General features: G+C 42.1%; 1 protein-coding gene across 2 annotated transcripts; it reads left to right on the top strand.

Moving 5' to 3' along the window:
• The first annotated feature begins 43,070 nt into the window (after nt 1–43,070).
• Nucleotides 43,071–97,781, top strand: GALM (galactose mutarotase). Of its 2 annotated transcripts, none has more exons than XM_014781039.2 (7): nt 43,071–43,427; nt 50,334–50,488; nt 55,415–55,621; nt 61,093–61,174; nt 93,730–93,871; nt 95,561–95,735; nt 97,086–97,781. In XM_014781039.2, the coding sequence occupies exons 1-7, from the start codon at nt 43,238–43,240 to the stop codon at nt 97,209–97,211; spliced, it is 1,077 nt and encodes a 358-aa protein (XP_014636525.2). In that variant the 5' UTR covers nt 43,071–43,237; the 3' UTR covers nt 97,212–97,781. The 2 variants fall into 2 exon arrangements, with proteins under 2 accessions (XP_014636525.2, XP_087292993.1); XM_087436867.1 differs by having other exon boundaries at nt 43,072–43,427; nt 96,364–97,781.
• Nucleotides 97,782–101,065: the final 3,284 nt, after the last annotated feature.

Raw genomic sequence — 101,065 nt, 5'->3', positions numbered from 1 at the left:
TGCTGGCCAGCACACAAGGCTAAGATTATAATCCATCAGTGGTAAATGAACCTGTTATGGACACCTCTCATTTTTAACAGTCTGGTTCCTCCCCCTTATAATGGAACTCTGCTTTCCTGTGAGGAACTCAATCCAGGTGTCTTAGGGTCTTCGGTGGGGTTGAACTCTTACTCAGGGCCACACAGCCATCATCACAAGAGTGCGCAAATGACCAGGCCAGGCCAACCAGAGTTTCCCGTTTCCTTAGTGTCATTGCTTGTTTCAGAAATGTATATGTGACCTAGGAGAACATGCCAGAATCACCTCCAATTTTTTGTCAGAGCTTTTGGGAAAGACTGCTCTTTTTGCTGGATTTGCTAAATTGGGAGCATTGGTGTCTAGGACTGGAGAAGCCCAGAATGAAACTACAAGAGATAAACAGAGCTGGGAGATAGGGAGACAGCCCTGATGACATCATTTGAGCCCCTGGATCCAATTATGTTTGAAGCCGGCTCCATGTTAACTCCCCTTTCTTCTCCTACCATCCACTCTGGAGCAGTAGGCTCAATTGCCCCAATCCCAGAACAATTTACCTAGCTCACCAGCAGTAAAAACTCCCCCCATTTCCCAGTCCCAAGTTCCTGGGGTTTCCTTCTAGATAGTGGTGCCAATGAAACAACTGATGAGACAATAAGAATATGTAAGCACGTGATTCATTATCTTCACTAACTTTAACCAAAGTCAGGGAGAAAGACAATAGGATGGAGGTACCTAGAAGCTCTCTTAAGCCCACAGGATCTAGATAATCCTTTTTACAAACAAATTATTTTCCTCATGATATTCCTTTTTTATCGGTGGTCAAATCAATTCCAAAACTTCTCTCTAAATCACTCCCAAACCCCTCTCCAGATAGTCTCCCAAAGTTCAGTTAGTTAGACTACCTGTAGCTTTGCCTGTAATTGTTATTTACTTCATCTGCATGTGGTCTTTGTCATTATCATAAAGAGTGTTCCATTGCCAGGACAACTGTGGGGAAAGGGCACATCACAACTTGAGTGCAGCTTGAACCAATACCAGGTTCAACTCCCACTGTGTTCTTCGCTCCACTTGCTTTTGTGTTCACAAAAACATAGACGTTCTGCAGTTCCTGCCCATTTCTCTCCTTGTTTTGTTTCTCCTTCCACAACTTCCAGCTGACATGTTCACTTTGCCCTGAGCTTACTAACTTAACTTATTTTACTTCTACTAACTAATGTAGATAGCTTTTCTTCCTCCTACATAATAGATTATCTCTCTGAATTTTTCTTTTAAACCAAAATTATTCATTCAACTCCCTGAACCTCCCAACTTTCATGAGCCAATAAATTCTTCTTTCACATAAGCCTGTTTGGGCAGGGTTTCTTTCACTAGAAGGTGATTCAAGCTCCTGCCACAATCTGCTGAAGTAACAAACCCTTCTTAGGGGTTTTCATTCCCACAGCCAATTATTGAGATGCTCACTGCTATAATTCCTGGTATTCAAAATCAGGTTAACTAGAAGAAGGAAGGAAGACATGGAAGAGTGCCCACAAGCCTGTTCCTCCTCCCAAACACCAGTAAAATAAGAGTAAAGGAATATGTAGTAAAAAGCTATGAGCCCCCATTAACAAGTTGGAAAGGAAACAGAAACAAAGAATATTCAACAAACTTATGGAAGAAGGAATATGAATGGAGAAGTAATAACTATCTTAAAAGAACAGAGGAAATTGAAATCTAAGCATTTCAGAGGGGAATTCCAATGAATAATAAGCTAAAAACCGAGAGTCTCAGTGCTTGGAGGCAGCAAGGACCACAAAATGTAGACGAGGAGGTGTGACTCTAAAATTAGTGGAATTGGTGGACTATCGGTGTGGAAAACGGTTGGATCTCTAGTCCCAGGTCCCCTTCCCAACTCTAAGAAGCCAGACAAATATTCCCTTTTCCACTCACCACTCCACAGGAGAATGGAGGTTCATACTTTGGAAGAATTAACCCAAGAGGGTTTGACTTGGAGACTAAGCCACATGCAGGCCAAGGACAAGTCAGAGAGTTGAAGAGTGATGTATTATGCAAGAAGCTATATACTGAACTATGGAAGCCTCAGGCATGTCCCTTTCCTGCTCCCAGAGTGCCAACAACCAAGCATATACCTACCTCCCACCCTGCCCAATCAATTGGAGAATCTTCTCTGGAGAAACTGGACAGTCTCAGAGAAAAGACCTCCAGACACTGACATTAGAGGGCCTCTCAATAATAAGGCTGGTTCACTACCCAGTCATCCTACAGCAAAGCCCTTCTGGCAACAAACCTTGTCAATGTACCCAGAGCTTCCAAAGAACTTTTTTATGAGTCAGTCTTAAAAATTAATGGCCAGCCAAGGAATCCAGACATTTGAGGAGAACCTGCAACATGAAAGACGTATCCCAAAACAAACAGAGCAAAATGAAATTTAGGTGTTGGAAACTAGAGAGTTCTTCACCCTGGAAAGAGTAAAGTCTAGTTACAGTCACTGCTTGTGAGGATGTTTGAGCAGCAGAATTAGCAGTACTATGCCCACAAAGTCTCATATCAGCTAGGATTACATTCAGTTGCGAGTAACATAAAACCAGACTAATGGCTTAAACAAATAGCCAAATAGTTTATTTCTCTCACGTAACAAAGAGTTGGAAGTAGCAGCTGCAGGCATTGGTTCAATATCTCAATTATGTCAAAGATGGTACCTCTGTGATTTTCTCACTCTTTCCCTCATGGCCCAAGATGGCTGTTGCGCTTTCAGGCATCATATCCTGTTCAAGGCAGGAGAGGGAATGAAAGGGCCAAAGATGGTGCCAGCTACGTCTGTCTCCATTATATCATCTTATTGGCCAGAACCATATCACATGCACCACTACCACCACCACGGTTTTGCCTGGAAAGCTCATATCTACACTAGGATGAGCCATTGACGCCTTAACAAAATCAGGATTATTTCAACAAGAAAGAAAAGGGAAATGTTCGTTGAATAGGTAACTAACAGTGTCTACCACAGTCTTCAAATCAAAATGTACTTCTCTAGAATGTACACTTTCATGGAGCTTGTTATCTAACATGTCACAAGGTCATAAATAATTTTTAGGTGGCAATATATCAGAAGAAAGACCTAGAAAATGTTCTTGAACCTAAAGGTGAAGATTCTGGTGTCTTTCTCCTAGACTGCAAGAGTTTAGCCTTTCCATAGCTGACATCACTTAATTGTCTTTCCTGTAATAAAACACAGGAAGAATCCGTAGTGCAACTAAAATGTGTGGCTAAGACTATAAACTTATATGACATTTTTCAGCCTTATTTCTCCCCTCTAACTTAAGTTTTTGGGTTTCTACACACCTTCTTGTATATGGTGAATGTTGGCTCACAACAGCATCAAGAACAGCACCACCACGGTTGCTCTAGGAATTCTCATAGGTGAATGTATGTAATTAATAGCTACAACAAGTTCCAATTGTGGTTACAAGAAGCCTAGTGAACTTGTCCTTGTGCATACTCATGTCCAACACACCCTGTGATGAAACCTTATTCAGCTCTGTCTTACTAGAACTCAAGATCCAAACAGGATCTTTGTAGGGATCTCTGTTCTATCAACAGTATCTGGAATATAGTAGCATCAATAAATATTTGTTAATTGAATGAATCAATCTCCTGACTTCTTCTTTTCTCCCTGCTTCCCTACTCTACCTCCTACCTCTTTTGCAGAAGAAAACCACAACATGTCAGGCATATAAGGGATTTTACTGCAAAAAGTAGAATTGTCCTTTAGTTCCTATTCTATGCTATAGTATTTTCACATTGTCCAGCCAGCGAAAGGGTATTATCAGTCGTATACAAGTGCTGAATGCCTAGAATTTTTAAAATTATACCCGTAAAAATGTAATGAAGAAAAAGAATTTGCATAGGCTTCACCTCTGTTCCTACTGCTTCTTAAAAGCATGTTGTCATGGTTGTTTATGAATGGATCCTTAGTGATTAGTGCCATTGGCAAACGCTCCCGTCTTCCTTAGGCTGAAATTTTAAGGAGCAGGGAGTAGGGTGGTGAAGATAGACTGTGGTTAGAAGACCAAATAGGACACAATTCGGAAGCAGGACATTTTTAAACAGTCATTTTGATGTAGCCAGGTCAAAATGGCCCTGTATAAATGTAAAATCACTATTTTTATTTTTTTTATTTTTTTTTAAAGATTTTATTTATTTATTTTTTCCCCCAAAGCCCCAGCAGATAGTTGTATGTCATAGCTGCACATCCTTCTAGTTGCTGTATGTGGGACGCGGCCTCAGCATGGCCGGAGAAGCGGTGCGTCGGTGCGAGCCCGGGATCCGAACCCGGGCCGCCAGCAGCGGAGCGCGTGCACTTAACCGCTAAGCCACCGGGCCGGCCCCTAAAATCACTATTTTTAAACAGCACCAAGTAATGGATACAACAGACCTTCTTGACCTTAGCCCACCCTCTATCAGCACTATTACTAAGACACTATTTACAAATTTAATGATAATTTTTTTGGTACGGAGAATAACGTATCCTTTGGTATGTGTGTATTTAGTTCTTCCCCAGTCAGAGTCTAATTTATACCAGATCAAGAATAACATAATCATGAGGTCTACAGAAAGTAGAAGTATCTATCCTCTAGTCTAAAACAGTTTCTCACCATTTTTTAAACAAACTTTTCTCCTCTTTCAGTAAATAGAAGAATCTCAGCTCCTGTAAAAATTCATTTTTCTACTGCCCAAGGAGATTTTGTCAAGCTTCACTTTCTTTAGTTAAACATGAAAATTGCTGAACTAGCCAGTCAAAAATCTCTCAGTCTCGGGTTTTAAACAGTCTCTTGGAGGACTCAGTCATGGGGATAGATGCTCAGTGACATCCTGAGGATGGTGGCTCAGTGATAAGGGATTGCAGGATTCTGGGGCCGTAGGGGAGAGGGGCCTCCGATCCAGGTGTGTCTAGGATCCTTGCTTGTCTCGGCTGTGAAAGGACTAGTTTGGTCTTATCCCTGGATAATGAACTCTGAGTGCAAATGTTCCTTCCTTTCTGGCCATTTGGGGTATTGTGCTGCCACCACTGATGGAGTTGGTGGTTTTGTCCTTTTGCTTCTAGTCATGAAGTCTCTATGTACACAGCTCTTTGTCCCAGCACAGGCCTCTATTCAGCGTGTGCTTCTAAATGTTTAACAGCTGGCTATCTCCAACTTACCTCATGCCCTTGGGCCCCTTGCTGCAGAGTGCTCCCTAGGGCGCCTCTTTTGGGCCTGCCTGTTATGCCCCCTGGCTCTGCCCCCACGAACCCTCTTGAATCTCTGGCTGCCACAGAAGAGGAGGGTTTCTCAAAGATCTCACAATGTTTTTTCTCTGGTCCCTAGATAAGGAGAGATGAGAGCCTGGGGTGGCCAGAAGTGGACAAGGACTCCAGGCTGTTACACTGAGCAGATTCATGGCGGTGTCCCACACCCACCCCCTCAGCCCTCTTCTCATGCAAGACTGTACTGTCCAAGTCAGAGAGAAGCTGGGAGGACGGGAAACTTTGCTTTCCCCTCCCGGTTTCAGTCTCCAGTAGCCACACACCCATCTTGATTAGCCACATTTGCTTTTTTTTTTTTTTTGTGAGGAAGATCAGCCCTGAGCTAACATCCACACCAATCCTCCTCTTTTTGCTGAGGAAGACTGGCCCTGAGCTAACATCTGTGCCAATCTTCCTCCACTTTATGTGGGACACCACCACAGCATGGCCTGACAAGCGGTGTGTCAGTGTGCGCCCGGGATCCGAACCCGGGCTGCCAGCAGCAGAGGGCGCACACTTAACCGCTAAGCCACGGGGCCGGCCCCTGAAATACAGTTTTAAAAGGATGTGTTAAACCTTTGAAAAATGATATGCTCAGGATACAAAATCATACAAAAATCAATTGCATTTATATACACCAACAACCAAACATCTGAAAAAGAAATAAAGAAAAAATACCTTTCCAAGAGCATCAAAAACAATAAAATACATAGAATAAATTTAACCAAGGAGGTGAAAGATCTGTACACTGAAAACCATAGACTTTGATGAAAGAAATTGAGAAGACACAAATAAATGGAAGGATAGCCCATGTTAATGGATTGGAAGAATTAATATTGTTAAAATGTCCATACTACCAAAAACCGTCTATAGATTCAGTGCAATCCCCATCAAAATTCCAATGACATTTTTCACAGAAATAGAACAAACAATCCTAAAATTTATATGGAACCACAAAAGACCCCAAATAGCCCACAATCCTGAGAAAGAAGAACAAAGCTGGAGGCATCACACTTCCTGGTTTCAAACTATGTTACAAACCTATAGTAATCAAAAGAGTATGGTACCAGCATAAAAATAGACACATAAACCAATGGAACAGAATCGAGAGCCCAGAAAAAAAAACTATGCATATATGATCAACTAATATTTGACAAGGGAGCCAAGAATGCTTAATAGGGAAAGATAGTCTCTTCAATAAATGGTGTTGGGAAAACTGGATAATCAAACGCAAAAGAATGAAATTGAGTCCCTATCTTACACCACCCATGAAAATTAACTCAAAATGGATTACAGACTTCAAGGTAAGACCTGAAACCATAGAACTTCTAGATGAAAACATAAGGATAAAACTCCTTGATATTGGTCTTGGCAACAATTTTTTGAATATGACACCAAAAGCACAAGGAACAAAAGCAAAAATAAACAAGTGGGACTACATCAAACTAAAAAGCTTCTGCACAGCAAAAGAAACCATCAACAAAGTGAAAAGACAACCTATGGAATGGGAAAAAATATTTGCAAACCATCTATCTGATTAATATCCAAAATATATAAAGAACTCATGCAACTCAATAGCAAAAAAACCAAATAATTCGATTAAAAAATGGGCAGAGGGTCTGAATAGACATTTTTCAAAAAAAGACAAACAAATGACCAACAGGTACATGAAAAGATACTCAACATCACTAATCATCAGGGAAATGCAAATCAAAACCACAGTGAGATATCACACCTGTTATAATGGTTATTATCAAAGAGACAAGAGATAACAAGTGCCGGGTGAGGATATGGAGAAAAGAGAACCCTTGCGCACTGTTGGTAGGAATGTAAATAGGTACAGCCACTATAGAAAACAGTATAGAAGCTCCTCAAAAAATTAAAAATAGAACTACTACATATATGATCCAGCAATTCCACTTCTGGGTATATATTTAAAGGAAATCAAATCTTTATCTGAAAGAAATATCTGGACTTCCACATTCATTGCAGCATTATTCACAATAGCTAAGACATGGAAAAACCTGTGTCTGTCAACAGATGAATGGGTAAAGAAGATGTGGTATATACATGCAATGAAATGCTCAGAGATAAAAAAGAAAGAAATCCTGCTATGTGCGACAACATGGATGGACCTTGAAGGCATTATGCTAAGTGAAATAAATCAGACAGAGGAAGACAAATAGCAGATGATCTCACTTATATGTGGAATCTAAAAAATCTAATTCATAGAAACAGAGAGTGGATTGGTGGGTACCAGGGGCTGGGGGGTGGGGGAGGTGGGGAGATGTTGGTCAAAAGGTACAAACTTCCAGTTTTAAAATGAATAAGTTCTGGGAATCTAATGTAAAGCACAGTGACTATAGGTAACAATACTGTATTGTGTACTTGCAAGTTGCTAACAGAGTAGGTCTTAAATGTTCTCACCACACACACACAAAAAAACTATGTGAAGTGATGGAGGTGTTAACTAACGTTATTGTGGTAATCATTTAGCAGTATATACATGTATCAAATCATCTTGCTGCACACCTTAAACTTACACAATGTTATATGTCAATTATATCTCAATAAAGCTGGAAGAAAAAAAGTGACGTGCTTGTAGAACTCTCTTCTCTAGACCCATTTTACATCCTTTGACGTTAGTGATAACAGTCTTGCATGAGCACACTAACTGCCAGTACACTAGATAGAAAGCTTCCTTAGGGAAACAGGTGTCAACAGCAGCACAGTCTGCTAATTCACCAATGATCACTACCTGATTACTTGTGTTTAACAGTCACCAGTCTAAGCCAAGAGTCCTCAAATGGGAATTGGGCTCTACTAATACCAGGAAACATGCCTCTGAGCCTTTGGCAGCCATCAAGCCACTCCTGTTAACAGCTTCCAACCTTCACAGATTCCCAGCCCCTAAAGGACAAGGGGCCAGCCCTGTCTCAGCTGCAGTCTGAGGGTCCCCCTGGAGAAACATTTGACCACTTCCTCCCATTGAAATCCCCCTCCACTGTTCCGGGCACCCACTGCAGCCTCCCAGGAAAGTGCTTAGAGTGGTATAGATCCCTGTTTTAGAGGATGGTAAGACCAGGAGTGGATCTGGATCTAGGTGGCAAGTCGTGATATAGAAGTGTTTTATAATTTTTGGTGGTGTCACAGAGTGTCCTGTACTCAGCATAGTGGCAGCCTGCCTGGAAAAAATTCAATAATAAAAATAACGTCTAATGTATTGAGAACACACCACATGCCAAGCACTTTGTTAAACACTTTTCATATATTAACCTATGTGATCCTTACCACAACCCTGGCAAGTAGATATTCTTTTTTTTGATTTTCTCCCCAAAGTCCCAGTACATAGTTGTATATCATAGTTGTAGAGTTGGAGCTCTTCTATATGGGACTCTGCCTTAGCATGGCTTGATGAGCGTTGAGTAGGTCCACTGCCAGGATCCAAACTGGCGAACCCCGGGCCGGCGCAGCAGAGCACACGAACTTACCCTCCAGGCCACCTGGCCGGCTCCACAAGTAGATATTCTTACTATCCCATTTTACCAATGAAGAAAGTGAGGCTAGGAGGTTAAATAACTTGCCTAAAGGTACACAGCTAGTAAACAATTGTTAAAATCAGGTATTGCAAGCAATAGAAACCCACTTGAGCTAAATTAAGCTCCCCCTCCTACACAAAAAGAAAATTTAAGAACAAAGGAGTGTTATCAGGAACCCAAGGGTCAGGAAGTAACATCAGGCATCAAGATGGACTTGAGTCAGGCAACAGAAACCTGTTAGGAGCAGTGTGAACGCCCAGAATTCATGTGAGGGTACTTTTGTGGTTAGGAGTTCATCTCTCTTCCTTTCTATCTTCCTTCCTCAAGGTCTCTTGCCTCGTTCTCTGCATGTCTTCTTCCTTCTGTTTCATTCTTTTCTCTGCGCCAGGCGTATGCTCTGCGTCTCCATATGCATGTGGCCAAATGTAGATGCCCCCCCAGCTTGCAAGTTCACTTATTCTACATCCAAGTGGTCACAATTCTAAACGTTACAAGAGAGAATTCGATTAACCTTGTTTCCTCCTCTGATCCAATTACATATGTCCAGTCAGGCAGTCACATAATATAAACATGACTGTAGGGCACACTCCTGGGGGCAGTTCTCAGAGAAGGAGGCCAGTAGTCTGGGCAGACTTCTGGAAAGGTGCGTTCTCCAGTGCTTGAGATCAGATCAGAACCCAGGGCTTTCTGACTCCAGAGCCAGAGTTCTTAACTACCGTGGTATTCTGAGAGAAGGAAACTGCATGCTTACTGGATTTCCATATTGTTAAAGTCATAGCAAACAATGTATTTGTGATATTTATTTATTAAGCTGGATGGAAATTCATTATAATATTCTATACACCTTTGTATATCTAAAATATTTCATAATTTAAAAAGCCCAACATCATAAAACATTGAGATTTTAGGAAAAAAATCAAAAAGTGATCAAGGACTTTAATTTTTAGCATGTGGTAGCGTGCAAGTCCAGAGTAACTCTCCCAGTAAAGAACACCTAAAAATGCTGGATAAAGTATTTTTTTAAAAAAACACACAACAGTTTTTTAAATGCCTGGTGGAGCTGGCTGCCATATAAAGGAAATCCAAGGAGATGGCAAACCACCAGAGAAGTAAGTGGTGAGTGTTTGCCCTGGGGCATCTGTGGATCCCTAGTGACCTAATACTTGAGCTTTAAAAAACCTCCTTATGAGGGCAGCAGGAGAAAAGCCTGAGTCTTTCACAAGATAAGAGATCAGAACAGAGACCCTCAAATAAAACTAGAATGCTCTAAAGATGACCCACTAAATGGATGATCTAAGGAAAAAAACTCCCCCAGCAAAATGTCAAGGGGAGATCCTTATCTGTCTTAGCGCAGAGATATCCTAACCACAAACCATGGGCTCTCACATAAATCGTGGGCATTTACACTGCCTGTATGGCCTGAAACCCCCCAATCTGAAAACTTACCTTAAGTGGTCCCAGATTGTCAATGCTCCCAAGCACTTAGCAGGTACAAAAAAATTTCTCTTTGTTGGGACACACTTTAAACTCAGGCTTCAGAGAATTCCCACTAAATTCCAGAGAACTTGACCTCACAACCAAAAATCATAAAACACCTGAGGAAACAAACCACCATAAGTGAGAGCCATCAGAAACAAACAGCAAAATCTGTCTACCACAAATATCCATGGGAAGACATATCTTTTTCATAAACAGGACATCCTAAAGGTGTCAGTTCTCTGGAGGTGATTTATAGATTCAGTGCAATTCTGAATTGTGACCCCATCGGGTTTTTTTCATTGAACTTGACAAGTTTCTTCTAGCATTTAGATGGAAGGGCAAAGTGCCGAGACACTCCTGAAGAACAGACATAGAGATTTGTCCTACTGAATATTAAGACTTATTATAAAGCTGTAACATTAAAGACTTTGTGGCATTAACCCAGAGACAAATAGACCAACAGAACAGACTAGATAACCCAGACATAAACTTACCTGTGGAGACCTTATATATAGAGAACTGGCCTTACCACAAGTTATAGAAGCTTGATTATGATTGCACTGACACACAAGCTGAAAATAGGCAAAATCAAGCAATATTATATTTAGGGATTCATATGTACCTGGTAAAACTATAAAGAAAAGCAAGACATGAAATTCAAACTTTGGTAACACCAAGACTCGGGAAGGATGGGATTGGAGAGTTGCACACAGATGCCGTCAAAAATATTCTACTTTTTAATCTGAGTAGGGGGTACACAGGTGTTCAATTTATTACCAATCTTTAAACTGTACAAATATGCTATATATATTCTTTTGTTTTAATATCTTCATATTTTTAATTTAAAGGGTAATCTGAGTTCATTTTAAAAATCAATAAATTAAAAACAAGTTGAAAATGCAAAAATAATAAAGTATCAATATTATATACAGCTCATATAAATTGATCAGATAAATACTAAGACCATGTTAGAAAACGGAACAGAAGTCAAAAGTAGACAAATTCAAACAAGAGGAACTATAAATAGCAGTTAAACATATGGGGTAAAAAAAATAAATTAAAAAAAACTTTCCATCAACCTATTAGTAAAAAAAACCCCTAAAATTTAATGTTTAAATACTATCATCTCTCAAATTAAAAAAAAAGTTAAAAATATATTAATTTTTGGTACTGTACTGCTGATAGGCAGGTAAATTGATACAAATTTGTGAAAAGCAATTTATCAATATCTATCAAGAGTCCTAAAGTGTTTGTACCCTTTGGTTAAATAATACCATTTCCAGGAATCTGTTCTGTAGAAATAATTCTTATACATCGACAAATATTTTTGTTACAAAAAGAATAGTATTTACTGAATGCTTATGCCATGTGCCAAGTATGGCGCTAAACCAGGTGAAATAAGTGATGTTATAATCCTTGTCTCACAAATAAGGTGAGTTGGGCTAAATTTTTGCTTAGATTACTCAGCCTGGAGGTACTAAGGCCAGGATCCAAACCCAGGTCATGTGATTCTAGGGCCCACATTTTTAAGTGCCAGCACTATACTGCAGCATTGCAGCATTGTTTCTTTTTCTTTCTTTTTTTTTTTTTTTTGTGAGGAAGATCAGTCCTGAGCTAACATCCAGGCTAATCCTCCTCTTTTTGCTGAGGAAGACTGGCTCTGAGCTAACATCTATTGCCAATCCTCCTCCTTTTTTTCCCCAAAGCCCCAGTGGATAGTTGTATGTCATAGTTGCACATCCTTCTAGTTGCTGTATGTGGGACGCGGCCTCAGCATGGCCAGAGAAGTGGTGCGTTGGTGCACGCCTGGGATCCGAACCCGGGCCACCAGTAGCGGAGCACGTGCACTTAACCGCTAAGCCACGGGGCCGGCCCTGCAGCATTGTTTCTAATTGTCAAAACAAAATGAAACACTTTTTAATGATTCAATAAACAGTGTGAGACAATTATTCATGGGAAAAAAATGAAAGAAAAAGCTGGCAACAACCTAACTGTCCAATAAGAGCCAAATAGCAAAATGAAGTATGGTATATTTATATGCAATAGGAGGGGGGAGATTACTCATTTCAGAAATTTTAATATATGGGAAAAAATGCATCTTAGAATTGAAGAAATGTGGTATCATGGTTCAATGCAGATGTGTCACTGTTAAATTAAACTGAAAATGATAGTCCTACTCATGGTGAATCAAGAGTATCATCTTAGTAAGAAAAAGGCAGCACATTTTTATTTCTATTTTCATTTAATGTTAATAGATAATACATTTACATTGTCCAAACATCAAAAAAGTATAAAAATAAAAAGAAATTCTCACTCCCACTCTGTCTCAGATGCACTTGGTTCCCATTCCTAACACCACCACAGGTCATCAGTATTAGTCGTTTGTTGTTTAGCCTTCTAGAGGATTGTTCCTGGTGAAAGACAATGTATATTCTTTGTCTTACATTTTTTATACAAATAATAAAATACTATATACATTTTTCCAGCAACTAGATTTTTTCATTTAGTATATCTTGAAGGTCTTTCTAAATCAATACGAAAAGAACTTATTCTTTTTAATAGCTGTATAGTATTCCAAAGTGTAGCTATGCCATAAATTATTTAACAAGGCCTGTATTCACTGACATTGTGTTGCTTCCAATTTTTTGCTATTACAAAAGAATGCTGCAATGAATAATATTTCTTAGATAGTATCTCTAGAAATCATTATTAAAAGTAGAATGCTGGGGGGCCAGCCCGGTGGCGCAGCGGTTAAGTGCACGTGCTCCACTTCGGCGGCCCAGGGTTCACAAGTTCGGATCCTGGGCATGCACTGATGCACTGCTTGTCAAGCCATGCTGTGGCAGCATCTCATATAAAGTAGAGGAAGATGGGTACGGATGTTAGCTCAGGGCCAATCCTCCTCAGCAAAAAAAAAAGGCGGGGGGGATTGGCATCGGATGTTAGCTCAGCGCTGATCTTCCTCACACACACACACAAAAAAGTAGAATGCTGGGTCCAAATATATACCCATTTGTAATTTTGATGGATATTGCTGATCCCTAATCAGCAATTAGGGCTAACATCTTTATGCCCTTAGGTCTTCCTAGCCAAGAACATGGTCTGCTTTTCCATTTGTCTCAGCCTTCTTTTGTGACAGACAACACACTTTGGACCCACTACTTTTCAAAAAGCACCATATATACACATAACTGTATATATCAATGATTTCAGTTATGCAAAAAAAAAAAAGGAATAAAAGTAAATAGTTTATTATGTTAACATTAACTAATCTATCAAGGCAGGTGGGATTATAGGTTATGTGGGTTACCTCTGTATTCTTCATTACCCTTTTCTGCAATTTTCAATTTCTTGCTTTACTCTGTTTTGTTACAATAAGCATGATTATTTTTTCAGTAAGGGCTTTTAATAAAGGTCATCTGGCCCAGCCTTTTGCCTTCAGTCTGCCAAGATGAGACAACTAAAGCAAAGAGTTTAAATGACAGGCCTGGGGTCACATTAGACAATTCATCTTGGCTAGAGGGCAGCGCAAGTCTCCTGCCTCCCAGTGTGGGCTTTTTTTTCCACTTCTTACACCTTGCTGCTTTACTTGGCAACAATGGAGGTTTTACTTGCTGGAGTTTGGGAAAGTGGGCTCCATAAATTTCATTCTGTTATTATGGAGTGTTTTTAAGCTTGATTGAGTGCTGAGTTTTGATACAACTTTAGGCTGTGTTTTTAAAATGAGGTCACCATATTCCTAGGATAAATGTCTCCCGAGACGTCCCATACATTGCCACCACTTTCCTGAAGACTCAGGTGAAGGTGGTTTAATCTGGCCAACTCCCACTCTTTCATCCTACATCTTCACTGCCCGGACGTCTGCGTGGATCTTTGAAAGTGATGTCTAACTTGTACTATAAAAAAATTGTTTTTAAGGCTTTTGCTTGGCAAGATCTGGCCCATTTTTGTGACCAATAACGCTGAGGCAATAAATACATCAGAAATTCTACTCTTCCAGGAAAGATACTGTTTGATAGAAAAGGTGAGGCATGGTAGAGGACAGGAAGCAGGTGGAACCAGAAATACATAGGTTTTCTAGAAGCCTGGGAAGGAAGCACAGGTCTGCAACTATGCAAAGAAAATTTTTTTTAATTTTTTTAATGTTTTTAATTTTTTAATTTAATTTTTTAAATTAAATCTCAGAGTAGTCAAAAATTTTTCAAAATAATAAGATTTACCATCTTTCAGCTGGAAAAAAAGCAATAAATTCATAAAAGATTGGCCCAGAGAATTAGGTACTTTGAGATGAAATTGTAAAGTGTCTAAATAAAGCAAATTCCCCTTTTGTCCTTGCTGTATCTTATATCAAGTAACAAGTTCATAAAAGACCAATGAAGAAAAAGGTATACACTTGCTCTGAGTTTGACCTTTGTCAAAGTAGAATGTGGTTTTGCTAAAATAAGAAAAGAATCTATCGATATGACACCTAAAGCACAAGCAACAAAGTCAAACATAAACAGGTGGGACTACATCAAACGCAAAAGATTTTGCACAGCAAAAGAAACCATCAACAAAGTGAAAAGACAACCTGTGGAATGAGAAAAAATATTTGCAAACCATGTATCTGATAAGAGGTTAATATGCAAAATATATGAACTCATACAACTCAATAGAAAAAAAAACCCAAATAACCCAATTAAAAAATGGGCAAAGGACCTGCATAGACGCATAGACATTTCTCCAAAGAAGATATACAAAAGGCCAACAGGTACATGAAAAGATGCTCAACACCACTAGTCATTAGGGAAATGCAAATTAAAACCGCAATGAGATATCACCTCATGCTGGTTAGAATGGCCACCATCAAAACAGACAAGAGATAACAAATGCTGGCATGGATATGGATAAAAGAGAACCATCGTGCACTGTTGATGGGATTCTAAATTGGTACAGCCACTATGGAAAACAGTATAAAGGATCCTCAAACAATTAAAAATAGAACTACCATATGATCCAGCAATTCCACTTCTGGGAATATATCCAAAGGAAATGAAAACACTAACTCAAAAATATATCTGCACCCCTGTGTTCATAGCAGTATTATTTACAATAGCCGAGACATGGAAACAACCTAAGTGCCCATCAACGGATGAATGGATAAAGAAGTTGCAGTATATATATGCAATGGAATATTACTCAGCCATAAAAAAATGAGGAAATCTTACCATTTATGACAACATGGATAGAACTTGAAGGCATTATGCTAAATGAAATAAGTCAGAGAAAGACAAATATATATATATATTTTTTTATGAGGAACATCAGCCCTGAGTTAACATCCGATGCCATTCCTCCTCTTTTTTTTTAATTTTTTTTTGCTGAGGAAGATTGGCCCTGAGCTAACATCCGTGCCCATCTTCCTCTACTTTATATGGGACGCCACCACAGCATAGCTTGACAAGCGGTGCATCAGTGCGCACCCGGGATCCGAACCTGCGAACCCCAGGCCGCCACAGCAGAGCGTGCACACTTAACTGCTTGCACCACCGGGCAGGCCAGAGAAAGACAAATATTATATGATGTCATTTATATGTAGAATCTAAAAAAAAATAAACTCATAGAAAAAGAGATCAGATTTGTGGTTACCAGTGATGGAGGGTTGGGGGAGGAGAAATTGGAGGAAGGTGGTCAAAAGGTACAACTTCCAGTTGTAAGATAAACAAGTACTAGAGATGTAATATACAACATGATGACTATAGCTAGCTAACACCACTGCATGATAAAAAGGAATGTTGTCTAAGAGAGTAAATACTATGAGTTCTCATCACAAGGAGAAAATTTTTTTCCTTTTTTCTTTTTTTTTCTTTCTTTTTTTTTTATTGTATCTATATGATAAGATGGATATTAGTTGAACCTATTGTGGTAATCTCTTCACAATATATGTAAATCAAACCATCGTGCTGCACACCTTAAACTTATGCGGTGGGATATGTCAATTATTTCTCAATAAAACTGGGGAAAAAAAGAACATATTTGTTGCAAGGGAAAAAAAAAGAAAAGAATCTATCAAGGTCATGCTGTACTTGGTTGTTGTCTTACAAAATTTGGCAGAAATTTTCCCCTGAACCTATCAGCAATGCTGACAATTCTATAGAAGAATTTGTTTAAGCTGGTGCCGCTGCTACTGATGCTTAGTCTCATTTTAGGAAACTTCATGGTCTTGGGAAACCACAGTTTGAGATGTATAATTTGATTTTCCATGGGACAATTTAAATAAAGAATTTCTGAAAGGAAAAATTCTAGTATAGAGACTCATTGAAGGAAAAATTCACTGAAAATTTCCTGTAGAGGAAATTTCCTGTGTGGTATAAGTGAGTTTCCCCTCTTTGGTCAATTCTTATAATAATTCTTTTTTATAGAATGAAATCTTCTGAACTTCATATTTTGAGAAGAAAGAAAGAAAGAAAGAAGGAAGAAAAAGAAGAAAGACAGTTCTTAAAATTCTGGAGGAAATAAAAAAGGACTACTCTTAACTATGCTAGGGGCTCATCCCAGACAAAATTACAAGCAAGTTTCCTCTCCTGCTATCAAACCTTCCAGTATCCTTTCCAACTTACCTGTCTCTTATTGTGTCAAACTCTTGTTCCCAGCCATATGTCAAACATGGAAAGTTATCTTATAAACAAATCCTCATTAAGATGGTTTACCTTTCCAAAGGATATTCACGTTTTAAAAAGATTTCTAAAGAAAAAAAAAATCTAAAGACCAAAAGGAACACAACTCTGACATTGGTGCTTTAGAGAATATTAAAGGGTGGTGGGGAAATATAGGAGAGGCAGGTGTATGCTGTGCATACAACTTGCATACAAGTTGGTCGCCTATGCCACCTACTTAAGGTTGGCCCCAGATCCCCAAAGTGCCTGAGGAAAAGAATCTTGATTATTTCTACCTTCAAATAAAGTAAGAAAGAAAAGATTTAAACTGACAGCATATAGATTTTATTTTTGTTTTTTGAAGAAAAGATACCCTCAAGCCATCACTCCAAATCATATTTCATTAGAGTTTCATTTAATGCATTCAAAATATATTTAACTATTAGACAAAGGAGATTCACAAAGTATTCATCGAAAAATAACAAATGAAGATATCTACCACACCTAATGTGTACCTCGGTAAAAGAAATAATTAATGCTCATAATTATAAATTTTCTTTTTCTGTTACTTGTCAGCTCGCTGAGTTTTCCTGGATTAGAAACAATGAAAACTCCCACCCACTAGAGCAGATTGTTTGTTAGATTTTTATTCTCCTGACTTAAAAAAATGTGGAACATCTTAGAGACATTCATAAACTATACAGGATAAAAATGTATAAATGAAGAACATTGTGAGACTAATGGTAAATGAAGGTTAGAAAATAAAGGCATGACGTGGTTAATACACAAATGCCATGCCATGAGGATCTTTCCTGTTAATAGAGGTGGACTGTATATTTGGTTTTCAGCTTCTAGCAGCCAAACAAGAGGAAAACTAGATCAGTTAGAAAATCAGAAGCCAAGTTGGAATTCTATCCACAGAGCCCAAGAAAACAGGGCCCAGATGTCATTAGGTGCAGCATCATGCATTTATTTGCGCTTTTCTATGAATCTGTTACCAAGGACCAAGATGCAGAATTGTGGTGGGGAGAAGACAAGCATACTTAGGAAAGGGCAAACTCCTCACCAAATCTGGTGGCTAGAGGGGATTCAGAGGCCAGCTGCAGCAAGGGCTGGCCTTCTGGAGGACACAGCTGCCACCTGGCTCATCCCCATGTAGCAGGGAAAACTGAATGTCCTAGAGCAACCACCAAGAGCTCCATACGAAAAGATTAAGAAAAGCATTCATGATACAGAATGAAGAAATAGCAGATAGCAGAAAGTGAAAAATGACCTCAAAGGATTCACAGTAAGTTCATGGTTGATAATTGCAGGGGATGAGGCAGAGATGGGAATGTGATGACAGTGGGGATCAAAGGGACTTCAAATGTATTGGGAAGTACATTTCTACATACATAGAAATACACATAAAGACAAAAAGCAAATACGCCAACATACTAACAACTCTCAATTCTGGGAGGTGAGAGAACTTTGTACTTTATACTTATCTGTATTTTTAATTTATTTAAAATTTGAAAAATAAAAATAGAAGAGATTGCAGTGGGAGGGGGTACATTGCAGTAGGATTCCTGGAGAAGATGAGTTTTGAGGCAAATTGTAAAAAATGGACTTTGGATGGCCTCAGGGGAGAGTTGCCAGGGTCCAAGACAGAGGAGCTTTTTGTTTGGAAATAATCCCTGTTTCTCAGAAGCTAGTTAGGGATATAAAAAATTACCCATGTGAAACACCCAGAAACAAATACATGGTCACACAGAATTGAAAGTTATATCATTTATTACCAACAAAAGAGAAAGCAAAAAGAAATTACTTTAGAATGAGTAATTCAGAGATTTTCATATGACTTGACCTCAAATACACCTTCTCCTTTCTTTAATCTTCCCACTAATCATCACCCATACCTATACCATCACCATGTCACTAATTTCTTTGGAATAGTCTAGAAACAAGAAAGAAAGGGAAGGAAGGAAAGGGAGGGAGAGAGAGAGAAAGAGAGACTGAAGAAAAGAGAAAGGAGAGAGAAGAGAGAGCAATACATGTGCAAGTAACTCACTAATAGGCAGGATTATCATGCATGCTAGGAAAGAAAGCAAAACCAAACAAGTCCACAATAGATGTTCCACAATATCGTCTTAGAAAATAAGAAGTTTTAGATTTTGAGGGACAAAAGCCAAGGTTGCCCTAGACGAATACATGGCAAGTCTCTCACCCTGTGATTAAAATATACCTGAACATTTTTGGCTCTGTCGGGTTGACTATTTTTATGAGTACACGGTTACAACAAAAATCCTCTCCCTCTTGTTCCTCAATCCTCAAGTTCTTGATGTCATTTTTGTGTTAGAGTCCTTTTCTGTTTAGGGATACTTCATTATCTTGGTATCTTCGGTTACTGTTTATCAATTAAAAACGTATGCCACAGGACACCTGGCAACAGATGCTGTTACCACAGCTGCAGAACTCATCTATGCTATAAAACTGCATTCAAATTTGGTCTTTTAGAGTTTGAATAAGGTATGAGTCCATCACTATGCTACTGAACACACTTATAATGTGAACATTCACAAACACTCCCTCCATGATAAAATGGCTCTATTGCCCTTTTTTCCTGAACTATTGAAGACTGAGATCTGTTGCCTGGTTTAAAACAACCTATAACGTGAGGTCAGAGTCAAATACTTTAAGTCCTGTGGATCAAAAAGCATAAAACCATGTTGACCATTTTCTTTGGGAAAAACTGCATATATTTTCACTATGATTACTGTATCTTAGTCCTTAATGAGGTATGTCTCTTCCAAAGTAAATTAAAAAAGAAATTCTGATGCAGATAAATGTTTAAATGAAGGAAGAAAGTGAGAACATTCAAATCACACTGAAACTAAATAATGGTAAATTATAAAAGCTTCCAACAATTACTTAGTTCTTATGAAAAGTATTTACCATGGCAACCACTGCATCATTGTTCTTAAATAGGTCCTGAGCCACACACAAAAAAAAGGAAGCAAGAGAACATATGTTTCCTAGACCCGTTATTTGTTCAGTTTAGAGGGAAGGACGTAGCCTACATGATGATGATAACATGATAATACATAGTTCGTGTGCACCATACTTTTCTCTTTATACAGCAAGTCATATATGCCATTTCATAGATATATTCATGATGGTAGGATCAGCTTAATTATCTTTATCTCCTTCCTGACATTTCAGAAAGGACTCCCAGACTATTTAACTGTGAAATAAGAGGCACTTAGCAAATGGTGTGGAGGAGTCCCTCCTCTCGTAGGATTACTGAAATAGGGTTAAATTCTTGAAGTCCTTTCCATACCACAAGGCTCCTTCCATACTTTGATTTCATATAATAAATGAAAATATACAGAGGTCTTAAGGAAATAATCTGGTATGTGGGCAAAGATAAAGAATAAAGATATACAATGCAGCATAACAATAGCCAAGAAATTAGAGCCTGCTCCTACTCTTTTATTCTTATTAAGGCAACATAAGAATAATAAAAATAAAGGAGTAAGAACATGGACTCTGGAGCCAGGCTGCCTGGTTTTAAGTCCAGACTATGCCACTTCCTAGATGTGTGACCTCTTTTTCTCTCAGTATCTCACCTGTAAAATTGGGATAATCATAATACCTATGTATAGGATTGTTGTAAGCTTTGTTGAAGTCATAGGGCACATGAACAATGCAGCACATAGGAAGTGCAACATGAATGTTTGCTGTTATAGTCATCATCATTATTAGTAAGCACATACCATGTGCCTGGCCACGAGATCCTTTATATACATTGGCTCATTTCATCCTAGCAGAAACCTTATACAGTAAATATTATTAGTCTCATTTTACAAATGGAAACTCAGACTCAGAAAAATTACATAATCTGCCAAAATCACACAACTAGTAAGTGGTAAAACTCACCATCGCATAGCTAATTAAATAAATAAATTTAAGATTCTGGACCAGTTTTTGCTAAGTATAGGTGGAATATTTGCAAAGAAAGATCTGACTTAAAATATAGGCTACATGGTTTAACAAAAAATCACTTTGGGGGAGGAATAGAAAGTAGTCACTGTCCAGACGGTCTGATACTGAAGTAGAATGTGAGACCATTGGGAGTGCTCTGTGGGAGAGACATACAATATATACAAAGTTATTACAGGCAGAGAAAACAAAGAGTGGTCTGAAATACAATACCCAAATCAAAAATCAAGGAGCAGGCTCACCAAATTAGACTGTTAATGTGCACAACTGCAACCTACCTGCTTCTCATATACACAACTCTATGCAGAATGGTCCAGGAAGCAAGTAAACATTTTTTAGTGACAATTACTGATTTTCTAGAAGAGGGTCAGCAAACTATGACCCATGAGCCAAATCTGGCCCACTGCTTGTTTTTGCAAATAAAGTGTTATTAGAACACAGCCAGTGGCGTAGTGGTTAACTTTGCACACTCTGCTTGGGCAGCCCAGGGTTTACAGGTTCTGATCCCGGCTGCAGACCTACACACCGCTCATCAAGCCATGCTGTGGTGGCATCCCACATACAAAATAGAGGAAGATCCTCACAGATGTTAGCTCAGGGCCAATCTTCCTCAAGCAAAAAGAGGAAGATTGGTAACAGATGTTAGCTCAGGGCCAATCTTCCTCACCAAAAAAAAGAAGAAGAAGAATACAGCCATACCTGTTTGTTTATGTATTGTCTATGGCTGCTTTCAAACTACAATGGCAGAGATGAGTAGTTGTGAAGAATACCACACGGCCCAGTAATGCCTGAAATATTTATTATCTGGCTCTCTACAGAAAAAGTTTGCTGACCCTTGCTCTAGAGCAATGCCAGAAAGGCCAGCCTATCTATTTATTTCATATTGATGAGGTTTTAAAATCTACATATTTGTGTATATGTGTGTATATGCGTATATAGATTTTTAAAAGAGGAAAACAGATCTGAATTAGAAATATATTTTAAAATAGATGATGCTGGGGCCAGCCCAGTGGCGCAAGTGGTTAAGTGCACGAGCTCTGCTGCGGTGGCCCGGGGTTTGCCGGTTCGGATCCCGGGCGCGCGCCGATGTGCTGCTTGTCGAGCCATGTTTTGGCAGCGTCCCATGTAAAGTAGAGGAAGATGGGCACGATGTTAGCTCAGGGCCAGTCTTCCACGGAAAAAGGAGGAGAATTGGCATCAGATGTTAGCTCAGGGCTGATCTTCCTCACAAAAAAAAAAAAAAAGAAAAAAAGACACATGCGTGTAAAATAGATGATGCTCATTTTTTGTAAAGAATAGTTTTGTATGCCCAAGGTTTTTATAACTGTGACACTCACATGTGTTTTGTAAGCAGAAAGTTTGGGAGGAAACAATGAGCTCTATCTTGAGTAGGATAAGGGTACGATGGTGGTGGCACATCCAAGTTTCTACTTAGAATATTTAGTAGGCAGGTGGAGACAGAAGTCTGATGCGTGGGAGACAGGACAAGATTGGAGTTGTAGATTTAGGAGTCATCACTCAAAAGGTGATCTTTTGAGTTCATAAAAATGGATAAAGCACTTGTAGGGAAAATTTATGAACAAAAAAAGCACCCTTTGACCCAGTATGTCACTACCACTTCCAGGCACAAATATTAGAGAAGCATTCACAAGATGGTATGTACACAAATGCACATAGAAAGATTGTTTGTAGTTGTGAAAATCTGAACACAAACTAAATTTCCATCAACAGGAAAAGGGATAAATAAATTATACATACAATTCTCGCTAAACTATGAAGCCCTAGTGAAACTGAATAACTTGAACTACATGTAACAACATGAGCTAATCTCACAGATATAAAGTTGAGCAAAAAATCAGGTTGAAGAAGACTATTTAAAATATCCAGCACTGGGCCGGCCCCGTGGCTTAGCGGTTAAGGACGTGCTCTCCGCTACTGGCGGCCCTGGCCCGGCCATGCTGAGGCCGCGTCCCACATACAGCAACTAGAAGGATGTGCAACTATGACATACAACTATCTACTGGGGCTTTGGGGAAAAGAAAGAAAAGGAGGAGGATTGGCAATAGATGTTAGCTCAGAGTTGGTTTTCCTCAGCAAAAAAGAGGAGGATTAGCATGGATGTTAGCTCAGGGCTGATCTTCCTCACAAAGTAAATAAATAAAATAAAATAATTAAAAAGATAAAATAAAATATCCAGCACTAATAGAGATGTACCAAAGATACATTTTGGCATAAAGCCAATAAGTTAAAATCAATATTTAGTTGAGGACAAAGATAAATATCAACATCAATGAATGGCTTCTGGGATGCAAGAATAAATCTGAAATTATATTTAAAATATTGATCACTATTTTATTATTAATTTTAGTAGCAATTACATCATAGTACATAAACAATTCCTTTAGCACTAGCAGAGACTAATTTGCTCCTACAGTCACTGATCTACTTAGGGCACACCTAAGTAGAAAAGCAGTAGAAGAGCAAGATATTTTGGTATTACCTAATTTTTCTCTAATACGTTTTTCTTTTCTTCATATACTTTGTGTTTTTTATTATGTCTGAATCAAAAATGATTTATTATAGATGTCATACATGATTTTGGAGTTTTCTCTCGGTGAAATTTTGAGATGGCAAAATTGACATTCTATTTTAAATTTATACTCATAAAAATAAAAAGATTCCCAAAGGACACTTTTTCTTGAACAATTCATTATCTAAATGGAATTTTAAAACTAAAAATTAGAGTTCTTAAAGATTATTTTACTTATGTCTTGGATACTAGTACAAAATTGTACAATGATTAAAATGACGATATAATCTAATCTCTGTTATTCTGACTTGTATTATTATTTTTATAAGGATTTCTATTTATTGACTCAATAAAATTCTATTGTTCTTCCTAAAATTGTCTAGCAAATGCGCTCTTAATATTTGTATCAACTATCCATCTATTTCCCTATTTTTTAAACTATTGAAAAGTTCCTAATTTTTTGAACATAAGACTAAGAGCTTTCACAATCATTAATTATTGCAGGATATTCCTCTTTCAATAATATGTATTTGTACTTGAACGACTGATAGAATTTCAACATACAAAAGCATACAAGGAGATTTCTTACTCCAAGTTATATCGAGAATGCTAAACTATATTTGAAAAGGAATTTCTAGATATTTACAATCAATCCAAATAACATGCCTTGCTAGAGTAACTGAAATGGATGCACTGATTAGCTATAATGTTGCCTGTGAGATCACATGATCATTGATCTCGCCTTGAACTCTGAACCGGCTGCCAGAAATGATCCTGAAGTAGGCATTCAGATTTTTGGCCCTCCAAAAGCCAAAGCTGATGCTGGAATTGTAGTGCTTCCTACATTCTGAAAAGTTTAAAATATGCAGACAAGCCTGATTTTGCTTAGGGATGTTAAAAAACAAAATTCAATTGAGTAAATTTTTAAAATCTTATTGGCTTTATTCAACAATTCATGAATTGGGCAGTATCCAACCTAGCAGATAGAAAGAAGCCCCAAGGAGCTGTACAAGATGAAAGACTTTTATAGGCAGAAGGATGCAGAAACAAGGAAGTTGTGCTAGGCAAGAAAGCAGATTGGTTATTTCAAGGTTACTTTCCTTTAGGGGCTGGCCAGGGGCCTATCAGGCAGGTTACCTAACTAGTGCTGATCAGGGGATTCCTAATTGGCTGGTTTAAGATTCCATTTCTGAGAGAGCCAAAACTGTATTTAAGTCTCAGTTTGGTGACATGGGGCTTAGCATAAGTGACTCCATTTTGGGCCTATTTCTTGTTTTTAACAGGGATTACGTGGCTATGTATCAGAATTATAAAGGCACACCTGAGAGTAAAAGCCAAATTCAGACATGAATTTGGTTCTTTTGTGGGGAAAGTTGGGAAATACACTAGGGGAATGATACACCGAAGGATGAATTGTGTTTGCAATGTCTTATTTCTTAAGCAACAGTTGAAACTTGCATATTCATTATTCTCTATCCTTTTTTCACATGCCTCAAAAACTTAATAACAAAAGAATAAGGAAAATAGCAGAGAATAAAAAACTGTGCTTATTAAGAAGCCCATACAGTTCTAGAAACCAGAAATATTATTTTCTCGAAACCAGAAATATTATTTTCTCATTTACAAACTTTTTAAATTGGAAAAAAGATTTTCAAATAGGGACTTATCTTTTCTTCAGAGATGAAATTGTTGGTTATTAAAGCATCCACGTAGCAGTTGATTTATTTAAATCTCTAAAAATAAGATAAAAATAAGCATAAAGCTAAGTTAACCGTATACCATTTTTAATGGCAAACCAGTACAAAACGTCTTTCTGCTACAATGATGGTAATTAAAAGCAATAGAAAAAAATAGCTAAGAGGAAAAGAAACTTGGTAGTTTGTGACTGAAACCAAATGAACAACATTCAAATCCGCAGTCTTCAGAGGTGATGTCTCTACTTTAAGTGGTATATACCCCAGTATCAAAGGCTGGCTCGCTGAAATGTTCCCTCACTTCTGCTTGGGCACAATTTTTCTTTTTTCAGTATTATTTGGCACAAATTTTCTGTTTCTTTCCATAGTTCCTCAAACCTCTGATCAGAAAGCCCTGGCCCTGGCACTCCGTAGTGATAGTTGTTTGCCTGTGCTAAAACTCTGCCCTGTTTCCTGTTTTCTCTCTCATCTAGATACAGCAGGTCTGAAGTACAGCAGGATATGACAGTTAGAGGGAATGTTGCAAGCAATAATGAAAGCAATTGCTCTGAGTCTTAGGCCCATTTACTCATTTTCATTTCAGTAGATAAATGATATTATCTCTTGCAAATAACACTGAAAGTGGGACGGGGCTGCACCCGTACCAGTGCAGAAGAAAAGGCACCTGGTGCCAGTCATCACTGTCAATCAGCAGCTGGTTTGGCCTCCTCAGGCCCTAGGTAAATTTTTTTTTTTTTTTAATTAAAACCTTCCCACTAATGAGACTTTGAGCTTGAATTTTGAGTTTTGTAACCTTATGTCTTTATAAATCTCACTTGCCTTTAAGAAAGGCTGAAATATAAGACAGAAAAGAATTAGAAAACAGCATCATTCTTTAGGACAAAATGAAGAAAGAGTTGAGGTGCTTAAAAATTCTGCTTTCTCCGAGTGCGATTCTGAACCAGTTCCTATGCAAAAAACTACCACAGCAGAGGCATCGCCTTTCGTGATATATTTAAAGCTAATTACCTACCCTGAAGCTCATTTTTATAGTGCTTTCTACTGACTTTCCAGCAGAAAATTACCCTTGCAAACATTTGTTCTCAAACAGAAAGTAAATTAATGGTTGCCTAGGCCTGGGGGGCTGAGGTGGGGAGCAGAGTGACTGCTATTGGGTAGGGGGTTACTTTTTGGGATAATGAATATGTTCTGAACTTAGATTTGGGTGGTGGTTGCACCACTCTGTGAATATTCCCAAACCGTGGAATTGTATACTTTAAATGGATGAATTTTATGGTTTGCAAATTATCTCAATAAAGATTTTTTTTTTTTTTAATTCTCGAGAAGGAACCTGAAAGAGAGAAGAGTGGCGTAAAGAGAAGTTAGAGGTTTCTGGGATGTGAGTAATCTCTTTGCTAAAGTGTTAAAACCAGGAAATAATACCTGCATGCTTTGATCCAATCCATATATCCTAGCATTCCACCATTCTCTCTCCCCACCTCCCATCAAAGTCCTTCTTTATAACATATCTCGTGAATAATCTAACCCAATAGAACCCTGTGATACTCACTGGGGATTGGCAACCCAAAAGCCATTCACAATGTCCTGTTCTCTCACCCTTTTCCACTATAGAGGCTGGAAAGCAAAATACTCAATTTTCCTTTTTTGCTGTTGGGGCGGCCATATAATTCAGTTCTGGCCAATATAATGTAAGCAGAGCTCTCTCAGATACAGTCTCCAGGGAAGTTTTACTTTCCTGATGAAAGAGTTGAAACAACTGGCAGAGTCCTGTTGCCCCTTTTGTCCCTGTTGTCTCTGCCTCCTTCTTCCTGCCTAGAAAGCAGACATGAGGGCTGGAGATGCAACAGCCAGTTGGTGATATGAGGTGGCAAGCATAGGATAAAAGCCTATAAGCTGAGAAAGGTGGAGCAGAAAGCCTGAAAGAGGCTTGGTCCTTGTCAGCATTTCTTAGCAGCTGTACCAGTGCTGGACTGCTCAGTTCTGGACTTCTCATTACGTAAGAAAAAGAAAATTCTCTTTTGTTAACCTACCTTTACTTGCTGTTGCAAACAGGTATCCTGTTACTTGCAACCAAAAGCACTCCTAACAAGCCAATTATGAGACTTTCATATTTAAAAATTATTTAAATATGTCAGTGTCAAAGTGGGTTTATTTTAATGTTCAGGAGCTGCTTGTTGTGCACAGAAAACACCATTTATAGTTAACTGGAGTTTAAATTATTATATGTTCTATTGAAGACATAAATTTTCCTTAAGCCTTTAAGTTTAATTTAAAATATTTTATCTTCCTTATAGATTTAATAAGATAAGTGCCATACTAGAGATCTGTGCAAAGATGAAGGAAAAGAAAAAATTGTTTCACAGAGAAGCATTTGAGCTAGGCCTTAAAGAATGAAGAGAGAAGAATCCAGGCAGAATGAATACATAAACTCAGAGGCATGAAAGGACATGATGTGTTAGATGGGCACGTGAGGCCGGAGAAGGGGAGATGATGCTGGAAAGCAACTTGAGGCCAAATTGTTTAGAGTCTTGTGTACCAGACTAAGTAGTTTAAACTTTATCCTATAGAAAACAGGAAGCTCTTAGAGGTTCTGAAGGAAGGGAATGACATATCATATGAGTGTTTTAGAAAGAAAAAGAGATTGGAGGAGGCCACAGGTAGACAGACTATTTGGAGACTATTGCAATAGAACCAATGAGAGAGGATAAGGGTTTGAACAAAGAGATGACCCCACTGCAAGAGCTGCAGTGGGCCCCCAGGGCAGGGGCCAATGGAGGACAAAACAGAGGCTCATAGTCCACAGTCAGAGGGAGCTGAGGGCAGGCCAACTCTACAAGGGAGAGGGAGTCAGTGTTCCCAGGAAGTACTGCCAAGGCTGTTAAGGGCCACGTGTTAATTGCTGCAGGCTGCAGCTTCAGAAGCCAGCAGAGCACGCAGCAAACAGGTGGACAAGGGAGCAGAGGAGGCAGAGGACCTCCAGCCCGAGAACCCTGGCTCTTCCTGCTGTGACAAAGACTTGTAAACCACACCCCTCCCTCTTCTCCATATCCTGCTCACCATGTTAGGAAAAGAAGCAGGGAGCGGGGGAGGTTATCTGCGAGTTATAGTATTTTTATCCAAGTGAAACTGAACACACCTGTTAAATTAATTAAACAAGGAGGCCCTTAGACTGAGGTGGCTCTAATGCCGTGGCGGCCTATGTAAGCAAACCAAAATCTAAGCCTGTAAATGCCTCAAGGTAATGAAAGTGAAACCCAAGGACAACCAATCACAAACAGCCAATTAGGCTTTAAGATAGAGCTAATCAATAATTTCCTTACTTTGCTTCTGCCTTTTCTTTATAAAAGTCTCTCCCTTGCTTCCAGTTTGGTGCTGCCCATTCAAATCATTTTTTGCTCATATAAACTCTTAAAATGTTTAATATGCCTCAATTTATCTTTTACTGTACCTAAAGGGATCATTTCACTTAGCATTACCATGCTTTAAACCAGATCAGACGTTTAGCTAATCACCACCACCAACAGCAACAACCAAGCAAGTAGGTGGGAACTCAAGAGAAGACCAGACCAGTTATGGGCAAAACAAAAGGAAAATCCTTTTTCTCTGCACAAGAAAGTTGTAGCACAAGTTAAATTATGCGATAGAAAAAGCAAAGATACAGAAGCGTAGAAAAAGCAAAGTCAAAAATGCAAACGTTGTCTGATTTTATCCAGCACCGTCCATGGGAGGTGCTGAATCCAGGGGACATCAGCAGTCTGGTCATCAGAGATAACTCCCACTTGTGAAGCAGGTACATTTCTTTGAGCCTGGCCCTGGCCCAAGACTCTCCAGCTCTTTGCTCCAATCCACGCTCATCAAATGGCCCTTGATTATTAATTCATCATCGCCAGTTTTTCAGTACTAGTGACTGGCACTGGAAAAGGATAACCCCTCTTTAAAGAAATAAAATGAGGGGCCGGCCCCCTGGCATAGTGGTTAAGTGCACGCCCTCCGCTGCTGGCGGCCTAGGGTTCAGATCCCAGGCGCGCACAGACGCACTGCTTGTCAGGCCATGCTGTGGCGGCGTCCCATATAAAGTGGAGGAAGATGGGCATGGATGTTAGCCCAGGGCCAGTCTTCCTCAGCAAAAAGAGGAGGATTGACATGGATGTTAGCTCAGGGGTGATCCTCCTCACAAAAAAAAAAAAGATGGACAAGAACCTACATGGAAGTAAAATACAGCCTGGCCAGGCGCACATATTTCTCTAAGCTACTGTGCCTGCCCCACGACACACTCCAAGTGTGTTGGCCAAGCTGTCCATTCAATGACTCATCCCCAATCCACTTTCTATCACCTAGTCCACTTCCCTCTGACCTACTCTTAAAGTTCTGGCTGCTGATTTTTATATTCCCTCTCCTGTTTATTTCTTCACTGTTCCCATGGAATTTGAACTTGGCTGACTTCGAAAAGCCTTGGGTGACACCTTTTCTATTTCAGCCTGTCTCCGTCCACCCTAACCCTGAAGGGAAAGGCTGCTGTCCCATCAGGCCCGCCCTGGGCTTACAGACAGGACTTAGACCCATAGAACCATCCAGGGCACACTCATCATGTCAGAAGAGGCACAAGCTAGCTAGATTCAGCATGAGATGTATAGATCCCAGCAATTTCCAGAACTGTCAGCTGGGCTCTGCTTCAGGAATTTGAGTTCAGCAAAAAGACAGGAAAACATTCAGCAGGACTAGTGAGTTCCCAGGGAGGCTCTGAGGAAGTAGCTGCTTCAGTAAGGAGCATCTGTGGGCTGATGCTTTTCACGCTCGGCAGCGCAGAGCTGCCCTGTCAGCACTGCCATTTCCATAGCAATGATTATGGAGCATTGACACTCTGTACTGTGGCTGCAGTGACTCCAGCTCACAACCAAGTCACACCGGCTCGACATGTTCCCTTTTAATTACTTACCATTTTGAGGTAGATATTGGAGCCGGGCAAGCCCGAGTTTAAATACCAGCCATGCCACCTCAGCCTCAGTCTTCTCTAAGTCTCAGTTTTCTCAACCATGAAATAACAAGTTATACCTCCCTCACAGATAAACCACATGAAAAGGCCTAAAATGCACATCTCCTGACACACAGCAGACACTGATCAATGTTAATTCTCATTCCTTTTTCTGAGTTTCTGATTCCAACTCGAGGCAGAATTTCTGGGATCCTAAATATCTGCTTCACCTAGGAATCCTCTGTACTCGATTGTAATTCTTCCTTGTCCTTAAGGCAGAGGAAGATCCTAACCAGCAGTCAGACTTAGGGCTCTTCCCTCAGGGCATGATTGGACATGCTTCTGGAAAGGAATGGTGTTGGGGGTGGCAGAGACTCAAGGAAACGCTTACTCCGTGGTTCTCAAACTTCAGTGAGCACGGAAATCATTTAGGGAGTTTGTTAAAAATATAGATACCCAGGTCCCTTCCTCAGTGATTGAGAGTCACTGAGTCACTGAGAATCAGACCCAGGAATTTATATTTTTATTAAGCTCCCCAGAATATTCTAATGTATGCCAAAGTTTGAGAATCACTGCCCTATCCGGAAGTTCTTTCCTCCTCCTCCTCCTTGACCTGGTTATTGTCTGAAGACAGAGTGGGCAGTGGGGCCTAGGTGGTGGCTGTGGAATAATACAAAAAAATTGGTCTTTGTCTCTAGTTCCTGGCACAGATCTCCCCAAACCCTTGGAATCTCTTGAGTGATGAGTGTCTTGAGTGATAAGAGTGTCTTGTGCTGATAAGATAACCCTTGGGAGGGCTTCAGGACAGAATCTGGTCATCAGAAAAATCAACCAAAGAATTAGAGGATTAGAACTTTTAGCACCGGGCAGCCCGGTGGCGCAGCAGTTAAGTGCGAGCGCTTTGCTTGGGCGGCCCGGGGTTTGCAGGTTCGCATCCCAGGCGAGCACCAACACACCGCTTGTCAAGGCATGCTGTGGCGGCGTCCCATATAAAGTAGAGGAAGATGGGCACAGATGTTAGCCCAGGGCCAATCTTCATCAGGAAGAAGAGGAGGATTGGCATCGGATGTTAGCTCAGGGCTGATCTTCCTCACAAAAAAACAAACCAAAAAAAAGAACTTTCAGCACCATCCCCTGACCTCTGGGAGGAGAGAGGGATAGAGATTGAGTTCAATCACCAATGCCCAGTGATTTAATTAATCATCCCTACCTAACGAAACCTTGATAAAAACTCCTAAAAGATGGGTTCAGTGAGCTTCCAGGTTGATGGGCACAATCTTATTTTTTTTTTTTTTTGTGAGGAAGATCAGCCCTGAGCTAACATCTGTTGCCAATCCTCCTCTTTTTGCTGAGGAAGACTGGCCCTGGGCTAACATCCATGCCCATCTTCCTGCACTTTATATGGGACGCTGCCACAGCATGGCTTGACAAGTGGTGCATTGGTGCACACCCAGGATCTGAACCCCGGGCCACCTCAGCGGAGCACGCGCTCTTAACCGCTACACCACCGGGCCGGCGGTGGGCACATTCTTGTGCTGGGAAGATGGCACAACAGGAAAGAACATGGAAGTTCTGTGCCAATCGCCACCCCCCACCTCCATCCCCATAACTTGCCCTGTGCATCTCTTCCATTTGGTTGTTCCTGAGTTATATTCTTTACAATGAACCGGTAAATGTAAGTAAAGTGTTTTCCTGAGTTCTGTGACTCACTCGAGCAAATTAGCAAATCTGAAGGGAGCTCATGGGAACTCCCAAATTTATAGTCAGCTGGGCAGAAGTGTGGGTAGCCCAAGCCCCGCGTTTGTGGCTGGTGTCTGAAGCAGGGGCAGTCTTGTGGGACTGAGCCCTTCAACTCATTAGATCTGACCCTAACGCTAGGTGGATAGTGTCCGAGTTCAATTGAATTGTTGGGCACCCAATTGGTATCATAGAATTGGTTGGTGTGTGTAAAAACAACACATATTTAGTGTCAGAAATGGTGTCAGAAAAAACTGCACAGGGGCCCTGTCACATTTTGTCTCTTCCTGACTTCACCTGGCCCTTGTACAACCACACTTCTTTAAAGAATGTGGTTAAACCCAGAAGAAACGGGCAGTTCTGCTGCAATTCTCTGACCTAAATTCAGCGTTAACCTTTTGATGAGGAGTAGAAGTGGGGCTTAAATTTTCCCCATTCAAGCCTACCCAAGGGAGGGCAGAATTTGCCTACAGGCCTCTGATCTGCTGACTGTAATCCACACCACAGCCAGGGGACAGTCTCCAACAAGCCAGGGAGCAAAGGGCCTGCTCTATAATAGGGTGTAAGCCCATTTGTTGGAATCATCTTATGGACTCGCTAACCACTTTGATTCTGAGTGGATCCCACCTGAGCTGCCTCTCAACCTTTTGAGCCTGGTCATATGGTATCTGCCAGACCCCTTCCATCCAGCTAGATTCTTTGCCCTAGTTCCTCTTGGCTATTTGTCAGTAGTCAAGCCTTTCTTCATGCCCCAATGTTGCTGCAATAAACTCACTCAGCCATTTTCACTAGAATGTGCCCCAGGAGTCCAGGTGAAGACTTTGTTGATAAGCCTTTGTATCCTGGCCTCATGCCTCAGGTCCCAGCTGTGCTGCCATCCCAGCATTTGTTGTTAAAATTCAACCCCTCCCTTCCTTGCCTTCTTTTCCCTCTCCTCCTAGAGAAGCCACCAAGTTTTATCAATCAATACCACCCATCTTGGTATACCTGCTGGCATACCTGAAACCATTCAAAGAAGCCTCATTCTTAGTCTTTTTTTAAATATGTGGTGATTTTTGACAAGGACTTCCTCTGCTAGGACCCTGTTCAGGACAAAATTAACCTTGTCAGTGATTGTCTCCCCCACCTGCAGGGAGGGAGACATGGTCAATTTGGTAAGAGATGGCACAAAATCAAGGGAAATGGCTGAGGCCCAATGTGCTGTAAAAGTCCAAGTGGAATGAACTGGCCAAGTGCTTCCACTTTGAGCAGAGGCTCAAGTCATCCATAAGGGAATGCTTCCCTGGGACTAGAGGGCTATACTGCAGAGCCACCATTAACTAGTGGAAAGCACTTACCAGCTGCAAGGTGAACCTCAGGGACCCCAGCTGGGCACTACTTGGGATAGTACCCCAGGCAGCTCCCAGTCACTTGGTCCCAGAAAATTCCTTACTGTAATTATACTGGTCAACACTGGCCCCTAAAAACCCCTCCCTCCAACTCTGGCTCATTCTCCTCTTCCAAGGCTCAAATAGCCCATGTCTTGGGCTGACTGACTTGGGGTTCTCCATGTCCTTCATCCGAGCCAGTTCTGTGAGGGTTGGGGGGAAATCCTGTGTGGCTTGGGCTCTTCCTCCATCGACAAACCCATCACTTATCAAAATAGTTCCCACTCTGCACCACCCATCCTCTGGGCGTAATGAACCTCTCCAACTACAGCTCTTTCACCTTGCCACTATAGGGAAGGAAGACTATCCTCTACCCACTCTGGGTCCTTTCTGGCTAGGCTACAAATTAAACTGATATGAGACTGAATAGCAGGCGAAAATCAAACAAAGCTTTATAACATATATACTTGGGCGAGACCCGCAAAAACTAGGTAACTCGACAAATGGCAGAGGTTCTCATCTTTAAATAGCATATTCAGGTAAAGACAAAGGAGGATGTTGGGGGTCGGGGCAGTTAGCTATGGGAGATGACCAGAAAAGCACAGTAAACAAGAGTATGCAGATTTAAGTCCTCACCTGCCTTCTGCATTGATAAGAGTTTCTAGAGATAAGGTCATCTCCCCTTCTTCCTGGTACAGAAAGGGAGATACCTTTACAAATAGAGATTTCCCTTATGAATGTAAATGTTTGGTAAACAGGAGTTTGATAAGAATGGGCTTAGCAAGGACCCTCCTGGTCTAGGTCTATCATACCCAGAGTTATCCATGGTGATGGCCTGTTCAGGGGACAGGCCTTCTAGGGGGGAGGTCAAAGTTTCTTTCAGAGTCTTCTGAGTCTTTATTGTCTTTGGCTCAAAATAATCTGCATCCCAGAGTGGCGCATCTTGGGGAGGCCTGCCCTGAACTTCATCACCACTTTGATCCTTGGAATCTCTTGCTCCACAATCACAAATGCACCATCATCTTGAGTAAAATACCTGTTTTCTTCCAGATCCCTGGAAATCATCTGACTCCTTTGTGTTCTCACCTTGGGCAGTGCATGAAGTGTATCTGATACCTGTAGTCCCATCCCAGGTGTGTGCTCATAGGTATCTGGCTGCAACCAGTACACACCCAAGCCACAGACTCAGATTCTCATTATGTACAAAGGATGGGAGGAAAAAGGTGGCTATTAGCAACCCTCCAAGGTCCCTGGAAAGTATTTATTGAAATACTACCAACTTTTAGTAAAGAATGTAACAGAGTGCTACTTATGCTCCAATGTCTTCTTCTTGATATTACATTAATAGAACCCCTAGAATAAAGATTATGCATTTCCCAACCTACCCTGGAGTTTGATATGATTATGTGAATAAGTTCTGGCCAATGGGATATGAGAAGAAGTAATGTGTGAAACTCTCAGCATGTGTCCTCAAAAGGAGGGGGCCTACCCCTTCTCCAACATTCCCTCTTCCTGCCTCCTCTCCTCCACCTTGCTGCTCTAAATGTGGACATGTGGCATACCTCCTTGGCCAAGTGGACTTTAGGCCATACCCTACAGATGGTGAAGCAACAAGTTAGAGGGAGCCTAGGTCCCAGATGACCAAATTGAGCAGAACTGCCATACTAACCTTGGACCACTTGTTGAGAGAACAAATCCACCAGGGCTCTGAGCATCCCTGAAAATCCTTTTTGGGTGTGCCAAGAATGCAAGTCCCTGACTGCTCTTTAGCAGGCCATTTCTCAAGGTTGAGTTTTCAGTGAGCAGGCTTAAGGGATGAGGTAACATCTTCTCCCAGACAGAGAGCAGGCATCATTATCACTCATTATAAAAGTGGTAGATTCCAGTTGTAATACAAACCCAATGTGCGTAGAGAGTCTATCTTGGTCCCTCCATGTTGCCTCCATGGGTCTTGGGGCATGGGGAACCAGCACCAATATGATGTGCATGCTACTTGCTATGCAGTGAGTAATAAGTCCTTTGTCTCAGATCCAGGAATCTTGTATCTTCAGCCAGCATCTGTGAAACAGTAATTTATTAGCTTGCAAGTAAGGTAAAATCCCAGAACCTGACATACCTACCTCTGAACTGTTTTTAGGAAAGAAATCAACTTGTATCTCTCTTAAGCCACTGTTATTTTAGATCTCTGTTACAGGCAGCCAAACCCAATCCTAACTAATCAAAAAGTAACTTTTCAAAGTCCTGATTTGGCAAAAAAACATGCATATTACATCTTGTCAAAAATTTTACATTCAAGCTGAGCCAAATATAATCCACTCAAAAGCAAGAAATTATAAAAGTGAGAAGTGTGTGCTACTTGGGACTTGAACAAGTCTCATGTAAGTATTAAAAAGATCACACTATGGGTCCCATGGTTAGCAGATATCGAAGGGACTGAGTCAAAGGTTACTGAATCAGGCTGGCAAAATCATGAGAGCAAATTCTCCCCAATTATTTGAGTAAGACAATTTAAAAATGTTGCCTAAAATGTTGCTTTCTGCCAAGAATTATATTCACCCATGCTTTTTGCATAAGATTCCGTATTATGAGGAATGAAGTCCAGATACACTTGGAGAGCAGTTCCCTTATCTGCCTTGTCCTCAGGCAAAACAAGGATGAATCTGCTTCAGGCTAGGCTGGATCTGAGCTAACATTCTTTCTAGAATGTTGGCAGCTCTAGTCCTTTGAAAAACAGCAGGGTAATTGAAAATGTTGAGAAAGGTTCAAGCAAGTTTGCATCACTACCACATTAATCAGGAGACCAAAGCAGACAAACAAGAATAGAAGTGAGGATGTGGCAACACCTGCTACTGAACCACTGACAAAATGTTGAAAGCTCTTTGTGACACATAGGTATTTTGATGTGTCAAAATATTCTAAATGCTTGATCTTTCTACAAGAATTCCCTGTTTAGTTATTTCTTATTTCCAACTTCCAACACTGTGATAAAATTAGCTCCTCTACTCTTTTCGGTGGGTACATTATTTTTGCTTGATCAGCATCCATTCTCTCTTTGGGAACAGCATCCAGATATTCCCTTGGGGAGTTACCCCTCCCCACTCTTCCAATCCTTATTATTGGGTGAGGCTGACTCTTCCCTACCAAGCACCAGGTAATTGGTTCAGAAGGGCACATGAGGGGCCGGCCCCATGGCTTAGCGGTTAAGTGTGCACGCTCCACTGCTGGCGGCCCAGGTTCGGATCCTGGGCGCGCACCGACGCGCCGCTTCTCCGGCCATGCTGAGGCCGCGTCCCACATACAGCAGCTAGAAGGATGTGCAGCTATGACATACAACTATCTACTGGGGCTTTGGGGGGAAAAAATAAATAAATAAAATCTTGAAAAAAAAAAAAAAAGAAGGGCACATGACCAAGTGAGATTCAATACTGGGACTTTTGTTGATACCACTGGGAATATGAAGCTTGCTTTATACTGAGATTGCTATTATAGGATAACATAAGCCTGGGGATGCTAGAAATCATACGTAGAAAGAGCAGTCCTGAAAACAGGGCCAACGCAGTGGAAAACAGAACCAAGGGGAAGAGAAACACCAAGTCCTGCTAACATAGTTTTAACCCAGATCCAGCCATGCCTGAAGGTAGATCCATCCCTGACTTTTCACTATGTGCACCAATAAATTTCCTTTTTTGCCTAAGCCAAGTTTGAGTTGGTTTACACCTTCCAGAAATAAAAGAGTTCTGACTCTTGAAAGTATTACTGTCACAAAGGACGCCTAGAAGTACTATCTAGTCTATATAAAAGCAAAGAATGTGCTCAGGACAGTTGTGGCTCCAGAATTTCTATAAATAGGTGCCACAATCAAGTCAGAGAGAATGGAAGAGGGACTTTTTTGAAGCTGCTTTACATGAAATTTATTATAGATCTATTATTCACATCAAAGAATGAGGGAAAGAAAAGACACTCCCCCGCCTCACCCCAAGCCACTCCCTTGGCACCACTGCTGACTCAGACTAAGGAAAGATCAATCTACAGGGTTTCCAGAGCACTATGGGGGTCTAATACATGGCTGACTATCAATGCTTACCAGAGGCAGAATGATAATAGTGGAAAGTGCCCTGGGTTCAAATCCTAGCTCTAAAACTTCCCAAGCAAAATGACCCTGGACTAATGGCTTAAATTTAGGGAGATCTAGCTTGTTTTGCAATTTTTTGTATTTGATATAAATGATATATCTGCCTCCTTTTGCCACTGCTTTTTTCTCCCTTAACATCATAATTATGAAATTCACACCTGAGGACCTGTGGAGCCCTAGTGCATTCATTTTCCTGTTACATCATATTCCACTACATAGATATACCACAATTTTTTTATCCATTTTTCAATTGATGGACCTTAGGTTGTTTCCAAATTTTTAGTCATACACATAATACTGCTATAAATATTCTTATGCCCATATGCAAAAGAACATCTAGGGTATATTCCAAGGAATGGAATTGCTGGGTCCTGGGCCATTACTGAGTTATGTGCAATTTGACTTTATAAGTTATTGACAAGTTGTCTTCCAAAGTGGTTTTATCAATTGTGACTTTCACCAGCTTTGTAGGAGAGGTGTTTCACATCCTTTCTAGCATGCAAACATTTATTCAACAAATATTTTTTGGTGACCTACTAATATGTTCTAGGTACCGGGAAATAGCAGTGAAAGTTCCCGCTCTCTTGGAGCTTCCATTTTCTTGGCAGGAGACATAAGAACAAATAAATAAAGAAACATATAACAGGCCCAGATGTGATGAGTGCCTCGTTTCCAAGGTCTGTGAGTGCCAAGGACTGGGTCTTCTTGCACCCTTCTTTACCTACTGTAAGTGAATGCAATGCCTTCTTTTTTTTTTTTTTTTTTGCTGAGAAAGATTCACCCTGAGCTAACATCTGTACCAATATTCCTCTACTTTGTATGTGGGACACCGCCACAACACAGCTGGTGAGTGGAGTAAGTCTGCGCCCAGGATCTGAACCCGCAAACCTGGGCCACCAAAGTGGAGCATGGAACTCTGGGCCTTGCAATGCCTTTTTTCTTCTTTTTTTTTTTTGTGAGGAAGATCAGCCCTGAGCTAACATCCACGCCAATGCTCCTCTTTTTGTTGAGGAAGACTGGCCCTGAGCTAACATCCATGCCCATCTTCCTCCACTTTATGTAGGACACCACCACAGCATGGCCTGACATGTGGTGCATCAGTGTGCGCCTGGGATCTGAACCTGGGCCGCCAGCAGCGGAGCACACGCACTTAACCAGTATGCCACCGGGTCGGCGCCTGCAATGCCTTCTTGAGCCCAGTGTGACCTAATTCCAGAAACAGGGCTGATCATCCTCACAAAAGAAAAACAAAAAATCTTGCTTTCTCGATTTACTAACCGTGTGACCTTGAACAAGTCACTTAACCTCTCTAAGTCTCAATTTCTATATCAGATAATAGTGTCTAACTCATAAGGGTGTTTATCATGGTACCCAGTAAACTTTTAACAATCAAGATAATAGTGCCTAACTCATAAGAGTGTTTATCATGGTACCCAGTAAACTTTATTTATTTTTTTTTTTTGTGAGGAAGATTGGCCCTGAGCTAACATTTGCCAATCCTCCTCTTTTTGCTGAGGAAGACTGGCCCTGGGCTAACATCCATGCCCATCTTCCTCCACTTTATATGAGACACCGCCACAGCATGGCTTGACAAGTGGTCCGTCGGTGCGCACCCGGGATCCGAACCTGCGAACCCCGGGCCGCCACAGCAGAGTGCGTGCACTTAACAGCCTGCGCCACCGGGCCGGCCCAAGTACCCAGTAAACTTTTAACAATCAATTAATAAACAATTGGATGGGCCAATCATGTGATATTATTCCCATTTTATAATGGGAAACTGAGGTGTGATTGAACAAATTGCCCAGCCAGTAAATTCTGGTAGTTCTTGAACCCAGTTCATCTGACACCAGAGCCAATTCTCCACCACAACATTGTGCATATGAATGTGTCATGTATTCATTCAATAATTATTTATTGAGCATCTAAAATTGCCAGTTACTGTGCTTGGTGCTAGGGAATTCTAAAATAATCCCGATATGGCTGATCATCTTTGGGCAGCCCTGAAATTACAACTACCTGGAGGCCAGTCACAGCACTTTGTTTCATTCAGCATTGACTGGTAATGAATTTTGAAGATTTTACTGAAGTTTTTATGGAGAATAGAGATGAACATTGTATCACATTAGACTGTAAACTCTTCGAAGGCAGGGATCATGTTTTGCCTATCAATGTACAACCAGCACTTAGTACAGTGCCTGGCACATACTCATTGAATATTTGATGAATGAACAATATGTCATACAGTAAAATTTCATCCTTCTTCCTCAACAACTTCTCACCTGCCCCCCTAATGCCTTCCTCAGCAGCTGCTCAAAATTGTCGATGAAACAGTGTTGAATTGAACTGTGAAGAATTCTGCCTCTCATGAACTTGATGGTATTCTCCCAGGTGTTTCTGGCTTTCAGATACAAGTAGTTTTCATTTGAAACCGCATCTAGGGCCGGCCCCGTGGCTTAGCGGTTAAGTGCGCGCACTCCACTGCTGGCGGCCCTGGGTTCTGATCCCAGGCACGCACTGATGCACTGCTTCTCTGGCCATGCTGAGGCGGCGCCCCACATACAGCAACTAGAAGGATGTGTAACTATGACATACAACTATCTACTGGGGCTTGGGGTGGGGGGGAGGTCTAATATTCTTTGGGTTACAAAAAGTATGTAAGTCAAAATATTGAGTCAGGGAGCCAATAGTGAGTAAACAATAACAACAACAAAATGTATTCATGGAAAGATAAAGAATGATCTAAGACAATACATACTGAGTGCCCAATGAAGAGAACTGACAACAAACACGTTTGGAGTTGAGAGCAATGAGAAAGAAAACAGGAGGGTGGTAATGTATCAACTTGACTGAAGAGAATCTATTCTAGGTCTCTTTATTGACAAACTATGAGGTATTATGAGTTGGTTTTATTATTATATCTCAGAGAGACTTCTCTCTCTGAGATATAATAGCTTAAGTCAACAGCTTAATGGTATGGAGCTGTCTTCATGGGCCCAGGGTCTGACATGTCCCAGGACCAGCACACCTGCAGTTTCTGTGTGGAATGAGGCGGTGGGGTGCAGGTCCAAGGGCTCAGATTTCCTCATTCCTAACTCCTCAGGCACTCAGCTTTGGGGACTAACTCCAGCTGAGAAGAGGACAGACCTTCACCTGTCCACCCTAATACCTCACTCTCAGGCTGAAAGAAAAGGTATCCACTTTAAGTAACTCCTTTTTGACCAAAATGTCACAATTCCTACTTCCTTTACCTTATAACCTCACCCTCAGCCCCTATCTCCAAAATAAAAATAAATACCTCCTAGAATTTCACAATGTTTCATTTTCAAGATAACTACCTCTTTTCTGATCTAAGCCAACCTTGGGGATGGAGAATATTCCCTTAGATTTAGGCTTCTTTTTTTTTTTTAAGTGCACAAGTGTTCCTTTAGAGTATCACTGTAGGACTAGGAAAATGGGATATTTTTGTAAGAAAAATCAACTTTGTGGCTGACAGCTTGACTTAACACAAGGTAGTCCTATTTGAGACAATATGTTAAACGCTTCAAGAGAAAGGAAAATGAAATCAAGAAGTGTACATCTTAGAGAAACATCACGGCGTGTTTCATTTTCTACCAAGCCGAGCTACAAGACCTCCCCTAGCGACACTTGGCTTTGGCGGTTCAAATGCATTTATTTCTTTCTGTGACAACATGAGCTTGGCAGAACATTGAGACCTGGCAGCTGAGAAAAGAAAATGCAGTCTTCCTGCTCACAGAAGAGATTCTAAGATATCCTTGCTAACACAGCACTGCCAAAAGGGCTTGTGTATGAATCAGCCATAAATGTTTAGTGGGCTGATGAGAGTTGCAGAGCTTATGAGAATTTCTGATGAAGCAGCACACAAGAGTGCCTATCCATTATTGTAGGAGTGTGGTGCAGTCTGTAATTTGACTTGTTGGGGTCTTTTTGTTATTATAGGCTGTGCTTCACTGAAGCCTGTTGCAAGCTCCCTTTTTCCTTTGCTATCAGAATTCGTGAATGAGAATTGAGGCTTTGTGACAAGAATGCTAAATATTCCTTCAAACTACACAGACAGAAAGGGTTGCGAGACAGCTATTATGTTTCATTAGCATCTGATTCCAGGAACATGATCCCAATTCTACTAATTTCCTAATCACAGATGCATTTCAGCGCTCACCACAGTCTAGTTGGATCCCCTCTGAAGTACTTAGAAACCAAACCAAAATCAGCAGCAAGCAAAGACAAGATGAGTATGCAGATGGTCGAGTAAAACATGTCTTCAGGCTTCCAGCATCCTCCCCCTTCCTAGGCCCAGCACTGTCTAGAGTTGCCAGATTTAGCAAAGAAATACACAGGCTCCCGTATTTTATCTGACAATCCTATTAAGTCCCTTAGTAGCTCTAGCTTAGTCTCTACCATCAGAGCCTATTTCAAGGGAAAATATCTGAGATTAGTTATCAAAACTTAGAGCAATATTTCTCAAAGTCTGCTCCTAGATAATCTACATTAGAATAACACAGGGAACCTGTGAAAAATGCAGATTCCTAAGTCTCACCCTAGACTCACATAATCAGAAATTCCAGGCATGGGCCTGGGAATATGCATTTAAAATCTCTTCAGATAATTCTGAGGCACACTGAAGTCTCAACGACCTCAGTGTCTTTCTTCTCCTAACAGTACATACTTAAAGCCTTTTTCTGTTTGTGAAAGGAGATAATAAAAGCACAGTATCTGGCACTTATGAGGACCGTAATAAATATTTGTTCCTTTAATCCCTTCTTTTTTTCGTGAGATCATCCCTGTGCTAACATCCGCAGGGGTAGATACCCAAGGCCATTTCCCAGTCCCCTGAAGAAATGAAAAGTCAGAGGCTGTCTCTGATCACCTCCATATAACTAGGCCCTAATCCGTCTACACCTGACCTCGTCTAGGCTGCTACTCCAGCCTGCAGTCGAGACCCTCTGGGCAGTGGTTCCAGCAGAAACATGTGCAGAGCTTCACTGTATGGGACGAACAGGATGGATCTTCAGTCAGTGTGCAGAGAAGCCTACAATTATTTACTCCTTCTCGAAACTACCTCTGTACTTCTTTCTCCTCTGGATCAAAAAGTTAACTTAAAACCAGAATCTCTCCCCAAGATCTGTTTCACCATCTCTAATTCTGCTCTCTGCATTTTCTGACATTTTATTCGAAAGTCAGCCACCTTGGGGCTGGCCCGTGGCGCCAGCTGTTAAGTGCCCACGCTCTGCTGCAGAGGCCAGGGGTTCGCAGATTCGGATCCCCGCGAACACACCGACGCACCGCTTGTTAAGCCAGGCTGTGGCCGCTCCCCATATAAAGTAGGGGAAGATGGGCATGGATGTTAGCCCAGGGCCAGTCTTTCTCAGCAAAAAAAGGGGAGGATTGGCAGATGTTAGCTCAGGGCCGATCTTCCTCACACACACACAAAAAAGTCAGCCACCAATATTAATGAACAGCTCACCAATATTAATGAACAGCTCATTGCATGTTGAGAACCACGTGCCAGAGAAGGCAGTTGAACCCTTCAGATTCAGGATTTAGGTTTAGAAAGACTACAGGCCCCAAAATGCAATTTCACTTTCCAAAGACTACCGTACCCAACATGCAATGCAGCCAAGGTTAACAAAGGAAAAGAACTGCAAGCCTGGCTGGAAATTTTGCCTTCACGTCACCCTCATGCCAAGGAATGATTTAGAAAGGCCACAAGGGATATTTTTTGCAGGAGTGGTCACTCTCTGAATCCAGGCAAGGAAGGGGAGGAGTCTGAGCCGTGTCCCGCCCCTTCTCCGGTGAACTTCTGTCGTTCCAGCTTTGGCGGCAGTAGCGGCTGCACACCCGAGCTTTCCCCATGGTTTCGGTGACCAGATCCGTGTTTGGAGACCTGCCCTTGGGGGCAGGGACAGTGGAGAAGTTCCAGCTGGAGTCAGACCTACTGAGAGTGGATATCATCTCCTGGGGCTGCACCATCACGGCCCTGGAGGTCAAAGACAGGCAGGGCAGAGCCTCAGATGTGGTGCTCGGCTTTGCCGAGTTGGAAGGTGGGTTGAACTCGGCCCCGGGCTGTGGGCGAGCCCCGGGTCCGCCCCGCACACGCCCCCCATCCGGCGGCTCCCGGTGCTGGGACCGAGGGGGAGTACGAGGTAGTGACCAGCAGTGCTTGGATCCGGCTAATTCTGTGTTGCGATCCAGTGCTTGGAAAAAGACAAAATGCATGGAAACAGCTATAGGACTTGGCCTCTGGTTACCCATTCAGGCTTTGCCTCAATTAATTTAAAAAGTCACTTGAGGGTAAGATAGAACTCCAGCAACCCTGGAGCGATATTTGAACTGCCTGAACTTTGCCAGGCTGGAGAGAGAAAAACAGGCTAGAGGGGGTGTGGCTCCCAGCTCTTCCCTCGTGCACTTTCTGAAGAAGGAAAATCAAAGACGTGCATCTTCTTCCTTTTTCCTTGATCAGCTTCTTTTTGAGGTCTAGTCGTCTCAGAAATGCTCCATAACATAAGCTCAGCGGGTGTAGACTGCTTATCCCCTTTGGTCTGTGGGGTAGAGTGCCCTGCACCCCTTGGCTGCTCAGTAACCATGTGCTGCATAGAAAGCAGAAGACCAACCTATTGTCACAAGTGAGGACTCCTTCTACCTAGGGTGGGCTTCTATTCTGTTGGAGTCTATGGGCAATTACGATCATAAATTCATGCATTCAAAACCTGTTAATTCAATTATCTCCCTCAGTGAGCTAGACAAGGTCCCCACCCTCATGGAGCTTGCAGTTTAGCAGGGGAGATAGATGTTAGCCAAATAATTGCATAAATAAGTAATTACAATTGCAGTTTGATTGCAGCAAATGAAAATGTACATAGCTATCTCTTGGCACTACGGTGTAGCTAAACAGAAAATGATGTCTGAAATAAAGTTGGCAAAGGGAACCTGCTTGAGAATCTATACCCTCTGCTCAGTGGTAGGGGCATAGACAAAATCTGCTAGAGGGGAGGTTTGAGGTTTTCCTTTAGGTGTATCTTTCTGTTTGGTTCTTTAGATATGTATCATGGCTCATGGTTGGAAGTCAACAGAAAACTCTGAGAGTATCAGTTTTCCCTTAGGAGACTGAACTTTGCTCCCCATTTCCTTATCAAAATGTATTAGTATAAGAATATCCCTGAGGAGCCTATTCCTTGCCCTCTGGTTGTCTTTATCTGCCTTGGAGCCTCCACAGCTTGGCTTGGAGAAGTGGGTAATCTTCAGCAGAATTTCTTTGGTAACTTAAGCGAGTCTATTATAGAAGATTCACTGGTAGGAAGGTTCAGGGATGTGGGGAAAATCAGCTCCATTTCCCCTTCCTCTCCATGTCCCTCCAAACTTCTGGGGGTGGGGTTCATATCTTCTGTCTTCAAAGTCAGAAGGCAAGGCAGTTGACAAGTGACAGAAGAGAATCCTTTAGAATAATTTTGCTGAGTCACCTCTCTCTGTTAGTAGCATAACCATTTTCTAGGCTGAAACAGAATCACAAAGAAATTACTTCACTGGTGCAAAATTGCCCAATTATGGCCTAGAATTCCAGAGCCAGTAAGAAACATTGGAGATGATACGCTGTGAGCACCTGCTTTAATCACCTTATTTCCATCTCTGCCTTATCACCATTCAGGAGATAACTGCCATCCCCCTACACACACACACACACACACACACACTCATTCACTTCTTATTATTTTTGGTTCTGATATAAGAGTCACATGGATCTAAAGCACAAGTCGTCTTTGTGTAATTCATATGAAATGTGTGACGTGGCACCTGGGAAGCACCAGTTTCTTAATAGGCATAGAAGTGCCAATTTTGTGAGGGCATTAATACAGTCGTCTTTATGAGTCTATGACTTGTGGAAATCTGAGTGAAAGAAAGTATTATCCCCAAATGTTCTTAAAAGGGAGAAAATAAAATAGATCCCCTCAGATTACAATGATCGAGCTTGTATTGTATTGCCTCTGTGTTGTTAACATCTCTTGAGAAGGTTAAATAGCATTTTTTTTACCAGGGTGCATCACAGGTTTCACAAAATGCCAGGTCGAATCAAAGCATCTAAAATATTCCAGGTGCTGGATCAAGATAGACATTTTCATTACTATGCTAATTTAGATAATGTAATTATTTATTTTAAAAGAAAAGCAAGCTATTTTCAAAAGAGAAGTTGGAAAAAGCCCTCAGAATATCAAGTAATGCTTTCTAATGTGTTCAGCAATCTTTGAGGTTATTGCAAGTAGCCCCTTGTTCCCTTTTTAAGACCCTGTCTTTCAGTTTTTTGTAGATTTCTTTATTGCCAAAAATACAGAAGATGTCATATATGTCATAACAGGAAGCATAATTGTCTCAATCAGGATAGTGTGAAATGGCGCTCTGCTGCTATTTTGTTTCATTCTGGTGTATTAAAACCCATGTTAGGGCCAGCCCTGTGGCTTAGCGGTTAAGTGTGCATGCTCCGCTACTGGCAGCCAGAGTTTGGATCCCGGGTGCGCACCGACACACGGCTTCTCCGGCCATGCTGAGGCCGCGTCCCACATACAGCAACTAGAAGGATGTGCAACTATGACATACAACTATCTACTGGGGCTTTGGGGAAAAAAAAAAAGGAGGAGGATTGGCAATAGATGTTAGCTCAGAGGCAGTCTTCCTCAGCAAAAAAAAAAAAAAAAGAGGAGGATTAGCATGGATGTTAGTTCAGGGCTGATCTTCCTCACACACACACAAAAAACCCATGTTAAGTAATTGACAACTGGGGTTGTCTTCAAGAAAGGACTTTAAGCAGCTGGGGTACAGGGATACAAAGGAGACAATTTTCACAGTATAGTCTTTTGGAATGTCTGAGTATGTGAGTATTATATAAACAAACAGGCAAATAATTTAAAGCAATAAGATGTGACAGAGTAAGGGGTTAACTTGATATTACCATGTCCCAAAAATGTTTTGAGCCACAGGGAAGAGCTAAGCGTGGATAATTCCATGAGACGTGGTCCTTGTTGTAACTGCCAGGTTAGATGTGAACTATCTCCAGTTTCCCAGAGAGATTATATAAACTGCTTGGATCATGGCCATGGCCAGAGGTCAGAATGGTTCAATTTCTCCCTGGGAAAATGAGATCTTTCTTCTGTAGAATTCTAAGAGGTAAATCACACCATCTTTTAGTTATAGGCTAGAAAAATCAGTAATGCCTCCTGTGAGTTTTTCTGCCATTTTTTGTATTTAAAGTATTTTTAAATGTTTTTCGTCTGCATGTCCCATCTGTAGTTATTGTGACTTCTTTCAAAACCGTGATAAGAATATTTGCTTATAAGCCACAGGTATGAACAGTCTACCCATACAATCAATGTGACTCCTTCCCCTTCATCTTCCCCCCAGTTACCACCAACACCCAGCTATTACTGCCATGAGAGCCATTATGGAAAAAATAGAAAAAATAAACTTAGTGCTTTTAGAAAAGCTGAGTCCATAAGAAGAGTGGAGGCTCTACAGTTCAGAACTGTAGTTTAATATTACAGATACCCTAGTGCCCTTGTAGGAGCATTGAGGATTCCAGGTTTAAATCTCTGCTTCGTCCCTTAAAGCTGTGTGTCCTTGGGCAAGTTATTTAACCTCTGCAGACCTATTTCCTCACTTGAAACAAAGGATAATGATGATTAAATGTGCTATCAGCTGTGATAGCGTCTGACTGTAGTGAACAATTAATAATTTTTATCTCCTTTTCTTCCTTTGCCTCCAAATATCTTCGCTCACACTGCTTGAAACTTTTTATTTCACTTTGTTAACACTGCAAAAAATGGCATGGAGAGTCATCTGGGACAACCAGCAGCCATTTAAAAATATATAAAATATTTGGGATGCTTAAAGTGCTTATCAATTAAAGTAATGTTTGTATTCCTCAGAAAGGCAAAGGAAAGCCATTCAGGGTATGGAGGTTTTGACTGAGAATAGTGAGCAATTTTATTTGAGACTTTATGGCACTCTGGCTAAGGTTTGGGCTGTGCAAGGTGGATGTCATAGCTGGGATCCTTGGGATGTTAGAGGAGTGGAAAGGACCATACCCCATGGTTAAACATTTATTAATATATTCTGGCTAGTGCCTTCCCCAGAAAAAGGGACAAACTTTTCCTCTACACTTGATCTCAAATCAGCAATTGATTAGATTGATTAAATCAGCCTTCATGGCTTGACCCGGAAACTTTGCCCTTTTTCCTGGAAAACAATATTTTCTGCATTTCAAAGCAAGCTTTTCGGTCATGTCCTATTCAGAATTTGGGGACTGTCACTTTTTGTAATTCTGATTTGGTATAAAAGCTTATTAGTAACATATGAGGACAGTATAAGATCCATTTGTTCTGAAGAGTTTTTCAGAGACAGTTAGGGGCAGTGGTTTCTGCTGTCCTTATGGTTTAATCTTAAAAACTCTTCTTCTAAACTAAGGACCAACAAGTGCTTCTTATCTCTGTGGGCTTATTAGCCATTGCCAGAAAGTGGTCCCTTCTGAGGGAATTCTTGCAAACCCGTGAGGCGGCAGCCTTGCTGTTGGATTTGTCGTTGTCTCTAACGCCAAGCATGTGGCTGGAAGAGAGTAGGGACTTGGTGTACACTTGAATGAATCAAGGTAGGAGTCAAAAATAGATACAGCCAAACAATTTTTGAACAAAAATTCTACTTTTCTTCACATTTTTGAGATCCTGAAAAGCAGATGAATACTCCACATTATATCATCAGGGAAATGCAAATTAAAACAACAAGACCTATTAGAATCTTCAAAATCCAGAACACTGACAACACCAAATGCTGGTGAGGATGTGGAGCAACAGGAACTCTCATTCACTGCTGGTGGGAATGCAAAATGGTACTGCCACGTTGGGAGACAGTTTGGTAGTTTCTTACAAAACTAAACACTCTAACCATATGATCCAGTAGTCACACTCCTTGCTACTTACTCAAAGGAGTTAAAAATTTATGTCCACATAAAAAGCTGCACATGGATGTTTATAGCAGCTTTATTCATAATTGCCACAACTTGGAAGCAACCAAGGTGTCCTTCAGTAGGGGAATGGATAATCAACTGTGATATATCCAGACAATGGAATATTATGCAGTGCTAAAAAGAAACGAGCTATCAGGCTACGAAAAGATAAGGAGGAAACAAAGAGATATTACTCAGGGAAAGAAGCTCATCTGAAAAGGCTACATACTGTATGATTTCAACTATATGACATTCTGAAAAAAAGGCAAATCTATGGAGACAGTAAAAAGATCAGTGATTACCAGGGGCTAGGAGGATGGGAGGGATGAATAGGCAGAGCACAGAAGATTTTTAGGGCAGTGAAAATACTCTGTGTGATATTATAATGGTGAATACATGTCATTATACATTTGTCCAAACCCATAGAATGTACAACACCAAGAGTGAACCCTAATGTAAACTATGAACTGTGGGTGATCATGATGTATCAATGTAGGCTCATCAATTATAATAAAAGTTCCTCTCTGGTGGGGAGTGTTGATAATGGGAGAGGCTGTGCATGTGTGGGAGCAAGGGGTATATGGGAAATCTCTGTACCTTCTGCTCAATTTTGCTGTGAACCTAAACTGCTCTAAAAAATAAAGTCAAAACAAAAACAAAAGCAGGGCAGCCCCAGTAGCCTAGTGGTTAAGTTCAGCACGCTCCATTTTTCCTTCAAAAGCAATACAGTAGATGGGTATGTAGTCACGTGGAAAGATTTTAAGACATTTGATAAATGGAAAGTTGCAAACAAATGTGTATAGTACAATTCTCTTTATATAGAATACGTATGTGTTTGTGTATTTGTATATGTGCTTGTATGAAGTTAGTTTTCTAAAAAGACAACTGAAAGGGTAGATGCCAAGCTGTTAGCAGTGGTTATCCCTGGGAAGGAGAGGAGTTGAGAGGTGAAGGAGGGCTTTTATGTTTTACTTTTTATTAAGGGTGTCAGATTTAGCAAAATCAAAATACAGGACACCCAGTTAAATTTGAATTTCAGATAAACAAATGCTTTTTAAGTATAAGTTATATCCGATACTTATATACTAAAAAATTATTCATTGCTTATCTGAAATTCAGATTTAACTGGGCATCCTGTATTCCATCGGGCAAGCCTACTCTATATACTTGTGTATTATTTAATGCTCTCTAAAGGCTATTTTCATGTACTAATTGTGTGATTCAAAAAAATAATAAAAAGAGAAGAATAAGATAGTTTCCTCTCAAGACTATACAAAATATAATTTTTAGATAAGAAAATTGATTGGCCTTAAAAAAGCAGATTACAAAGCAGCATGTATACTAAGATCCCAGTCCTCTAAAAAGAGGAAGAGGGCCGGCCCGGTGGCGCAAGCGGTTAAGTGCACGCGCTCCGCTGCAGTGGCCCGGGGTTCACCGGTTTGGATCCCGGACGTGCACTGATGCACTGCTTGGCAAGGACTGCTGTGGCGGCCTCCCATATAAAGTGGAGGAAGATGGGCACGGATGTTAGCCTAGGGTCAGTCTTCCTCACCAAAAAAAAAGAGGAGGATTGGCAGATGTTAGCACAAGGCTGATCTCCTCACAAAAAAAATAAATAAAAAGAAGAAGAAAAGCACACATATGCATATACTGCAAGACAGAAGGATATACAAAAGAATATTAACAGTGGTTCTTTCTAGTGATGAGATTAGGATGAGTTAAATTTCTTAGTTGTGCTTTATAAAGTTCTTTAAAAATGTTTATAAAGAACATGAATTACTTTTGGAAAAGGAAAAGGTCATGTGTAAATAACACCATTTGTCTGTGCTTCCATGAGGACTTGGATATGTGCACATTGTTACCACTTACAGCTTCCCTAAGAAGAAAGTGGTGGGCAGCAGTGTGAGCCTCGACACCTTTGGTTTGAAGTTTTAAAAAATGCTGTCATCCCATGTCCTTATAGGGTACTTCCAAAAGCAGCCCTACTTTGGAGCAGTGGTTGGCAGGGTGGCCAACCGAATTGCCAAAGGAACATTCACGTTGGACGGGAAGGAGTATAAGCTGCCCATTAACAACGGGCCCAACAGTCTACATGGAGGAATCAGAGGCTTTGATAAGGTGAGTCGGGGGCACTGGACAGAGTCCTCACCTGGCACACTTCACAAAGTACCTTCAAGTATACTTTTCTGTTTGCCATGCACAATCCTGGGCCTGAGAGCAAATGCATGGTAAGGTGATACAAGAAACAGGCTGTCCCATGGTTCAGGGGAGCAGATGCACTGGACCTGTTCCAGGACCCCAGCCTTCCTTAGCTCATCTGACTGTAATAGGCAGGGGAGCCCCGAGTGAAAGGATGACAGCTCTTGACTTAGGAAAGACAGATAACTTTCTCACAGTGTTGGGATCAGGGATTAGGGTTGACCTTAGGCACAACAGAAAAGTGGGTTAAAAATAATACCTACCACTTACCACACAAGGTGTTTGCATATATCGTCTCTCACCCTTACTAGAACCTGTATTGTCACCAAATGAGAAATCTGAGGCTCTGAAAGGTCACACAACTCCCAAGTCGGGCTGCCTGACCCAAAGTCCTCATTCCTACACTACAGCTGCTGGTGTCCTCCACGGCCTCTGTGGGTGCCCTCAATCCAACACACCTTCCTGTATCTGTTAAGGCCCCTCCCCATGCAGTGTGGTCCCACGTCCAAACCTCCCCTTCCACTGAAGTGTCTCATGCCTCAAAATTACCTCAGATTCCCTTTCCACATTAAAACTCCCATTCCCCAAGTGAATCTCTAGAAAAACAAGGTTAGGAAAGAAAATTGGTCAAACAGCTTCTCTGTGAGGTAGGAATGACTGACCTCCTGCTTCCTCGCTGTGTGGGAGTCTGTAGGTTAACCCCTGGTGACTCTCTTACTAGTCTAATTTCAGGGAGATAATTTTGGTTGTTAACCTTCTTTTAAATTATACCCCTCAGGTTATTTCCTAGAGAAGAGCCAGAGAAAACAGGAACATGTATGGCAGTTAAGCATCACAATTTCTTCTTTTCTGTCTCTTACTACCACCTGTGCTGTTGAAGGAAGTTGGTCACTCTCGGTTTCTTCTTGTCCCACCAGCTTCCTGTCTATGGCCTAGAATCAGACTGCCCCATCAGTTCCCCTTTCCTCCATGATGGACCTCTCACGCCAGGGAGGCGTGAAGGCAGAGGGTAGCCTCTGTCTTGGCAATATTAGGGCAGAGGGTCTTGAATATCCCAGGTCATGACAAATCATGCCCAGCTCTGTTTGAACAGAGATCTTCAGAGGAGCCTCAGAACAGCACTTTGTTCTAGCTTGCTCCTCTATTCCACTATGGTATTTTCTGTGGTGTTGCTTAACACGTATGCCCTGTATGAACATAGCAAGATAGTATACATATCCTTCAATGCAATGTGCCTACTGAGCCCTTTCTGTGAACAGGGAGCATAATAAGGTGGAGATTCCTGAGACTCCAGTATAGTAAGGGAGCTGGACCCTTACATAAATAACAGTTATAGGCAACAAGTCCCATAATATAGATGCCAGTGGTGTGCTATAGGAGCTGGGGAGGTGGGATTTGAACTGCCCTTGAAGATAGGATAGGATTTCATTCAATAAATGGATATTGTGGGCCGGTCCCGTGGCTTAGCAGTTAAGTGCGCGCGCTCTGCCACTGGCGGCCGGGGGTTCGGATCCTGGGTGCGCACCGACGCACCACTTCTCCGGCCATGCTGAGGCCGCATCCCACATACAGCAACTAGAAGGATGTGCAACTATGACATACAACTATCTACTGGGGCGTTGGGGGAAAAAAAAAAAGGAGGAGGATTGGTAATAGATGTTAGCTCAGAGCCAGTCTTCCTCAGCAAAAAGAGGAGGATTAGCATGGATGTTAGCTCAGGGCTGATCTTCCTCACAAAAAAAAAAAAAAAAAAAGAAAGGAGAAGGCCTAGTAGCTACAGAGCCTGAAAGGGGTGTTGATTGAACGACAACATTCTCAACATTCTCACATAACAAGAGGAGAAATGGCCCAGGAAAATATTAAGAGAGCTGACAGGAGCAGGGACCTGAACTCTGAGGAACTCAGTACCAATGGGATCAGCCATTTCCTGGAATGCAAGGATCAGGACAGAGAAAAAAATAAATAAATAAATAAATAAATGGATATTGAAGAGAATGGCTGTGCAACTGCCCAGAAAGGGGTGGGGAAAGACTTGGAATGTTCTCATAGAGGCATTGAAAATTTTTGAACAGTAGGTGTTTATATAGTAACGTGAGCAGTATCAGATGAACTTTAAGTTATTATTTTTTTATTTATTTTTTTGTGAGGAGATCAGCCCTGTGCTAACATCTGCCAATCCTCCTCTTTTTGCTGAGGAAGACTGGCCCTGGGCTAACATCCATGCCCATCTTCCTCCTCTTTATATGGGACGCCGCCACAGCATTCCTTGCCAAGCAGTGCGTCGGTGCACGCCTGGGATCCGAACCGGGGAACCCCCGGGCCACCGCAGCAGAGCGTGCGCACTTAACCGCTTGTGCCACCGGGCGAGCCCCTGTTTTAAGTTATTTTTGATCTCAACAATTATTGAATAATCGTTGGTTTGGATATATATGTTTTTCTATTATATCGACACATTTTCTTAAAAGATGAAATTTGAATAACTTGACAGGATTAGAAATGGTATAAGTAGGCCTAGAGATGCAAATTTGGACATTTTCAGGAAATTTGAAAACTACAGGGTCAAGGAAATCCTCCCATGAATAGGAATTATACTTTCCACAGAATTATACTTATCTGATAATATTGGTTTACACAAAAATCTTTCCATTGTGTTCTTTCTCTAAAGGGGAAAAACTAGGTAGCAAGTGAAGAACATCTTATTTCAAATATTTTGTTCCTAAAATTTTTCATTTGGGGGATTCTTTTTTCTTTTTTCAATCACACATATCATACATAGGCTTTGTATTTTAAGTGTCTTGAAAGTTCAACATTTCTCGTAGATAATTAGGGTGTAAAATTAATTTTTTACTAATGTCAGTGAATTTGTTTTAAATACCAACTGCTTTCACCGTAGGTGAAGGCAGAGACATCCTTTCTTGCTGGGCTCCCCTTCCTGGCAAACGCAACATCAGTGAGAGAGATCCAGGTCATGTGAGGAGTGGGTGGGCAGAGCCTAGGCTCATAGGCCATTCCTGTGGCCCACAGAAGTTATTATCTTTCATTTCTATTTGGAATGACAGTGTTTGGCCTCAACTCTTCCGATGAAAATGGAGATGTGAATAAAACATTCACTGAAACTAAAATGTGGAATAGGGTAGACTGCCGGGCCTGAGTTTGAATCCTAGCTCTGTCACTAATTACATGTATGACTTTAAACAAGATTTTTTTCCCCTTTAAGTAATGGACATGAAGTATGAAAGGATTCTACTCCACTCCCCTGGAATGTGGGAGGTGGAAGTGGGCAAGTTAACTCCGCTGAACTCAATTTGCTCATTAAAATAGGGGTTATAATATTAGTTGGAGCCATATGAAATTGCCAGTGTTCAACTGTTTTGGCCTTTTACAAAGATGATAATTTTATTTGGTTCAACCAAATCCTTACCATACAGAATGATTTATGTAAAGCACCAGGTCAATGGCTGGTGAGCACTCAACAAATGGAAGTTTCATGTCTGCAAAAGGCCCCTTCACTAGTGACCCCAGGGCTCCCTAAGGGGACTGGAGATCTCTGGTCACCTCGTCCTCTGATAGTGTAGAATAGGGAACAGGCTCAGGATCAGACCGCTTGATTCACATCTACTGTCTTACTAGCTATATGGCCTGGGACAAGTGGTTTATTGTTTCTGAGCCTCAGCTCTCTCATCTTTATTCATTTTTGTTTTTTTAAGTTTTTTTTTTGTGTGTGAGGAAGATCAGCCCTGAGCTAACATCTGCCAATCCTCCTCTTTTTGCTGAGGAAGACTGGCCCTGGGCTAACATCCGTGCCCGTCTTCCTCCACTTTTTATGGGACGCCGCCACAACGTGACTTGACAAGTGGTGTGCACCCGGGATTGGAACCGGCGAACCCCTGGCCACGGCAGCAGAGCGCGCGCACTTAACCCCTTGCGCCACCAGGCCGGCCCCTCTCTCATCTTTAAACAAGGATAATGGTACCTACTTTAAGTCAGCTCTGAGACAGATAAGATAGTGTCTGTGAAGTTTCTAGCAAAGTGTTTTGGCTCATAATGAGCACTCAATAAATGTTGGTTTTCCCTTCCCCAAAAGTGTAATCTTGAGGCCTCTAGGGCAAAGTTGAGAGGAACCACTGTGTTAATCCAAGATTCTTATTTCTGCTTCGAAAAGCAAAAAACTCTTGTAGGAAACTTTTATTCATATTTTTCTTGCCACTCTTAGAATCATATTTTCTAGAACAAGAAGAAACCTTTGAGATCATTTTTCAACCCCTTTATCTTATGGAAGGGATCGATGCTCAAAGTCACACAGTGAGCTAAGAACAAACCTGGCCCCCAAATCAGACCCCTGACTGTGTGCTAGAACTCTTCCTAGTGGGACAAGTGCCTTCTTGTTTGTTTGGAACTCTGCCCAGGGAACATAGAGAATTTCGGAGTGTTTTTTATAAATATTTGTAAATAGTACCTCCTGGAGGGAGGGGCTGATTTATTAAGGTTGTTTTTTAATACTATTAGCAGATATGCTACGTGACCTTTATCAGAATGGGACACTGACATTAAAAAAAAACACCAAAGAAGGGGAAGAAGAAAATATTGTAGACACATACATATAAATTTAGGGAGACAGAGTATGGGGAATGTGAGGAGGTAAAGAGTAAAAATTTTTTTTCTCTCAAAGCCACTTTTCTGTATAAAACAACATTTTAGAATAATTAAAATCCAAGCTATTATTCGAACAATTTAATGATTGTATAATCATCTCTCTTTCTGGAATAAGTTGTCTTTAAATATTGAAATGTGGCATTTAGCTTGGGATTGGAGTGACTAAACAGCTTTGAAAATGCTTTCTTCTAGGTCCTCTGGACCCCCCAGGTGCTGTCAAATGGCGTCCAGTTCTCTCGGGTCAGTGCAGATGGTGAGGAAGGTTACCCTGGAGAGTTAAAAGTCTGGGTGACATACACGCTGGATGGCGGGGAGCTTGTGGTCAACTATCGAGCCCAGGCCAGTCAGACCACACCAGTCAATCTGACCAACCATTCTTATTTCAATCTGGCAGGCCAGGTAAGCGAATTTGCCTCTGCTCTCCTGCAGTGTGCTTTGTGGAATGACCTGGGGGCATACTGGAGAGACCAACCCAGTAGGGAGTAACCCTGGCAGTGGGGGCACTCCCGTGATGAGGAAAAGTGCCCAGCAAAGCATCCGGCTCATAGTAGGTACTCGATAAATGGAAGTTATAGAGAAAGATAGAATGACTACTTTGTACTGCCAAGAGAATTATCTGTTTCCCATATGTTCAGACAAGAAACTAGCTATTTCAAGAACTCCCTCTCATCTGTTACATGTGCTTACATTTGCTTCCCCTATTCCACTCTTACGCCCAAAAAATTACTTCCAGTTAAGGCAGTTTCCACCCTTGGATCTTTGGAAATGTGCTTGGCGAGCCCCTTTAGATATGCTCCCACTGTGCAGCCCACCCTAAGAGTGGTGTAGAGACACTGACAACCCCCTTTAGGAAATCCCCCCCTAAACTACCTCATTCCCTCCTAATGGTAATGTTTTGGCTTGTTGAGGAGGCTATTATATGAGACAGAATAAAAAGCTTAGCTAAATTCTGCAGATTATATCTATTACTTCCTCCTCTTCTGAAGAACTCATCATCGATGTTGAATCACTTTGGCATGATTTCCTACCACAAGATGATGTTCACAGCCAGCTAGTAATATCTTGCATTTTTACACTCTTTTAGGAGTTTGCTGATGATCTGCTGATTTTTTCCAGGATCTTTTTAAATAGCATGAGTTAATTGGTTCTTATATAATTTCCAAAGTTCTCCCTTTAAAAATAAGAAAGATGGCTCTTCACTTGCTTGTTCCTTATCTTCAGGAACTTCCACCATCCTTCTTGAGATCTTCAAGACAAACCAAAAACCAAAAACAAAACAAACATGCCCAGCTATAAGAGGCTTTGCGATAATGTACATAAAGACCTTACTTTTTTTTTTTTTTTTGGCAAGGAAGACCAGCCCTGAGCTAACATCTGTGGCCAATCCTCCTCTTTTTGCTGAGGAAGATTGGCCCTGGGCTAACATCTGTGCCCATCTTCCTCTATTTTTATGTGGGATGCCTGCCACAGCATGGTTCAATGAGCGGTACGCAGGTCCGTGCCAGGGATCCGAACCTGCGACCTCCAGGCCGCCAAAGCGGAGCGTGAGAACTTAACCACTACGCCACCAAAGACCTTACTTTTTAAAATAAGTTCAGAAAGAAACTTGACAGAAATAGGACAAAATATTAATGGTTTTATGTAAGCAGTAGATCATGGTGATTTTTTCACTATTTTCCACATTTTTGTATACCTAAGACATCCTATTTTATAACCAGGGCGATGGTCTAAAGGAATAGACTCAAAAATAGAGAAATTATATGTGAAGTATTCTATCTGCCATTGTGTTCCAATACAACAGACAAAATGGGAATGTAAGCTTCACTAAGACTCTTTCCATTGACCTGGGAGGGGACCCTCCCAACTAGAATTTTCTACCCTTCCAATTCTTCAAGGACTTGGAGTGACAGATATTTCTGAATCTCTTTTCAGAGGCTGAGTAGTTTCCCACATCACAGACCCCACCCAGAAGGGTGGCCAATGTCAACTCCCTTCTGTATGGTGTCTTAGTAAGTGCAGCTTGAATCCACAGCCACTAGCTTCAGGGTTGAGGGTGGACGGGGGCCACCAGCCTTTTGGGGCACTCAAGTAAGAGTGGATGGTCAGTCACCAGGCCTGAGTCAAGGGGTCTCTGCGTTTTCAGAACATCTCTTTCCCTACCTAGAAAAGCATTGCCATGTATCTTAAACCCTCCTGAGGGAAATAGCTCAAGACTTGATATTTAAAATAGTCAGCTTGTCTTATATCTTTTATTTTTTTGTTTGTTTGTTTTTTAAATTTAATAAGCAGTATTTCTGTTCCACTTGGGGCCAGACTTTGACTCATCCCTTCTAAGTTTGAGTGTTGGAGGCCTGGGGGGAGGAGAGAACTGTGTTTTTCAAAGAGTGGAAAAGGTATGTAGGTTGCAGGTTGGTTGGGGGTTTTTATGGCTGTTCCTTCCTTATCTAACACAAAACTGGAAGAGTATGTTTTTTCATTGAAACTTTACCTAAAAAGCAAAGAAAGCAGGCCAGGGGGAATTTAAGATGTGGTTTTGGTATGTCTGGTACGTGGGTAGGTATGTCGTCAATGACCCAGGTTCTTCCTTCTTTCCATTCTGCTTCTTCAATGTTTTGTTTTCAGGCTTGTCCCCTCATGGTCGCAAGATGGTTGCCACAGCTCCAGGAATCACCTCTTCATATAGTCACAGCCAGAAACAAAATAGGACCTATCCCTTTTTTCACATCTCTAATGTTCCATTTTTAAGAACAAGCAAAACTTTTCCCAGAAGCTCCCCCAGCAGACTTTCCCTCACATTTCATTGGCCGAAAGTGTCTTATGCCCTGCTTAACTCAATCACCAGCAAGGGAATTAGACCAGCATGATTAGCTTGGACCAATCAAAATTTGCCCTCTGGGGCGAGGGAGGGGGTCCTTTCCCTGAATATACAGCCTTGGGATAAATCAACAAGTCAGTGTTCTGCCAGAGGAAAGGGAGGGCACTGATAAAGGAGTTGATATGGCTTTTGAGTAGTAACCAATAGTATCTGTTATATCCTGCTAGAGGTGATAAGAGCTGAATTAAGGCAGTGCTAGTGGCAATGTACAAAAAGGTCTTTAAGGCCCCATGCAAGCCACAACAACAGCAGCCAAACAAAGTTAACCAAAACAAACACTGAACTCAGAGATGGGCCTCCAATCCTGTTTGTGAATCAGCATTTCTTGCCAAGTTTTCATCAGCCTAGAAAGGAAATGAATCCAACAGTAATAGTCCACCAGAGTAGATCATTGCATTATTCCAGGTCAGAAGAGTCCTAAAATGGAGCCTGCTTCCCTTTAATGAAGGAATATTCGTGCTGCTTAGTGACCCTCTGGCCATTGAGAGAGTGGGTGCCTAAGAAATGTTCCTCTCCTTCTCCTCCCAGGCTTCTTCCAACGTCTCAGACTTAGCTTATTTGGAGTGTGATTTTCACATGGAATCATTTTCTTCCCGCCCTAGTGCTGAAAAAACAAACAGAAAAAGGAAATTCCTAAGCAGCTTTATTCATAATAGTAAAAAACTGGGAACACCCCAAAAGCCCATCAACGGAGAACGGATAAACAGTCTATGATATAGTCATATGATGGAATACTACTTAACCTTAGACTGAGCATTGAACAGATAGAGCCAAGGAAACAGTCACAAATTCTCTTCCCTCCTCTCTGCACCCCTTAGTCCCAGAGGCCTCTACCGTGAGGTGTGAGAGGATAGCAGTAGGGAGAGCCCACAGGAGAGAGACCCCTCTAGTCTAAACTGCTCTAGGCAGGGCTGCAGGCCCCTCCGACTTTGGACCTGCCTTCCCAGGTCAGAACAGGGAGCAAATAAGTGGCTAAGATAGAGACTGTGGGCCAAGGAGATGCCTCTGCCCCAACCTTGTCTCTCACCCATTCCTACCCCTGCCCAGCAGGTACCTGCTGGGAGAATACAAGAGAATCATAGTTCTTCAGAAACAGAGCCTCCTAGAAGTGTATTAAACTAATTTCTGTCATGTTTAGACATAGATTTCATGGTGTCTAAAATCTTGGCCTTTCTCCTCAGGATGACTCCATTTGATTGTGTGGGCCTGAGTCTTTCTGACTGTAGAATCTGTTTCCACTTACCCTGTAGTGCTCACCTCTCTCTGCTTACTTCTCAGGAACCCTGCAGTGCCTTCAATTTAGCTTAGCTCAGGGTTTCTCAACCTCTGCACTATTGACATGTGGGGCCAGACAAGTCCTTGTTGCGGGGGTGGGGAGACCGTCCTGTGCATTGGAGGGTGTTTAACAGAATCCCTGGCCTCCTCCCACTGCTGCTTCCCCCGTAGCATTACTACCCCTGTTCATGACAATCAAAAATGTCTCCAGACATTGTCAAATTCTGCCCCGTGAAGCAAAATCATCCTTAGTTGAGAGCCCCTGGTTTAGCTAATTGTTGAGCATTCACTAAACAAAAGCCCTCAACTGGTTCTCCTTCCACATCTTCTGCTGTGAAGCTTTAAAATATACTCCTATTAAAATATAATCCTTTCTATTGGAAACATTCAAGTGTATTTTCCACTTTGCAAGCAGCATAACACATCTTCACTAAACAGTTCTTCACAAGAACCCTGCAAAAGGGTTCTTGCAGGCATCATCAGCCCAATTTTATACCAAAGGAATGAGATTCTAGGAGGTTAAGTGACTTCCCCCAGGCCCTCACTGAGAGCCAGAACTAGACCCCAGGCCTCCTGGCCACTGACCAGTGCTTGTGTACCAGCCTTTGACTTCCCCAGGAGGGCAGGCTGCACCTTTATGGAGGAGGTGGGAAAACTCTCAAGAGCATGGACCCCAGTTCTGACTCCCAGGCTTCTGCCACATGGCAAGGAGTGGGTCCTCTGTGGGAGAGCTGGGCCGGAGAAGGGGTGACGTGCCCCACTTCTAATAAGCCTGGAGGCGATGCCTCGGCCATTCAGCACCTGGGTGATACAGGTCACTGACTGTTCTGTTTGCCTGGCAAATGAAGGGAGTGGAAGAAACACCTCGACCAACGTACTGAAGTCCAAAAGGCTTTCAGGGCCGGCCCAGTGGCGCAAGCGGTTAAGCGCACGCGCTCCACTGCAGTGACCCGGGGTTCGCTTGTTCAGATCCCGGGCGCGCACCAACGCACGGCATGGCAAGCCATGCTGTGGCGGCGTCCCATATAAAGTGGAGGAAGATGGGCACGGATGTTAGCCCAGGGCCAGTCTTCCTCAGCAAAAAAAGAGGAGGATTGGCAGATGTTAGCACAGGGCTGATCTCCTCACACACACAAAAAAAAATTATATTAAAAAAAAAAAAAGATTCCAAAAGGCTTTCAGAGCCAGCCCTGATGGCCTAGTGGTTCAAGTCTGGCGTGCTGTGCTTTGGTGGCCTGGGTTCGGTTCCCGGGTGTGGAACCACACCACTTGTCTGTCAGTAGCCATGCTGTGGCGGCGGCTCATATAGAAGAACTAGAAGGACTTTCAACTAGAATATAAAACTATGTACTGGGGTTTTGGGGAGAAAAAAAAAAGAGGAAGATTGGCAACAGATGTTAGCTCAGGGCAAATCTTTCCCAGCAAAAGGCTTTCAAACCACTGTTATCTCTCTGACTTTTCACCTTCATAATTCTGTTTAGAAAAGAAAATGCATGCTGGGGTCATACTTGAAAGCTTCTTCCAAATGTATCAGCTGCTCTTTTGAGGCCCTGTCTACCTACACTTAAATGAACATAGTAATCATCACTATAGATCAAATGAGATTTCTAAAGTATTGTCAATGCCTGAAAACATTTCTGCAAGAGAAGTTATAAAGAAAATATATAAAATAAGACTGGGCATTAAATCCTCTTTTCTTTCTCTACCTTTTCCCTCCCAGGGTTCCCCGAATATATATGACCATGAAGTCACGATAGAAGCTGATGCTTTTTTGCCTGTGGATGAAACTCTGATTCCTACAGGTTGGTGAATTTAAACTTTTTATGAGAATGCAGAGCTGGGGTGTGATTTGAGGAACACTGAAACTTCATTTACCTAAATTTATTTTGCTTATTGACTTGCCAAAATGCCTAGAATTACCAGGATTAGTCATTTATTTTGGTTAAGGTTTGTGACCATATAATTAAACACCCAATCCAGCACACTTTTGAGAGGGAAAAGGGATGCTATTAATAATTAAGCCAGGACAACAGGCATAAACTGGGACAGTCCCAAACAAACTGGGTCATATGGTCATCCTAGCTGAGCCTTAGACTCCAAAAGTTCTCCACGAAAATGTAAATCTGTTACTTCTTAGCACCTTAGTGGAGATAAATTTACCTAAACATTACCTCACAAATGCAGGACACTGATAGAACACAACATGCCTTTTTTTTTTTTTTTCTATTTATCTCAGTTGTGTTATTGGTTAAAGAACTAAGATTTTAATGACTGTACTTTAGGCACACCTTTTGATTCTTTTTTTTTTAAATTATTTTATTGAGGTCACTTTGGTTTATAACATTGTGTAATTTCAGGTATACATTGTTATATTTCAGATTCTGTATAGTCTGCATCATGTTCACCACCAATAGTCTAGTTTTTAGCCATCACCATACATATGTGCCCCTTTACCCCTTTCACCCTGCCCGCCAACTTCTTCCCCTCTGGTAACCACCAATTTGTTCTCCTTATCTATGTGTTTGTTTGTTTGTTTATCTTCCACATATGAGTGAAATAATACAGTATTTGTCTTTGTCTGACTTATTTCACTTAGTATAATACCCTCAAGGTCCATCCATGTTGTCACAAATGGCCTGATTTTGTCTTTTTTTATGGCTGAGTAATATTCCATTGTGTGTATATATACATATATGTATACCACATCTTCTTTATCCATTCATCCATTAATGGGCACTTGGGTTGCTTCCATGTCTTGGCTATTGTGAATAATGCTGCAATGAACATAGGGGTTCATATATCTTTTTGAATTAGTGTTTTCATGTTCTTTGGGTAAATATCCAGCAGTTGATCCAGCTATTCCAGTTCTGGGTATTTATCCAAAGGACGTGGTTTTTGATAGAAGAGGAAAGGGTAGGATGAGTTGTACTCTGTGGAGGACAAATGCAGATACATCACCTCTGAGACACAGTTAGAGGGTGGGGTGGAATGGGGAGTCCAGAGTATCAAAAGGGAAGGTAAGGTGTTGCCAAAGTCAAACTTCGTGTATGTGTGTGTGTGTGTGTGTGTGTGTGTGTGTCCTAGACTAACTGGATTGAGATCATCTTATTATTATTATTTCAGATCCAAAGTACCTTGGTACAAATAGGTAAATCCATAGAGATAGACAGTAGATTAGTGGGTTGTCGGGGGCTGAGAGCAAAAGAGAATGGGGAGTGACAATGGGTATGAGATTTCTTTTTGGGGTAATGAAAAGATTCTGGAATTAGATAGTGGTGATGGTTGCACAACCTTGTAAATATACTAAATACCACGAATTAAAAGAGTGAATTTTATGGGGTGTGAATTATATCTCAATTTAAAAAAAGAAAGAATGAACAACCCTTGGTTCATGTGTTATCTCCAGGATTGAGTGGTGTAGTTTTGTACTAGATTGTAGGTGCACCCCATCTACCTCCAGGGGACAGATGGATGACAGCAAGATGACTGGCAGGGGTGCTGCTATTTGTGAGAGTTTATGGAAATTAACTTGAAGTAATTACCCCAAAGCAATAGATGAATATTCTTATTGGGATTTCATTAAAGTCAGAGATCAGGTGAGTGTAGAAGGCAGTCAAAGAAAACTAAAAGAAACAAAAATAGAGGATGAAGGGGAGGAAGAGCAGAAATCTAGAAAGACACAAACACTTTCGCATCAGCCCCTCTTACCCTGGGAGGAAAGGCCTCCCTTGTGCTGCCACTTGACCAGTCAAGGTTTCCTGCCTGTGTCTGACAGCGACTTCTTGGAGGTGTTACCTCATAGCTCCTTGTCAGACTGCATATGTCCCGTGTTCCATTCTCTCAGGCCTCTGTTCAGGGCTCCAGCCCTCAATAAGCCCATCTGCTATGGCAGTGACATGTGGAAGGTGAGGAAGGCCCTTCCCTTCCGTTCCCACCCCCTGTAAGGGTGCTACTACTTTAGTTGTCACCTCTGTGCCACTAAAGAGCTTAGAATGATGGAATATGAGCAGTTAGAAGCCAAAGGCACCATCTTAACCAAGTAATCAAGATTTGCCTCACCAGTAATAAGACGTATTGACATTACGTCCCCCCCATATGATGCACTGAGAAAGCCCATCACATGTGTGGTATTCTGTCAAAAATGCATAACCTCAATCCATTCAGGAGAAAACATCATGTGAACCCAATTGAGGGATAGTCTACGAATAATTGACCAGTACTCTTCAATAATGTCAAGATCATGTAAGGCAAAGAAAGACTGAAGAACAGTCACAGAGGAGACTAAGGAGATACGACAAAGAAATACAACATGGGATCCTAGATTGGATCATGAACCAGGAAAAGGGCATTAGTGGGAACACTGGTGAAATTCTAATGAAGTGTGTAGTTTAGTTAACAGTATTCTTCCAACGTTAATTTCTTAGTTGTGATCATTGTACCATGATCATGTAAGATGTTAACATTAAAGAAAGGTGGGTGAAGAGTACACAGAGATACACTATTTTTGCAACCTTTCTCTAAGTCTAAAATTATTTCAAAATTGCTAAATTAAAAAAAAAAAGCCCAGGGCTCCAAGTAAGATATTACTTTAAGTTTACTGGGCAGCTGCCTTACTTTAGGTAAGGGCTTTTGTTTTATTTTGGACTCTTTAAAAGAGTGGGGTTGTGTTTATGGCTGCTAGTTCAAAATTTTTACAAGGAAAAGAGTAAGAATGTGAGCCTGCATGCTAAACAGGAGCTTCGGTTAACAGCAGAAATTAGACACTCCCGTAAATATAGTGACTACAAAACTAATTAGAATAATAATGAGAAATCAAGATACATGGATTAAAATTTTTGGCATCACAGTGTTGAATGTTTTCCTGGCTCCCTGGTGGGTTTAAAAGCTTTTATGTTTGTCGTCTTGGTAACATGTGTCATCTTCTGATACTGGCATGGCTCAGTGGATGGGCATGAGTAAGCTGGCCTATCTTGTCCTAGATGCAGAATTATTGCATTAGAACTATATGCTGTGAACTGCAAGGAAAAAATAGTGGCGGCAGCTGTTTTGTGATTGATAAGGAAGAAAATGAACTAAGTAGCTTATAAATGGAAGTGATAAAATAAGTGCTTATGTATTTGTGTATATTTATAAAATCTTATGCTATCCTATTGAGATTTGATCAGATAAAAATCACAAAGATACATAATTCATGCCATGTAGAGATTATTTGTCATGATTGTAAGAGATAGTTGTGGCAAAGCACAGTAGAGCTTAACATGCAATCTAATGGACCACATAAAACTCAGGTTCATCTCAGTTCTGCACCCACCATAGTGGTTTTATGATCCAATTCTGTCCTCTATACTGATATTGAACACCTGTGAAGTTGAGTAGGCTGTTAATAGCTCTGGACTCTGAAAGACGAGAGCCCTGGTTCTAGTCTCGGCTTTGCTGTTGACTAGCTAGGAGACCTTCAGTCTACCTATAATACTTTAACATTTAACGTCGATAGATTCTCATTTCCTTTTCTGCAAACAGGAGGGATGCTGAACTCAATCAGATTTGGACCAGTAAATTTTCTTTAAAAAACAATTGGAGGGCCGGCCCCATGGCTTAGTGGTTAAGTGCGCGTGCTCCGCTACTGGTGGCCCGGGTTCAGATCCTGGGCGCGCACCGACGTCCGGCTTCTCTGGCCATGCTGAGGCCGCGTCCCACATACGGCAACTAGAAGGATGTGCAACTATGACATACAACTATCCACTGGGGCTTTGGGGGAAGAAAAAAAGGAGGAGGATTGGCAATAGATGTTAGCTCAGAGCCGGTCTTCCTCAGCAAAAAAAAAAGAGGAGGATTAGTGTGGATGTTAGCTCAGGGCTGATCTTCCTCACAAAAAAAAGAGAAAGAAGGGCCGGCCCTGTGGCTTGGTGGTTAAGTGCGCGCGCTGCGATGCTGGTGGCCCGGGTTCGGATCCCGGGTGTGCATCGAGGCACCACTTCTCCGTCCATCCTGAGGCCGAGTCCCACATACAGCAACTAGAAGGATGTGCAGCTATGACATACAACTATCTACTGGGGCTTTGGGGGGAAAAAAATAAAAAAATAAATAAAATCTTTAAAAAAAAAAAAAAAAAAAAAAAAAAAAAAAGAGAAAGAAAAAAATAAATGAAAGATAATATTTAAAAAAAAAAAAAAACAATTGGAGACTTAAATGGGGTTTCCCAACTTTTCATTTTGCCAAGTTAGAAAGCTAACATGAATACAGGACTATTAAAACTAATTGGAAATGTATGTATATTATATTTCAATAAAAAATTTTTTAATAACCTAATTGGGATTATAATGAGGAACAGAGATAAATAGACAATATTTATTTTTTAAAACCCAAACTGCCGTTTATAATCACCATCTTTTCATAAAAGAAAGAACATTTGATACCACAAAAGTGGGGAAAATTTAATCTCAGAATAAAAAACAAGCCTTTAAATGGAATTCATCTTGCTTTTTAAAGAAATGTGATAGTAGATTGTCCAAATATATCTCAGTTTTATGGGGATTAATGATGGAGAACCAATAATTGGTCTGTAAGGTAGGTTACTTGCAGCTCTCACATTCTGTGATTCTTCGAGGCTCCTAGTATAACAGTTTACTGCTAGTCATACCACCCTTCAAATCCATTAGAACTCTATCATGAAAGTAAATAAGTTGCAACAACTTTAGTGCTCATGAAAAATTTGTAGTTCTGTTTTACCTATCCATGCGTTAGCCAGTCCTACATAGGCTATATCTGTTTGCCCAATGACATTTAAACTAAAATTATAGGGTCTTTTTTTCTATTTCCTCCTTTCTCAAAAATGCTTAAGAAACAAGCTAATTGTATGATTCCTTTGGAACTTCCCCCAGAAATGAGTAGTAACTGCTACTCTGCACTTCAATGATATAAAATTCATGTGTCTGGCCCACTTTCAGCCAAGAACAAATATCTAGGAGCCCAGATTTCATCTCTTAACATTGAACAAAAGCCCATGAGCAAGTGGCTTAATTCTGAGGCCAGTCCAAAGGGCCTGCACATCATTTGATCATTTGGAAATGCCTCCCCTGTGCTTCCGGGCTCTCCAGGAGTTGACAGTCCAGTGGTGGAGTCAGCCAGAACATTATTCATTAACCTGGAAAATTTCAGGATAGATACAACTAGAAGACTTGGCACAGAGGGAAAGCACTTTCTGGGGGCTCCCAGATAGAGGAGATGAGAGTTAAGTAAAACCTGTAAGGGCATGTAGAATTTTGCCAGGCGGCGAGGAGGAGAAAGGTATTCCGGATAGAGATGAACAAGAGTGCAGGAAACAGCAGGACTCTGCCCAGGGAAGTCCTAAGCTTCTGCAGCTTGCCTTTGGTGACAGAAAATGGATGGGCCTGGGGAGCTTGGCTGGGGCCATGTCTGATATGCACCAGGCTCTGGTATGGCTGCAATCTCTGAGGTGGCCCTGGATGACCCCAGGCTGGCCTGGAGTTCAAGGCCGATCCACATGGGGCAGACTCACAAGTGTACCTGAGTCCAATCTCAAACTTCTGGACGTTCAGCCAGAACTGGACTGAACCACAAGGCCACTTCCCTGAGACGTGCTGCAAAAACCTGTTAGACCAGCCACACTTCGTTAAGAGTTCTGGGAATTGATAGGCGGTATCCAGAGATTGTGGTTGTGTTGATTGCTTATCTGTGAGATGAGGTGAAGCTTTATGATAATAATAGCTAGTATTTCAGAGAGGACTGTATAAATAAATAATCCACACCACAACCCTATTTTTTTTTTTTTAAAGATTTTATTTATTTATTTTTTCCCCCCAAAGCCCCAGTAGATAGTTGTGTGTCATAGCTGCACATCCTTCTAGTTGCTGTATGTGGGACGCGGCCTCAGCATGGCCAGAGAAGCAGCGCGTCGGTGCGAGCCCGGGATCCGAACTCGGGTCGCCAGCAGTGGAGCGCGCGCACTTAACCACCAAGCCACGGGGCCGGCCCATCACACCACAACCCTATTAACAGCAGCTTCTGTTAATGTTTCTTATTTAATGGATGTGGAAACTGTAGCACAAGGAGTTTAAGTAACTAACTGAGGATCACCCAGTTAACAAGTGGTGGAAAGCTGGCATTCAAACCTAGGTAGTCTGGTATTTAAAACTCAGGCTCTTAACTAGACCCGTACTCTACAGAACTTACAGTGTGGTTAAATGACAAGAAAGGTTCTGGGTGGAGTGGGAGAGGAAGAAAGAAGAGAGGGAAGAAAGAAAAGTAAATTAATTTCTTGACTACATAGTAAGCCAGAACCACCATATAGTCAAGAAACGAGAAGTAAGCCAGGGTTAAAAAAAAAAAAAAAGCTTTTGACAGTTGTCAGTTCTCATTTCTTTTGCCACCTTTTGTCCAAGTAGCCTCACAGCTTCTCTCACTGTTTTCCTCCCTGTTTCTCCTTCTCTTCAATTTATTTCTACTTTTCTGCGAAGAAAACAGAAAACCAAATTTTTTCAAATTATGTTAAAAAAGAGAAAAAAAATGAGAGATCTAAGAGGCTTTCCTAAAATTAAAGAACATGAATTTAAGTGTCTGGCCTTGTTAGACTGACAAGGAAGGGAATGTAGAAAAGGAACAACTCCAAAACAGTCCAGTTAAAGCTCAAGACTATTCTCTGTGCCCCTCAGTAACAGGAAGGGAGGGTCATTGGTCTGTTGCAACATAGTACAGTGTTTGGTGACACATCCCTTGTCTTGTCTGGCTGGTTCTTGGTTTTCTCATCTGCAAAATCTTGTTTTGATCAAGTTATTGTTGAAGGCTCGCTTTCTTTAAGTATGTACATTGGTCATCTCTGTTGAGGATGATAGGAAATGCACCTTCCATAGGAAATTCACAACCTTAGTAAAAGAAAAGCTTTACCATTTACCAGGGTAGCTTTCAGTTGTCTGGAATATCACTTACAGTGAGATGCCTCATTTAACCAGCAGGATGCTGAGTATTGGATTCATTCTAGACCCTTTTGCGCTCCCTGGCTTTCCCCGGGGCTGCTGTTTGGTTGTGGAGAAGCCCTGCCGAGGTTGGCAGTAAACTTTGGTCTCCTTGCATATGAATGGCTTTTGTTCCATAAATCAGTTTTGCTTTCTACCTCAAATCTTTGTTTTGTGTTTGTTTGTTTTTAAAATCTCTCTTCTTAGGGTCATAAAAATCCTCATTACTTTTACTTTGAGCTCCTAGAGAGAAAAGTCTCTCTTATCATCATTGTACCAAAAAAGAAACCAGGAACTCCTTAACTGCACCCAGTGTCACGAAAACAGAGAGCAACTAAACCATGTCTGAAACAGCAGTTCATGCAGGAGAATTTGTGGTGGATTTGGAAGAAGCTCTTGCCTTTTATCAAATCATCTACATTCCTTGAATTTTGTATGGGTTTGTCCCAGACACTTAATCTGACAAATTGCAATTTCTATAGCATCATTTGGTCAGTCTCCTACTGACTTTCAGCCAAGTCCCCTAGGCTGTCTTCTAAGCTGTATCTTTCTGTGATACAAAGATGTTTAATAATCCCATCCCCCCACATTTTGTGGCTATTAATTTATACTTGTATTTGTTTTTCAACTCCTTCTTTTTGTTTGCCCTTCAGAAAAGCTGTAACCTGAGCTATTCTTGAGGGAAATGCTGATGCAGATCTAAACTTTGGGGGTATTTTTCACCTTGGTTACAGACACTCAATAAATAATTTTTCAGGTGATGGGAAAACCCATTGTCATGAGAAAGTAGCACTTATTTTACAGTAGCTATAAGACTGTGGCCATGGTGCTCGGTAAAAAGGGACCTTCCTCCTGTGTGTGTTTAGCAGAGGGGTGAAGTCCTGTCCTCCATTTTGTTTATGGCAGGCTTACTGATTGGGCGTTATCACAGGGAAAGGAAAGAGATGCCTTGGCATAGAGTTTCAGGAGCCAACGGAAGCACAATATAATGAAATCCCCTTGTCATTTTTTTTTTCCTTTGGTGGGGGAGATTGGCCCTGAGCTAACATCTGTGCCAATCTTCCTCTATTTTGTATGTGGGATGCTGCCACATCTTGGCTTGATGAGCGGTGTGTAGGTGTGCACCTGGGATCCGAACCTATGAACCCTCACTGAAGTGGAGCATGCGAACCTAACCACTACGCCCCAGAGCGGCCTCTCTCATCTTAAACTTATAGCCCTATTTAGACCTCTACTCCAGGCAGGGCCCACAGACCTCCGGCAGCCTTGGGTACCTGTTTCGCTCCTGCCTTTCTTCCCGTTTGCAATTTTTGGGGGCATATAAAATGTCTTTAGCCCTTTCAGCCAGTAAAGCATGGAAGACAACAGCCTGTATTATGTGGCTTCTTCATTCTTCCCCTTTCTCTGCTCTGCTAACTATTAAAAGGTTGTCCCTTTCCCAAGACCCAGTGGAAATGCCTCAGCAAGTGTGAGGGTATCAGAAGCCTTCAAAGGGGCCCATTCAAGAAATTTATAGTCACCCTCATTTTCCCCATTGGAAATTTCTGCCATCTTGTCAGCCCTGGAAGCTTCCTAATGTAGGCAAGTAATATCCCTTGTGTCTTGTTAGGCTGGAAGACCCCAGCATCTTTGCTTTTCTTCTGGGGAAAAAAAAAAAGAAAATATTTTGAGTAAAAGAATAGAATCCATCACCTAGCTTCTGAAGCTACTGCTCTGGATGAATTTCCGGGCACTTCAGAGTCAGCAAGTAGTGTTTTGAGCACGTGGTCCTTGCTCACAGGTGCTTCTCTCCTGTGCCATGGCTGCACCAACAGAGGGACTCTGCAAGGCTGAGAGCTGGTTTCACCCATAGACCAGGAGCAAAGTTTGCAGCCAAGCTGTCAAGGCTGGGTTTGCATGTCAGCAGTTAGTATAGCTTTTCTTCTTCGGAGCAATTGTTTTTCCCTACTTAAAAAAAAAAAATTGCAGCCCATAGAGATTTGCTACTACTTAGGATGGGTGCACACTCTGTTAGAGGGGCATCTTCAGGTCCTCTTGAGTGTGTCTTTGTGTTTGTTGTTGTCAGGGCTGTCCCTGTTATTTTCCCAGAAGTAGAACTCCTGGAAGCCATTTACCAGGAAGGAACAGGTATATAACGGATGACCACTGAGAGAACACTCCAGTGCCGGATGTTTGTGCTAACACATCAAGCAGTTAGCTTCGGGACCTGAGTCTAGCGCTCTGGCCTATGGCAACAAGAGGAAACGAGTCCCTGGTGCACTGCTTAGGTACTAAGCCAGCTAACTGTGAGCAGGTGAGAAAATTCAATCCTGTTTCTCCAGGGATTAATTCATTCCCAGGGTTGTAAATATCACGTTTCACCCTTTCACCTTGCAGAACCGTGAGACTTGGAGGCGATCTGGGCAACCCACCCAGCAAGATATTATGATGTATACAACACGGTGTGGAACTATGCCTGTGTCTTTTTTTTTTTTATGAGGAAGATCAGCCCTGAGCTAACATCCATGCTAATCCTCCTCTTTTTGCTGAGGAAGACTGGCCCTGAGCTAACATCTATTGCCAGTCCTCCTCCTTTTTCTCCCCAAAGCCCCAGTAGATAGTTGTATGTCATAGCTGCACATCCTTCTAGTTGCTGTATGTGGGATGCTGCCTCAGCATGGCTGGACAAGTGGTGCATCGGTGCTCGCCAGGGATCCGAACCCGGGCCGCTAGTAGCGGAGTGCGCGCACTTAACCGCTAAGCCACCGGGCAGGCCCCGCCTGTGTCTTAACGGCATTTACAGCACATAGCTTTTTTTTTTCTTTTAATTTTGCTGCTCTTTATTTGCAGTAGTAGATCAGGAATTAAGAAAGCAAAAATGAATGCTTTGACTAGGTCTTTTGCCTCTTAAAGTAACAGTAAAATCCCATCTTTTCCTTGAGAAAAGATAACTTTTATTTTTATATAAATTTGCCCAATCCATTGTCTCCCCAGCCCATCTGTGTTCATTTGCTGTTTTTGCTGCTCTCCTTTTTTAAAGCTCCTTCTAAAATTACATGAAAGCAACCCCATTTTGACAAAATTAGAATTCTGGTGGGAAAGGCTTACCACAAAGGCTGTGGAGAGAGGCCCAGCAAGACCTTTCTATTTTATTTCAACCTCTCTGGGTTCAACCTACAATTCAGTGAATTTTATAATTACTTCCCTAGGGCAGGTCTAAGACTCTGCCCTGGAGAACTAACAAATTCCAAAGTAGTCTCCTGGTTCAAAGATGGTGCAAATGAAGACTGTTTTGATTCTACATGTTTTAATCTTTCTGGATCTTACAGAAAATTCCTTTAGACTTTATATAATTCTAAAACATTGGACATAATATTAGTTTTTTTTTTTTTTTTAAAGATTTTATTTATTTATTTTTCCCCCAAAGCCCCAGTACATAGTTGTCTGTCATAGCTGCACATCCTTCTAGTTGCTGTATGTGGGACGCGGCCTCAGCATGGCTGGAGGAGTGGTGCCTCAGTGCGCACCCGGGATCCGAACCCGGGCCGCCGGCAGCGAAGCGCACGCACTTAACCGCTAAGCCACGGGGCCGGCCCCATAATATTAGTTTTAACCCTCCATCAATATGCTTCCTCTTTCCTTTTCATCCCACCTCCCCTCCACCCAATATCTTTAGTCATCAGGTCCTGCTTTTTTTTTAATAAGACCTTTTTTAGAGAAGTTTTAGATTCACAGCAAAATTGAGCTGAAAGTACAGAGACTTCCCATATACCCACCTGCCCCCACACATACCCAGCCTCCCCCTTATCAATCTCCCCCACCAGAGTGGTGCATCTGTTACAACCGATGAACCTACACTAACACATCGTTTTCATCCAACGTTCACAGTTTACCTTAGGGTTCGCTCTTGGTGTTGTACATTCTGTGGGTTTGGACAAATGTATAATGACATGTATCCATCATTATGGTATCATACAGAGTATTTTCACTGCCCTAAAAAGCCTCTGAACATAATATTAGTTTCAACCATCCATCACTATGCTTCCTCTTTCCTTTTCAATCTTCCTCCTCCCCCAATATTGTTAGTCATCAGGTCCTGCTGATTTTTTTTTTTTGTGAGGAGATCAGCCCTGTGCTAACATCTGCCAATCCTCCTCTTTTTTTTGCTGAGGAAGACTGGCCCTGGGCTAACATCCATGCCCATCTTCCTTCACTTTATATGGGACGCCGCCACAGCACGGCTTGCCAAGCAGTGTGTCGGTGCGTGCCCGGGATCCGAACCAGCGAACCCCGGGCTGCCACAGCGGAGCGCGCGCACTTAACCGCTTGCGCCACCGGGCCGGCCCCATCCTGCTGATTTTTAAGTCCTAAGAATTTCTCAAATCTGTCTTCTGAATATATATTACTGATTATATGGCTCCATCTCCATCAGCACTGTCCTGGTTTAGGCTCTCTTTTCCTGTCTACATCAGGGCCTGGCTTCTATTATGAGCTTCATAAATTGAGATCAGTGAATGAACAAATGAATCTGGACAATAGCTCTCTAACTGAGAAAAACAATCTGTTTAGAATATCTCCTCCATGCAACTACAACATACAACTATCTACTGGGGCTTTGGGGAGAAAAAGGGGAAAAAAAAGGAGGAGGATTGGCAATAGATGTTAGCTCAGGGCCGGTCTTTCTCAGCAAAAAGAGGAAGAATGGCATGGATGTTAGCTCAGGGCTGATCTTCCTCACACACACACACAAAAAAAATTGAATATATCCTCCATCTGGTTACTAAAGTTATCTATCTAAAAGGCAAATCTTACTTTGATACTCTCTAGCCTAAAAGACCTTTTAGCTGGCTCCCAGGCCAGACACCAGCTGTCTCCCAGACCCTTCTCCACCGTGCCTCACTCACCCCACCCTGTTTCAGTATCTTCCTCCTACCTTCTTTGCTGCCTAAACGCCTACTCTTGCTTTAAGGCTCATACTTTCTCCTTAGAAATCTTTCCCCCACTTCCTGGAAACAATAGATTCTGTGTTGCTCCAGAGTTTTTCTAATGACATAAGCTGTTCAGAGCTCATCATGTGCCCAGACTCCCTTATCTTCCCCTCCATGCGTCTACCTCAGATGATCTATCAGGATTTAGTTACAGAGCTGAGTAGGGATCTAGAAGGGAGCTTCAGGCTTGGTCTCTTTGGCTTGAAGCTAGAAAACTAATCTATGCTCAACACAAAAATGAAACCAAATAACAGCCAATCTGTACATGCTAGGAACAGCTATGCCTTCCTTTCCCCCACAGTCAGTCTCTCTCCACTCTTCTCTCTTTACATTTGCTTTAAACATAGTTTATTAAAGCAATACTGTGTGATAACTGGGATTCAGAAAACCTGGATACACGTCTCATTTCTGCTGCCCACCAGCTATCCCTCAAGTCATCCATGAAAACTCTCTGGGCCTCATAACCTGATCTGTAAAATCTTACTAGATGGCGGTTACGTTAGTTGAACTCTGAGGTCCTGTCAATTTCTAACAGTAATTCAAAGACCACACGGAACCTCCAGCTCAGAAATTCTTAACCAGGCTCCGTACTTGTACATCCGGGAAGGCGATGAAAGAACTTCAAGGGATTCTTGAGCCCCTGAAATTCTGTGTAAAACCCTGTGTAAGTTGGTCACATCATCTTGGTCCACAGAGGGGTTTTCTGGTCTTCTTTCCTCTCAAGGTAATGGTAGTTTATGGTTGCCCTATTATGTATTATTACACATAGCGATAGTCATCGTTTTTGAGAAAAGCACTAGTGTGTTTTCCTTTTTGTAATCTTCAGGGTGGTTTTTAATTTTTTTTTTTTTTGCTATTTCACCACTATTAAATTCCCTGAAGGGGGCTAGAAGGCTAGCTAGAGGAGGAAGATGGCACACCAAGAAGACAAGTAACTTCTTCAAGGTTCTACCCGGGGGAGCAACAGCAGGCAGGACGCTGGGTCAGATGGCCAGCTTTTCTGTTTCTGCTTGATCAGATGAATGAAATTGCCTTCCAACATCCACCAGCCCTTGTGCAATCAGGATTCCAGGCCTGGCCATCAATCTGTAGCATGTGGGAGCAGGTAGGCACGCTGCGGCCTCACTGTAGATGGAAAGCCAGAGCATGGTGTTCTGGTTGTCACCCTCAGCTCTACAGTTCTGGAGACGAGCCCCTCCAGGTCCAGCTCTGCCCCTCAAGTTTCCTCTTTTCCCCATTCTCCATCACCAGCTGATATCAAGTAGCTACTATGTGTCAGGTACTATGCCAGCCCTGGGGAAGCAATGTCAAGCAAAATAGATACTCTCTGCCTGCATGAAGAACATACAGCCAGGTACATAGCACAGGTCCTGTCCTTGAAGAAATAAGGCTACAGGTAAGAAAGTACTTGAATAAGACTAAAACAGGCGAAACTCGTGATACTGGATCTTACGGAATGTTATTTACCCTTAGAGCTGTTTCTTCTATGACAGGCCCTCCTAGACAGTGGTTCAAGGAAGTTCAATACAGAAACTCCAAGGACCTCTCCTGGTAGCAATGATACTCTCCAAGGGGGTGCATTATTGAATCTCTATCCATAAAGTGGCCCCAAGAACAGTTTTATGAGGCTCCAGATAACTCCCAAAGCTACTCATGTTCCCTGCTAGAAAACATCACTGCTATGAGATTGGCAAACATGAGCCAGCATGGTGGAAATTTGGCATGAAGAAAGCTCAGAAATTAGCACTTGGCCAGGCATTGTGTAATTCCTATGAAAATTTCAGACTAACATGAAGTAAATTTGTCAGAAGGGGAGTTATTTGCTAAAGCTCTGACTACCACCCTTGGAGAGCTGATGGTTTAACACCCATCCCTCCTCCACCCTGGGTCTGGACAGAGTCTGGCTCTAGTTCATACCTGGTGCACAACAATCCTTAGAGGTCACCCCATTCTGAAGGGGCTGAGAGGTAACTGTGGGCTTTGCACCATGGACCTGAGGCTGACTCAAGTGAGTTCCCAAGCAGACTTGCATTCAGTTCAGCTAACATTTACGGAGTGCCTAGTGATTGCTACATGCTGCCTGAGGCACTGGCCATAGAAAGATGATCGAACGCTATCTCTACCCTTGAGAAGCTCACAGGGAGTGGAGAGTCTAATGCGGTCAGGGCAGTGGCAGAGATAACGCCCATGGGGCTGAGGGAGCATAGAGAAGAGGGTAGGAGGAGGTTTTCTCAAGATCATCCTGAGTTTCGAGAGGCTTCTTAGTGTCTGTGAGGATCTAGCAACAAGGAGAGTGAGAATATTAAAGCATAGAATGTGGGAGCGGGGGTGAGGTGTTAAGCCAAAAAGCTAAAGAGGCAGTTGGGCAGGGTGGGGGCTAGGGTGAGGCAAGAGAGGTGTGGCACCCAGGGTGCAAAATGTAAGGCAGCACTCACTCTCGGGGTCATGCACTTGCAGGGTCAGCACCTGAGAGTGTCTCAAATTTTGCACCTTAGGTCCTTGCTTGCCTCACCCTGGTCCCAGCCCTGCAGTCGAGTATAGTCATGATGGGCCTTCTGTGCCATCTTAAGGAGCTAAGACTTTATCTTCAAATCATGGAGGGCTTTGAAGTGTTTTATGCCCGGGTACTGACCTACCAAGATTGGCATTTTAGAACTCTCACCCCAGCAACTGTCAGGGCTGAGGCTTGACTGGAGTCAGAAACCAGTTAAGAGGCTATTTTAATAGTCCAAGCAAGAGATGAGGAGAACATAAACTAGAGGGCAGATGGAAGAAATGTGGTCTTATTATATTTAAGAGTTTAAAATCAGGAGGCCTGAACTGAATGCCGTAGACGAGGAAGCAGGAAGACTGTGTGATGACTCCTAGGTTTCTAGGGCAGCTCCTGAGCAGTAGAAATGGAGATATTAAGTGAGCAGTGAATAGAGGAGGAGGAGGAGCTGGCGTGGGGGCAGGATGGGGGACGGGACGGGACGAGGGGGGCAAGCTGGGGAAGCTACGGGTTTGATCTCGGAAATTTGAAGCTAAGGTGCCTGTGGGGCATCCAGGTGCTGTCCAGCAAGCAGTTGGACAGACGGGTACAATGTTAGAAGAGAAATGAGAGCGAGAGATATAAATCAGCATGTAGTTCGTAGATTAAGCCATGCGGATTTCCCAGGGAGGAACCTTAGATTCAGAAGAGCAGTGGTCTGGGCCGGCCCCGTGGCTTAGCGGTTGGGTGCGCGCGATCCGCTGCTGGCGGCCGGGGTTCGGATCCTGGGCGCGCACCGACGCACCGCTTCTCCGGCCATGCTGAGGCTGCGTCCCACATACAACAACTAGAAGGATGTGCAACTATGACATACAACTATCTACTGGGGCTTTGGGGGAGAAAAAAAAAAAAAGGAGGAGGATTGGCAATAGATGTTAGCTCAGAGCCGGTCTTCCTCAGCGAACAGAGGAGGATTAGCATGGATGTTAGCTCAGGGCTGATCTTCCTCACAGAAACAAACAAACAAACCAAAAAAAACAAGAAAAAGAAGAGCAGTGGCCTGAGGACTGAACCCAGAGGAACCCGAGGATACAACCACCAATATTTAAGGTGCAAGAAAGGCTTGCACTCAGCCTGGCCCCGTGGCATCGCGGTTAAGTGCGCACGCTCTGCTGCTGGCGGCCCAGGTTCGCATCCGGGGTGCACACCAATGCACCGCTTGTCAGGCCATGGTTGCGTCCCACATAAAGTGGAGGAAGATGGGCACAGATGTTAGCCCAGGGCCAGTCTTCTTCAGCAAAAAGAGGAGGATTGGCATGGATGTTAGCTCAGGGCTGGTCTTCCTCACCAAAAAAAAAAGGCTTTCTTGCACTAAAGGTACCAAGGGAGATGGTCAGAGGTAGGAGGCAAAGAAAGGAGAAAGCTAACCGGAAGTCTTAGAGTGACCAATAGCGTCAGTACTCCAGAAAAGTGAAGTTGGGGAGACCTGGGAAGAGTGCATGGCTGTAGTGGCTGTTACTACTGACCTCATCTCACAAGAGTAGTGTGCTAGAAGCCAGACTGTGACAGTTGGGGGAGTAATTGGAAGTGTGGAGAGAGGAGTAGAGGCCAATGAGTGGTTCCCAACTAAGGCAACTTTCTTGAATACAGAATCCTGGGCCCACTCCAGAGATTCTGATTCATTTACTTTAGCATAGGACTAGGGAGTCTGTATATCTAAAAGCCACTTAAGTGAGCTAATGGAAGCCACTGGTGTTGAATCTGCTTTCAAAAAGCCATGAAAGGGCCGCCCCGTGGCTTAGCGGTTAAGTGCGTGCGCTCCGCTACTGGCGGCCCAGGTTCGGATCCCGGGCGCGCACCGACGCACCACTTCTCCGGCCATGCTGAGGCTGCGTCCCAGATACAGCAACTAGAAGGATGTGCAACTATGACATACAACTATCTACTGGGGCTTTGGGGGGAAAAAAAAAAAAAGGAGGAGGATTGGCAATAGATGTTAGCTCAGAGCCGGTCTTCCTCAGCAAAAAGAGGAAGATTAGCACGGATGTTAGCTCAGGGCTGATCTTCCTCACAAAAAAAAAAAAAAAGCCATGAAAGGAAGAAGAGAGGGCGCCTGCATGAGGTGGAGATACAGGGTCAAGGAAAAGGTTTTTTAGCAGGAGAGGACAAGTAAATGTTTGTCAAAGGATGCCGAGAATCCAGGTGAGGATCGAGACCATGAATTTGTGGTGGCCTCAGTTGGTGCGTCTGGGAGTTTTCTGTGGTTTCTCTCAGCAGCATGGTGTCAGGGGCAAAGAAGGGCAGATTATGGGATGACCCAAAGTTGAAATTTTGTCAGGTAGGAGGGGCAGGAGGACAGAGTATAAGGCAAGTCAATAAGGGTGTTACTAACCAAGTGGCTCAGATCATAGACAATGGATCCAGGCAAGTAGTGAAGGATGTGAGGGACTTGACGAACGCATGGGAGGGGGCCCTGAAGACCAGGGGAATGTGGCGGTGCTCAGGTGGAGAGCAGGTTTATGGAGAAGGCTGGGAGGCTGCAGACAGTGATTAACTGAAGGGTGAACTTTCTACTGGCGGCAAATCCTCAGACGCCATCTTGATGAGAGTCTAGGATGGAAAAATTCTCTGCATGGAAATGCCTCACCTGGGCCCCACTGTGAATTGCCTTCTCACCTGAAAACAACACGTAGCTGGGGTTAGCATTTTGTGCTTTAGATGTCATGTGATATCCAGAAGCAATACCCTCCCCCATTGCAAGTCAAAGTAAAATCAGAAGATACTCAGTGGAAAGAAAAAAAACAGCAGTAGAATAAAGCCACAAACCCAAAGCATCGGCAGAGAAAAGGGAAAAACCTGCAGCAGAGACAAGCTTTGAGGTTGTGTGATCTATGAAAATTTATAGAAATGTTACCTTAAAAAAAAATCCCAAGGTGCTTTACTCGCCAACCACTGGAATGAAGTCAAAATTCCCACCCAAGGTGTTACTTTTAATTATCATTCTCTTTATGTTGTTTCCTAAAATAATAAGAGGCATTCTAGAGATGATTTACCAAGATGGTTTAATTAGGTGTCAGATGAGTACCTGTGCCCACGATCCCCATTACCGCTGGCTTCCTTATGCAAATTCGACTGACTGTTTTGAACCTGACTAGATAAAGAAACAGGCATAATTGGAGCAGCTGGGCTGGAAGCACAGCCGGGCCGTCCCCATGGAGACCAGACTCCAGTGCCAGGGTGCCCTTGCTACTGCCCCAGGTTCCTCCTCAGCCTTTTTTCTGAGATGAATGCACAGCACATCTGAGCCTGGGTCTCCCTTAGATGATCTCCACTTCAGTGCCTTTCACCTTTAATGTGCACGCAGATCTCCTGGGGAACTTGTTAATATGGAGGTTCTGACTCAGTTGGTCTGGGGTGGAGCCTCTGGGTCCACGTGTCTAACAAGCCCCCGGTGATGCTGGTGCTGATGGTCCTGGCTCCATGCTTTGAGTAGCTATTGAAAAGCCTCTAGAAAGCTCCATCTAGCCTCAAGTGACCTTTGTTGCTTTTTCCCTATTTTGACATCTGTTTCTCCCCATTTGCTCCGCTCCCCAACAGCCTTGTGTCCCCCTCCTGCCCCCTTAGCTACCTTTATTCCCCTTCCCACTCCAACACTTCACACTCCTGACTCTGGGCCTCTCTTATCAACAGCCATTCTCTACAGGTCATTCTGCAAAGAGCTGCTCTTAGCCAATGGCCTCCCTAGATAAGACAAACTAAAAATTTGATTTAAAAAAAAGAGAGGAGAGAAATAACCAGATATCACAGTGTGTCCCTAAAGGGAACAACCTGCTTCCTTAAGTTTGTCACAGGGACCAATGGACCCACAGCCCTGGAATGTCACAGTTGGAAAGGACCTTATCTTCTCCAACCACCACCCGTCCAGTATTTGAACCCTGGAACTGTGGGCTCTGCTGGCACTCAGGAGCCTCAAGGACGGGATGTTCACTGTCCATCCTAGGCTAGCACATCAGACAGGCTTCCTGATGCTGAGCTGAAATCCAGCTACCTAGAGCTGACCCCCACTTGGCCTAGTTCTTGGGTCCCTATGGAGCAGGCTCAAGGTTTAGAAGACAGCTGTCATGTCACCCCTGAGTCATTCCTTCTTCAGGCAGAATATCCCCAGGTCATCAGCTGTTCTTCTTACGCCGTGAGTTGGCCATTCTGGTCATTCTCCTCTGATCCTGCTTCTCTTGTCTTCAGGCCCCTCCGTCTGTGATGCCCGCACTGCAAAATGTAACTGAAAACTGTCACCACCTCATTACACTCTTTACAGGACTCCTGTTGAACTTACTACCAACCACATCCTTAAAGTCATTTTCACACATGCTGTGGCTCAGCTACATCTCCCTATTGGTAATAGTTGTAGTAATCAGACTTAACATTTATGAGAATTAGTATAACATAATGCTTAAGAACACAGGCTCTGGAACCAGACTGCCTGGGTATGACACACTCTACGAAGAACCATCTAATTGTTAGCTACCACCATCATGATCATCATCATCATCATCACTGTGCTAAGCACTTGCCTGTATTAACTGTTTTAATCCTCATGACAGCTTCATGGGGTAGGGTTATAGTATCCCAATTTTACACGTGAGGAAATGGAACCTCAAAAGATTATGTTTTGTGCCTAGGATTAGAGTTACAGTCTAAACCTAGGCAGCATCCTTTGGTTTTTTGGTTTTTGGTTTTTTTGGACACAAGTGCAGGACCATGTCTGTTGCTGTTATTCATAAATTTCATCTTGTGATCAGTGCTTTACCTGACTTGGCACTGTCTTTTGGATTCCTGGTTCTGTCTTCCCAAGTGAATCTGCATCCGAGCGTCAGGCTGCCTGTCCTAGTTTGAGAAGAATACCTTCTATATCTTCATCTAGATATCCACAGATCTGAGGCCACTTGACAACTCCCTACAGATCTGCTCACTGAAGCCCAGATGCTCTGTCTCCTGAAGCTCCCTGAGCCATCAGCCTTGTAACCCAGTCAGAGAAGCCGAGGGGGTGGCCTGGGAATGATTTGTATTTGAATATATCTGTATTTGGCTCCTGGTGAGCATCCTTCCTCCTCCCTTTCAGGGCTCCATTCCAGAATTCTTCCCAGGACAGACAGCAGCTCCTAAATTTGTAGTTTGTGAAACTGACCCTTTGGGGTCTGCATAACACACATCCCAGAGAGGATAAGGACCACATCCTGCAGATAGTGAGATCTAGGAGGCTGGCCCTGCATTTCAAGGCTCCCTGCCTCCAACTCCACTAGTACAAACACAAGATTTCCATGTGCTGACTAAACACAGGAGGCTGAGCAACCGTGGTAGGGCCAATATTTCTGTGTAGGAGGAGCCTGGGGCAGCAGTCTCATTAGAAGGGAGACTGGGGCGTGCTTTGAAACTTAGATCGTATGTTTATTTGGGGCTATTTGCAGCAAGGGGGAGCACTCATGGAGATCAGAGGAGCTAAATCCCCCACATAAAGCCATTTCTTGGCACTGCCACTGTGCTAACTGACCGGCAAGGCTGGGCTGATCTCTCCCCTCTCTCTTTTACTGGTTCTCTTCTCTGTCCCTGGGCCATTAACATAATCTAACTATGTTCAGTTACCATCCTTTTCATGGTGTCGGGATGTCAACCACCTGTCTACCATGAGCCTGGGCTCTCTAATCACGCCATTGTCACTGGAGCCTGCCTGAGCTGCTGTGAGGCAGCAAAACAAGCATGCAGGAAAATTATTCTGCCTCAACATGTTCCCCATTTGAAATCATCAAGCAAACCCTGAACACTATCTCTCTGTGTGGTCAGGCAAAAGACACTCTCCCTCTCACGCTAGAGCAGTTAGCCGCCATTGGCAGACTGAGCCCGGTGGGTCCAGGAAGATTTGGGGAAGGCAGTCTTGGTTCTCACGGATCAACATCCAGCCCTAGCAATGCACCTGCTATTGAGCAGTGGGCGCCTCAGGGTGCCATGAAAACTGATGGGGGCAGGTGAGGGAGCTCCAGCCAGAAATGGAAAATGCCTCTGACCTTTGTGAAGTGAGTCTGTGGTATGACCTTGAATGGCTGTTTAAAAGGGCTGATTTTGACACCTTATCATCAGGAAAACACAGTACATAAGGGCATGGACTCAAACCCTGACTGCTTAGATTTAAATCGTTAGCAACCCTGTGATCTTGGACAATTTATTTAACCTCTGAAGACCTCATCTGTAGAGTGGAGATAATGATTGGACCTACCTCATTGGTTCTAAAGATTAAATGAGATAATACATGTAAAGTGCTCAGAACAGTTCCTGGCATTTAGTAAGAGCTTTGTAAGTATTGACTATGATTATTACCATTATCATCATCATCATTGCCACCATTTACTGAGTGTTTAATATGTATCAGACACTAAGTGAGGCACATACATGCATTAGTTCATTGAACTACCCTTTGAAATAGGTGTTATGCTTCAGTTGAAGAAATGGACATTTGGAGAGGTCAAGTAACTCGCACAAAGTTAAACAGGTAAGTAACTGGTGGAATCAAGATTTGGAGCCAAGTTTCCCTAACAAGTCTATGCTGTTATTGCCCTCAGCTACTGTCCGTAGTAACAGCTATATCACTGAGTACTTCCTACGGACTGGGTAGGGTGCAGAGCACCTTACATGCCTTATCTTGTTTACTTTTCATAATCTCATGAGGTCGATACTCTTGTTATCTCCATTTTACAAATGAGGAAAGCAAGGTTCACAGAAGCTAAGCAACCTTCACAAGTTTTTACAGCAAAGAAAGCCAGGATTTAAATCCAGGCCTGCCTGACTCTGGAATTCATTCTAATATCTATTGAGTTTGACTGCCAAACAGGTGAGCAGGACGCCCCTGGGAGGCTGATAACAGTAATCAGTGATCACAACGCCTGATATCCACTGCAACCCAGGGGACACCGTTTGCCAGCCAGCCCCATTTTCTGAGCTATCATTAGTGGCAATTCCCACTTTCTCTAATGCTTCATTTTCCTGCAATTTCTGAAAGCTGTTGGTTTGCTCAGATTAAGACAAGCTTCTGTGCCTTTCACATGCTAGTTTGTTGTACGAGCTGCAAGAATATGGAGGAATCATAGACAGTCCAGGAGGAGGCCCTGATGGTTATGCAGAGCCTCTGCTGCATTGCTATAGGAGGAATCTGCCAGTAGATCCCCACATCGCATTTCTTGACCAAACACCCGAGGTTATGTGACCGTAACATTCCAAATGTGCATGTCAGTACCAGGTCACGAGAGGGCCACTTGTTTGGTGAGGAGTAGCAGTATAGGCAGAACATATTCACCAGCCTGTAGATCAGAGATTCCTAACCAGGCATGCATGGCTGGGCTTCAGAGGTTCTAGGAACATTCTGTATGTGTGTATGCATTTTCCGGGAGAGAGAGCCCATAACTTTTATAATATTCTCAAAGGAGTCCCTGACTCAAAAACCAGTTTAAAAACCATTGTTCTAGATTTAAAAATCACTAAGAGAGGAAGCTTCAAAAAACAAAACAAAACAAAAACGCTGAATCCTTCTTTAATGAAAATGGCAATGTTCCCTGAAGGCATAAATGCACCTTCCTTTTGCATTAATGATTTACACTATAGTGAGCAATTGTTCTCTGAATTTCTGGAGTGTGTGTGTGTGTGTGTGTGTGTGTGTGTGTAACAGGGAGAGAGCGAGAACACTAACTATGTGCCAGGTACTGGCCTAGAGATAGGACCTCCTTTGTAGCATTCTCTCAATTACCTCACAATATCTGTATCAGGTGGATACCAATTTTAGCTCCATGTTAAATGGGGAAATTGAATCTTACGAAGGCATGGAAACTTGCCCAAGGTCAGTTAGTCTAACTCCTAAGATGTCTTACACAGATTTTTAAATCAAAATATAGGACAAATCATAGAAAATAATTTTCAAGTAACATACTTAATATTTTTTAAGTATTTCTGTTTCAAGAGAGAAAAAATTATCAGAGAAAATTTCTTCCCACCCTCCCCAAATTTTTCTAGAAAGTCTATGTCAGATTTTCTTTTCCTTTTTTTTTCTTTTCTCTTTTCTCAAAATAATTTTTGTTATAAACAGGACTTACCTGTGCTGAGGACTGTCTGGTGGGACTATGATTTTATTCATGCACTCCTGTTATTGGGTTATGTGGTGATGAGATAGAAGGGGACCTGCCAGGAAGGAAGCAGCTAAAAATGAACGCAGGTGGCGATCCAGTGACTCTTGCAGTGACCATCTGTTCATCTTCTCAGAGTCAGGCACTAGGGCCACCAGGCAGAGGAAACAGCTATTTAAGTTGATGGGAAATTAAAAGCATTGAATTAAAATTCACCCCAGGTGAATTTTCTCAGTCAGACACTGAGAGCATGTTCATGCCCAGATGTTACGATAAACCATCTCACTGTAGTCAAGCATTTGATCAGAAGTTCACAAGGACTCATTCACCTTCTACTCCATTTCTTAAATCTTTTGCCCAAAAAATTAAGTCAGAGCTAGGAGCCATAGATATGTGTAATATAAATGCGTCTTGCCTATACCCCAAATACAACTTTACAGGTGGTGGGAGTCCATTCCTGTGCTTGTTCTGTCCTGTGCCTTGTCCAGTTAGCCAATCCCGACTTATCCTTCAAGATGAGGCTCATGTCACCACCTCTGGAAAACCTTTCCTGACCCCCATGGCTGCATTAGGTGCTGCTTTTCCCTGCTCCACCAGAGCCTTTTGGATGCCACCTCACTGAATTTGTCACACTCTCCTGTAAGTTTTTATTTTTTTGTCAGTCTCTTTCACCAGATTCTAGGCTCCTGAGGTCAGTTTAATGCCCGATTCATAAAAGATGCTGAAAAAACATGCTGAAAAATGAGTGAACTAACAAATTTGAATTTGTTTTTCCCCATCCAAAAGTAATTGCAAGGCTTAGTATTCATAAGGTAGAATCATGCAAAGGCACTTCTATGTAAAAAAACGGGAGAAGGGCACATTAACCTTCTGTCAAGACTTGTCAAGTCAAGTGCCAAGAGGTGAAAACATCCTAAGGCAGTATACTAGTTATCTATTGCTATGCAATAAATTACTCCAACACTTCATTTATTATCTCTCATTGTTTCTGTGGTCAGGAATTTAGACAGGGCATATCTGGTCTGTGCATATGATGTCTAGGGCCTCTGCTGGAGGATTAGAGCAGGGGCTGAAATCATTGGAAGTCTCATTCACTTGCATGACTGGCATTTGATGCTGGCTATTGGTTGGGGGCCTAGCTGGGGCTGTCAGCCAGAACACGCCACACATGGCCTTTTGATGTGACTTGAGGTTCCTTACAATATGGTGGCTGGGTTCCAAGGGCAAATGTCCTGAGAGAGGGCCAGGCCAAAGCCCCTTTGTATTTATAACCTGGCCTCAGAAATCACACAGCATCACTTGTGCCACATTCTGTTGGTTGAGGCAGTTACAAAGATCCATCCAGGTTTAAGGAAGGGAACAAAGACTGCCTCTCAGTGAAAGTGTGTCAACAGCACATTGTATGTAGAGCCTGTGGGATGGGATACATACTGGTGTGGCCATCTTTGAAAAATGCAATCTACCACAAGCTGTCATGGGGAAAAGGCCAAATTCTGCATAATCGAATATGTATAAGAATCCTTTATGTAAGATAAGAGAGATGAATCAAGGCAGATGGATTTCACGAAGACAGTGAGTTTTTCGTCTACTGCCAGAGGGCAGGTAATTATAACTCTGTCAGGAATGCAAATAGAAAGAGGAAGATTTAACGCCTTGTGACAGAATCTGGAATGTCAGAGAGTCCTGTTGCCAATTATCAGGTCTACATCATCTTCTTGCAAGAATGAGGCAGCTGTAGTTGCCAGAGTGACACTCACATGATCCTCTTTGTTGAGGTCATCTACAGACTTCACCTCATTCCTAGCCCACTGTCACTCCTGTCATAATTTTTATTTCATTGTCCGTATTGATGATACCTTGACCTCTCAGGTTCTTGACATCCTCTCTTCCAATGATCTTGTCCTCCAAACTTCTTAGCTACTCACTCCTATGGTCATTGGGTGATACCCTTGACTTTGTCATTACCTCTTACTGCAGCCTTCTATGATCACTTTTTAAGATGCCTATTTCAGCTCCAATAACTCTTCAATGCCACAAGAACCTATAGTCCCTGATCCTACCACCCTTTCACTGTCCCTCACCTCCTCATGACCTCACTCCTCCCCCAACTTAGATCAGAGTCCATCAATAGAATCACCCCTTTTGCATATGCTTTCAGTTCGCTTGCCCCTCTCCTTCTTTGTATTATCCTAACAAAACCCAACCCTGATTAATCCCAACCCCTACACCCTCCACAGCTGCCACTGAGCTATTGGTCTTACTCTAAATTCATGACAGTAAACTCAAGCGGGTCCTTACTGGTGCCTGCAGTCAGACTGTCCCTGAAATGGAGAAGCGGAAATGCTGCCTGAAGCCTCTTCGCTGCCCCAGAGCTGTAACCCCACATCTTTGGGTCAGAGCCCACCATCTGCCAGGCATTGCTGCTCAGGTCTTAATGCACACCCAGCCAACATTCAGGAGAATAAGAAACCCTCTTCAGAAAACAGCTTCTCTCTGCTGATACCCCAGCTTTCTGGTGGCTTCAAAACCAAAGTCTGGTGCTGTGACATCCTCTCTGAGGGCACCCTTTCCATTTCCGCTTCATTTTCTGTACACTCAGCGCTGCTGAGAGAGCTCATCTGACATTTCCTTCTGTTAGCACCAAAGCACAAACTCACATATGCAGATAAACCAAAATTACAACTGCACATTCATTTTCCAAATTCTTAGAAAAATCAAGAACACCTGGGGGGTTAGGGGTAGAAGGGGCTGTAACCAAGTCACTCCAGGGTGAGGTGGAAAGTGCCTGAGTAGAGGCCTGGAGACTTTGACACTATGGAGATGTGTCACCTCAGGCAAGTCCCTTTAGCTGTCTGGGTCCCAACCTCAACATCTGCAAAGTAAGGGGATTGGATGAGATAATTCCTAAGGTCCTTTCTAGATCTTTCATGCTGACTCTGTCACAGGATGCTATAACATTCACAGTTGCCCCTGTTTTCTCTGCCTCTACTTCATTCATTCACCAGTTTTTAATTGAGTAAAGGCTCTGCTTCATGCCCAGAGGGGACAAACAGAAATAGGACACAATCACTGGCCTCCCGGAGCTCATATTCCTTACAAAGAGCTTGATATAATCCTATAATTATGCCATAATGTGATGAACGTTTGGGCGAAGGTAGGTTCAAAGTGCAACGGGAACAAAGTAGAAGAGGGGATTAGTTCTAGCTGTGGAGATTACAGTCCTTCACAGAGAAAATGGCGTTAGAGAGTAAGTTTTCTTAAATGATCCACTGGACTTTGCCAGAGTGTGATGAGGGTAGGGGGCACAGAAAAGACATTCCAGTTATGACAAAGGGCCCAAAGTCATGGTGAACGTAGGGGACAAATTCCAAGTTTTCCACATGCCTGACCATTAGGCACATGCGGGAGTATGTCAGGGCGTGAGGCTGGACAAGATAGACTGCAAGCTTCTCTCTTTTTGTCTTCTCATTTAGCAAAAATCTCATTTTAGAATTATCCCAAGTTTCTAATTTTTAAGTCAGAGCCTCTCTGCCATTCTTGAGGTCTTACCCTCTCTGGGCTCTGCTTTGTGTTGTACATGTTATCTTGAAATTTGGCCCTTTTATTTATGCTATCCTCCTGAAAATGTTCAAGCATATTGTTTATCAAATATTTCCATGTAATGTGTAAGGCAGCAAATAATAGCAGCTTCGTTTTACAGAGAGAAAAGCTAAAGTAAACACTGATTTGTAGATTGCTCAACAGACCTGAAACATGCTCTGGATCCTTCCTTCATGAAAATTCCATGACTTTTCTTTTTTCCTTAAAGTCAAGAGAAATAAGTAATCTTGACTGACCTGGGCAATCACATTGGGACTGTCGTAAGGGTTAGATTTTGAGTCAAGTATGGCTTTAAGGAAGAACTAAATATTGTGAACACCATATAAGGTTAGGGAAGAAAGCATAACATAGGTTACCACTCAGAGCATAGGTTGGTAAGATTAAAATCTTCTTGCGCCCATGAGAACAGCTGCTTCTTTTTCCCAGTCTAATGGTTTCATAAAGAAACATTGTTGCCTTTTTTAAAGTTGATGTGAGCCAGAGGTGGTTGGTCACCCAGACTTCACAGGACAGTAGCACCCAGGTGGGTCACTACCATCCAGGATTTGCCCTTTGGCTTTAGAGATCCAAAAAGTTCAACTATTAATTCTCCCAGAAGTGATCGGGGTTTAGAGGACTGACTCAGAATGCAGATGAGGTGGATGTTTATAAAGCAAGCTCTTTATATTGTGTCTCTAGCACCATCTACTGGGAAACAGAGTGCCTTTATTAGAAGACTTAAGTTGAAAGCGTCAGAAACTCAGGAAGGAGAAAAGGGGAGGAAGGAAGAGCTCAGCAGTTTCTGCCTAAGAAACAGAGAATTAAGTATACTGCACTGAAGTTACTTAGGTAGAGATGTAATCACCAAAACAAAAACACAAACTTTCTAACTTATCAGAAATACACACACAAACACAGACCATATAGTAAAGGTTTTTTTTTAAAAAAAGCAACAACTAGAATTCATAAACACAGAAAGCATACCATAAAATATAATGACAGAACTAAGAACATTTAGAACATATATGTCATACTAATGCCATAAAAGACCCCATAAAAGACCCCTATTAAACAAAGTCTCTCAGATTGAATCACAAAGCAAAACCCAACAGAATGCTTTGTACAAACCAAGTGACTCAGAAAGTTTGAAAATATGAGAATTCAAAAGCAACAAGCAAATGAAAACCAATTAGCAGGAGGTCTCAATTTTTTTTTTTTTTTTTTTGCTGAGGAAGATTCACACTGAGCTAATATCTGTTGCCAATCTTCCTCTTTTTTTTTTGCTTGAGGAAGATTAGCTCTGAGCTAACATCTGTGCCAGTCTTCCTCTATGTTGTATGTGGGTTGCTGCCACAGCATGGCTGACAAGTGGTGTAGGTCCGTGCCAGGGATCCGAACCCGCGAACTCGGGTTACTGAAGCGGAGCACACCAAACTTAACCACTAGGCCATGGGGCCGGCCCCAGGAGGTCTCAATTTTAACATCAGTAAAGGCTGATTTCGGGACAGAACGTATAGAATTACAGAAAGGAAGACACTTTATAATGATAAAGGATGCAATTCATAATGGAGGTTCACAAAAAAAAATGACCATATCTAAGACCATAAAGAAAACCTCAGGCAGTTTCACAAAATATAAGTAATACAGCCAATATTGACTAAAAATGTTTTAACTCGCAGTAATTCTTGGATCCAAAAGGAAATCAAACCTCAAAACTAGGAATATCTAGAAAATAACTAAATAATATAATTATAGTCTATATAATGGGAATATATACATAATATATATTGGAATATATAATAAATGGAAATATTGTAATTACATATAATGGAAACTCCTACATATCATATAAATTATTGTTCAGAAGAAAATTTTAGCACTAAATACTTATATTAATCAAAAAAAGTGAAAATAAATGAATTAGGCATCTAATGCAAGATATCTGAAAAAGAATAACAAAATAAACCCAAGACAACAGAAGAAAAAGTAATAAAAATAAAAGCAGAAATTATGATTTTGAAAAGAGGAGCCAAGGTAGTATTAATAAATAAATCCAAGAGCTGCTTCATTGGAGGAAAAAAAAAAACCCAGTAAAATAGATAAAGCATTAGCTAACCTGTTAAATACACAAAATTAGAAATGAGCATAGGCAAATAACCACAGACAGATGAAATTGAAGGGATCATAAATTATTTCTTTCCTTGACTCTCTACAAATAAATATGAGAGTAATATAGATGAAATGGATAATTTTCTAGGAAAATAAAAATGTTTGCAATTGTGACCTCCAAAAAGAAATTTTAAATAGGTTATCATAGAAAAAATAGAGAAAAATATGAGCGCATATAGAGTTGTCTTATGAAATACCTAGGAATAAATTTAGCAACAACCTTCAAGATAAATTGAATGAAAAGGTCAAGGTGGAAACAGGCCACATATTTGTGTGTGGGGGGGGTGTGCATTCAGATCCTTGGCTATCCTTGTAATATTTCTGGAAGGGTGCATGAGAAACCAGTAGCAGTGGTTGCTGCTGTTAAAGGAAACTGATCTGTGGGGAACAAGGCTGAGAGAAATTCTTTTCACTATATAGTATTTCATACCTTTTATCTTTGTTACCTTTTAAATTCATTACATGTGCAAATATTACCTATTCAAAAATTCTTTTGTGTAAAAGTAGAACTAAGGCAAAGAAAATAGATGCTTTTAAAGGCTGTTGTCAAAAAGAATGTTACTTAATTTTTCCTGAAGCTGACTCTAGTAAATGAGAACGATTCTTTTGTGTGCTTCCCAAATTTTCGTGGTTTAACAGTAGACACAGGACTCTAGGATGAGATCGGCCAGGCCTCAGTGTCTCCTTCAAGTGCTCTGGGCCCCAGGCACTCTCGAAGCTCTGTCTGAACTCAGAGACCCCAGTCCTCACGTGCCAGAAAGACTGACTGCAATTCTGAACAAGCAGCTCTTGACTTGAAGAAAAGGATGACCTCTTTCACCCAAAGATAGGACATTCTTGTTTCCTCTCAGGTTTTAGGAACCCACAAAAGCAGAACCAGGGCCGGCCCCGTGGCTTAGCGGTTAAGTGGGCGTGCTCTGCTACTGGCAGCCCGGGTTCGGATCCTGGGCGCACACCGACGCACCGCTTCTCCGGCCACACTGTGGCCGCGTCCCACATACAGCAACTAGAAGGATGTGCAACTATGACGTACGACTATCTGCTGGGGCTTTGGGGAAAAAAAGGAGGAGGATTGGCAATAGATGTTAGCTCAGAGCCGGTCTTCCTCAGCAAAAAGAGGAGGACTAGCATGGATGTTAGCTCAGGGCTGATTTTCCTCGCCAAAAAAAAAAAAACTAAGTAAATTAAAAAAAAAAAAAGCAGAACCAAATGCTTTACATGGCTAAAAGTCAGTTCTCCTTTCACTTATTAAATTATTTTAATGGTAAAGTACAAGTTCCTGATTTTTCTTAGCCTCCTAAGATTTCAGCCCCACTTTGCATGCTGTTATTTCTCCCCTAAAAAGAGTAGAAACCAAGTTCCTAAAACATTTCCATCTGACCTCATGAAAAGAAAAAGCAATTCTCACCATAAAAGAGTATGTTAACTACCTAACGTTTGTATTTACCTTTAAAATATATGATATGGTTCTGGAACAATAACTTTTAAAGGGACTAAACTGTATCATCGTGTAAGGTTCTGAAAGAGTCCCTTTCCTTTTTTCCCCTCAAGAAAGAATAGCCAGAGTGTTCCCGCCTGCTGCAGGGGAACCTGGGAGTCTTTGTAGTGGGTGCAAGATCTCGGAACAGGGGACTCTTCACTCCTAGGTGGCCCATACGTTTAGGTGGGTCGAGGTGCTCCTCTGCTCTCATCTGTTCCTGGGGTTTTCCAACTAAGCTGCTCAGAGCCTGCACTGGCTTCATTCTGGCTTTTATATATGTGTATTTTATGCTGTATGTATATGTATTTTGTGGATGTGTGTGGAGGTGTGTGTGTGTATTGAGCTTCCTCCAAAGATTCCCTCTGAAATAAAGAATTCTGCAGGAAGGGGATGGAGGTTGAAAGTCAGTGATTTAGTCCAACTTCTTCATTGTACTGATGAAACACCCAGGCTCAGAGAAGTGATCTAACCTTCCTTAATCTCTTTCTTTCCTCATCTGAGGCCTTCTGCCCTACTACACGCACACACACACACACACACATTCACCCTATCACCTTGTGCTCAAGCTGTGTTTCCTCCACATTGAATATTCCTCAACCTTCCTCATCCATTCAACCTAATAGGATCTCACCTCAAGCCTCAGCTTAATCACTATAATTTCATCCATGAAATCTCCCCAGTATGCCACATCCAAGCCAACCCAGTCACACTCCTGTCTTCTTTCTTACAGCTATGCCTCTACTGGAGCATTCTTCACACTCTATGATTATGAGCTATTTATATGTCTGCTCCCTTCTCCAGACTTCCAGCAGCTTAAGAAGGCAGGTCCCATGTCTCATTCATCTATGTAGCGTCCCTGCCCATCAGAATACCTGGCATATAGTAGATGTTTAATTAAAGTGTTGATGGAGAAAAAGAGTGACTGAGAGAATGGCTCCTAGTCCATTGCTCTGGCTCTGACACAGTGCTATAAAGTAACAAGTTTGCTCTGTGGGCTTCCTTATGTTATCTGGCCTTTCTTAACTGAGCTAAATTCAAAATTTTTGTGTACCCTGTTTGAAATGGCTCGGCCTAGCATCTAGGGAAGAACAGACCTGAAAGTTAGGAAGAGAACGAAAGGTGACAAAGCAAAATGACACTATTTTCAGAAGAATGTAAAACCCATATTACAGCCTGTTGGCAAACATATGTAGAGGACTGTCTGTTGAGAAATTCTCTCTCTCTTGGATCTTCAGTTGAAATGACTCACAAAATAATCCGGATTCCTCTTTTTTCACCCTCAAAGCTCTGATTACTTGTTCAGTGGTTTTAGTAGAGCAGAGGATGTGGCAAACTATTACAGATTTTATCAACTCTAAGATGCCATCAATTGTAAACTCTACCCTTATTTTACATACCTTGAAGGAAAAAAACCTCTGCCAGTTAGACCATGACATGCTTTCAGAGATTTTAAAATACAAAAATGAGTGTCTTAAATTGATGAAATATGATATATATCAATATCATAGGTTGTTGTTTGATGATATCAAGTTATGTGGGTCTCAGTTTCCTCATCTGTTACATGAGTAGTTTGGACCAGATGAGCTCTGAGAACCTTTCTGGCCCCAACACCCTTGAGTTCTGCAACACCACGAAGGAATGTTCTTAACTGAGCATTGGTTGTGTGATGACCACCAAGACAGGGCTCCTGTCCAGTTTCCTCTGTGCTTTGCCCATTAAGAGTTGAGCGTCCCCACAGTGCAGTATCCTCCCTCACGACTGACCACCCACCCACATCATTGTGAAGAGGCTTCAGGATGATAAGAACAAATGTGCAGCTCTTAGAACTTGAGGAATCTGGCTTACACACAGGAAGGAGGCAGTGCTCGCCGACTACAACTTCTCCAGGAATCAATCACTCCTGGAGACACAAAGCTTTCATTCAAAGGATTGAATCTAAAATCGGCAAATAGTAGAGTGCCCATACATCCCAGTTTGCCCTGGACTGTCCCAGTTAACTCATTTGTCCCAGTGTTGTTATTAATAGTGCCCGCTACAGTTTAGAGTGTGTCTACAGGCTGATCAGGGAAGTGATTGGGGAAAGGTGGTTGCCAGTGTCTCTTTGGCTAATAATGACCCCAAATGGTTTGAGAATCACTAATCTCAGGGACATTTTTAGTGTCTGGTTAGCCACTGCCAGGTGCTAATGCTTGGTTATGAACCCTGGGATGTTTCAGCACTAAAGCAAGAAATGTCAACAAGGTGATTGACTCAATGGTTAGGACAACCATCACCCTTTGTCCAACTTAGCCCTTAATGGAAATTATGGGTTTCCTTGATTTTTGTAGTTTTTTCACACTTGAATGATTCTGAATGTTATAGCTACTGCATTTTGCAATCAGTACCATCTTACAATTAAGGAAATCCAATAATTCATTCTCCTTCTTAGGATCTGGGCTCCTATCTCCCTTCCAAATTGAAATGAAGGCTGAGAGGGTAGAACCAGTGGGTCTTTAGGATACTTATAGAAAGATTTGATTTGGGCATTTATCACCCTTTTTTCTGTCTCTTCCCACCAGGAGAAGTTGCTCCAGTGCAAGGAACTGCATTTGACCTGAGGAAGCCAGTGGAGCTTGGAAAACACCTGCAGAAGTTCCACATCAATGGCTTTGACCACAATTTCTGTCTGAAGGGATCTAAAGAAAAGCATTTTTGTGCCCGGTAGGTACTTTTCACTTACTGCCTCTGTAGGGAAGAAGAGATATCAATTCCTATTTGAGGAGCTTCTCCTCTGGCCATATGAATACCATTTACTGTGCCACAGGGATCAATACCACGTCCTATGTCTTCAAATCTCGTATCCCACAGGTGAACTCTGTAGAATTTCTCTCCCCTCTCGCACCATGCCATTATTCCTCTGTCCCTACGTGGCACTGCATCTCTCTTTGCTCCCTCTTTCCCCATCTCTGCCTGCTCTTTAAGACCTCCGTTGTTTTTAGAAACCCTAATTCCTCCTGACTGAAGTCACTCCTGCCTTCCTTGACCTTCCAGAGCCCTTTGTACTTCTCAGTTGGTGATTGATGCCCTGCCTACTTCCGTGGAAAGTCAGAGGCTGCGCTTCTCTCACAGCGCCCACCACCTCCAGGCTGTCTGACAGGCGTTCGTGTGCAGGCTCTCTCCTTCTCACTGAATTCCGAGTTCCTCATGCCATCTCATCCTTGTGTATCTCTACCTCTACCCTAACACCCAATATCATGCTTCGCACTAGCAAATAATCCATAAATGTTTGTAGAATGAACGGATTTTAAATAAAGCCGAGAAAATGATTCAAACTGTAATAGAAACAGAACTTCAAAAGCCTTCTCTCCCTCAGAGCCCCAGCACCACGGCCCCAGCTGTGATCCTCCAGCTGGAGCCCGCTTTTCTCCTCTGCCTATGATTCACATTTCTCTCCCTGGTGCCCCACCAGAGGGGACCCCCCTGCCTTGTCTCCACTATCAAATCCTAGCCCTCCTCTTCCCAAACAGCTTTCCCTAAACCTCTTGGTTGACTATACACTGTGGGGATGTTTTATCTCTTGGTAAGACTATAAGACCCAGGCCTTTCTTTATCTATATTCCTTTGACACCAAGTACAGGACCAGGTAGGTACTCTCACCTCTGTAGAGGCCCAGTTTAAAAAAAAAAAAAAAAGAAATGGTGAATGTAGCAGAAGCCCACAGCAGATCTGTTCTAGGAGGAGATCTGATTAAAGAGCAAAGCCTACTCTATCCCCAGAGACGGGGGCAGTTTTATTTAGAAAAGCATCTCTTCTCATTCAAAAGACATAATAGCTGGTTGTTTCACCAGGCCAAGCAGAGAGCTCCAACTTTTTTTTTTTTGTGAGGAAGATCAGCCCTGTGCTAGCATCCATGCCAATCCTCCTCTTTTTGCTGAGGAAGACTGGCCCTGGGCTAACATCTGTGCCTATCTTCCTCCACTTTATATGGGACACCGCCACAGCATGGCCTGACAAGTGGTGCGTCAGTGCGCGGCCGGGATCCAAACCCGGGCCACCAGCAGCAGAGCGCACGCACTTAACTGCTACGCCATGGGGCCGGCCCCGTGCTCCAACTCTTTATGAGAAAGAATCCTAGCCCGTCCACTCTGGGGTGAGTCTGGTTTGCTCTTCCCCAAGGAGGCCAAGATCAGAGTGAGAAGTTGCTATTGAGGATCCTCATTACCACCTGCTCATGCCTCACCTATGAGGCTGTGAGAATTTCCCATCATGCTCTTCCTTTGTCTCCTCCATATGTCTTGTCCATGCTCTGTGGCTGGGTCTGATTCTTGTCTCAAAGCTGCTTCCCAGCTTCCACCTGTCCCTGCCTGCTTTTCTGCCCTGGACTTACATGTGGTTTGGCTTTATCCCCAGGGTCCGTCATGCTGGAAGTGGGCGGGTACTGGAAGTATACACCACCCAGCCTGGGGTCCAGTTTTACACGGGCAACTTCCTGGATGGCACTCTGAAGGGCAAGAGTGGAGCAGTCTATCCCAAGCACTCCGGTTTCTGCCTCGAGACCCAAAACTGGCCTGATGCAGTCAATCAGGTAAAGCCACAAGCCGGCCTGTCAGAGTGGTGTTGTGTCCAAGGTCACATTGTATTCAGAGGTCACAACACTCAAGTCAGGTCTGTGTGATTCAAAAGTCTGTATGTGTTCTCTTCTCCAAGTCATGATACACCCAGGAAACACCCAAGTTACTAACATGGCATTTACATATAAAAATCTCATATTTTGTACCTTCAAAGCCTTTATTCAGTTTAATATTTCTCCTTATCAATACTTACTCATTTTCTGCAACCACACTTTTAAGATGATCCTCCATATCTTCTCTTCCTATTTGCTTCCTCATAACTTTCTTTTCTAGCTATTGCCTAGAGTAATCTCCTCACAGCGCCAGGCCCTCAGACGCTTGCAGCTTGCACCGGAATGTAAATCAACACACTGCTTCCTTCATCAAGAAAGTTTTGCTATGACAAACTGTGCTTAGTGATGCAGTGGATTTTCATTCTGGCTCAAGTTCTTTATCTCATTGCAAACCCAAAATAAACAGTTTTTTTACATTGGCAACTAGTTCACAGAGCTGATCTAAAGACCAGTCCAGAGCCACTGTGAATTGTTAAGGGGGCACCCCTGGGCTGACAAGGTGTAACCTGTATTGTTTTCCCCTTCACAGCCCCACTTCCCTTCTGTGCTGCTGAGGCCTGGTGAGGAGTATGACCACACCACTTGGTTTAAGTTTTCTGTGGCTTATGGAAGTGTAAAGAAATGACCTGCTCCAGGGCCAGGCTGGGAGGCTCTTCAGCAGCCTGTCTCCTGTCCAGAAATGAGATGAAGATTTAGAGGCTTTAAAAGTGATCCTATGAATTAAAATCGTACAAATGGTAGCTGTCATGATAATCAATCTGAATACTGACTTCCTTTTCCAGTGACTGGCTCCAGGCTGGATCTAATCACCAGCTCTGTTTTTATTCTCTGTGTAGTTAAGAGGACCCAGCCACCAATGTCATCATCTAAGCCCTGACCCTAGCCCAGAAGTGGTATCTGGGCCCCTGGGGTTGTGTTGGCTCCACCTCTCCACCTGCCTCTTTCTTTTCTACTTTTCACACTCCTTTCTTTGATCCCACTCTCATTCCTTTTCTTTTTCCTCCTCCTCTACCTCAAACCACTTTGCCCTTGTGTAACACTTTGGAGTTTTTAAAGGTCACATTACCCCATTCAACATGCTGGCAATGGACCTCTCTGCCTTGACAAGGCAGTAGATGATTGAGAAGTGAGGGAGCTGAGGCTTAGAGAGGGTAAATGACACACCTAAAGGCACACTGCTAGGAAAAATTTTAGCCAGGATTTGAGGTTAGGTCATGCGAATTCAAGTCCCCTTCTTTGCTTCCACTTCAGTCTGCCAGAGCATTCCTCGAGTCGCTGATGGGCAAAGGAGGGTCTCACCTTTACTCTGCTAGAGCCAGCCTTTCTTCCCAGATTGATTTTTATAAGAAGCATCGGTCGAAGTTTAACTGTCTCTGAGCCTTAGAGGTGGAGTGACTTAAAGCGCAAGATCAAAATATCCAGAAAGAATCTATAATTTTGATTCTCTGCCTTTGGGATTGGGATTTGAGAAAGCCCAACCAGCCAAAGCGTGGGAAGAAAGGAAGCCATTGGAAGCAGAAGCTGCGTTAGTGTGAGGAGAGGGCCTTACCTGAGGATTGCACATCCCACGCAGAGCAATGTTGTGTTATATAACTGAGGCTGGGGCTCCCTCCTTTCTTGAACAATTTCTTGAATCACTGGTGGTGGGTTTGGGTTGGTGGTTTTTAAAGTAATGTTTCTTATACTATTATATACTAGCAATCAGTTGAAATAAAACCAAAATCTGCACCTTCAGAAGACTCCCAGTTTCTTCACTGATCTTTAAATTTGTCAGGCATGGACCTCTGGGAAATGGACTAAGTATATAGTATGTTCTGGAATCTACTATCCTCTCCAGTACGAGCCCCAGCATCTTCCTAGAGGAAAGCTTTTGGCAGCCTATTGAGCTTCCCATACTTCCTCTTTCTTAGCAACAACAATAAACCAATGATCGTGTTTATTTTTTAATTCACTTCAGCATGGGTTTTCTGAGTACCTATTGTGTACACAGTTCTCTGCTGGGTCTTTTAAGGAATTCAGGAGGTAATGTCTAAAGATGTACTATGTTCCCTTGGGGATATCACAGCCTCTCTGGGGGAGACCAGACTAACAGTAACAATTCCATGATGTAGTATAGCACCGTGACGGAGCTGGGAGCCCTAAGCACTAACTTTACTCCTGGCATTTCCTCCGTGGACAAACAATCTAATCCCACTTGGCCTCAGTTTTCTCACCTATAGGGCAAAGGGATTAGACTTTCATTATCTGGAAGGTGAGTAAATGTCTGCAGCACTAGAACTAAAGCTGGCCGCTAGTCAAGTTCTCTTTCCTCAGGCCCTCCCTGTGGCTGTGGGGAAGGGCCTGAAAGGGTGGACAACACATGCTCAAGCCAGCCAGAGCACTGAGCAACAAACGCTGGAGGCTGGAGCTGCAGTCCTGTTCTCTTCCCTGCTAGGTTTGGAGCAGGTTGGGGAGGTCTCAACACATCACTGTTTAGAGGCCTGAATAATTTGTGCTTCCGTCACACTTCCTTCTTCTAAGACCCACTGGACAACTGAATTTCTTATCCTATTATCATCTTGCCAGGATTCTCCTCCTTAATGGCTCATTCTCATTTTATTACAATGATTGCCAGAAGTATGTTTGGATGGATTATTTCATCTGACCCTTACGACCTGTAATGAGGTGATGGAATCCTCATTAAAAACAAGAGGTCACTGGCTGGAGAAAGTAACAGTGCTAGAAAGTTCCAGATCTAGAACACAAGCCCTTCAATAAGAAGCCCAATGTACGTTCTCCTGGCAGCATACTGCAAAAAAAGTCCCCGGTTTTTCCTTTCAGAGAGGGAAAAATCTAAGATTCGTAACATACGGTGTTAGTAAAAGGATAATTTTTACTTAATCACCATTAGAAGCAATGTAGATTAATACAACTTTTTTGGAGAGAAATTTGGCAAAATCTATCAATATTGGCAAACTTGCAAAACTCATGACCTAGCAATTCCACTTCCAGAAATCTGTTTTATAGAAAGACTAGCACAAATATGTAAACACAAACATTCAGACGAGCATGTTCATTGCAATCTAATTGGTAATAATGAAAAATTAAAAACTACCTAATGCCATCAATACAGGAATGGATAAATGATAATCCATACAATGGAATACTATGTGCTCATTAAAAAATATGAGGTCTAATCATACATACAGCATCCTGCTTTTGTAAAACAAAACAAAAATTTATGTATATTAATAAAGTCTAGAAGGGCAAATCAAATTATTAACAATGGTATCCTCTGGGAAATAGAATTTGGAGGGGAAAGGAGGACTTCCACTTTTTACTTTATTGATATTGTTTGAATTGTCAAAGACAAGCATCTTCCTTTTGCAATTAAAAAAAATTTAAGTCAGCAAAATGGGGGTGACACTTTCATGTTTTTTAAAAAAATAATTTCAACCTTATAGAAAAGTTGCAAGAACAGTACAAAAAACTCCCATACACCCTTTACTCAGAGATTCCATTTAGATTTCACCACCTGTCTCAATTATGTCCTTCCTAGCAAAAGGATCCAATCCAGGAGCACATATTGTACTTTTCTTCAGTTTCCTTCAATCCGACACAATTCTTCAGTACTCTCTTGACCTTTACGACCTTAATACTTTTGAGGATTGCACTGAGATTTGTCTGGTGTTTCCTTGTCATCAGATTCATGTCACACATTTTTAGCAGGAATATCACTGAAATGATGCTGTGCTTGTCACACTGCAGCCCCTCAGGTGGTGCATATTCTCAGTGCGGCCTCTCACTGATGAAGTTAACTGTTCGCCTGAGTAGGGCGCTGTCTGCCAGGTTTCTCCACTCGAAAGTTATCAATGTGTACATTAGCCAAGGTGCCTCAGAGGTGAAATATTTTAAGACTGCAACCCATCTACCAGTTTAATTGCTCGATACAGGGTTGTAATAGTCTAGGTGGCAGAAATCAGTTAGGAAACCCTAGCAAAGAAAGAAAAACATTTTCTTATTCACAAGGAAACCTAACAACTACAAATTAGTTCTCAATTTATGGCTTCTAGGTTTGAGAATACATTTATCACCCAAGTACTTTGTTTTCCTCCATTCTAAAAAAAATTGTTTTTATAATAAGCCAAGTCTAAAGCAGCCCAAGTAAGGATATTCACCTTTAGGGAAGTTGAAAGAAGTTACTGGTATTTTAATTCATTGTGTTTATGAAAAACAATAAAAAGGCTAGGTTTGATTGTCAAGCCATAAATCTGATAAAAGTGAAATTTTAGAGAAATTGATCTTTTGTGGCAGCAACCAGTCTACCCCTTTTCATGAAACACCCACATAAAAGAAAACTTTGATTTGCCTGAGAAAAGAACTTCTGCATAGTTATGAAACATGTAGAGTGTGACGACATGTGAGCATAACTGATATTTTTTGATGAAATCACTGAAGGTGTCGGCAAGAAACAAAACTTTACAGTCTAATAACTGGATGCTTTCAGTTCATGTGAGATGGTAAAAGCAAACTTGGTATTCAATATGTCAGCAATAAGTCTCCAGGCTCTCAGGAGTCCATGCTTTCTTTACCATACACCCCTCTACATACAACCAGACTAATGCCATGTTATTCTGAGTTCTGATCCTTCAGAGGTGAGCATATCATTGACTTCAGTTCAATGATCCATGGATTCCTATGTTTGTTTCTAATTCAAAGGACATAAGTTCTTATTAGGTGTGGGATTTTCATTTTTCCAGTTCTCACTCACATTGCCTAACTAGACGTAACATTAAATAACTGCATAAACATTGCTGTAAAGACTAAACTAAGATGGCACGCTGTGGAGGTTGAACTGTTGTGACCGTTAGGTGACCAATGACAGTCCAGTCTCAGAAGACTAAAGGAAGTTAGTGTGAATGAATAAATGGACAGTTTGCAAAAAGTAGAACATAGGAAAATACAGAACTACCGGCAGAAGACAGGAGGGAAGCACCATTCCCCAGTTCCCACTGTCAGTCGTAACCATTTCAAACAATTGGATCACCAGCTTGCAATGGGCTACTTGGACAGTTTTGACAGCAGTGCAATCCTTTTTCCAACTGACGTATTTATCTTCTCCAAGTTCCAACTTCTCCTCTAAGTCAATTACTCAAATCATAACTAAACTCTCAGATGTTTTGGGGAGTACTTCCAGCTGTAGCCAAGTAAGGTCAGCAAATCCTCTCCTGAAAAAAGCAACTATAGGGGCC

Source organism: Ceratotherium simum, chromosome 11, assembly GCF_057802395.1.
Source record: "Ceratotherium simum simum isolate JZ-2026a chromosome 11, ASM5780239v1, whole genome shotgun sequence".
Classification (NCBI taxonomy): domain Eukaryota; kingdom Metazoa; phylum Chordata; class Mammalia; order Perissodactyla; family Rhinocerotidae; genus Ceratotherium; species Ceratotherium simum.
This window is presented reverse-complemented; position numbering and strand designations above follow the sequence as displayed.

Coding starts and splice junctions, on each gene's coding strand:
- GALM (XM_014781039.2), top strand. CDS start 43,238: ATGGTTTCGGTGACCAGATCCGTGTTTGGAGACCTGCCCTTGGGGGCA. Junction 43,428..50,333: donor CGGCTTTGCCGAGTTGGAAG/GTGGGTTGAACT, acceptor ATGTCCTTATAG/GGTACTTCCAAAAGCAGCCC. Junction 61,175..93,729: donor TGAAACTCTGATTCCTACAG/GTTGGTGAATTT, acceptor TCTTCCCACCAG/GAGAAGTTGCTCCAGTGCAA.